Source organism: Caretta caretta, chromosome 6 (assembly GCF_965140235.1).
Source record: "Caretta caretta isolate rCarCar2 chromosome 6, rCarCar1.hap1, whole genome shotgun sequence".
Taxonomy (NCBI): Eukaryota; Metazoa; Chordata; order Testudines; family Cheloniidae; genus Caretta; species Caretta caretta.
Genome location: NC_134211.1, coordinates 89,757,845 through 89,866,547, shown reverse-complemented (window position 1 = coordinate 89,866,547; position 108,703 = coordinate 89,757,845). Strand labels below are relative to the sequence as shown.

General features: G+C 45.7%; 1 protein-coding gene across 10 annotated transcripts; it reads right to left on the bottom strand.

Moving 5' to 3' along the window:
* Positions 1–49,487: 49,487 nt before the first annotated feature.
* GPATCH2L (G-patch domain containing 2 like) lies at positions 49,488–96,585 on the bottom strand. Of its 10 annotated transcripts, none has more exons than XM_048855564.2 (10): positions 96,509–96,585; positions 94,391–95,061; positions 88,766–88,830; positions 85,894–86,070; positions 85,224–85,303; positions 83,035–83,102; positions 81,764–81,818; positions 78,952–79,037; positions 67,181–67,278; positions 49,488–63,130 (listed from the first exon to the last, which is right to left on the bottom strand). In XM_048855564.2, exons 2-10 carry the CDS (start codon positions 95,047–95,049, stop codon positions 62,961–62,963), a joined length of 1,458 nt encoding a protein of 485 aa, XP_048711521.1. In that variant the 5' UTR covers positions 95,050–95,061; positions 96,509–96,585; the 3' UTR covers positions 49,488–62,960. The 10 variants fall into 10 exon arrangements, 9 of the variants coding, with proteins under 9 accessions (XP_048711521.1, XP_048711522.1, XP_048711520.1 ...); XM_048855565.2 differs by having other exon boundaries at positions 94,391–95,058; positions 96,509–96,578; XM_048855563.2 differs by lacking the exons at positions 81,764–81,818; positions 96,509–96,585 and adding exons at positions 81,876–81,915; positions 96,186–96,297 and having other exon boundaries at positions 94,391–95,058.
* Between the last annotated feature and the right edge of the window lie 12,118 nt (positions 96,586–108,703).

The following is a 108,703-nucleotide window of genomic DNA, read 5'->3' as shown; positions in this document are numbered from 1 at the left end:
TTTCCTTTTCCAGATGTTTGTGTAGGGCTGCTGTGCACTGTTAAACAGCTGCTACGTGCCACCCCAGAGGAGGTTGCATTTCAGTTGTGGGTTAAGCAATTTCTATCTCTCTACACAAATTCTGTTAGTGTCTCTCAATCCTTCCCCACAGCACCCTCTGCTTTTCCAGTCCTGATGCTTGAGGTCCACCTGCCAAAACACACAAACACACTCCAGCTTTGCCAGTTTACCTCAGTTAGCCTTGGATTCCCTCAAACAGCTCTACCTATGCACTCCACTCTAGACCTCTAGCAATCCTTGTTCTTGCAGTCCAGCTCCCAAAGACAGGAAACCTTTCATGTGTTAGAGCATGTCATCCACATTAAACAAAACCCTTGTTTAAATTAGATCATAGTGCATTTGCTATGAGGCAGCTTGTAGGAAATTCCCAGGGGGAGTCCACACTGCTGTTGCTCTGTCTCTGGCAGACAACGAGCACTTCCCATTTCTATCATGTCAGGCATCCACCTGGATACCCAGAAGAGAGCTATTCTGAACAAGCTAATGGGAGCAGCACATGCTGCCTAATGCACACACAGACCATCAGGCAGGTGCATGTGCTGCCCATGCCATTGTCTGGGTTCTATTCACCTTTTATCACCCCTACCTTGGTCCAAAAGGTACTTACAGCCAAGAACAGGTAAAGAAAGTGCCATAGGTATCACAAAACCACAGACACAGCAGCACTGGAGGCTGTCAAGAAAACATGTTTGGTGTGCAGCTGAGGAGATACTGGGACTGCCTCTCTCAGATGGGCTGAACTGAACCCTAATTCCAAAGATGCCAGTGTTTGAGGGCATTGAAGGGAAGACACTAGGACTCTGTAGCAATCCCTGCCTACTAGGTGATGGTAGCTACAGCTGAACCTGAACTAGCCCATAGTCCCACACAAATGAAACACTAATGTGGTAAAAGTGAAGCCTATAAACAGCTGAATCTTTCCCCTTTCAAAAGGCTATAGATCTACTAGCATTAACAGTGCAAAGAAACTGCTAGCCAAGTTCTGCAATCTAAAGTGAATTTACCCAAAGTCCCACGCAAACAGCTCTCCTAGGATTCTTGTTTCTGCAGGATTCTTATTTCAGGTGCAGATTCTTTCATTTTAGTGGTGTTGCTCTGTCCCTTGTTATCACTTTATCCAGGACTCCTCCTGCTGCAGAGTCTATCCCAGCCTGGAATAACCAGTCCCTTCCATTGCTTCTGCCCACAGCCTTGTTGCTGTTTGAAGGTAAGGTTCAGCTCTTTGCCAGTCCCACCCTCCAGCAGGGTGTCACTGTCATTCTCACAGTGCACACAATTGCACATGTTCCAGCTAGGACTGCCCATAACTGAGGAAGTAAAACTATTGGTTGCAGATCCCAGATCATTAGAATAGCCTCTCCCCTGGCACACTGAACACCAGGCAACTCGCCCAGGAACTTGTACACAACTTTTAAAAGGCATCAATAGAATTAAAAGACATAGCAACCCTTCTCTACCACCTCCTGTATGAGGATCTCAAAAGGTCTTCACACAAAACTAATGATCCAGTTTCCCTCATCCCTGTGAAGTAGGTCCCTTTTTATTATCCCCGTATTACAGATGATGAAACTGAAGCACAGCGAGGGCAAATGAAGAGGGACAGATTAACAGTTAAGAACAGGATCATAAACAACTGGAGAAAATTTTAAAATAAAAATAGAGTCTAGGCATATATATAATTTGTTTGTGATTCAGTGGCATAAAGAATGCTCTCTTCATACAGCTGTTTAATAAAGAATAATGCTATTCCTGTTTCTTCATTAAAGGCCTATATTTCTGCTTCACACATCACTGACAGGGAAAGACAAGAATCTAAGAACAGGTGAAGGTCTCCTTTGGAGGAGAGCCCAGAAGAAGATATTTGTACACTCTAAGGGTAGCATACACTAACACTGTTGCATTATGTCTGGGTTTTTATCATGGGTAGGCCTCTGTTTGTCATGTACAATTTAGAGGGATGCTGCCCAGTCAAGTCTGACAAAATTTAATTTATGGATCAAAACAGGTTATTACAACACTTAAGACACATGGGAACTTTTCCATGTCTTTTTCTTAAAAGAAACAGTTTATTTAAAAAAAAACAAAAACCTTCCTTACAGTCTCTCACTGGCTGCCAGTCCATTTCTAAGTAAAATGCAAGACATTGGTTCTCATCCACAAAGTTCTAAATGACATAAGCCTAAGTTATCCAAGACCCCTCCTCTCCCTTGCCACACCAGAGATGTCCTTGAGAAATACTTCCTACCTCTTGCCTTAGAGTGAAGCTCAAGCAAATCCTTCTCGGGAGCAAGCCCTGGTCTCTGGAATTTTCTCCTGCTAGAAATACAACTGAGCCCAAATTTGGCCATGTTTAGAAAATGCATCTGTTTCCAGCAATGGTGAGCTCTGGCTTGTTTTCCCTCTCACCAGCCCCAATCGTTGTCCTCAAACATTGTGAAGCTGTGGGGTACCATAATGCATTTCATTATATTGGGTAAAGTTATGTGCTCCCATTTTAAACAGTGATGGACAACCTCACAGTGTTCAATATAATAAAATTTACAAGCAAAATCCATTCAGCCATTTTTCAGTATTATGAGCAAGTAAATAGTAAGGAACTTCCCCGACAAAAAAATAATGTCATTAAAGTCTTGACACAACACACGTGACTATGTAGTTAATGTTTCTCTCCTAGTAATTTGTTAATGTTTACAAGTCCTTTTTAGATTAACATTATTAGTACTACTAATTATAGATGTACTAGGATGACTCTATAGCTACATCTGTAATTCCCTTTCCATTATTATGTAATAGCTACTGTATGGTAACACCCAGAGAATTTATCTACCCTGTAATAAAAAGCTCAGAGCCCAGGTCAGCTGACTTGGCCTCACAGAGCTCAGGTTGCGGGACTAAAAATAGCAGTGTAGACAAGACCCTGCAAGGGAAGGGAAGGTTCCAGTGCCCGAGCTCTACCCCAAGTCTGCACATCTAAAGTGCAATTTTATAGCCCTGCAGCCGGAGCCCAGTGAGCCAGAGTCAGCTGACCTTGGTCAGTCGCTATCATACTGTAGGTCTTTTATTGCAGTATAGATGTATCCCCAGAGGCCTCAGTCAGGATCAGGGACCCTTTGTGCTAGGCAGTGTACCTCCACCTACAAAGATATAGTCCCTGCTGCAAAGAGCTCACAATTTAAGGCCTGCACTACACAGTTTTTGTCCCAATGTAATTATTTCAACTAGGGCTGTGATTATATTTTGATATAGTTCAAGCAGTTTAACATCCTAGTATGCATAAACATGCATATAGGGCTACAGCTTAGTCCTGTAAAGAAGCTATATTGGTATAAGCACCTTTATAGGAGGTATAACTGCATCCATACTGGGGGCTGAACCAATCAAACTACATTGGTTTTTAAACCAATAGAGTTAAAGTGGAACAAAAACTGTTTGTAAACTAGTCCTAAAAAGGCAGGAGTCATAACAGGCAGAAGAAGAAGGATACAATCAAGTACAGACTTGCAATTCTAGGCCTAGTTTTCAGTTTTCCTCCAGAAAGAATCCTTTCTACCTGAAGTTTTGTATTTCCAATCTCTAGTTAGATGCTTTTAAAAAAAAATAAATAAAGTTTGAGGTTAATCCATCAAGGCATTTCTGACAAACAGGACTTTGGGAAGGGAGGTATAATCCCCTTTTTATAACTCCATTAAAGATTTTTAAAGGCCTGTCCCAAAAAAAGCTTGCCCTGGAATCTCCGCATTTATTTTATTCAATATTTCTTACATTTAACTTTTATTGTACTCATCTTCTCCACTCATTCAGTCTGCCTATCTGCTTCTTCTGATAACACCAGCTCCTGTTATGTCTGTACTATGCATAACAACAATCTTTTGCATCTCAGGTTACATATGCTATGGTTACAGATTATCTGACGGAACCACAAATGAAGGTGCTTTTGCAGCATTTTGGTAAACTTTGCTTCTTTTATAAGACTGTTGCTCACTTAGCAGACTGTCACGGGACGCAGACTCACCCGGCAGCGCCTCCTGCTGGTTGTCGTCAGGGAATTAGCATCCAGCCGCCGGAGTACCTCCTTCAGGCCAGTGTCTCGCTGCCCCGGGTCTTGCTCACCCTTGTCTTGGGTGCTGCCCCCTGGCAATACCCCCACAGTTCTGGGTCTCCCCCTCCCAGGGGAACCCCACACGCACTATCCTTACCTCACCTCAGTCATAGACTCCTTCCAGTCACCAGCTAGCCCCTGCACCTTGGGGCAGACTACAGTATGAGCCACGCATGACAGGCAAGGTTGGGTTTGGACCTGCTGCCTCTGCTTACCCATGGCTGCCCCTGCAACCCCCGTACCTAATAGGCCTTCCCAGGCCTGCAGCCTGGGGCCTTCCTAGGCCCGAGCTCCCCAGCTCCCTTGGCCTTCCCCAACCCTGCTCCCCACCTAGGTACTTTCTCAGCCCTTGCAGCCAGGTCCCTCTCTCTCCAAGCTAGAGAGAGTCTCTCCCAGAGGTTTTGGCTCAAAGCCTGTATGGAGCCAGCTGGGCCCTGATTGCGGTGTGGCCCCCCAGCTGCCGCCACTTCCCCCAATCAGCCGTGGTTTTACTTCCTTCAGGCTTGGAGCATGTGCTCACCCTGCTACACCCCCCCCTCAAAACCCCCAACCCTGGGGTTCAGGGGGAGTCTTGGCCTGGGCTCCCCGAGGTTACCCCTACAGAGTTGCTCTTCCAGGCCTGCCCACTTCTTCTCCGTGGCCTCCCAGCCCCAGGCCATCTCCCAGACTTGGGCTTCGGCCTTCCTGAGGGCCAGCTCAGCGGTCTCTAACAGCGCCCGTAGGTCCTGGTCCTCCAGGCCCTCTTCCCTTAGGGTCTGGTTTCCACAGCCACCTGTTCTACTCAGACCTGGGTCCGGGCCTCCTGCTGGGCCCGGTCCCTCTGGGTTTCATCCTCGGCGACAGCCCCCTGTGATGGTCTGGGTTCCCTCCATCCTGATCACCGCCTCTTCCAGTCTTGACCCTTCCAGGCACACAGGCACCTCTCCCAGCCTCTCCTCAGTTCTCCTGAGGGGGCAGTGCCTCCTTATGTGGCCCCGTTCCCAGCAGCCCCAGCAGGTTCCCTGCCTCCAGGCTGTCTTGGGCTTTTCTTGGTCCCTGTGGCCTGGGCAGGCCCACCGCATGTGGCCCGTCTGCCCACAGGCCCAACAGGTTGGCAGCCACCTGTGTTTCCACACTCGGCGGCCTGCCCACGGGACCTCTCCTTGTCCCGGTTGGGGCTGCGGTGCCCTGCCCCTATCCCCATAGGGACAGTCCCATTTCAAATGCGCCGTTCGTCCGCAGGCATAGCAGGCCTGACGCTCTGCCTCCTGGCGCTCAGCCCCTCACGCCATGTTCTCCGGTTCCTCGCAAACCCCTCTCTGAGGAGTTGTATCAGGGCCTGCTGCTCCCTAGCCAGCTGCCCCATCCTATCGTCTAAGGAATGGGTGGGTCCCTTATGTGCCCAGAATCCATCTTCTCAACAGACAACTTTCCTTGCGTAGGACACTGATGGCAGTTGTGTTCTGTTGAGCCACACCTCAGGATAACATTTTATTGTGTTGGTACTTTATAAGGTATCACTGATGCTATTTCTTCGTATTAAAAACCCCTGAACATACCTTCTGTGAATTGCAACATTTCCCTCAGTCTGTGAGGGAGCCTGCACTGATATTTTTAGGTAACCCACTTGCTCAATTTTCTTTCTCCTCTGTGACTAGATTACTGACTTATTCTAACTCATGTTGCCAGACACATTTTTCATCTCTTCCTCATTCCTGGTCCTCTTTGTGTTTCTTTCCCTACCCCCATCCCCATGTTTAGGTCAGGAGTCACTGTTGTTAGTCTAAATAGGGCTAGTACGCTTGTGTAACACTACATTTAGTCAGGTTTCAGAGGAACAGCCGTGTTAGTCTGTATTCGCAAAAAGAAAAGGAGTACTTGTGGCACCTTAGAGACTAACCAATTTATTTGAGCATGAGCTTTCGTGAGCTACATCTGATGAAGTGAGCTGTAGCTCACGAAAGCTCATGCTCAAATAAATTGGTTAGTCTCTAAGGTGCCACAAGTACTCCTTTTCTTTTTGCGACTACATTTAGTGACTGTGTTCTTCCATTGCTAGAAAGGGAGAGAAAAGAAGTTGTCGAGGCCCCGTCCTCACTCCCCCTCTCCCCTGAAGCTAGTGGAGGCTCTGCTCCAGCCAGTGGCCAGGAGCTGGGGTGGCCAGGGGAGGCTTGGGCTGGCTCGGTGCTCGGGCCAATGGCCTGGGGCAGCTTGGGTCGGCCGGCGGCCTGGTGCTCGGATGGGCCAGCTGGCAGCTCAGGACAGCTGGGGTGGGTGGATGGGCCAGGGCTCGGGCCGCAAGTGGGGACTTAGGGCCTTGGGTGGAACAAACAGTACTGGGGGTTAGCCTCCCCAAAGGCGGGCGGGGTTCACCAGCTGCCCATGTCCCCTATCCCCCATTCTCAGTGTAATGTTGTGATAGGAAGCATAGAGATCATAGAGACATTTGACTGCACTTCCACCAAGGATATAGAGAGAACTATGGTGAAAATTTCAGTTAGTATTACTAATCAAAGCAGATTTAGCTCCCATTTCAATGCAGGTGAAGATATTAGAACCAGTCAGCAAAGAAAGGTAGCCTGCCTTACACGTGTGTAGAGTGAGTGTAAAACACCACTATTATGATATTCTGAGCGTTTTGTGCTCACTTTGCACAGGTGTAACTGACTGGACAAGGTGCAAGGTAGGAAACAGTCAGATCCCAAGGAATTAGTGATTCCCTTGAGTAATTGCATTCAATCAATTCTGGTGCTATTTAGGTTTCCTGGGTGTTTTCCTTTTTGACCTAGCTTGCATTTTGTTTCTCATTCTGCTTTTCCCCTGTCCTGGGGCACAAGCAGCCTTTTCTTATTCAGCCCTCTCATTTCAGCCTGCCCTGTCTTCTCCTCCCCTGTGTCCAGTCTCTTTGTCCTATGCTTTCCACCTTCTCCTTCCCCAGCTCCTCTCTTTCCCCCTCCTTTTGTTTTGGCCCACAATCATCCCCCAGCATATCAACAGCAGTGGGAAGTAACCTAATTAAGAGTTACTTGATAGACGAACCACCCCTAATATCCCACTGGCAATTCAACAATCCTTTCTGCAGCTAGGAAAATATTTCCATGCTAATTAACAACAACATAGGGAATTTCCGGGCGGAAGGAACTGGAGATTCCCATCTGGGCCCACGTGTCTCATGCTGAGTTAGCAATTGTACCTCACAACATATTTCCCTACCAAATTCCTGTCTTATTCCATTATTAACTGTTTACACTGCCCCCTGCTCCTAAGGCCTTGTTAGTCTGACTTCTACTTCTTGTAAACAAACCCAGACTAAATTACTTCAGTGCCCATGTGTCATCTTCTGTATTTGACACTTGCTCAAGCAGCCACATAAATTCCCTTTTCTCTCCCTATGAGGGCTCACCTGAGTGGGGTCCCACCCCAAGTTCTCAGTCCTAAAGGATAGAGATGATCCTAGATCCATTTTAAAAAGACTGTTCCAGCAATGTGCTTGGTCTCCATTTCAGCCCCAGCCATTTGCTGTCCAAAGAGGACTGGGCACAGTTTCCAGGAGTCTCCCCTTACTCGTCCTTTTGATATAACTAAAATCATTCCCTAGACTCATAGCACTAGCTATGCACTTGGATCTACAGGATCAATGTTTTCAGGTGGGCATGAGGGTGGTGATGGCAATCAGTCATAGTTAGGGTGGCGACGATGGGTTTTGTGAACTGAAAAGCTGTTTATCTGCCAAGAACCAAGCAAAAATCGCTCATCTAAATGGTGACCTGCAAAAAAACAAAAACAAAAAAAAACCCAAACAAACAATAAAACGGGGGTGAGGAGGAGGCCTTTTGCAACTGTTTGTTTCTTTATAATGGATAAAGGAAGTCTGAAAGGTTTCCTTTAAAAAAAAAATCTCGACTTCTACCTTTGAAATATCAGGAATGTCAAATCGGTCCTTCCCTGGTTTTGGTAGAGGACTCACTGGAAGTCTTAGATGCCGAATGTGAGCTTTCTTACTCCTTAATGGATGCACTGGGTGTCGAATATTTAGCAAGGATAATTTTTATCCTAATGATTTATAGTGTATTTGAGATAAGTTACTACCCAAAAGCAACCAAAACCCAAAATGTTTTAAGTAGTGTAAATAAAAATCACTTCCCCTCTCTGTTAATCAGGTTTCAGTAGCATGACATTAATGGTAACTTCAATACAAGCGATCATATACAAACAGAATAAAGTCAAGTCCAGTGATACAGACACTTCATGTTTTAAAAGGGCCAATTTCACAAAGCTGAAAACAATTATGAGCCAAATCACCTGGGAGGAAGAATGGGAATGGTGATTGGGAATTGTGGCTTTTTGGGCATTTAGTCAAGTGTTCTTGAACAATACCACATTCAATGAGAAGATCATATTTGTTTAAAAAAACCAACAACCTGGTTTAGAAGGAAAGTGAAGGCAGCTATTAAAAATAATAAACAACAACAACTGGAAGAAAGGGGAAGTTGATAGCAATGAATATAAATCAGAAGCTAGGAACTGTAGAAAACTGAAAAGGGAAGCAAAGGGACACAACAAGAAATCTATGGCCAGTAGAGTTATGGACAATAAGGAGATATTTTTAAGTACATGCGTTAACAAAAAGAATCCTAACAATGGTATTAGTCCATTACTGGATGGAAATGGTAGAATTATCAATAATAATAAAGACATGACAGAAGTGTTCAATAAATATTTCTGTTCTGTATTTGGGGAAAAAACCCAGATGATGTAGTCAGCATATGATACCATTCTTTCCACTTCACTAATATCTCAGGAGGATTGTAATACCATGGCCGCCACCTGCCTCTATTTCCCCTCCACCACAGCCCCCAAAGAACTCAGTTTCCAGCCACCTTCTCAGACCAAAATCCTTGAATTCACTCTGCACCAGGCTGGCAACAGAATTAATCAGAAACAGGACTCAAAATTCCCCAAATACAAAGTCTTTCATCAGTTCCAGCTCTACACAATCTCCTGTTTCCCAGGGTTCCCTAGCTTACTGCTAGACCTCCTACCTCTGACCGTTGTAGTTACTTCTCTCAACCACACAGAACCCTGCAGCTTCCTTCAGCCTTTTTTATTTGAATCAGCAGATTCCTCTTGGTGTGACTTATTCTCTAATCAGGGCTGGCTTAGCCCCAGCCCAAGGGCAAGCCACCCTATTACAAGGATGTTAAACAGCAATTACTAAAGTTAAACATTTTTAAATCACCATGGCTGGGTAAGTTGCATCCAAGAATTTTAGAAGAGTTGGCTGAGGAGCTTGCTGCACCATTAATGTTAGTCTTAGAACAATGGGGAAGTTCCAGAAGACTAGAAGAAAACTAATGTTGTGCCAATGACTTGGGTAATTATAGTCCTGTCAATCTGATATCGATCCCAGGCAAAATAATGAAGTGGCTGATACGGGTCTCAATTAATAAAGAATTAAAGAAGGATAATATAATTAATGCCAAGAAAGAGAGGTTTGTGGAAAATAGACCCTACCAAACTAACTTGAAATCTTTTTTTGATGAGATTACAAGTTTGGTCGATAAAAGTAATAGTGTGGACGTAATATACTTAGACTTCTGTAAAGTCTTTGACTTGGTACTGCATGACATTTTAATTAAAAATCTAGGAAGCTACAAAATTAATGCGGCACACATTAAATGGATTAAAAACTGGCTAACTGACGGGTCTCAAAATGTAATTATAAAGGGGGTATCATCATCGAATGGGTGTGTTTCCAGTAGGGGTCTCATCAGAATTGGTTCTTCACCCTACACTATTTAACATTTCTTTCAGTGACCTGGAAGAAAACATGAAATCACCACTGGCAAAGTTTGCAGATGACACAAAAATTGGAGGAGTGGTAAGGGGAGAAGTCTGAGGACAGGTCACTGATACAGAGTGATCTGGATAACTTGTTAAACTGGGCACAAGCAAACAATATATGTTTGTCTTAGCAGATCTGATTACAACATCAGGGCCAAGGTGTGGCCTTTGGGCTCTAGTAAATTACAGATGCAGCCTTTGGCTTGGTAAAGCTTGATGCCCACAGTTTAAACCGTAACCTCATCCACTGATTCAGAGGCAAGCTAAGAAACCCTCTTCATTCACCTCAGTGAGGTTTCTATTTATCCTGAACTGAAAGGTGGGAGAGGAGGGTGACTGGAAATTATAGTAAAGTCTTTTCAAAAACCCTTCAGTGGCTGTTGTCATCTCTGAATCTCAAGAGCGGAAACAGGCTTTTCTTTTGTGGTGAGGAGAGCTCAGGTCCAGGCTCCGACTGGGCCTCAGAGAACCTGAGTCTAGGCTCTGGCTGACCAATACAGTTTAGGTGCCAGATAGGAAGCAGAGTAGTTTAGTGGCTGAAGCCCAGGAGTGACAGTCACATAATACAAGTTCTAGACTTGGTTTTGCCACTGACTCACTGTGCCACCCTGAGCAAATCCTGTCGCTGATCTATGCCTCAGTGTCCCTGACTATAAACTGGGCAGTAATGATTTTGACCTATCACTGTAAAGCACTTTCAGAGCTAGATTGAAAGCACAACGGAAGTGCCAAAGAATTATTAGCAGAAAGTGTGAGTGAAGGGTAAACAATTCCAGTTCTTGTAGAGACGGTAAGCAGAATCATCACTCTCGGAAATCAATGAAGTTACGTGCAGAATTAATTTGGCCTTCCCTGATCCCTTTCCCTATGAGGGACTCTTGCGGGGCAGGTATACCCTGTCACCCTCAGAGGGGAGGCATTATGGTTCTGCAGCCAAGTTCAATGGAGTACTCCTCCCAGGGCAGTATAGTCTAATGGTTAGGGTCAGGGGACCTGTCCTTAGGTTCAGGGCAGTCTGACCTAGCAGATTGAGTCAATGGGACCACCCTCCTCCTTGCAGGGTGGTGTGAACTAATGGCTAGAGTCAATGGGACCAACCTCCTCTGCGCAGGGCAGCGGGCCCTGGCAGCCAGAGTCTATGGGGCCATCCTTCTGCATAGGGCAGTGGGGCCTAGTGGCCAGAGTCAGTAAGGCAGTATGGCCTAGCGGCCAGCCGGAGAGAGGTTGCCACCCAGGGGTGGATTGGCAGCTAGGGTAGGGGTGCCTGGGCCCTCCTTACTTCACCGGGTACCAGCCCAGGGTCCTAACAGTAGCGAGAGTATCTGCCACTGAGTCAGCAGGGATCCCTCCGAAACATGGTGAGACTCTGTTCCCGGTTCCACAACCAGATCAATGTCTGGTTCCCCTGGGCAGCTTCCTACTCCGTCTTCCTGCTCCATAGTCCACGGGTCATCTGGGATAGTCAGCAGGTGAAGTTCCCAACAACTCCTTCTCCTTGTGGGCGTCTGCAGACAGCCGGGTATTTACCTGGGTCTTGGCAGGTCTGGCCTCTGAGGCCTGGGGCTCCGATAGCTCCCTGGCAGGAGCTTGCGATGCACATCCTCTCCCCTCCCTGGTCAGGCAGACTGAGCTTAGCTGCTCCCATTTGTACCATGATTCCAGTTGGAGCATGCTCAGCAGGGGTGAGGAATGGCTTTCTCAACCCACACTATGGGGTTAACCCATTCCTGCCCAGTGCAGGGCAGGTATATCCTGTCACAGGGACTGAGGCCAAGAGAAGTGCGGAGCAGGATGCGCAAGGCTGGAATATGCAAGGAGAGAGCAGCTGAAAAGGAGGCTGCATAAAAATTTAGAAGCTGGGAGCCCTTTCTCCCATTCAGGACACTGGAATTCAGGCAAACCCAAAGCAATAAGTTTTGCAGTTTTATATAATAAAAATAATGAAAAAAATTATTTCACCAAAAATAATGAAAAATTGGGGGGGTTGGGGCACTCGGAAAAAAAACAGGACTTCTTAAAGTTAGACACTCACCTATGGCAGGGGAAAAAGATCCATGCAGAGACTTCAATGACTGTAGCCTCCATGATCACCCCAAAAGCACAGCCACGCATGTCCCCAGCAGAAGCTACTTACCAAAACTAATCACAGCACCTGAGGGGTTTGCATGGTGTACCGAGAGCTCTCATAATGTGCCAGCTACGTAGAGAAAGTGCCACTGCACACTAGATCCAGGAGACTAGTTTCCAACATGGCATCACCCATCAGTCACAGAGACACTACTCGTATGTGTCCTTCCCTCACAGCTAATTCCTCATAAGCAGCTCAGAAGATTTGCAGAAGGCTGAGTGAGGAGGTACAATGCCCCATGAGGTGATGAGCATCATTGCTGTGAAATAACTTCATGAAGGGATGTCTGAGAATGGATTTATCCATCCCAGACCACAAATTGATTGGCCATTATTTCAATCACATCAGGGAAAACATGCTACTGATAAGACCATAGCACTGGCAAATTTCCCAGGTATTCTAGGCTTTTATGCCCACTACTCTAGGCTTCTCCTTCCTATCTTAAAGATAAGCTGCTGTGCTGGGTCATGCGCAGAGGGAAAGAAGGTGCTGTTCTCCAAGCAGACTGCACTATAGTGTATACCACTACAGGCTACACCACCATTTAATAGGAGTCATCACTCCCAGTTTCCACCGGAAGAGGTAGGAAGAGCTTTTCTGAAGGTTACACAAAATAATGAGATTGAAGAGGAAGAGAGGGACCATATGAAAAATTCAGAGGTCCCATCCTGGATTCACACAGAAGAACAGTCATGTCTCCAAATCTGGTGATGGCCACATTCTGGCACTGCAATTCCTGCCCACTGAGCCCCAACCCCTGCACCACTCTCACTGTCTTCCTCCTCTCACTCCAGTGCTTCCCTGCCCACCTTCTCTCTCTGCCCCAAGCTGCACCTGCATTGCATCACAATGCTCAAAAGCATCCTTTTGAAGAGAAGCCTTTAGCCCAGGTGACACATGATGCTCCAGACACAATGACTGGACAATAGGCCAAGGGAAGGATGGAAGGAGGAAAGAAACGCATTTAGAGGAGGGGGAAGAGAGAAAGATGGAGATAGAGGCGTATAGGAGGGAGAGAGAGGGGCCATAAATTCCCTTCTAATTCCAAATAATTCCGATTACATGGATGAGTAGTTTTCAATCAGAAAGATAATCTCAAAGATAGATGGCAGGATAATTGCTCGTCGGCGCGACGTAAATATTGTGTCGTTTCTATTAATCTCAGCGAATCGGGTGTCAGGGCTGTCACTCATTCATCAAAACAAATTAAAAAAAAACATATTAAAAAAGAGAGGGAGAGAGATGCTGGGGGAGGGGGATGTGTATCCAAGGAGCAGCCAAAGGTGCAGGGCTCAGTAATGAATGCTTCTTATGTGCTATTTGTATTTTTTATTTTATAAAAGCCAAAGGTAACCAAGGCTGTAGGTCTTTATTAACCTCCCTGTAGGGAATGAAACAGGTACTGCAACATGAAAAACAGAATAATAAGCCACTACAGAGCAGGATAATGGGTGGGGAGGAGGGGGAAAGAAGAGATCAAGAACAATCTCAGGTGTTTGGGCTGAACAGTTCGACTGTTACTCACATCCAGGTCCTTCTGACCCAGTGATGCCTGGGATAAGGAGTGTTATGCAGCCTCAAAGCCTGTACAAGAAGCAATGTGACCAAGTGGCATGGGCTAAGGAGTGGGGCAGGGGAGAAGTGATAGCAGGCTGGGAGAGGTGGAAGGGCATACAGGACATATACAGGGAGAGAAAAACCACCCTGTAGGTGTGGTTTGCCTGTGGGACTAGATCACGCCATCCCTCGGTACCCTGTGGCGAGCATGGGTAAGGGTGAGTCCCGTCTCACCTCACTGGGCATTCTGTTCATTCTACTTATTATTTACTTGTTAGTAAATTTACAAGCTCCCCCCCCACACACACACACCACCTTCCCTCCTCCCCTCCAAATTCCTCAGGTCTGCTTGTACCCCTGAGCTGCCTTCTCTTCCAGCCCTTCTTAAGGTGGGGAGAGAGTACACTGGAATGTGGCCCTTTCCCAACCACTTTAGCCACTCACCCAGTAAATCACCTATGTTTGCCCTCTGACCTTGCAGAGATGAGCTGCTGGGGAACACGAAGAGATTCTTAGCAAAGCTCCATTTGCATCACCTCTAAAGTCACTTGTCCTGAGAGTTCGGTGCCTCTTTCCCCAATAAACACATCTCCTCACTGCCCACACTCACACCCCTCTCTACCAGAAAAGGACTGAGGCCACCAACTCATGTCACAACAGCCAACTACATAGCTTTCTGTCACTTCTGGGCCAGGCCAGATTTGAACCCATGACCTAGAAGAGAAGGTTGCCTATGCTGTTCATCATTTCCCAAAGAACTAAAGAATGAATAAGTAATGTAGCTTTCTCAGTGCATGTCTACACTTACTGTGGCTTGACACTGTGGCGATCGATCCACCGGGGGTCGATTTAGTGGGTCTAGTGAAGACCCGCTAAATCAACCAAATTTCTCTCCCGTCAACTCTGGTACTCCACTGGAACGAAAAGCATAAGGTAAGTTGACAGGAGAGTTTCTCCCATTGACCCAGCACGGTGCAGACACTGCAATAAGTCAACCTAAGCTACGTTGACTCCAGCTACGTGAATAACGTAGCTGGTGTTAAGTAACTTAGGTTGACTTAACCCCGTAGTGTAGACCTGCCCTCAGAGTGAAAAATTTTCCTAGACAATGAACTTCCAGCCAAGCCACGCTGTGTTGTAGTCTCCCAAGAGAACATGAACAGAGCTAGACTGGATCAGCTTCAGGATGAGAGACTTCCGAGCAAAACCCAGGCTACATCTACACTTTGAGTCAGGGGTATGATTCCCCTGCTCATGTACACATACTCATACTAGCGCTCATCGAGCTAGCATGAGTATAAATATCAGTGTTGCAGCAGTAACACAGGTAGCAGCAGTGGAGGCATGGCTTAGCCATGCTGAGTACATACCCAAGTTTGTCCTCGGCACAGCTAAGCAGGGGAATCACACCCCTCGCTCATCACGTAGACATAGTCTCATGGTCCTGCAGAAAGTGTCTCTGAATCAGTACGGAGTTATCTGGTGTTAGTGGTGCCATGCTACAGACAGTCTTTTAGATGAGATGTAACACAGATTTTAATTGCTCACGGTCATTAAAGATCCTGTGGCACTCTTCATAAAAGATAGGGTGCTGATGCTTGTTTACTGTTGTCTAGAGTTTCTGTATGGCTACTAAACAGCTGCCCCTTTTCACTCCAGAGGTGCCAGCATTTCAGTGGTGGCTGAAGTGATCCCTACAGTTTGCACATTAAGTTAAGTTTCTAAAGAGCTGTGGGTTTAAAGATGGAATGGAAATGCAGAACATTATTATTTTAGGCTATTTGTGGGCTAGTCACTTAAAAGAGTTTTGCCGTCCTGAGCTCTGGGAGCCGACTGACAGGTTTTGGCTCTGAGTGAACTTTGTGCGTTGCAAACAGCTTCCTACACAAGGATCTGAACTGGTGCCAGGAGCTCTCTTCACTACCACAGATTTGAAAAATGCTAATATTTCACCTCTGGACTCATCATGGTTTCAATTGATTCATCAGCATTCATTGTTTGCCGTGATTATTTTTTTTTAACATGTATCTGATAGATCCAAAGAGAAAGCCAGAAACAAACTGTTCTGAGCTGTTCCCACATCAGGCTGTGGCTGAGCTGGACTAAACACTGTTATTTAGGCCAAGATCCAGTTGGATGTATCTCTGTTCTCACTGAGCACCTCTCTGGGAGGGAGGGTGCAGGGAGGAGGAAACTTGTCCCAACTGTACTTTTAACCTGTCAATCCAGCCAGCAACGCAATATCCACTGGGGGATTTCAGCTGCCTTTGTGCTCCTTCCTTATCTCACTACATCCCCCTGCCTGCCCAACTCTCGGTGAAATGTCTTTTCTCTCTCCCCTTCTCCCGAGATGGAAGTGAACTTGTGTGCCTGGCAGGGGGGCTGACAGACAAGAGCTGAAGGACTGTCAAGGAACACTGAAAACTGGCAGGGCCACACTGTGTCAGATTTCGGGGTCTAACACTGCAGCCTTCTGTCTGCTCTGTGGCCAGCTCTAAATGGTGCCTTTGATGGGCAGCCAGGCAGCTGTCATCAAGGGGCTGGCCTCAGAGGCAGGACTCAGAGGATATAAGCACCTGGAAAGCACGTGCCGGAGAGAAGAGAATAGCAGCAGCATTGTAAGGCTGGGTGCTGCAAGGAAACCAGAAACACAAGAACGAGGGGAAAAGACTAAAGTCAGATGATGGGCGACATGAAAGTGCATCAATTCTCAACTCCCAGAGAAACAGGCCCCACAGAGACCTCTCAGGCCCCACAAAACTAGCCCCTGAGAAATTCCTCAGTGCTAAACTCCCCCAACTCTCTGAGAAACTGGCTGGAGGAAAACCCATCAGGACCGAAGAGTGCTCTCGCAGTTACATTTGATAACTTTCCAACCTCAGACAGGCAGGGTACAGAGGTCCCAGCTCTCATGTGTGGTGGCTGTGATGGGCTTTGGGGGCCTAGTTAGCGTCAGGACATGAAAACATCAGCTTGTTTCCTGAGGCAGGGAGGGAGGTCTATACCTCCCCCTTCAGTAGGGTGCTAAAGTTCCAGATGAGCTCTTGGAAGAGTCCTCCTTTGTACGCAGGACTGAGATTCCATATGATAGAGATGTGAGAGAAGTCATCACCAAACAGAAGCAAAGTGAAATCTAGGCAAAACCCCCTAGTCCACACCCTTCCCTTTGCTGCAAAAGAGATTGTGCAGTGCCCTTGTCCCCACACCTCATGTGTGTCTATATCCCCGTGAACTCAATGTCTAAGAGTGAAGATGAGAATGTCACTCTGGAAGCAGTCAGTACTTAGCTTAGAGTCAATGGAATTGTGTAAGCATATCTCCAGACTAGGGGATAAAGGAGAACCAGTTCACATAATTTATTTGTACTTGCAAAAGGCTTTTGACAAAGTCCCTCAGAGACCTTCTAAGGAAACTCAGCAGCCCTGGGGTGAGAGAGAATGTTCCACTGTGGATTAGAAACTGGACAAGACTGAAACAAAGAATAGGAGTAAATGGTTGAACTTCAGCATGGAAAAAAGTTAACAGAGGAGTGAGTGCCACAAGGTGCTGTACTAACACCCATATATTTATCAATGATCTGGAAAAGGAGGTGAACAGTGAGGTAGCAAAATTAACAGCTGACATAAAATAATTTAGGTTAGTCAAGATTAGAGGGGACTGTGAGGAACTTCAGAGGGACCTAACAAAGCTAGTGAATGAGCAGCATGATGGCAGATGGGATTCAATGTCGGCAAAAGCAAAGTAACGCAGTTTGGAAGGAATCATTTTAACTACTCATACATATTACTGGGCATTCTAAATTAACTACAGACACTAGAAAAAAGGAGCTGGGCATCATAGCGGACAGTTCAACAGAACTTCTCAATGTGTAGCAGGGGTAAAAATGTAGAGGGTATTCTCCAGAGGCCATGTCTGCCCCCTCCCGCCATTGCCACCAGAAATGTATAAAGGGACCACAGCTCAGGGGAGAATCAGTTCCAGCATGTTCAGTTTTGGTTACCTTATCTGAAAGAAGATATAGAAGAAACAGGGATCCCAAGATGGGTAGTGATAATGATTGGAGGCCTGCAGAGATTACCTTTTGCCCTCTCTGATAATACAAGAACAAGGAGGCATTCAATGACTCTGAAAGGCAACAAACTTAAAAATAGGAAGTGGAAAAAGCAATTTTACAAAATGCATAATTGACCTTTGGAACTCACTGCCACAAGATAACACTGAGGCCATACGTTTAGCGGGATTAAAAAATAAGGGTCACTCATATGCGTAATGGAACATAGGAATTTTCACGCTGAATTAGAAGAGTGCAACATCCAGTCCAGTATCCTGTCTCTGACAGTGGCCAGAACCCAATGCAGCAGAGGAAGGTACAAAAAAAAAAATAAAAAAAAATAAAAAAAAAAAAAACCCCACAGCAGGCAGATGTGCTCCTCCCTGCTGAAAGTCTCATACTACCCCTAATAGCTGGAGATTGAAGCATGAGGTTTTGCATCCCACCCAAAATGTTTGTTTTTAACATTAGCCAGGATTATAATAGCTATTCTTGTATGAGAATGAGAATAACTACAACTACATCAGATAGGCTCAAAACAAATGCTTCAGGGCCCACAAGCCAATCACTAATTGGCAGGGACAAAAGAAACTCCCCTTTTGGGCTGATTATTCCATAACTGACCATTCGGAAGCATCTGATACAGGTCGCCATTGGAGACAGGATACTGGAGTAAACTGGTCTGACCCTTTCTATGTTCCTAAGTTTATTTTAGACCTTTTGGTTGGGGGGGAGGGGGGAGATGAAATGCAGGGTTGGCCTTTGACTATACCACTTCTGCCCCAGATTGTCTTTAACCTCCCTCCCTCTGCCTCTGTGGATGAGGCGATAGGTGTGGACTCCAGAGGCAGTGGCCGAGCACAGCGAGATAAGCCTGTCTGGTTATTCAGAGGCAGCAGCAGCGAGCTGGCCATGTGAACTCAGCCTGCAGAGGTCATGCAGGAAAGCCCTGCAGGGCACAAAAAGCCATCAAGGAAAAATGATAAAATTCCTTTCCTCATTACGCTCCCCTGACCTCTAGAGATGAGTGCGCCCCACACCATCCTTTGGAAACCCCACTACTGTACTCCAGGGGTTCCCCAAATTAAGTGTCATAGCCCTCCTGAAACATTCCAGCACTAGCCTGCTCCACACTTCGGTGGCTGGACCTCCTGTACACTATCATTAGGATATAATACAGAGCTCATTTTTAAAGCAGTTTTAGGCCAGTACCTCCCAGGGTTGATATTAACTATGTGACACAGCTTTCACGGGTCTTACCTTTAGGTCTTTCTTTGCATAAGCTCTACTTCACTTGGAAGGGGGACAGTTACAGCAGACTATATCAAGACACCCAAACCCTGCAAAATGCACGATACAAGTGTGCTCAGAGGGAGCCCATATTTCTACTCTTTCCATCGGTAAACCCACAACTGAGTACACTGAAGACTGTGTGACGACTACATTGATGACCCCAGCAGCCCTGCTGGCATTGCTGACCCACTCCCTGCGAAGCCTCAATGCACAGCAGTGCAGCACTGCATTACTGAACCACCTGCTAACCTTGGGTGGGCAGCAGAGGAAGGAAGACCTATAACTAAGGAATTGATTTTAAAAATGCCCAGGGCCCCCACTCAGATCAGCCTGTTATCATGAGCCACTGGCACCAAAAGGTGAAATTTCCATGCACCCCAGATACTAAAGGAGGAAAAGTCCAGGGATGTAGCGTGGTATGAAAGGGTGTAGCTTACAGTAATGGGATGAAATGAAAAAAAGGAAGAACTCAGGATAAACTCCCTGACAGTGAGATGGTTCAGGTGGTGGAATCATCGCCTAGTGGAAGGGCAAGGAGCTCTGTCACTCAGCTCAGGATATCTAACACTAAACTGGATAAAATACTAGTGAATGTGGAAGACAATGTTTCTAATGGGTAGAGCATGGGACTAGGAATCAGGATCCCAGTCCTAGCTCAGTCATATACTAGATCAGTGGCACTAGCTAAGTCACTTCTCTGCGCCTCGGTTTCTTCCATCACAAAACAGGGGTTCATTCCAAGGCGGTTGTGAGGATCATTCCACCCACATTGGTACAGCAGCTCTTCTGGGATGGAAGGGTGCTGGAGAAGGACATAGCACAGTTATTACTTATTATATGCCATGAGGAACAATCCTGCTGCTGATTCAATTCTGCTTTCATCAGCTGTTTCCCAATTGATAGTTTGTTTCTCCCAGGGTTTGGGTTGCCACATTAAATGATAGACCTTTTTTCCTTGTCCCATTCACCATTCCCTTCACTCAGATCTCCTTTCAGACACTACAGGCCCAATCCAACACTCACTGGAGCAGAGAGGAGTCTTTCCACTGTATTAGGCTCATTGTCTCCACTGAGCAAAATGCCAGGTTTCCCAGCCTTGTCACACTGCAGGCTCTTAACTCATTTGCTGTTCACTATCGTCTCTAGGTTTCTTTCTGCCACTATTACTTTTCAGGCTTCTCTCCACATTATAATATCTGTGTTTCAGGTTGTTTTTTTTCCAGCTTGTATTTGTCCAGGTTGAACGTAGTTTTATTTCCTGCCTACATTTCTAATCTCTAAATCCCTTTGCATTATTGCTCTCTTCTCACTGGTGTTTGGAACACTCCCAATTTAGTATCATCTGCAGACTTAATTAATGGACTGTTTACCTCCTCTTCCAGATCTCTAAATGAAGAGGATTAATCACACCAGGACTAACGCTAATCCCTGCCCCACCTCACTGGCCCCCTACCTGCTACTCAATATGTTACCATCATAGTCTTTCTATGATAGAGATGGGCTAGATGACCAGGTCTTTTCATCTCTAGTTCCTGCGATTCTTCTAGGATCACCATTACCTTTGGCCACTTCTCAGTCCCCATGCTCCCATCCAACCTCATCCGAATGAGGAGAGCAGGATTTCATGAAACCACAACAAATGTTTCACTAAAATTCAGATGCATCCCCAGCATCAACCCATGCCTCCTTTCAATCAGTAGTCAACAGGAACAAAAAGTGATCCCAGGCTGGCCTGGCCTGGCTTGTTCTTTACAGACATCTAATGTTTATTTCTTATGATGTCATTACCCTCTATAAGCTTGTGAATGCCATGCTCTTGTCTCTCTAACATATTTCCTAATCACTCTTTTCCATCTCAGTTTCCTATGCTATACCTCCACTTCATGAACCCCAAACCCTAATCTAGACATCTCTACCATACACCTCCAGTTTGGGAAGAGGAAAAACCACTGCCTTCTGTCACAGACTCCTTGGAGGAGGGAGTGACTCCTACTGCAAAAACTGGAAACGGGGACAGAAAGGTAGAGTTTGAGGAGCTGAGCTTTTCTACTTACAAATATTTGAAGACAATTAAGGTTGAAAATATTTGCTTGGCCTGACAGCCGGAGGGCAGGCATGCCTGTGGAGTAGGGCGATGGATTTCCTCTCTTCAAGGATAACCCCTGAAAAGCACCATCCTTCCAAAGCATGCGTTAGAGGGGACATGCAGTACAAAATTACTCCTGGTCTTGTGAGAAATCAGAGAGGAGGAATGCTACTTTCAGGCAGGGCTGCAGTGCTCACCTGAGGCCCCTGCACTGACAGGCGAGCTGACAAAACAAAGCAACATCCGACACTCAGCTGAAACCTGCCCTCTTGCCCTCAGGACAGCCACCTCTTTTCCTCTCACCCTTATCTCCCCAATCTCTGTGCTGAGGATGGAATTATCTTTCCAAATTTCTTGCAAGAATGAAGCAGCTGCAGAGAGCTCTCAACGTCCAAAGGAACTTTGCAGCTTCGGTTACAATTGCTCCGTTTAAGCACGCTGTCAGTCAATAATCACAATGCCGACAGATATAACTTGAGAAGAATGAGACAGATGCTTCAGGACTCTCTGGCCAAAGATCCACTCAGAGACTTGCAAAAAAAAAGACCTATTTGTCTTGGTCTGTATTTATCTCAAGACAGAGCGCAGGATGAATGCATCCATTTGACAGTCATGAAATGTTCTGGGTTGGAATAAAGTTTTGCTTCCTTCTTAAGGAAGGAAAGAGATAGGAGGCAGACAGACAGGACAGATGCCCAGGTGTAAAAGCAGATCTCTAAGTAATGGGCAGCCAGAAATACACAACACAGAGCTGGATGTAAAGGACAGAGGGCTTCAAACAAGCTAAATCAAATGTCAACCCTGCCCTCATCAAAGAGCTTTGTTTCTATTTAATTAACCCCCTCTGCTACAAAGTGAGTACTTCGGTAACTGAGGAACAAGTGGCAAGCCTTGCGTCTCAATGTCCACACGCCTATGACTGAAGGGTGAATCATAGTTAGGGCTTCTGAATTTCAGTTTTAACCAACAAACATCAATAAAATACCCCCATACAAAAAAATGGCATTGGCAGTTATCCAATAAACACTGGAGAACACCTGAAAGGGTTACTTGTATCTAAGGGCTTGTCTAAATGGAACACTAATGTGCATTACTGGGGTGTGATTTTTCAAGCACACTAATGTGTTGTGAATTAATTGGTCTGTGTAGTCCACGGGTGAGCAAACTACGGCCCATGGACTGCGTCTGGCCCACCAGGCCTTGCCCCACTCCGACTCTCCAGCCGGGGAGTGGGGTCGGGGGCTTGCTGCATGGCTCCCGGAAGCAGCGGCATGTCCCCCCTCCAGCTCCTACATGTAGGGGCAGCTAGGGGGCTGTCCGCACGCTGCCCCTGCCCCAAGTGCCATCCCCTACAGCTCCCATTGGCTGGGATCCACGGCCAATGGGAGCTGCAGGGGCAGCGCCTGCGGATGGGGCCTTGTGCAGAGCCACCTGGCCACGCCTCTGCGTAGGAGACGGAGAAGGGACATGCCACTGCTTCCAGGAGCTGCTTGAGGTAAGCGCCGCCTGGAGCCTGCACCCCTGAGCCCACCCCGTCCCAACTCCCTGCCTCAGCCCAGAGCCCCCTCCCTCCTTCCTAACCCCTCGGTCCCAGCCCGGAGCACACTCCCGCACCCCAAACTACTCATCCCCAGCCCCACCCCAGAGCCCACACCCCCAGCCAGAGCCCTCACACACACACACCCGCACCCCAGCCTGGAGCCCCCTCCCACACCCTGAACTTCTCATTTCTGGTCCCACCCCGGAGCCCGCATGCCCAGCCAGAGCCCTCACCCTCTCCGGCACCTCAGCCCCCAATTTCATGAGCATTCATGGCCCGCCATACAATTTTTATACCCAGATGTGCCCTCAGGCCAAAAAGTTTGCCCACCCCTGCTGTAGTCCCTGGTAGTGCACATTAAAGGTTCCTAGTGCACTTTAATGTTGTGCTGTGTGACACAGGGCTGTGTTAAAGTGCACTAGGGAACATTACAAAGAGATTATTCACTACAGTAGATACAAAGAGACCGCTCCAAACCCCCCTGATTTTTGGACATCTACATAAAAAATAAACCCCAAAAAATGAAATAAATAAATCCTGAACAAGTCCTAGGCATAGCAAAACCCACCCTCTGCTCTCCCCAGGCCTTGTTCCCAAGTCCTACCTGTCTATGATGCTTGAAGGTGGACAGTCCCACACCCCAAAGCCCCTCCCCCCAGACTGGAATCCACATGCCTCCCCTCCCCTCATTCTGCCCTTGGTCCCCATTAGCCCCCCACTTCAGACACTCATGTTCTGTGTCTGCGCCCTCCAGCCTGCTATCCCACACACCAGTCCAGTCCCTGACCTAGCCTGGCCCCCCACTGGCCTCTCACCTCCGCGGCTAGCAGGGCACAGACTGAAGGAGCCTCTTTCTCCCTTCCCTCTCCATCTTGGAAGTACAAAAACAAGGACATGCAGGATGATCCTGAGCCCATAAAACAGGAGAGCTGACAGTGCATTGGGTACTTGAACAGGCAGCTCAAACAAGAGGCCATCCTGGACAAGTGGTGACCCTGCTGACACCTGCAAGCCAGCAGGGGGAATAGAGAGTAGCTGAAAGGAGGCAGGCAGAGAGACTGCCTGGCTGCCTTCATATCCTGCTCCACAGCAACCCCCAGGGTCCAGGAGTAGTAATGGAAGGTAAAACCCTGCTCAGTCCATGCTTGGTGCATGAGAATCCATCTGGGCTGCAGGGAAGCATGAAGGGTGCCATGGCCCCTATGTGCCACTTGGCAGGCCCACTAGTGATGAAGAGGGTTTTGAACATGTATCATGCTGTAGAAGTGCTCAGTATCGTTACCCTGTTCCTTAAAGTCATTGGCCCAGTCCAAGGATGTTGGTGTATGTCACTGCCTGGAACTGGGAGACTATCCCACAGCCTCTCTTTAGTTTAATAGGAAGAGGAGTAAGAAGAGGGACAGATGTGGGAGCTCTTCATCCTTTACCTTGAAAATGCTCAGGACAGCCTCAGTCCGCCACACCCTGAGCAGCATGTGGAGAAGAGCACACCATGTATGATATGCTTCTGGGGGCATGCACTGTCAAAGTGGCTGACTGTCCACCTTCAATGACTAAATCAAAGCTGGCTACCTGGTGAGGCTGTCAGGGGCACAATGGGAGTGAGTGGAGATCTGGGGATATTATCTGGGACAGCAAGGAGCCAGTACTTCTGCTGTTCCCTATAGCTCTGCTCCTCTGAGTAACTCTTCCATCTTTCCTTCCAAAACTGATCAAGGCTCAAGATAGCCACAGAAACCAAAAAGTTTCACCCCTCCCAGAAAATAGAAGAGAAGCTGCTTTCAAAACAAAGCAATGATCTAAGTTCCCCTACTTTGAGAGCTACTACAAATTCTTCCAAGTGCGCCTCCTACTTGGAAAGATAGGCTAGGAAAGCACGACCAGTGCTATTCCCTAAAACAACTGGGAGACTGGGATTGAAATAGCTGGGAGCTCCCTAGTGCTACAGTTCTTATCCGGTTTCCTATAGTCCCCTCCTGCTGGGAGCGGTTGGGATGGGATATAATAGGATGGGAATGCTGCATTCAATTCCTGTTGGAAAAGGCTGGTACCAGAGAGACTTTTCTATTTTGAAGGACTGTAGTAAAGTAGAACCTCAGAGTTACAAACACCAGAGTTACAAACTGAGCAGTCAACTACACACCTCATTTGGAACCAGAAGTACACAATCAGGCAGCAGACAGACACACGAATACAGTACAGAACTGTGTTAAACATAAATTACTAAAAAAAGGGAAAGCAGCATTTTTCTTCTGCATAGTGAAGTTTCAAAGTGGTCTTAAGTCAATGTTCAGTTGTAAACTTTTGAAACAACCACCATAACATTTTGTTCAGAGTTACAAACAGCCTCCATTCCTGAGGTGTTTGTAACTCTGAGGTTTTACTGTAGTTTGTTTTGTGCCAAGCAGTGTGATTAGCACTGAACCAAAAACACACAACCCTCTGGAACTTTTTTCTCTTCCCACTATCAGACTGTGATTTCATCTCAATGTTCAGAGCTCAGAGACCCAGTGATTAAAAGTCACTGCCTGATCCACTGAGCCACCCAGTCCCCAGATCATGGTGTTAACAAATCACCATTTATCTGTGTTACTGCAGCAAGTGTCCAAGGCATACTGGCACCAAAGATCACATCTGTTGGGATAACCTATTGATTTGTGTCATATTCTGCCCAATCCCTATTTTATTCTTGTTCAAACAGGGGTCAGGACAGGTTAAAAATAACTCTTTCAGACTGAGGTGTCGGACTGAGGAATTTAAAACCCAGCCTATTCTTCCCCAGGTGGAGGCTACAGAATCCCTGATACATGCAGCAAGAGAAGTAAGATGAAGTCTTGGTACAAATCAACAGCAGGAGTTGGCAGTTGGTTCACCAGGAGTTAGTAAGGACTTTTTGTAGCTTTAACCAAAACTAGATGCGATACACTTGAGAAGATTATTAAAAAGAGTGACTAAATCCCTTTAACAATTTCAGTACTGCCAATTACAAACATTATATATGTATTATATACCTGCACTTATTTTAAAAGTACCAGTGAAAAATTGATGCCTTTCAAAAAATTTCACCAAAACCCTTGGGGAATTGTGATGAAATCTGGCACTGCAATGACAATATTTCACACAATGCTCCAAGGCTACTACAGAGAAGATAGTACAAAAGCTTTATAATTAAAAGCCTCTAACCATTACAAAATATGGCAATGACAAGTTAAGATAATGTATATATAGATGCAAATCCTCTTATGATATTCACACCCTCAAGTCAAAATGAAGATGTGCCAACATTAAAACTATTCATTGTCCTTATACCATACTTATTACACAAACTTTTGAACAACTGTATTATACAGGAATAAAAAGATGAAAAGGATCAGAATTAAGATTGCTATTGGAGTTTGTAATGCTAATGCTCACGTCATTTTTGTCAAAGAATGCTCTAGGGATATTCAAATAAATTATCTACATTGCCATAGCCTATTTCCAAACTTTCTAAAGCTTAGAGTTTTCTTTAGTTGTAACATACTGGGTATATAGTTTGTCTAACATTTATGTTACTTATTGTAGCAAACAATTTTAATTTAAAAAGTTTTTAGATTAAACAGCCCCTTGTTTTCTTCATAAAGAAATGTATAGGATATCAAGATCATAAATTAGATACTTACAACCCATATAACATCTACACTTATTCCTGTAATCTTTGGTTTATGACACATAAAACCTGAAGTTGAAGGCTTTCAGCTTTCCTCTGGCTTCAAGATCTCATTCCTCTCCTCAGATTAGAGTACAGATTACTAGGAAGGTGTCTCGGTTGATTTCTTTTTTCTTAATACCTCCAGTGTCTTTTGATAATAGTACCAAAGCTCTGCAGGTTCTAGGAAGTCCCACAAGTGAACTGCTCAGGGAAGAGTCAAGACTTGAGATTTGTTCCATTTGCCTCTCCGCATAAAAACTTATACCTGAGTGACCCTCACCTAGTGTCCACACCATTCTAAGAGGTCTGATATCAACTCATGGTAGGAGGGAAAGAGATTAAGACAATGTGTCATCAGGAAGGTCAAGTGGGAATAAAAACTCTGAATGAAGGGGAGGCAAAAAAAACCCCTACATCCCTCTCCATTTATTAACTGGACTTTGCCTGCAGAGAGAGGGGTTACTGAGAGCTATGCAGCATAATTATTTGGTTAAATCAGAGGATGTGGGGAATAATCTAAACTCAAGGGTCTACAGGACTCTGCCCTCTCTCTTCCCATGCTAATCAGAGCTGAAGGAGGAAAGGTAAAGAAATAAAGCCTGTACGGAATAGTCCCTTAGTCTGAGCTCAGTACCTCATGCAATGACAAAAGAGCTAAATGGCCTTTGTACAATGAAGGTGGTATGGCACATCTCTAGTGTGAGGATAGTGGCATGCAATACCCTTAATGTGAGCCAAATGATGTGGAATCTGCTGTCTGCCAGGACAGTGGTGTGAAGTACCCCAGGTGCAGTAACGGAGATGTGGAGTTCTCTTTTGTACAAGGATGAAGATCTGGCTGCAGCATGGACCCTGGCCAGCAACAAAGTCTTGATTCTGTATCTGACACTTCAGCCAGCAAACCCCAAACTAAAGACATCTCAAAGGGAGAGGGTGAATTCAGAAGAGAGACTGAAGGTCTGCTGGTCTTAGAGCACCCACAAGAGAGGTACCCTGGTTTCAGTACCATGGACAACTGCTCAATCCCCCCCAGCATCAGCACCAGCTACAGCTATAGTGCTATGATGCAGAGGGGTAGTGGATAAGAGAAGGAGGCAGAGAAGAAATGGTGGAATTCGACACTAGCCCAGAACGTTCCTAACTGGAGAAATGGTCTGAAGTAAATAGGATGAAATTCAATAAGGACAAATGCAAAGTACTCTACTAAGGAAGGAACAATCAGTTGCACACATACAAAATGGGAAATGCCTGCCTAGGAAGGAGTGCTGTGAAAAGGGATCTGGGGGTCATAGTGGATCACAAGCTAAATATGAGTCAACAGTGTAACACTGTTGCAAAAAAAAAAAAGTGAACATCATTCTGGGATGTATTAGCAGGAGTGTTGTAAGCAAGACACAAGAAGTAATTTTTCTGCTCTACTCCGTGCTGATTAGGCCTCAACTGGAGTATTGTATCCAGTTTTGAGTGCCACATTTCAAGAAAGATGTGGATAAATTGGAGAAAGTCCAGAGGAGAGCAACAAAAATGATTAAAGGTCTAAAAAACATGACCTGTGAGGGAAGATTGAAAAAAATTGGGTTTGTTTAGTCTGGAAAAGAGAAGACAGAGAAGACATGATAACAGTCTTCAATTACATAAAAGGTGGTTACAAGGAAGAGGGAGAAATATTGTTCTTCTTAACCTCTGAGGATAGGACAAGAAGCAATGGGCTTAAATTGCAGCAAGGGAGGTTTAGGTTGGACATCAGGAAAAACTTCCTAGCCGTCAGGGTGGTTAAGCACTGGAATAAATTGCCTAGAGAGGCTGTGGAATCTCCATCATTGGAGATTTTTAAGAGCAGATTAGACAAACACCTGTCAGGAATGGTCTAGATAATAAGTAGTCCTGCCATGAGTGCAGAGGACTGGACTAAATGACCTCTCGAGGTCCCTTCCAGTCCTACAATTCTAGGATTCCTGTTGAAGCTAATGATGAAACACAGCGCATGTTTTCCACATGCCCATCACAAAGCTGACCCACCCATCAATTAACTAGGCTCAGAGCTGAAGAACACGGCTGGCTGTCACAGAAGGATTCCTCTCTGTAAAAGCCAATCAAAAGGGCAATTTAGCCACTACAAGTCTGTCCATGTTAAAAATTTCAAAAATCATCCCCTTGCCCCTTTTGCAGGCAATTCACAGGCAGTGGGATTGGCACGGTCAAGCAGCACCCAGCCCCAAGCTGTTAAGAGTTAGACACCACAAGAGTTAACTAGAGACAGCTTTCAGAGTAGCAGCCGTGTTAGTCTGTATTTGCAAAAAGAAAAGGAGGACTTGTGGCACCTTAGAGACTAACAAATTTATTTAAGCATAAGCTTTCGTGAGCTACAGCTCACTTCATCGGAGACAGCTGTGGCTTTTTATTTACAGGTTAAAAGAGGCAAAACCCCAGAATAGGAGGGAGCAGGCTGGTGCTGGAGACAGCTGAGACCAAACGAAGCAGGAGCTTGCTCGCTCTCTCTCTCTCTATCGCGCGCGCGGTTCTGCGGGCGATTACTCCAGAGCACCCAGCCATACCAAAATCAATAAACAATTTCAACGCTGCCCAGGGACCTTTCCCATACTTAATAAAAGTCTCCAGGCGCAGTTATGGCTTCATTTCACCTTAACGTCTTCTTTAACTGTCCCTTCTTTTCAAGATCAATTAGGGGCACGTGCAAAGAGAATAAAAAACAAAACACAAGGTCAAATCAAGCAGCTCAGCTCTCCCACTCCCCCAGCCACATATCTGAGGGAAACATGGAAATACGGGAACTGACAGATGACACACCAGGATGTCTTTTGCACATATGCCCATCACAGCCTCTGGTCCTGGGCATTAGGGACAAGTCCAGCCTCATTTGGGAAGGCAGCAGTGCCAGTTAAATCAGAAGTGAACCTGCAAAAAAACTCTTTACTTTTCATGCACATTTTGTGCTGGTGAAAGATTTCAGATTGCAAGTTTTCTGACACCACGGCCACCCACAGGCTTCAGCCCTGCCCTGGAGTTCAGTCTCCATGGCCTATTCAGATATTGGCCTTTCAAATGAGACTGCCAACAAGGAGGCCAGTCAGGAACCCCTGCAAAACTGACCTCCTCAGTGTACTGGAACACAAGAAAATAAACTCATGGGCGTGGTGCGTGGAATCGTGTCTCCTGCTACTGTCTAGCCACAGTGAGGACAACAATCAGCTATTTATTGACAGCAAAGGGACTTACTCATTTAGCTCAAGGGGCTGGGGCTTGTGCTTTGAGTGTTGAAGGTCCCAGGTTCTATTGTCCCTGGCAACGATGTGTCTGTGCACTGGAGGCCCTACTTTGTTAAAAGAGCAGCCACTTGTACTACTCCCAAAAAACTTACATTGAAAAAAATTATATAAGGCCAGAGTGGCAGTCTAGAGGGCAGAGGTCAGGACTGGAGTCTATCCATGGGGCAGCAGTGAGCTAGGGGAGCCACTGAGGCAGGGTCTTAGCCTGCATGTTGTGGGATTACTTTGTGACTACACCCTTTGGTGACTTCTGAAACATCTCTAGTCTTCCTCAGCCAGGAGGACAGATCAGACAAACATGTGGCCTTTAAGAAGTTGTAATAAAAAGATGGGGAGGAAGCTGGGGTGACTCCCATTAATATCAATTGTGGAAAATAGCTACATTTCTCCCCCTCTCCATTGTGCAAACGTAGGTGCTAGTATTACTTTAAATGTTGTACATTCATTTTTTTAAACATTTTAGGTTTTCTTTATTGGTACTTTGTCTAGGACACTTGCATGGAGGGAATATGCTGCCCCTAACTGGAGCAGATGGCAGCCTCTATATGGAGGCATAGTCCATAAGGACTGCAGGTCCCAGAATGCAGTGCTCCATCTTGTTTTCAGGTGAGGCCACTCAGCTCAAGATGGGGCATTATATTCTGGGACCTGTAGTTTATATGGACCAGCTCAACTGTTACTGCTAGCCACCACCGCTGCATAAGTTAACAACAACACTATGGTTTGCAACATTTTAGATCAAAGTAAAGTAGACTCAACCTAGCTCTAAAGCCCGTGAAACAGGAACCACCATTAGGCCCTTAATTAGGGCAATACCAGCAGGTGCTGCTTTAGAGAGGAAAGAGCGGTCTCTTGGGACCCAAGAAACTTGCATCCTGAGGGTCGGGATTATTTATACAGCCCTGCATGGATACAAAAATTAGGATCTGTATCTGATCCACAGTAATTAAATTGTACCTGACCCATGATCCGCAATCCACCTTTTAAACGTATCTGCATCCACACCCACACCCTCTAGAGCAGTGGTTCTCAACTGGGCATGCATGGCCCCCAGGGGGCCCTCAGGTCAGTTTCAAGGGATCCATGGGCCCTGTGGGGTGGAAGCCCTGAGCCCCAGCAGCCCTTCCTACAGATCAGAAGCCAGGAGCCCCAAGCACTGAAGGTCCCCGCCTCCCCCGCCCCGGCTTTAGCCCTGTGCAGGGTGCCAGAGCTCAGGACTTCAGCCTTGTAGAGGCACTGGGTTTCAGCCCCACGAGGAGGTGCTGGGCTCTGTGCTCCAGCCCCCTGGGGGGCTTGGGGTTCCGGGCTTCAGCCCCGCAGGAGGCATTGGGATTCAGGGCTCCAGGCTCCAGTGAGTGTCAAGGCTTGGGGCTTCAGCCCCGCAGGGGGCATTGGGATTCAGGGCTCCAGGCTCCAGTGAGTGTCAAGGCTTGGGGCTTCAGCCCCGCAGGGGGCATTGGGATTCAGGGCTCCAGGCTCCAGTGAGTGTCAAGGCTTGGGGCTTCAGCCCCGCAGGAGGCATTGGGATTCAGGGCTCCAGGCTCCAGTGAGTGTCAAGGCTTGGGGCTTCAGCCCCGCAGGAGGCATTGGGATTCAGGGCTTCAGGCTCCAGTGAGTGTCAAGGCTTGGGGCTTCAGCCCCGCAGGGGGCATTGGGGCTCCAGAGGTCCATCCCTGCGGAGGGTGCCAGGGCTTGAGGCTCCAGCCCCATGAGGGGCACTGGGACTCAGGGCTTCAGCCCCTCAAGCAGACCCTCTGAAGCCACAGTCTCCCAGCGTGCCATGGACCCCCAACTGAGAACCACGGCTCTAGAGCCCTGCGCAGACAAAAAAAATTGGATCCATCTCCGATCCATGATCCACAAAGATGGTAAACAATACAAACATATCCGCATCCAGAGATGCGGATATCTGCGGACATAAAGTAGGTATCTACAGATTTCCAGGGCTCTAGTTATTTTCACGGGAGTCCTGAATTAATCATGGGGCTGTGGGGTGTGTAGCTGTCCAGGTGCAGCGACAGGCATTCTGCTTTGCAGTGCCTTCTCTGCTATCTCCACTCACAGACCATCCCTAAATCACTGTGTCTTCTCCTTTCTTCTCACTGCCATAGGCCACCCTTGTACCCTCCCCACCATCTAGGGAGGGCGAGTGACTAGAGGGAAAGGCGTGGTGGAGAGACAGAGGATTTGACACTCTCTAAATGGCCTGGATGGGAGAGGGTTCCTGAATCTGACTCCTGTAGGGAATACCACACTGATCTGCCTCTACCTGATAGTAGTGTCCCATGGAAGCACCATTCAAGTGAGTAACATGCCCGGACATACCCCAGGCTGCACTAGTGGAGCATGTTTCATTCAGTGTATGTCCTGTGTCTTGTAAGAACAGGATCTACATGCAATGTACTCAGAATGATCCCCTGATGTTTCCGCCAGTGGTTCTGGAACCTTTTAATTGTGGCTACTCCTAAATTAGGCCTTTTGCTATACAAACAGGAACGTGGTAACAGACCTTTGATATTTCTATTCCCCTCACTTTGGTGCTGAACTGCTGCTGACATAGACACAGTATCCCACTCAGGGGAACCGTACATGTTACATGATACTTGTCGTTCTGGAAAGACAATGCATAAAAGAGTAGGTGCATCAAGAATAATGACTTCAAAAGATTCCTTCTTAGCCCCTTCTCTGCTCCCCACTTCACATCTGCTGACTTTACTGACACCAACACATTGTTACTCCCGTTGCCCCTGAACAACTATGGCTGCGGGAGCTGGATTCAATTCTGCCCTGCACACAACTGAAAAAAAAATCAGCAGCCAACTTCCTATTACAGAGCCCTTATTCTCTGGGTTAACATAAAAGACAAAGAGCTCAGTTGGATTCTCAAGTCCCAGCGACCGTTTTCAGCATTGGCACCAGGAGAAACCATCTGATGCGTAATTTGAGCATATTATACCCAGTTCTGTCCCAGAGGCTGAGGGGGAATACATATGGAACCCACTTTATTGGTTTTACAGGTCACTTCTGGGGGAAAATATCCCCCTATAAACAGCATGTGTGTTGCCTAGGTGCATTGGAAGCACAAGGCAGGAATCAGAGGCTCGTTCACCTGCACATCCACCAATGTGATATATGCCATCATGTGCCAGCAGTGCCCCTCTGCCATGTAGATTGGCCAAACCGGACAGTCTCTATGCAAAAGAATAAATGGACACAAATCAGACACCAAGAATTGTAAAATTCAAAAACCAGTAGGAGAATACTTCAATCTCCCTGGTTTCAGAGTAACAGCCGTGTTAGTCTGTATTCGCAAAAAGAAAAGGAGTACTTGTGGCACCTTAGAGACTAACCAATTTATTTGAGCATGAGCTTTCGTGAGCTACAGCTCCGATGAAGTGAGCTGTAGCTCACGAAAGCTCATGCTCAAATAAATTGGTTAGTCTCTAAGGTGCCACAAGTACTCCTTTTCAATCTCCCTGGACACTCTATAACAGACTTAAAAATGGCAATTCTTCAACAAAAAAACTTCAAAAACAGACTTCAAAGAGAAACTGCAGAACTGGAATTAACTTGCAAACTGGACACCATCAAATTAGGCCTGAATAAAGACTGGGAGCGGATGGGTCACTACAAAAAGTAATTTTCCCTCTGCTAGGTTTCAGAGGAACAGCCGTGTTAGTCTGTATTCGCAAAAAGAAAAGGAGTACTTGTGGCACCTTAGAGACTAACCAATTTATTTGAGCATGAGCTTTCGTGAGCCATCTGATGAAGTGAGCTGTGGCTCACGAAAGCTCATGCTCAAATAAATTGGTTAGTCTCTAAGGTGCCACAAGTACTCCTTTTCTTTTTTCCCTCTGCTGATACTCATACCTTCTTGTCAACTGTTGGAAATGGGCGATCTCCACCTTGATTGCATTGGCCTCATTAGCACTGCAAAAGTAATCAGCTGTTGAGAATAGGCCACTTCTGCCTTAATTGAATTGGCCTTGTTAGCACTGACGCCCCATTTGGTAAGGCAATGCCCAAATAAATTTGTTAGTCTCTAAGGTGCTACAAGGACTCCTCATTGTTTTGACAAAGCAGGAAGGCAGTGAGATGCTTAAGGCCAGTACAATGCCCAACACCCTTCCATTGTTACCAGCAAAACGTCTGTCTGGCAGAGCCATGGATTTTACAAGTGCATCAAAACTGTTATCCAGGTCTCTCCCTGCTGCCCCCAAGCAGGAGCTGAGAAAAAGCACACCAAGATGATGATTCAGGAGCAGGACAAACTGCTGCTGTCCTGTGTCAGCTGCTCATTGCCCTCAGCAGAAAAAGGGCAGGCAGGACATCACCAATGTGGTTTGGCTTTTGAGAAGGAAACACATATAGGCTGAAGCTACAATGAATTCACCATATACCTAAATCATGCCATATTTTCCTTCCTAACATCTCCATGATCTGGCCTTTTCTCTGCGTCCAGATTGTCAAAACTCTCACCCAGGCCTTCTTCATCTTGCATTTCAATTTGCATAGCCAATACCCTGTCCTCCTTCAGATCTCTTCCTAAGACCCACCTCTATCATGGTGTCTAATGATAGTGGCTAGATGAGTGGCCTGTTAGCAATTTATATTCTCTCTTTTTCAGTCATTATTAAACACAACAATAAAAATTAAGTCCAGGCTTTGTAATCTATGCAACCACATGTTCCTATTGCTCTCATCCAAGTTTTTCCCACCTCCATCCCTTGTGTTCTCCACCCACGTCATGTCTTGTTCCTAGGTAGATTCTAAATTTCTTGGGGTTGAGACGGTCTCTTATTTTATGTCTGCACAGCTCCCAGCACAATGAAATTCCAATCGTGTCCAGGGCCTCTGGGGGTTAGTGTCATACAAATAGAGGTAGGGCCTATGATGAGGCCATAGCAGCTCAAGGCACTACATTGGCCCATGAATTGTTCTGTAGAATGCAAAGAACATTTTTAAGCCCCAGACTCTGAGTATCATTTTTCTTTGGTTTTGTTGAATGGCTTCTACTCACACAGCCCTTGCTGTCTCGGGCTTTGAAGGTGAACACTACTGTAGCTACCATCGCCTGGAATCAAAGCAAGTTTCCATGCAAACTCACAGTGTGCAGTTCTAACATGCATCAGATGGACTGAAGCATTTCGGTACAGGTTATGCAAACCTGCATCCAGTTATATCCTCATAACTGAAGCCCCGCAGGGAACTCTGAAATCACCAATATATTAAAGAACACATCAGAAACTAATAGGGTGTTAAATATTTCCAATTGAGAAGAGCCTGCACGCCTGGAAGGAGAAAGCTCCAGCAGATTATATGCTGTAGCGCAGGCCTTCAGCAAGAGCAATAATTTTCTCACCTGCAATATTTTAGAGACTGATCAAGACTGGAGAAAATCTAGCTTCATTATTTAAACATGAAATATTTTAGCTATGCCCTGCACTGGGGAATCGGTCTTCTCTTCTTTCATATTTAATCTTGTGGTGGTGGTTCTGGGGCCTGCACTAGCAAGAGGGAGCCGAGCAGGGTCCAAGAAATGCTACCTTATTGTAGAACACGACAACCACCACCAAAACAGGAATAAAACACCCTTCATCCACCTTTTGATTTTTATTCTGGGATGGGGAGGGAAGGGAATGGGGGCCAAATAATGGAAATCCTGAATATAGTTTCATAGACTTTAAAGCCAGACACTTAGGCCAGATCTTTGCAGAGCAGTAGGTAAATATCTCCTGGGCAAAGCCTGGATAGATGTAAACCCAGAAAAGGCAGCTCAAACACATCACATGTACTGCTAAAGAGAACACCTGAATAGAGTGGTTGAGGAGGTAGCACTTGGCATGAACAAGACCCCATAAGCTAACCACTTACTCTTTGGGGTTGGGGAGAAGCTCCTCCTCCATAGACATGTTGGTGCATATTTATCCATACACAGAGTTTACACCTTCCTCGGAACTATCTGGTCTTAATCATAGAATATCAGGTTGGAAGGGACCTCAGAAGGTCATCTAGTTCAACCCCCTCCTCAAAGGAGGACCAATCCCCAGTTTTTGCCCCGATCCCTAAATGGCCCCCTCAAGGATTGAACTCACAACTCTGGGTTTAGCAGGCCAATGCTCAAACCACTGAGCTATCCCTCCCCTCCTGTTAGAAACAGGACACCGTCACAGTCGGTAACAGACCTGGTTTTCTGCAATCTATCCATGGTCTTAGGGACTGAAAAAACATAGCTCATATAATTTTTCAGGGATTTCTCTTTGTGATCTAGACACCCCTGTATTCACACCCTACCTACTACTGCAATGATTTCTGTACAAAATATACCTTGTGAAGTATCATTTGAAAACAAACACCACACTGGTCAATAATATCATTGTAAAATATATGTTTCGATTCTGTATTGGGAAATTATGGATACTCACTGATATTATGCTTTAAAGTCTGTGACTAAAAGGGGAGTTGATGTCATGTCAGCGGAGTTGATATATAGGTTTTCTCCGGACAAAGGAAAGAGACCAACAACTCAACCTGGGAGTAGCAAATTCAACGGGCTATTCATTTGTATGGGAAGTTGCAGCAGGAAGAGATAATTTACATAGTAGCAACCCCCAGCAAGGGGGGAATAACCATGGAGCCTTATCCTCCAGACAAATGAACTTTATCTGGGAGAACCCTTCAAAAGAATACATTTCAAAAGTTCACTGAATTATAAAGAGAGGGGAGCAAACACCTAAGTGATCCTTCACCTTAAGAAGACTGTGATGGGGCAGCTGCCCCTCACTGGCAGAAAAGGGGTCAAAAGTAGTCCTAGGGAGGCTGCAGCAGAGGCAGCCAATTAGAAAGGGGCTGAGAAGAGTAGCCAGTCATGGCCTGGCAGGCTCATATAAGAAGGGCTGCAGGGCAGAGCAGAGTTAGGTAGCTGACTGGAGCTTGAGAGGAGAAGAAGCTCCCGCACCTGGGACAATTCAGTGCTGCAAGCAGGGACCGGGGAGCTAGAGAGAGCTCCTGGGGGCTGCTAGGGCCTGAGGTAAGGGAGAAAAGGGTGCTAGTGCTGCATAGGAAGTGGCCCTGGGACAATGTACTGCAGTTGCCACTGAGGGAAGTGGCTGGATGGAGAATGCAGGGTCCCCAGAAGGGGAGAACACAGAGTGTGGCACAACTGGAGGGCAGTGTCATGAAGAGGATGCCGCAGTCCTGGATCCAGGAGCAGAGGTGACGGTGGGTGAGACAACACTAGATGAGGGTGTGGAGCTAATTCCCAAGACAGCCAGTAGGAGGCATGGCAGTGGTGAGTCCCACCCCGTCACAGAGACAAAGAAATCAAGTGATTTAATTTCTGTGATGGGTCCTGGCCAGTAAAAGGTTGGAAAGATGACGGGGGCTGAAAAAAAACACCTTGACCAAAGACTATCTTGCTAGATTAAGTTTTAGACTTTTAGATGTGCGTTCTCACTTTTATTTGCTTGTAACTGTTTCTACCTTAATCTCTTTCACTTAGTATCACTTAATCCATGCACCTTTGTTAAACTGGTTTTACTTTTACTATAAATCAATTCAGTGCTGGATTTGAAGGGAAGGATGTATGACCCCAGTTAAATTAATTAGCTTTGATGTACTAACTCTATCAGAGTAGCAAATTTACTATCTTCTGTTAATGCACAATGGTAAGGGCTATACATTGCAGAGAAACACCTGTGAGGAGCTTGGGGGCTGGAATTCACTGGTCACCACCATCTAGGGAAGGTCTGGGCTAGGATTGCCTTGAGGAGTTTGCCAGTGAGGAAAAGAGGCTGGTGTGCCAGGGAGCTGACACCATCCTGTCACCAGCCAAACTCATCCTACCTGAGACAGAGAGGTAATAGTGGCTCACAGCTCTGGGTATCCCCAGCAGCATGTTACATTCTCCAAGACTTGTTACATGTAAGTGCAAACCAGCCAGTTATGTAGGCACGGGTACATGTAGATCAGAGGTGGGCAAACTACGGCCCATGGGACCGTCCTGCCCAGCCCTTGAACTCCTGGCCAGGGAGGCTTGCCCCCGGACCCTCCCTTGCTGTTCCGCTTCCTATGCTGCCGTGCGGGCAGCGGGGCTGCGAGCTCCTGCTGCTCTGAGCGGCATGGTAAGGGGGTGGTGGCAGTGGGCACGGCGGTGGGGGGTTGGGTAGGAGATGCCAGGGGGCTGACAGGGGGCAGCTAGGGGTGGAGGGTCCCAGGAGGGCACAGTCAGGGACAGGGAGCGGGGGTGGTTGGATGGGGCAGAGGTTCTGGGGTGGTCAGGGAACAGGTGGGGTTGGACAGGACATGGGAGTCCCGGGGGGCCTGTCGGGGGTGTAGATAGGTTGGGGCAGTCAGGGTACAGGGAGCAAGGGGGAGTTGGATAGGGGGTGGGATCCCAGGGGGGTGGTTTAAGGCAGGGGGTCCCAGGAGGGGCGAATAGGGGGCAAGGGCCAGGCTGTTTGGGGGGCACAGCCTTCCCTACCTGGCAGTCTGTACAGTTTCACATCCCGATGTGGCCCTCAGGCCAAAAAGTTTGCCCACCTCTGATGTAGATGCTTTGATGCCTGAAATAAATTGTAATCATTGGCCAAGCACTTGGGAAACACCCTTAGGGCTACAGAAAGGCAGAAGGGAAAGACTTCACATTGGTAGTGTCTTGCCTACACAGAAGCGAAGCTACTTTCAGTGAGCTGATCTGAAGGAGATGTAAAAATACATGACAGACCCAAGTCAGTCTTGAGTGGAAAGGTAGGCATAGTAGAAGCCGGTGATCAGCCGGTTGAATTTGAACCTTCTGATGCAAACGTTCAACATCGACTCGTAACGGGACTAAATCAGTCTGTCATTTCTCAAATGAGCAAGTGCCTGGAGTGGAAGCACTTCCTATTGTATTGCTAGAGCACTTTGATAACTCCCATCTTCAACAGAGAATCCACTTCTGCAGCAGGAGGGATCCCTGAGAAGGAATGGGAATGGAGGAATGGGAGGAGGCAGAGAGTGGAACTTGACTGTGTATCCAAACAAAATTATTTTCAGCACCCAGTCTGTTGTAATTCCACTCTATGCCACAAGGACCAAACTCTCTCTGAAAGGGAAGCAAGAAGGACAAGGTAAGAGGAAATAGACTGGAACTAAACTTCAAAGTGACGTGTCACATCTGCTGGGCAGATGAAAATAGTGGAAGAAGTGTTTTTCTTTACCCTGGTTCCTCTGCTGTTGGTAAGGCTGGGTTTTCTGGAGAGTAGGAAAGAACTAGATGAAGAGTCTGGAACCCAAAGAAAGATGAAGCTGAGCTCTTCTTCCTCTGGCTAGGTTGAGACAACCCTAGAGAATTGACAGAGTAATGTATCTGATTTTCTTCAACTTTCAAGGATCTCATCAGCTTTAGTACTTAGAATCATAGAACTGGAACAAGGGACCTTGAGAGGTCATCTAGTCCAGTCCCCTGCACTTAACACGATCCTCCTAGCCAAGTGGAAGCTCTTCCAATTGACCTTTTGCTTCAGCTAAGAAAATTGAATTTTTAAGCCTGGAATGCCTGCAAAGAGCAATCTCTCATGCTACTGTCTTTGCAGAGGTACTTGAAGCATCATAAAATGCAGAGAAAGCATTAGCTGGCAGTCATGCAGTCCTCTATGGCAAAGTCCTTTGCTACTTTCTTCAGCTCCTCAGAGGTAATCTAACAGTAGCATCTGATCCAATAATTGGAATTGCTCTTGCACAAAGATGTGATAACTGGTGATATGGTTCCCCAAGTTACCAGCAAAACAGAACTTCGTAAGAACTCAATCTTAACTGTCTCTTTCTCAGATGGAAAGATACAGCCAGCTCTTGGGCCTTTTAATTAGCCCAGAACCTACCAAAGATCCAGGATGCCAATCTAGACAATCCCCAGAAGAGAGTACAAGACAGGAGAATGAAACTTCCTCTCTAGTTCTGGAGAAACACCTCCCTCAATCCTTGTGCAGAAGAGTGGGCACTCTCTGGCAACCAGACCTGTACCAGTGCTGAGGGACTAATACACCTTCTAAAGAGAACAATCCTCCTAGAGTCCTTAGAATCAGTGGCACAAGAAAGATGGAGATGCTTTTGGACCTGACCTGGTGGGATCTGTGCCTTTGATATGCCTGGACATCCCCTGGATGTGTGGGGGTTCTGTTTCTCCTGTTGCGGTGCAGCGTTCAGGGTTTTTTCCCCTTGTGTTTAACGGTGGACAAAAGCAGAACCAATGCCTCCAGAAAAGGCCAGCTTAACAAGGGAGATGGAATCACAACCAGCCCAGCAGCAACAGTGTCCTCTTTAGATGAGGCTTATTTGGTACTGAGGAAGCTCCCAGTACCAAGAGCATCCCACCATCACCTGTTTCCTGCTTGAGAGCAACAACTGATGAAGGTCTCGGCACCAAAGAAAACTTGCCACCAATAGATTCATGCCCTGGAACTTTTTCTCAGGAGTAGGAAAGCCTCTGAAGCCTAGCAGGCTTGGCCTCACCAGCAGAAGATGGCCCTGGCACTGAGAGCTTCCAGTTTCCCAGTTTAGGAGACTTTGAAGTCAAAGGGAATTTTACTCTGTCCCTTCAAGGTAACAGACCCTGATCCAAACATAAATCCAAGGGTGTGGGCCTTAAAGCTTCAGTCAGAGGAAGGTCTAGAGCCACCCGTGCCTGTCCTTACAGACCCTTTGGTCATTCTATTGTAGTTCCTTATAAGCTGCATATCTTCAGGAGAGATACAAATGAGAAGATGAGAGTGGCCACGTGGACCAGTCCAGGGAGGGCTTTTCATCTATAGAGCATGCTGGGAGCTGTGGGGGAGGGCAGGGGAAAGAAGCACAGAGATGTTTCTTGGAGAAAGGGGCAGATGGTGTTGCTGAAGCTGGCATCACTGGCAGATTGGACATGTGGGGTGGAGATAAGACATGAAAAGTGTGGGGGAAAGGTGCCCTGTGCTTATCCTAATGTGCTAGCCAACCTTTCAGAAACAAAGGGAGCAAGCTTATTGTTCTTTACTCACCCTCCTCTAGCAAATTGAGAGCTCAGAGAAAGTTCTCCAAGTAACAGTTCCCCTGCAAACAAACTTCCACCACCCTCTTGCAAGAGAAAATCTGCTGCAAAAAGCAACTACTTTGCCAAGCAACAGCACAGAGTAGAGAAAATTCCCACAAGCAGCTTTGTTGCGACTGAAGCAGCAACCTTGACCAGTCACTTCAGAGCCCAGTTACATCCATAATGATACCGTCTCCATCTTCCCCTTCTCCCCAGCATGAAAGATGAGTGGCTGTGTGGAACGAGTCCCCGAGCTGTGATGGGAATCGGTCTCGCTTGGCTGCAAAAAATATATATATCCCGGTATGGCTGTGATGAATCCTTTCATTATTCATCTGCAATCGCCCTGCTGCTGCTTCTGCTCCCCCCCCCCTCATTTTTTAAATAAATAAAAATGAAAACAGATTCATGACAAATGCTGACCATGATTACTTTTAAACAGTCAGGTCTGACTGTGAAAGACGGGAGAGCATGAAAGGGGTGGACACAGTGAGAGAGGGGAAGACTGAGAAAGACCAAGCAACAGATGGAGAGAGATAAAGAGGCTTACCCCCTCTTGGGCTAGCAGAGTGATCACTGGAGCAGGAAGATTTTGATGTGGCACGGCTCAGTTTGTTGCATCCAGTCAGCTCAGGGCTGGGAGAGAGAGTGCTGATCCAAAACATTTGGGACAATTAGCAGCCCTCACATGTGTGGCTGATTTCCATGGAGAAGTTCAGAGATCTCAGTGAACGAGGAGGAATGGCCACAGGACAAGGGGCATTGGAGGAAATGGCAACACAAACTCCTAGGTTGCCTACCCCTGCTCTATACTTTCCTATGGCACACGTGCCAAAGACAGCACGTGAGCTGATTTTCAGTGGCATTCACACACCCCGGGTCCTGGCCATTGGTCCAGGGGCCTCTGCATTTGAATTTAATTTTAAATGAATTAAACATTTAAAAAACCTTATTTACTTTACATAGAACAATAGTTTAGTTATATATTATGGACTTATAGAAAGAGACTTTCTAAAAACATTAAAATGTATTACTGGCACACGAAACCCTAAATTAGAGTGAACAAATTAAGACTCGGCACACCACTTCTGAAAGGTTGCCAACCCCTGGTATAGAGGCTGGCATTCATGTTTATTCTCTGTTGGGGGCTGTCCAGTGTTATCTGATAGACCCTCGGACCCCAGTGCAGCTCGCAGTGATGAACCTGACTCTCAGAGAATCTTCTCTCTCAGACTAGGAGAGAAAGGCCCCAGTCCTTTCAGCATAGCAAAAGCCACACACAGTGGAGGCTTGGTACATACTAGTGAAGTCTGCAGATAGTCTGTGACCTATCAGGCCATGGGCTGCATTGGTGAGTCAGTGCATCTGGAAGGAGGAGAACCTGGCCTTGTGACACCCGCTCCCTATCGGTTCCACTAATCAGAGAAATATGACAAGCCGTTTACTCACACAGCTCTCCAAGAAGCGTCATTGATTATTCCCAGGTAATGCCTCCCCTGTTGATGAAAGGAAGGGGTGGGAGGGAAGGGGCTGGAGATGGTATCCAGGCCCCAACAGGCAAAATCAACTCACTTCAGTGTTACATCTCATCTAATAACACCTTCTCCCCCTGGCTCCAAGCAGACAAGTCACCACCTGACTCACATAGGGCTCCAGATACAGAGGCCTTGCTCAGCGTGTGCCACTCATTTGGTTCCCAAACTGAATCCCGTCTTTGCAGGTAGTCAAATCATTTCCTGAACCTGTTTTGATGGCTGAACATCTGCTCTCAGAAAGGGCAGAACTTGGCCAACTCTGACTGCAGCCCGCTCTTGTGGCACCCTAAGGGCAGGAGCCAGAAGTGGCATGGACTGCAGCAGTCACCATGGCATCACCATAACAGCAACCCTGCACATAATGCTTTATACTTTCAGAACACTGTACTATCATTAACTAATGGACAGACTCTATTCTCCCCCAGCTTGCACGTGCGACTCCTTGGTGAGAGGAGAGTGCGTACAGGCTCCTCACACAATTATACAGACACAACCTCCCTCTTGTCCATCACAACTGACAACTCCACTGGCTGGCAACCCTGATGTTATTTTGAACTCCTTTCGCCTCTCCTCCTCCTGTCTCCTCTTCCTTCACCAACTGTCTAAGCTCTGTTCTCACTTCTCCCCATTTCTATCCCCTTCCACTCCAGCTCTCAAATCAGTCTCAGTCAGCTCAGCTACCAAAGTCTCCTCTTCTGGCTTCTGCGCTCCCCACCTCACTGCCCACTAGATTTACACAAGGGTAACTACATAGATTTCAGATTCACAGTGGTTAAGATAAGAATCAGACCCACAGTGGGTAGCATGGTTGAAAAACAATTAATCTGACTCCACTGCCATGGGCCTTCTTCATCATTTGCACCTGTGCTGAGAGTGCAAAATGCTACCCAATCACAAGGGTGGCATCTTATACCCTCTTAGCACAGGTATAAATGATGACATGAGACAGGAGAGAATCGGACCCAATGTGCTGTAGAGGACAGCTGGGGGACACTGGACATCTGCTCTACATCCAGATGCTAGATGTAAAAGTCTAAATATTATGATATTTCATCTTTGAATTGAATTGTCAGTTTTAATCAGAAAATTTAAGTTGCTCTGTAAAATGATCCTTCACACCTGTGTCTGACATGACTCATGTAAATCTCTGGAGACTGTTTATCTTTAAAAACCTATTTATCAGTTCTTAGGATAGGCCCAGTGCTGAGGAGTGAAGGGGGAGCGGGGGAATGGGAAGCTAACAAGACACTTAGATGATTTTTCGTAACACTTTTCCACTTCTTTTTGATGTGCTCAGTCATGTGTTTTGCTATGGTTTCCTGGTTGCTCTCTGATCCCTCAGACACTGTCCCCAAAATATTCATGCAGATTCTTGTTTCGCCTGTTTGCTAAATTTGGTGCCTGTAGGCAGTCTATTATTTGTTAAATATCAATTGAGTTTTTCTGTACTGTACAAAAAACAGATTAAATCACAGTCACTGTTTTACAGCTTGCTCTATGAAAGAAGAGAGTCAGGGGATGACAACGAGCATTGGCATGGACCAGGAGAGTGCATTAACTGGCACAGCCTCTGGTGTGTGGCTTAAAAATATATATATATTTTTAAAAAAATATGTATCTCCGCTCTCAGGAGTGGTCTTAAACTCACCTACTTCTCCTCTACTGGTTCAGGAGCAGCCAATCAGTTTAAACAGCAGATTCTCTCGGACATTGTGCATTTGGGCTGCTCCTCAGCTTTCAATTCTTCAGAAATTTAGGGAAATGTAGTTGTGGTTTCCAAGGAGCATGCACATGTTTAGGAAGCCAAAATTCCCTGTAAAGAAATCCCAACATGTAGAAATGCATGCATACAGAAAAAAAACAAAAAACCAAAAACCCCAACCAACAACAAAACCCTACATTAAAAGAATGTTATAGTTGCAAAGACAAGCACTCAAAAGTTAAGAAATGCCAGACATACAGTTAAACTGTAAAAATAGCAACCTTAATTCAGGCCTCTTGTGCGTGTATTGTGATACAGGTTTTAAGTCAGATCACGTACTATTTTGCCACAAAACTCCTATATGGAATGGACTACGTCTGAGATGAACCAGAGTTGTGTAGTGAAGGAGGCTATTGTCTATAGAACCCCTGTCTCATTTGTTGCACAAGTTGGAAGGTGTGTTGTGAATGACAGGACTGCAGGACGAAAAAGTTTGGTCTTATGGTTAAGGCACTTGAATGCTCACCTGGACATTAGAGGAGTCTCTCTCTGCTTGTGCCACAGAGTTCCTATCTGATGTTGGGCGAGTCACTTATACCAAAATTGTGATAGGTGACCACTGGATGTTCCTCATTTTCTTGGTACCCAACTTGAGATGCTGGGGTCCTATTTGCAGAAGTGCTGAGCACTCACAGCTGCAACTGAAGGCAAAGGGAGCTGTGCTTTGACCATATAAAGGGTTATAAAAATGCAAAATACTCTGGAAAAAAAACCCAGACATTACATGTCTCAAGTTGGGCCCCCCAAATTAGTAGACATTTAATAATTTTGGCTTTAATCTTTGTGCCTCATCTGTAAAATGGAGATAACAATAGCTTCTTAACTCTCAGGGATTTTGTGAAGATAAATTCATTAATGTTTAGAATATCTGAGTGCTTCACAATGATGAGTGCCATAGGAAATTAATAATACTTTATTCAGAGTAAGATTTGAATGGTGTGCTGTAAATAAGGCATAGGACTGGACACTGATTAATGAGGATGACAAGAAATATTGAATAGCTGGTCGTTCAGTGAGCACCATCCTCCCTCCGTTCTGAACAAAGCAGGTGTCCTATGGAAAAAATATGATGTGATTAAATTAAAAGCTGTATCATAATGCACACACAAAGGGACTAAATTAAAGCAACATGGGCAACATTAATGTGCCATTTCCCAACTTCCAGTGTTTGGAATTTGTAGCCTTAATACTCTTTTAATGTAATCTCTTAAGTGTTTTTAAAAAGGAAACTGAAAAGGCAGAAATCCCTTCATGTGGAACCATACTGACCTGTGCATGGGTCATCTGCAATGTTGGAAACCTTTCAGTCTACCATTTGAGTCAATGGTTATCCTCTGTAAGGAACAGCTGCTACAAGGAGATGAGAGGCACGCTTTTCCAGAGGTTGCTAGACAGCAGAGGAATGTTGGGATTCAAGAATCACAGAAATGTAGCGCTGACAGGGAACTCTGGGTTCTATTCCAGGTTCTGAAGGCAAGTGTTCCCTAACAATTATAGATCCTGTCAGCGTTCCTTCCCCACTCTGAACTCTAGGGTACAGATGTGGGGACCCGCATGAAAGACCCCCTAAGCTTATTCTTACCAGCTTAGGTTAAAAACTTCCCCAAGGTACAAAACTTTGCCTTGTCCTTGAACAGTATGCTGCCACCACCAAGCGTTTTAAACAAAGAACAGGGAAAGAGACCACTTGGAGACGTCAAAATATCCCCTCCCCTTTCCCGGGGAGGCTTGAGAATAATATCCTAACCAATTTGTTACAAAATCATCAAAGACCCAAACCCCTGGATCTTGGAACAATGGAAAAATCAGTCAGGTTCTTAGGAGAAGGATTTTATTAAAAAAAAAAAAGGTAAAAATCATCTCTGTAAAATCACGATGGAATATATTTTACAGGGTATTCAGATTCAAAACACAGAGGATCCCCCTCTGGGCAAAACCTTAAAGTTACAGAAAACAGGAATAAACCTCCCTCTTAACACAGGGAAAATTCACATAAAACAAAAAATAAACTAATCTACCTTGCCTGACTTACCTATACTGATTGCAATATTGGAGACTTGGATTAGGATGGGTTGGAGAAGATGGATTTCTGTCTGGCCTCTCTCAGTCCCAAGAGAGATCAACCATGTAAACAAAGAGCACAAACACAACCCTTCCTGCCCCCCAACATTTGAAAGTATCTTGTCTCCTTACTGGTCCTTTTGGTCAGATGCCAGCCAGGTTAGCTGAGCTTCTTAACCCTTTACAGGTAACAGGATGTTGCCTCTGGTCAGGAGGGATTTTATAGCACTGTATACAGAAAGGTGGTTATCCTTCCCTTTATATTTATGACAGACCCTTTTAGCCCCTATACCCCCCAGCCTGCTCCATTCCCCCTCTGATCCCTACTCTGCATTAGAGTCAAGCCATTTTCACTCTCTCCTCAGGTCTGGTGTCTGGCACCACAGTGATACTTGCCAGCTAGGAGGAGTAATTGAAGGGAAAGATCCACTCAGTCCCAGCCACTCTTCTCCACAGCAGTGGTTCTCAACCAGGGATACATGTACCCCTGCAGGTACGCAGAGGTCTTCTAGGGGGTACATCAACTCATCTAGATATTTGCGTAGTTTTACAACAAGTTACATAAAAAGCACTAGCAAAGTCAGTACAAACTCAAATTTCATACATGTTTATACTGTTCTATGTACTATACACGTCAGTACAATATTTATATTCCAATTGATTTATTTTATAATTATATGGTAAAAATGAGAGTCAGCAATCTTTCAGCAATAGTGTGCTGTGACACTTTTGTATTTTTATGTCTTATTTTGTAAGCAAGTAGTTTTTAAGTGAGGTGAAACTTAGGGTACGCAAGACAAATCAGCTCCTGAATGGGGTACAGTAGCCTGAAAAGGTTGAGAGCCACTGCTGTAGAGCATGTTTCAATCCAGATGAAATCTTCAGATAATTTAGCTGCCAGCCTCTAACAAATCTCTCCTAAATATGTGCATGCTGCATTTCAGAAGCCAAATGTGTGAATTTTTACATGGACAGAAAAGGGTATTTGCCTGATGTTAAGGTAATCTTCCTGCTAAATTTCAAGTCCCTGCTCCAAACCATGGAGGTGCTAATGCATTGCACTGAGACAATTGTAAAAAATGACTCAGCCATTTTTGCTGAAACTTTCCAGAAAATATCAGTCTGAGACAGGCATCTGGCATGGAAAATTTTAGCCTGAACAGTAAAAGTTTGGCAAAATTTTAAGCAATGAAGGCAGGGTGTTATAATGGAAAGTGTCAGGCAACCTAAACTAAAGATGTCACTGCCAGCTCCACCTAGAACATCTTAATCCTGCACTAGCAGGGAAATGGACTTGGTATACTAACAGGTCTTTTTTGCTACGGTTCTGTGCTTCCTTTGGGTCACCGCATTGGTCTCACTCCCAGGAAGTTCAGCATGTAGTTCTTGGTATTGAAGACACTTAATTCCTAGATTTGGTGAGATGGGGGCAAAGGGGGACTTTTTAAATTTTCCCACAGGAAGTGATGCAGGTCCCATCAGCTGAGAAACATATGGTAAAACTGGCCTCAAGAAAACTCTAGGGAATTGTAGGGGACACATGCATAGTCCCCAGGTAAGAAGGAACTAGATGACTCCTACCTTAATGGGGCTTTCCCATCTGTAACTTTATTTTAAAACATCCAAATGTTTGTGTTTTGCACATTCCAAATGCTTTTTCCTAAAGAGATCTACCCTTGTTCTTGCCTTGAGAAATATCACTTTTACATCCAACACTGTCAACTCGCTGACTGCCATTTATGGCATTTAGAAACCCTTCATATTGCTTATCACTAGAGAGTCATTGTCAACAATTTGCCTCTAGTGTGAAATTGCTAGACCCTGGTGTGGAGTATCCTGACACTACTCTGGATTTGACATTCTCCATGTAAACAAATGGGTGTGTTGAGTCCTTGAGTTGGCATTGGGTCAATTTGCATGCATGTTTTTAGTTGTGCACACAAGCCTAGAGGCAATAGGTACATTTTATAATTAAAATAAATAATGTATAAGAGATGTTGATAAATGTCAAAGAATAAATGAAAGCCACTATTTCTGTGGGCCACACAAAAATGTGTGGACATCTCTACTGCTGGCTCTGCCACAAACTATTCAAACACTATTCTAAGAGCAGTTCCCAACCTAGCTGACATCCTTGATGCTTCTGGTTTAAAACCAATGAAGTAAATAGAAGTGGATCACACTAAGCAACTTCTGTATTTAAAGAAAACCATCGTTTATCAGATGAGACACTTCACTGACAAAGTTTAGAAACAGAAGTGCACATGGGGGTGGAAGTGGAACACACTATCACTTATTTTGCTAAGTTTGACAGTATACTTTTATTGTCACAACATTGACAATATTTGTTAAGTCAAAGCAATAAATTCCTAAATCGATACTGACTAAAGAGTTAGCTCCCTCTTTTTGTTTGCAAAGAAAAGAGAATGTCCAACATTCATCCCAAGCCACACACTGCAAATGAACTGAGAAATTCTTAATTGACAAGGACTCTGAGAAAGAGGATAAATAGAAATAGAAAAGTACCCTGCAGGAATGCTGCAATCTCAGCAAGCCCCATTCTGACCAATGGGTTCCATCAGCACCACTTCACTGTCACACCCACGCTGTGCCTCTGCGGCTCATCCTGTTTACAGAATGTGCAGTTTGCAGATAGAAACAAAAATATCAAGAGCCTTTTGAAACTATTCAGTTTCAGAAAGAACGCTTCAAATACTATCCAAAGTATTTTTCTGGGTTTTTTTTTAAGTGCTTCATGATTTCTGTGCTATTGAAAAGTGCTAGATTGATGTGATAGCCGAACCCCTATAATTTATACCTACAGCAGATGATACATAGGGGAATTTCCTACATGGCTCTCCTCACAGATAGCCTCAACCTCGACTTTTAGAGACCAACATCATGTGTGAGAGAAGAATTCAATCTCTGGGTCCATTTGAACCTTGGGCTCCCTGCTGAAATTGCTGAAGACCAGATTAATCAGTGCTCACAGTGATGCTAGTTTTGGTGAAATAAACACATGTCCACTAAACACTGACATGACACCACCAGCTCATTTCAAGATGGCTCCAGTTGACTTGGGCCATATTTAACATGGTGATTCAGGTGAACAGCTACTTGAGAGCCACTTGGATTTAACATTTCAAATTACAGGGAAATGAAGTCATGACACGCCAGCAAACAACAAGGCCACTGCAAAACAAGGAGCAATGGTATGGGAATGGTAAAGTGGGGTGGGCCCAGCAAACCCCTTCTCCTGGAGTCAAGAAGCTGTGACTTGAATGGTGAAAAAATAATCTCCCCTGCAACTTCTCTGTTGAGTTGTACATTATTATTACTTGGACCTATATAGGAGAAAGTGAATAGGCAAAGAAATATGTCATTGAGGCGTGATTGCATGAGTTCATTTAGACGTCAGTGAACCTCCTCATTCCATTGCAGGTCTGTTTGTTTTACATCACATACAACTCTTTATTTTGAATATTGATTTTATTTCCAGTTTCTACAATCTGAACAAAGATTCTCAGAGAGTACACAGCATGTTTTTAGACCAAGGGACACAGACATGAGTTTTCCTTGTTTACAACCTTACCAAACAAATAGTCCTAACAGTCTGGAGTCCAAGCCCTGTTAATAGGGAAACTCCATGACCACACAAAATACTTGTGATATGTACATAGCGCTGCATACAGGCTTCTAGGAGAAAACCATCCCAGTGCTCTCTTTGGATAGGCTGCCCATGACAGATGAATGATCAAGTTTCTTCTAGCTTTTCCTGCTTTTGGCTTAGTCTCTGGTGCAGCCAAAGGTGAGAGAGAGAGAGGGAATTCTTAGACTTCAGCTCTGCCCAGGGGCCAGCTCAATGCGCATGGCCTCAGGTCAGGGTATTAACAGCAGACCTTCCAGTACCAAGGACTACAATACACCATTCCGGTCAACAAAGACAGCTGCTAGCACTAGATATCAGTGCCAATTCCAGGACCCATGATTTCAGAGTTGCCATGGGGCACTGCCCTATCAGTATAGGAATTTTACATTTATTTTGAAACATGCCAGGAGATGCAGTTTGGTGCATTTTAAAGCTGGTCATTGCCCTCTCATTATTAGAGACCATGATGCCAGTGGGAACAACACTCTCTCCAGCCACATTATCTCCTGCCAGAAGCTGGGTGCAGCAAAGCTCTTCCATAGGAAGACACCTGCCACCTGCCCCTTCCATATCAAACCAGGGGCCACCAGTGGAGCACTTCTGCAGGGAGGCATCTTTCCTTATGTCACACCAGGGGAAGTGGAATCAATTCCTGATTATAGGCGATAAAATGCAAGGAAGTACTTTATTTCATCAGATGTCCTGCCAAGGCTACTTGCTTTAGTCTAGGGGAGGATCCACACAGACTATACAACTGAGCTAAAGAACTGAGACAGAGCTCCTGAAGTTGACTTAACACTGATAGATTCTGTATAGAAGGAGGGATTCCTGCTTCACTTATGTGTAGCTGGAAGAGGGGGCATCTTAACTGTGAAGGAATCTTTAACCAGGAGATAGTTGGGTGCCATGAAAGTGCACATCAACACCACATTGCCTCACTGTCTCCAGTCCTGTGAGGTTTCACACAAATGAGGTAAGAGATGTACGTTCATTTGCATAAGCAAAATTCTTGCCTTTCTCCTTGTCTCACCAACTGTTAATTCCATGCTTGCAGCCCTTTGGCAAAACAATATCATCTTCAGTCATTTCACAGATCTGGATTTTTTGCCCAGATTATACTGCCGGGAACTGTAATGCTACCCACCTTTCATTGGATCTCTCTCTTCTCACACAACAATAGGGTGGAAAGATAGGAAGACAAAAGCCAATCTGCTTCATATATTTCAGAGCCAAAAAACTATTTGACCATCTAATCTGACCTCCACTATGAAGCAGACCATAGAATTTCACCCATTTACCCCTGCGTTGAACCCAGTAACATAGGTTTGACTACAGCATACCTTCCAGAAAGGCATCAAGTCTAGATATGAAGACATCAAGAGATTGAGAATCCACCACTTCCTGCATAGGTTGTTCCATTGGTTAAATCACCATCACTGTTAAAAATGTGTACCTAGTTTGTAACTGGAGTTTGTCTGACTTGAGCTGCCAGCCATTGGTTCTTGTAATACCTTTCTCTGCTAAAGTAGAGAGAGCCTGTTAGTACCCAGCCTCTTCTCCCCATGAAAGAACTTCTGCACTGTAATGAGGTCACCTCTCAACCTCAGTGCTACGCTAAACAGATTGAGCTCTCTAAGTCTCTCACTAGAAGGCCTTTTTTTGTTTTATTTTTTACATAGCTGTTCTATGATACAAAGGCAACATACCTCCCAAACCAAATGGTTAAGCTGGGGCAAAAAAGGGGACAAAATTAAAGATACAAGAACAGAGACACTGGGGGCAGGTGGTGTTCATGCTGCGCATTTGACAGTCCCCCGTAACAGGTTTTGTCTATACCTCAATAATAAATGCCAGGCCCTTTCTGGTTCATATAATTCCTTTATGGTTTTAAAGCACCTACCCTTTTCTTTCCCCCCTCCCCCTCTTTTAAATACAGTAGACCTCAGAGTTACAAACACCTCCAGAATGGAGGTTGTTCATAACTCTGAAATGGTCATAACTGAACAAAACATTATGGTTGCTCTTTCAAAAGTTTACAACTGAACATTGACTTAATACAGCTTTGAAACTTTACTATGCAGAAGAAAAATGCTTCTTTCCCTTTATTTTTTAATAGTTTACATTTAACACAGTACTGTACTGTACTTGTGGGTTTGGTTTTTTGGTCTCTGCTGCTGCCTGATTGTGTACTTTCGGTTCCAAATGAGATGTGTGGTTGATTGGTCAGTTCATAACTCTGAGGTTATACTGTACCAACTTCTCGGGGTGGGGGCGAGAGACTGACACCAAGGGACAAAAGATGAAACTAGTGGCACCCAACCAAATCTCTAGCTGCCACTGTGGCAATTTACTTTTTCATCATATACCCACAGTGTAAATGGGTCAGTGATGTCCATGATGGCATGACCCCCTGTGGCTGGGAGCACGGCAGACAACTGCCTCAGTGTCATCTTTGTTCAAAGCGCCAGTAATGTGCATCTCTGCACACACACTACAGTCATTCAATTGTGATAATCGATCATTCAGTGACACCAACCACAATGCCTCTTTTGTTTCTTTTCCCCACGTGTGTCTTCATACCTTCTTCACCCTTTATTACATTGTAAACACTCCAAGGCAGAAGCTGTTCTTTTAGTCTGCATTTGGTATAGCACCTAGCAAAATTGGACCTTGATCCTTCCTGAGGCCTCTGGTAACTACAGTAAAACACATATAATAAAACAGAATTACTGAATTAGTAGCTTGTGCCACACGCTCTCAAAGAAACTGCGGAATCACCTGATCAACATCCTCTACAGCTGACAGGGAAAGATTAAGAATGAGCTCTCAAAAATGGATACTCTTATAAAAAACCAACCTTCCACACAAACTTCCTCGTGGCTCGAATTTACTAAAACTAGACAAGCCATTTACAATGCACACTTTGCTTCTCTACAAAAGAAAAAGGACACTAAACTTTCTAAACTACTACATGCTACAAGGGGCCACAGCAATGGTTCCCTCAACCCACCCTGCAATGTTGTTAACCTATCCAACTATACTCTCAGCCCAGCAGAAGCAGCTGTCCTATCTCGGGGCCTCTCCTTCTGCCCCTCCCCCCACACGAACATGATACAGTTCTGTGGTGACCTAGAATCCTATTTTCGACATCTCCGACTCAAGGAATATTTCCGAAATACCTCTGAACAACACACTAATCCACAGAGGCCTCCCTACCAACATTACAAAAAGAAGGATTCTAGGTGGACTCCTCCTGAAGGTCGAAACAGCAGACTGGACTTCTACACAGAGTGCTTCCGCCGACGTGCATGGGCTGAAATTGTGGAAAAGCAGCATCACTTGCCCCATAACCTCAGGCGTGCAGAACACAATGCCATCCACAGCCTCAGAAACAACTCTGACATCATAATCAAAAAGGCTGACAAAGGAGGTGCTGTTGTCATCATGAATAGGTCAGAATATGAACAAGAGGCTGCTCGGCAGCTCTCCAACATCACTTTCTACAAGCCATTACCCTCTGATCCCACTGAGAGTTACCAAAAGCAACTACAGCATTTGCTCAAGAAACTTCCTGAAAAAGCACAAGATCAAATCCGCACAGACACACCCCTGGAACCCCGACCTGGGATATTCTATCTACTACCCAAGATCCATAAACCTGGAAATCCTGGGCGCCCCATCATCTCAGGCATTGGCACCCTGACAGCAGGATTGTCTGGCTATGTAGACTCCCTCCTCAGGCCCTACGCTACCAGCACTCCCAGCTACCTTCGAGACACCACTGACTTCCTGAGGAAACTACAATCCATTGGTGATCTTCCTGATAACACCATCCTGGCCACAATGGATGTAGAAGCCCTCTACACCAACATTCCACACAAAGATGGAATACAAGCCATCAAGAACACTATCCCCGATAATGTCATGGCTAACCTGGTGGCTGAACTTTGTGACTTTGTCCTTACCCATAACTATTTCACATTTGGGGACAATGTATACCTTCAGATCAGCGGCACTGCTATGGGTACCCGCATGGCCCCACAGTATGCCAACATTTTTATGGCTGATTTAGAACAACGCTTCCTCAGCTCTCGTCCCCTATTGCCCCTACTCTACTTGCGCTATATTGATGACATCTTCATCATCTGGACCCATGGAAAAGAAGCCCTTGAGGAATTCCACCATGATTTCAACAATTTCCATCCCACCATCAACCTCAGCCTGGTCCAGTCCACACAAGAGATCCACTTCCTGGACACTACAGTGCTAATAAACAATGGTCACAAGCACCACCCTATACCGGAAACCTACTGACCGCTATTCCTACCTACATGCCTCCAGCTTTCACCCTGACCACACCACACGATCCATCGTCTACAGCCAAGCTCTGCGATACAACCGCATTTGCTCCAACCCCTCAGACAGAGACAAACACCTACAAGATCTCTATCAAGCATTCTTACAACTACAATACCCACCTGCAGAAATAAAGAAACACATTGATAGAGCCAGAAGAGTTCCCAGAAGTCACCTACGACAGGACAGGCCTAACAAAGAAAATAATGGAACGCCACTAGCCGTCACCTTCAGCCCCCAACTAAAACCCCTCCAACGCATTATTAAGGATCTACAACCTATCCTGAAGGATGACCCAACACTCTCACAAATCTTGGGAGACAGGCCAGTCCTTGCCTACAGACAGCCCCCCAACCTGAAGCAAATACTCACCAACAACCACATACCACACAACAGAACCACTAACCCAGGAACCTATCCTTGCAACAAAGCCCGTTGCCAACTGTGCCCACATATCTATTCAGGGGACCCCATCACAGGGCCTAATAACATCAGCCACACTATCAGAGGCTCATTCACCTGCACATCCACCAATGTGATATATGCCATCATGTGCCAGCAATGCCCCTCTGCCATGTACATTGGTCAAACTGGACAGTCTCTACGTAAAAAAATAAATGGACACAAATCAGATGTCAAGAATTATAACATTCATTAACCAATTGGAGAACACTTCAATCTCTCTGGTCACGCAATTATAGACATGAAGGTCGCTATCTTACAACAAAAAAACTTCAAATCCAGACTCCAGCGAGAAACTGCTGAATTGGAATTCATTTGCAAATTGGATACTATTAATTTAGGCTTAAATAGAGACTGGGAGTGGCTAAGTCATTATGCAAGGTAGCCTATTTCCCCTTGTTTTTTCCTCCCCCCCCCGACGTTCTGGTTAAACTTGGATTTATGCTGGAAATGGCCCACCTTGATTATCATACACGTTGTAAGGAGAGTGATCACTTTAGATAAGCTATTACCAGCAGGAGAGTGGGGTGGGAGGAGGTATTGTTTCATGGTCTCTGTGTATATAATGTCTTCTGCAGTTTCCACAGTATGCATCCGATGAAGTGAGTTGTAGCTCACGAAAGCTTATGCTCAAATAAATTGGTTAGTCTCTAAGGTGCCACAAGTACTCCTTTTCTTTTTGAATTAGAAGATGAAGGGGTGTGATGGGGTGTACAAATCCTGCACTGGAAAAGAATGGGTTAAAGAGCTACTTTGGGCGTAGGCAGCCCCACCTGCAATGCATGCATGCACCGGAGGAGGAGCAGAGCAACTCAATAGTAGTCAGTCAGTGGAGGTGAGCAGGCCTACACTCTTAGCTCCTCAGAGGGAGTACTATGGAAGGGCCAGCTGCCTGGGGCCCTTGACTATTAAGAACCTACCTGACCTGCTGAGGGAAAAGGGACTTTGGATACCTGCAAGGCCTGAGATTTATCTTTTGATTTATTTTCCTTACACGTCTTTGCTTTGCCCTTCTGAGAGAGGAGACCGGTGGGAAGCAATGCAGGGGAGCAGCGGCACAGCCCATTAGGGTGCAGGACCTTGCTGCCCACCGCGTGGCCCTGGATTAGGACCTGGTGGAGCAGGGCCGGCTCTACCGTTTTTGCTGCCCCAAGCAGTGAAAAAGGCCTGTCGCCACCGAATTGTCGCCGCAGACGGCAGGAGAGAGAGAGAAGCTGCTGCCGCTACAGCCGGCGGAACGGGGAAGCTGCTGCCAAATTGCTGCTGCCGCGGAAACTCTGCCGCTCCTTTCTGACTGCCGCCCCGAGCACCTGCTTGTAACGCTGGTGCCTGGAGCCAGCCCTGCGGTGGAGAGGGTAGGCCTGGGTTCCCCTACCAACCCGCAGATAGGGCTGAAGGCAAAGAGCCTACACCGGATACAGAGGAATATGGACTAGGAAGACTCTATAACCCAGAGGGTCATGACTCTGGGACCTTGACCCAATGTGGCCTGGAACCTCTTTGCCTGACACTAAGGCTATCCTCTGTTGGACTCTGTGTACCCTGAAAGGGGTGGACACAATTCATGACTTGGCCAGAGGGCCGAGTCACTGAAAGGGCAGACTACTGCTGTGCTGGTACAACGGTCAACAGGGGGCACTAGGAAAGAAGACAGCCCGCTTTGTCCTCACCGACCCCCGAGGAGGCTCATGAAATGAGCGATCGCCTTCACAAGTGAACACAGTGCGATAGAACCGGACTTCACTTTGTACAGCATCACAAAAAATCTTACTTGTTCTCACGGAGCTGACAATAATTCTGAGCACACCATGGACTCAAATTAGATGAAAGACCAAGAGCACAATGAGTAAGCCATTTGGGGAAGGAACAGTCTTTGTTCTGTGTTTGAATAGGGCCCAGCGCCATGGGGTCTTGATCTATGACTAGGGCGCTTACGGGCTACTGTAATAAAAATAATTAATAATAAATGACAACATGGTGAGATGGGGCAAGAAGTTCAATAGAGAGCCACACGGCTTGAGTGTAAAGTCCTGTCTTATTTAACTTCTTCATTAATGCTCTGGAAATGGGAGGAGACAGCACATTACATTAAATCTAACTGGGAAATTGTGAATAGCAGGAAGGCAAAGAATTATAAACACGAAGAGGTTGAAAATACAGGAATAAAATTAAATTCAACCTGGAAAATACAGTTACATCTAGGGAAAATCTAAAGACACAACTTATCTATAGCACTTTTCATACATAGATCTCAAAGCACTGGGCAAAGGTGAGTCAGCATTGCTATTCCCAGTTCACCACACAATCACTTCCACAGCTCATTCAGTCCTTTGTCTCACCTGATACTACCAACACAAGTATTAATCAGTTCCCATGGCAACAGTATTTTTTGTTTTCATATTCAGTATTTCTCTTTAAATAAGCTAGCCTAGGCAGGGGCTATCTGTATTTCCTGTCTTACACAGAGCCAAGCACGTTGTTGGTGATTAATAATTGTGTGGTATACATCTGTCCACTAAGAACATAACAGACTGTGAGCAATCTTCTTAAAATCTACTAGAGATCTGCAAGCTAGCAATCTGTTTTAGTCACTTCCGGGTGAAGTCAAAATCAGTGACTTAACAGATAAAGGTTTCATACGATCCACTGCTGAGCCTTTGAGCTAGGTGGTACATTTACCAATAAATACCTGAACTAAAAATTTTCTGGGCATCTTTCCTAATGTTGTCATGAAGATACAGCTGTCTCAGAAGGTCAATGTGTTGCCCTTGCAGACCTTTCACTAGCCATCTCGGTGCTGTCAGCATGTTGGACTGAAGTCAAAGGCAGGAAATGTAACTACATTGGTCCTGCGAGGGTTCCAACTCAGCCTCTCTATTATCTTTTCTGTCTATATGACACTACAATGGTTTCCCTTCTGTCCTACAGAAAGTATCACCTACATTCCCCTTTGACCTGTACCAACCATTGTTACTTTAGCTTTTTCACATTCTTCTGGCTGTCCTTAACTTAGCTTTTGATTTCCATGTAATATCAGATTCCCATTTCCTATGTTTCACTCTCCCTTTTTAAGCTTCTGTTCCATCTTCCAGAAAAAATATCTGTAATTCTGCTCTGTGCATCACAACTGGCAGGACAGGACCACTGCAGAGCTGGGCTTGTGGTCCATAGATTCTCCAGGCAGCAACCAAAATTCTCTCCTCCTCACAGTTAAACATTCAGAACATCTCTCTCCTCCAAAAATGATTTTCACAGTGATAAATGGCACGGTAGTTGAGCCGCTCAGATACGATGGTGATAGGGGGCATCAAATACCTATATCAGTAAGACACTAGTTGCAAGATGACACTTCTTCCACAGAAGACTTCAAGTGGTCTTGCCCCTTTTTAAATAAGGGGCTTCCTTGTTCTCCCACAATTACTAGGGTGTAAGATCAGCCAGTGCTGGTTTTGTAGCATCTACTATTCCAGGACCTTTAGCTTTGAAGATGTTTTAGCCATATGCTCCTTCCAGCTGTGGAATTCTCTTCCACCTCACATCCATTTTTGGACCCATAATTGGATTCTAGACTGCAAGTGGGAAAGGGAAAGCAGTTGCAGGAACTCACATGATTGAGACCTCCAGCCCTTTTGGAAACATCCCATGGCAGGAGATGCTACCTACAAAGGAGGTGTCTGCTATGGTTATTATTTCAATAGTGCCATAAGTATGCTCAATCCTTTGGAGACAAAAGAAAATGGGTCGGTACCCTGACCTGAAGAGCATACAATCTAAGAGCTTGATCCCACAGTCCTTGCTTGGATCAGCAGCTCTATTGACATCAACAGGAAAATCTGAGAATAAATAGTTTCCAACCTGCCCTCTGAGAACATAGAGTTGTAGTCTGGACCCCTCAATAGTGAGACTAGGCTGCTGATTCCATATAACAATCTACTAATGGTGAATGGTGCTAGCACCCAGGAGGGAGAGGAATTATGTAGGGTGATATAAGTGAATATAACCAGGAGTAACGAGATGAATTTAAGATAGGGGAAAATTAAGATGACTGTTAAGAAAACTCAGTGAGATGTATTAGGCTGATTAATAGATTTGCAACCAGGGGAAGCTGTGAAGGGTCTTTCTCTAGGGATATTTAAAGCTAGACTGGACAAAGCACTAGAAAATGCTTTTGTAAGGAGCAATCCTGCATTAGCAATGAAAGACTGCCTGTTTTCATACATGTCTTGTGAACATGGGTGTTGCAAATGGGTTTTGGGGATAGTGACCACCTTCTTAAGGTTAGAAGGAAGGTCATAACATGTTTTCTGTTGTAACATGAGGTCAAAGTACAGAAAACATTGAAAAGCCCCGTTTTAATAGAACTTTTCCATCTCTGATGTTTATGATTTTGCAGAATATCTATATAAACTGACAGAACTATAAAATTAACATGGCACACAATAAATGAATTAAAAACTGGCTAATTTACAGGTCTCAAATTGTAACTGTAAATGGAGAATCATCATCAAGTGTGTGTGATTCCAACGGGGTCCCACTGGGATAGGTTCTTGACCTATGCTATTTAACAGTTTTATCGATGATCTGGAAGAAAACAAAATAATCACTGAAAGTTTTCAGGTGACACAAATTGGGGAGTGGAATAAATAATGAAGACAGAGCAATCTGTATCACTTGATAAGCTGGGCGCAAGCAAACAATGTGTGTTTTAATATGGTTAAATGGGAATGGATAGATGTAGGAACAAAATGTAGGACATACTTACAGAATGTGGGACTCTCTTCTGGGAAGGAGCGACTCTGAAAAAGTTTTGGGCGTCATGGTGGATAATCAGCTGAACATGAGCTCCCAATGCCATGGCTAAAAGAGCTAATATGATCCTGAGATGCATAAAACAGGAAACTCTCAAGTAGCAGAGAGGTCACTTTACCTCTGTATTTGGCACTGGTGCAACTGCTGCTAGAATACTGTGTCCAGTTCTGGTGTCCACAATTCAAGAGAGATATTGATAAATTGCAGAAGGCTCAGGGAACGGCCATGAGAATGATCGAACCGTTAGAAAATATGCCTTATAGTGAAATTCTCCAGGAGCTCAATCTAGTTAGCTTAATGAGCAGAAGGTTAAGGAGTGATTTGATTACAGTCTAAGTATCGACATGGGGAAGAAATATTTAATGGGCTCCTTCAATCTTGCAGAGAAAGGTATTATGCGATCCAATGGCTGGACCTGAAGCTAGACAAATTCAAACTAGAAATAACATGTACATTTTTTAACAGTCAGTAATTAACCACTGGAACAACTTTCGAAGGGTCATAGTGGAGTCTCCATCACTTGATTAAAAAATTGTCAAATTGGATGTTTGTCTAAAAGATCTGCTCTAGGAAGTTCTATGGCCTGTGTTATATAGGAGGTAAGACGAGATGATCACAATGGTCCCTTCTGGCCTTGGAATCTATGAACAGCGGAGATACATAGTCTCCACTCTAACACTGGAAGTAAAAACAAAGAAGTCTAATTTCAGAGTGTGTTTTGTTAGGGTAGGTGGTCTGTCTAAATTCTTCTAATGGCACTCATCACTGAAGTTTCTGAGCTTCTTCTAAGAGACAACCAAGTACCACAATAGGCCACTGGTCTAATTCGCTTTCATGAGGAAGCCAGGGAAATGGTTTAAAATGATGAATACAACTGTGCTTTAAAATGATGAATACAACTGTTCATGGAAAGAAAGGTTTATGGAATTGAAACAAGGGACCATAGAAAAGGAGTACTTGTGGCACCTTAGAGACTAACCAATTTATTTGAGCATAAGCTTTCGTGAGCTACAGCTCACTTCATCGGATCGACTACACAGCTAACCTGCAGTAAGCTGCAACCCACTATTGGATTATCAACAAATGCAGGGAATAGGAGTGATGTTACTTACTCTCAGCTCCTCAATGCTCACAGCCCCTCACTCTTTAACACATATCCCCTACCTGTGCTCACCCTTGCATTAAACAAACAGTATCTAACAACTCCATTCATCTCTCCATTGAAACAACACCCTCTATAACCAAGAAGCAAATTAGCAGTTGGATGGAGTTTATCTCCTGCTTTGCCCACAAGGACTGAAATAATAAAAAAGCCAAGTTATTCCCTAAATTATGTTTTCCCAGTGTCCCATCTTCTCTGTACGGGTTTTAGATCGCAGGCTCTTCATGGTAAGGACTGTCTTTATTACTTGTTAAGCGCTACAGACTTGGTTTTGTACAAAGCACAAAAATAAGAATGTAAAGACACTAACTTCATCTGAACATTTCTTTCCCCTCAAATCCCTTGTAATTGCTCACAGATAATCCAAACTAGCCTTTAACCTTTGTGCTCCTGTACAAGGGTAACAAGGCTCTCCCTCTAAGGTATTTCAATATGTATAAGAAAGACGCATGAGATTTTTCAGAGGGATTTACGTGGGCAGAGCTGAGAGTTTCCTTGGGACAAAACATAAATCCAGTTTGAGTCTCTCCCCAAGAGTGAATAGGTATTAGTGGATAAGACATGGATACTCTGTCTAATGTAACTATTCATCAGTCATGATTTAGATTGTTCGAGAGTGTTTTGTTTGATTTTGTAACTTACTTTTTGTGTTGTGTTATGTTATGAGTCTTCATGGCTGGCCATTTAATTTTAAAATTTTAATACAAAGAAAATTTAAAAACAATTAAAACATTTTCTGATATGCTCATAATCAAATCTATCCCTCACTCATTTGATTTATAGGTCATAGAGAGCAAAGCAAGGGAAACATGCAAATCCATCACCTGCATCTAGGGGTGCAAGTTCCACCCCTATGTTGAAAATTTATTTTTGCTCTTAATGGATGGTCCTGTCTGGTGCTCCACCCACTCAGCCAACCAGTAGGTTTTGTAATGACAAGGGCCACCTATTTGAAAACACTCAAGAGTTCACAAGGCAACTACGGTTGTCAAGCAAGCATGGCATGGTTCCTTTTGTATACTCTATCCAGGCACATCTGCTAAATATATAACCCAGAAAGCAGCTGTAGAGAGGTTTTTCAAGAGATAGGGAAACAAGCAAAGTACAACCAGGGATACAGGAAAAGAGAAGGCAGGAGAGACCCCCTCATCAATACTGCAAAGTGAAGAGCAATCAGGGATAAAGGGAAAGGGTTGTGGGGAGAAAAGAACGCTCCCCAATATACTGCAGAGCAAATGCCATCAGGGGTGCAAGGAAAGGTGGAGAAGGCAAACACTTCCTATATATACCACAGAGCAGAGTACAACTGGAAATCCAGGGACACCCCTCCCATATATACTACAGAGCAGAGTACAATCAGTGATAGAGGGAGACCACTCCCATATATACTCCAGAGACAGAGGGGAACCCCACTTAGATATACTTCAGAACATTAACCTTTGAGGAAGACAGGGAGAACGTGAGACGGGGAAGTGGTTCAATCTGTAGAGAGTGCTTTGAACTCAGATAATACTCTATATGACTTTTAGTACACAGTGGGACATAGACTTCAACTTCAAGTGTCCTGGGGATTGCTTACTGTAGCGTCTGAAGCTGGATGCCCATGGATAGTATTCCAATATTTCCTCTCTGTCATCTCCCCAATGAAGACTTCTCAGAGGATATTTTAGGGCAACTTGATCCAAGCTTCCTCTCATAACTCCAGTCTGCACATTTTTGCCTAATTAGTTCTGCCAACCCCTTGTCCAGCAGGACAAATGGAGAGGATGGGGAATAAGGAAAGAATACTGCAATTCACAGGGCAAGACTAAAGACACTCCAAACAAGGAAGGACAAAAAACGCTGAAGGACCATGCTGACAGTGAGCCATTGGCAATTCCTGACAGGACAAGCACCACATTTGCTTCATTAGAAGCAACATCTTGACTCCCAAGTCCCTTAGTGAGAGGCCGATAGGCATTTTGCTAATACAGAATTCAAGTCCCACATTTCAAACCTGTTTGCACTCTCTGTTCCCCTCCTCCTCCCCTGACCAGGGATACTAAGCTGGCCTTTGTTTCTGACATTATGCTTGTCAAAGACAGATTCTTGCCTCTGCAGAGCTGCAATAGGGCTTTCTCCTGCTATATTCAGCCTTTTGCAACAAACGATATGCCCAAGTGGTGACCAGCTTCATAACAAAGACCAACACCTGCAAACCCACAAGGCTCTGTACACATCCCAGCAGATGCTAACAGGTGCTGGGGTAGGAGATGAGTGCGTAATAAGTACTCACAGCAATAGCAGGAATGTTTTAAAAAAGCTGCAGCCCCAGCATCACCAGTTACTTTTTACACAGATTCACAAACATGATCTCGGGATGTATGGGGCACACAGCTGAGTCTGGTGAGCATCACGCATCAACACTGATGAGATGGTTATTGCCAAATGAGACGTTCAGTGCTGATGTACTTCGAAGTCCAACATTTCATAAACGCAACCAGCTCCAAATAGAGACACCTCCATCTAGCTGTATCCAGGGCCCTTCTCTTGTGGTGTTTTAAAGAAGTTAGATGGAGCAGCAGCAGTGGATTTCTCTGCTGCCTGGGTTCTGACCGTCCAGTCAGAGCTCTGGGACCTCTGGGACTGTGTCGCTGGCAGGGATGAGTCTGCTGCATCCATGTGGACAGGTAAAGCTGTTGGAACACAAAACAGTAGGAGGAAAAGGAGAACGTGGAGAGAGAGGAGCAGAGGACAGGAGAAAGTTAAAACTGGTAACCTCATAGCAATCTAAGCATTAATCATAGATTTCTGTATGTTATTCTAGCGACTACCAGAAGATCGAGAGCAGTGAATCTCATCCTTTTCCATACTGGGACCTCTCCCCCATTTAGCAATGTGTGTAGTGCAATTAGGTCACAACCCCAATACCTGTTTGCAACCCCCAAGCTGATAAACCCTGACCCAGAGCATCTATTCTGCAGGTCTTTTTAAAATTCAAGTTTGAATAGCTTGGATGAAAGAGGATAATTTAATTAGCACCAGAGAAGATGAAAATAAGCTTTATGCACTACAGAATAATGCATCCTGGGCAAGCACAACTGTTTTAGCATGAGGGACAGGGTGGAGTCATCATGTGAGCTCTATAAGGAGAGAACTGCAAAGGGAAGGCAGTAATGTTCTGGTGTCCAATAGAGAATGGTACAGATAAAGCAAATGCACTGTGAACCTCTGTATGGACTTAGTAGGGTAGACAGTATCACAAACACCTGCAAAGATGGGGCAAGATAGACCAGAGTAGAACTCATTTGCAATCTCCTAAACCAAACACTTCTTCAAGTTGGACCAGACTGGAACAGGTCAAAGTCTCCATACCTAAACTCAACAGTCACCTAATGTCTAGACTGGATTGCAGCTAGCAGTTTAGAGGTAAAATGCTCCATATCCCATTCCCAATCTCCATCTCCTGAGTCAGCCAGTCCCCATTAACAGAACTTGACAGGATGAATAAAGAGGAATAAACTAAATGATACATTATTTCATTTGTTAGTCTCTAAGAGCATTTCTGCTTCTGTGTTTTGTACAACACCAAGTACACAGCCAATACTTAAATATTCTCACAACAGAGGAGAATTGTTCACATCCCTTTTGCATTCAGCCAAGCTACAGAAGACCATCTGGGACACCCAGTCTGATGCACCACATTACAAACATCTCCTCACTCCTATGGCTACCTGCTCTAGCCAGAATTTGTGTTTTCAAACATGACAGAATTCCCATCTGCTACTCTGCTTTCTAGCTGGAAAGCACTGGCTCTGAGTCTCAGCCTTTCTGAGCAACTGAGTAAAAAGGACTTGCCAGCACATTTCTGAAGACAAGAGTCACTTCCTGAGGCACTGAAGTCTCCTTCTGAATTCCTTCCTGTTAGTTCTCAAGAGTTCTGGGGGAAAATGTCCAAATCTCTCTTCTCCAGTGACATCTATTTTAGCAGTAGTCACTAATCCAGTTTGCCTCAGGCGGCCATGCTGTTACTGGAAATTTCCTGCTCTGACAATGGGATATAGATTTGGGTGCTCCCCTTAGCTTATTGGGTGCATCCAGGCATACCTTTGAATACAGGTCTCTCTGACAGAACAAGTGTTACCAGACACTATTTACTGGGGATCAAAGGCATAATTAACTTAGCTAGCCTATTAAGTTTGAAAATAAATGGAGTCCCAGGTCTCTCCTTTCATTCCTGACACTGGAAAGGAGTGAGTGTGCGCATCTCATATGGTCTTTAACAACATCTGCTGAATTCAGTCAAATTCAACTTAAAACTTTGTGTGGATGGGGGAGGGTGTGACTGGGGAAGATTTGTAGCTGCATGTTTAAGAAAGAAGCTAAATTCATCACAATGACAGGGGAGAGTGTTGGCAGAGATTTGAGCTATTTATTCTTTTAGGAAAATCCTATAAAGAATGACACGAGGAAGCCTCTATCTGCAGTCTTGTTCATCACACTGGTGAGGAGTCCGATAACAGATGTATGCAGAAGCGTGATTTAGTGCCAGGAGCTGGCCCCTGATGTGTATTAATACAGCTGCAAAGCGGAACAAGCCCCTCTTCATCACTCATCTCTATAAAAGAGGTGGAATTTGAGATGGCCCGATGTTAGGCAGAGCAAGCCCATTTGTTCTGCTGACTGATGGAGCCAGCTTAGGCTGTGTCCTTCACCTCCATGGGGCACTCAGGTTGCAAAAAAGGAGCTCAATGAAGTAGGACCTGGTCAACAAGTGAGACAAGAGCAGTTGGACTCAGCCAAGGAGCTATTTAAAGGAGAAGTCTGGCACTGTGTACATGTGCCTGTTCCCTACACTCATTTATGGGCCTGAATTCTAATTCACCCCAGAACTTTATTGTTCATTGAAGGAATAGGATTTCTCAAAGAGACATCTGCAGTGAGAGAAAGTGAGGTTGCCAAACTAACCCAAGGAAGGGGAACCCCTGGTTAATGACATTTTAGTAACTAGTGAGAGTGCACGAGAGAGGGAGGGAGTCTGTGATTATCTCTTTGTGTTATCTTATAAACATAGGCTGGATTAAATTTTTTAAAGTGTTTTGGGATCTATTTTGATGAAAGCAGCCATAGAAATGGAAGATTAGTCTATAGAAACAGAGCAGTAATACACCACAAAAGTTACATGCGGAACAGGAAGAACCCTGGAAAGTAGCAAAAGGATGAAATATAATGATAGGACAAGAATTCCCACTAAGAACTCTATATACCCCAAAAATGATCATAATTAGCTATTCAGACACATTTCTATACACCCTTCAACACTAGGAATCTGATTATCCCATTATAACATTCAAGGCCACCAGTGGAACTGCTAAATCCAAGAATACCAGCAAACAGACTTTTGCCAGGAAGAAGCAAACTGACACTCTTCATTTGCTTACCTGACATTTTTTCTGTCCCTTTGAAACAAACACAGGAGATCCCTCTGGGTACACACTGACTAGACATATAATCTGAACTGCACTGACTGCATGATTTCCTTCCAGCTCCGTTACTCTTCATCTCCCACAAATCCCCAGAAAAGGCACCGACATGACTCCACCTATCCACTGGTGGTTCCTCTGGTCTTTTCCATTGTTTCCTAGATCTGATCATCACTTTGCTCTTGGCCACGCATCCTTCTTGCTGCTGATTCCTGACACAACCATTTAGTCACAAGGTACCAGAGGAACATGGGTCACATGGAAATTGCATGTTGGAATTCAAAAGTTTCCAGGAGTGAACTTACTCTAGCCAGGTATCTCCCCACCCTCTTAAAGACCTCTTCAATCCTCAGATTTATACCCATTTCACACCTGAGTCACCTTCAAAACTCTAAAAAAATAGTCACTTCTGAGATATAATCCACCTGGAAAAAAGCCAGAATTCTAGGTGTTACATTCCTGGAGCAAGAAGGGGAACAGGGGCCATTACCACTTGCAGTAGTAAATGGCTCCAGGTGGAGTTAGCGTTACCAGTATGGCTATTGAGAGGTGACCATAACCTTAGTGAGAACTAGGCTCTTGCAGCAAAGGGTCCAGAGATCTCCTTAAGAGAGGGAACCAAACCACCAGTTCATACCAGGCATCGTGAAAGATCTGGGAAGTACAGAAGCTCACCTCCTCATCACCACGGGGTTGCATGGCTTAATTTTAAACTGTGGAAATAATGGCTTATGCAGCAGCAGCACCAAATATTGACATTGAAAGACCTTGCAATGTGAATGATAATAACTCACCATGGGTGCACCTTCATATATTCACGCATTAGGCCACTCTTTTTGTTGCTGTGCTAAATGCAAGCCACTTACAGCCGTAACTCACTATCACCTTCACACTTGCATTTCATTTAACTTTTATCCTCAGTATTCCTGCAAATATTGTGCTATTTTCAGACAGACAGTCTTCCCGCTCTCTCCAACTTAGGAATTCCTACCTTAGACCTCCACACCAAGATTTTCAAGTGACTAGTGATTTTTGGGTGCCCAACTTAAAATACCTTCAAAAGGCATGGTTTTCAGAGGGTGAATGCTTCAGACTTTCTGAAAAAAAATCAAGGGACTTTAAGGCATCACAAGTTAGGGATCCAAAAACCAAAGCACCCAATATCACTAGCCACTTTTGAAAATCTGCTTTGCCTATGCTGGAATGTCCTCTCAGGACAAGTGATGGTGCGCAGACAGGGGTGCTAGGGTTAAATCAAGTTACCTGAAGTAGGGCTGGAAAGAGAGGCTACAGCTGCTGCTGGCTTTCGTTTCCTCTTGATATCCCTTGAGCAGGGTGGTCCCAGGTGTATATTTGTCTGTCTGGGGAGAAAAACAGAAATATTAAAAAGATTGTCCTGATATCACCTATCAAGAAGGGACACTGACCACTAAGCCTTAACACTACCTGGCCAGCTTCCATCCATCTACTTGCTGCCTGGGTAAAGAGACAGCCTCTAGAAGCAGCAGCAACTCATTCACATCCCCCACCGCATCCACAGCCTGTGGCCAAAACTTTGTTTCATCCTCAAGCTCAGACACCAGATCCTGGATATGAGCTGTGGCAGCAGATTAATTTCCCCAAAATATAGACTGCTCTTCAAAGGCTCTGAAAGAGCTAATAAAATCATTGCCCAGGCAGGGATGGGACTGAACAGGTACTTAGTGGATGTGATATCAGCATTTCTGTGGGGCCCTATCACCTTCTGCAGAATATAAGTTTTCATTAAAAAGTAAGGCAAGTTTTCTTGCCTCTATGGTTATGAAAATAGCTTTGCACTCACATCACATTTAAAATGTTATTATCTTGGAGCATGCCTAGACTACAAATTTTGTATCGGTTTTCTGGCACAAATACATGAGTGCTTAAGCCGGTGCAGTTGTAAATCAGGCTCCTGTGTTTTCAACACTGTGTTATGCAATTGTGCTGACAACACCAGAGCTTGGTCCATGCTAGTACATACATCATTTTGTAATGCAGCCTCATTGAGCCAATGCATATGCTGAAACAGTTTAAAAGCCTAAACTGCCCATCCATATGAGCTTATGTAAACTCTGAAGCCTAATGATAATGGTTTCTATGACACCAATTTAACTGTTTATCACTTTAGAAAAAACATTCTATTATTATGGATCACAGTGGAACTGGGAGTGTGGATGAAGGTTGAACAGAGCACTGTCATCTAATCCCTCCCACCAACACTGACCTCTGCTCATAAGAAGAAATATCAGGAAGTTTAATTCAGAAAATACACTCGCAGCAGTAGTTTGAGGAGACCCGCCCAAACAATCCAGAATGAGTAAGGAAGAATAATTTAACAATGAAATTGAGTTCAAGTTCCTGCCCTGCCACAGACTTCCTGTGTCACTTAGGGCTTGTCTACACTGCCCCACAGTTCAGGCTACAGGGGTATGAATAGCTGTGCTGTAACTCCCCCAGTGGGACACTGTGAGCGTAAACTAAAAGGTGCCTCACTGGCAATAATGTAGAGCAGGGTGTCTCAACCTGTAGGTCAGGACCCAAAATTGAGTCGCCAGACTGTTTCAAAGGGTTGCGTAGCAGCTCCTGTCCCACAGGGCTGGCTGGGCTCGCGTCCCTGCTCCAGGAACTGCAACCTCTGGATCCCAGCGCCACTCAGGTTTGGCCCAGCCATAATCATGATGGGAGTCCTGATAGGCTAAATTTGAGTGAGGTCACAACTCCACTCATACAAATTTGGTCCAGTCAGGGGGGCAGGGCCAAACCTGAGCAGCTCTACAACCCCAGAGGTTGCAATGCCCGGAGCGGAGAGCCAGCCCCACAGTTCTGCAGCTGCAGGAACAGCCACTGTGGGGTGAGTGCTGGGCAGGACCCACTCGAAACTACCCCAGGGCCTCCACCCCGAGACTATTCACTGGGTCCTGACAGGCCACGAACATTTACAAATGGGTCCTGAGCCCAAAAAGGTTGAGAACCACTGAAATAAAAGATGTTAATGTGAACTAGCAACCTTTTAGTTCGCAGCCACAGTGTGCACACGGGGGAGTTGCAGCACAGCACTTGGGTGCGTGCTCCTGGGCAGCAGGTGAAGCTTCCCCTTGGGGAGGCTAGCCCCACCTCCTCTGTCCAAGGCCATGCCCCTGCTTGCTGCTCTCAGCCCCCAAGGACTCCAGATGGAGGAGGGGGGCAGTGGCTGAGACCTTGGTCAGGTCCACGAGGGGGAGAGGGAGGAAGAAGGAAGGATCCTGTGAGCTCCAAGCCTGGAGCCCCTCCCATGTTCCACCCCTTCCCCCACCCCATTCCCTTTCCCTGCAGCCCTGTCTTGCCCCTTCCCCTGCGGCCCCACCCCCATTCTGAACCCAGCCCTGCCCTGTTCTGCCCCTTCCATGTGGGCCTGCCCCCACTCCATCTCTACCCCCCAAGTCCCTCTCACTGTGGCCCCAAGAGCTGAAAAGCTCTGCGGCTGAGAGGGAGAGCTCCTCCAGTCCTGGGCCCGTGGCGGGGATAGATTTTTCCAGGGGTCCCAAATTGGTCAGACCCCCTGGGCGCGGGTCCTGTGGAGTAATCTGCCCCCCACCCTGCCAGCGGTGCAAGGTTTGGGAAGGCTTAGCCTCCCCTAGCCTCCATTATGTGCCGCCTTGTGCGCACTGCTATCCACACCCCCATAATCCAAACTGTGGGACACAGTGTAGACAGCCTAAATCTCTCTCTGCCTCTGTTCCCTGTCTGTAAAACAGGAATAATAGCACTTCCTATCTCACAGGGGTGTGGGGAAAAATTATATTAAAGATTGCGAGGCATTCAAGTACTACAGTAATGGAGGCCCTGTAAGTACCTAAGATATAATGAAAGCTTCCATTTCTTTCAGATCCTCATGCTTTTACAGCTGGTATTTCTATAATTATTTTTTCTAGTGGTTTAATAACTATGCTTTTCATCCTTAGGGTCATGGGTTCCAGCCTCTTGTAGGTCACCAGGGAAATGAGGTTCGTGCTTTCATATTTCCAACTGAGTGTTTGTTCATTTAGAAATATGTTTGCTCATGATGTGTTCACACAGTTTGTGAATCTGAGCTCATAGGAATCCAGGACTGCATGCTGTAATTCAACTCTGAACTGCATCCGCATAACTGTGTGGGAAGCCCTGAGAACGAGGCTAATCAGGGTGTGCTACTAACTGTGGAAGCATCCCTGGCTCTAGCCAGTTAGAAGTCTCAAATTCATGGATACTGAAGAATAAAAATGCACAACAGAACAAAATCTTGCATTCTGTACCATCAATTAAAGTTTAAAAGCTGCCAGGAGTCATTATGTGCAACATGAAATCAGTCACTGAGGAGATATTAAGAAATCTTACCAATGGGATGATTTTATTTTAAGCCTGGAAGTCAGCTTCCACTAAAGGCCAAGTTTCAGAGTAACAGCCGTGTTAGTCTGTATTCGCAAAAAGAAAAGGAGTACTTGTGGCACCTTAGAGACTAACCAATTTATTTGAGCATTTTTAAATAAATTTTCAAAGCCAAATTTTCAAATGCCCTCAATTTTGCAGGTGCAGATTAGGCTCAAGTGTTTGCATGAGAATGTGCAGGAAACAGAAGCCTACTGAAAATCCGGACCTATGGGACAGGTTTCAGAAACGCTCACACAATTAGTGCGTGTGTGTGTGTGTGTGCGCGCGCGCGCATGCAAATGAGGTATTTGTGCACACAGAAGGCCAACTAGACACCTATGTGACCCCTACTCACACAAATACCTGATTTGCACATACATTCATGATGGCACACAAAATTTGACAATTGTGGCATGGGTTTCTGAACATTTGAACCTGAACAGCTATAAGAGATTAAAACAAACAATTATAGTCAAAGATTTTTATTTTGTACTTTTCTAAGGCGGGGCTAGATTACAAGATGATTATATAAACAAGCTAGATGACCATATAAAATAAAATAACTAGCTCTTCTATAGCACTATTCAACTTTATAACTCTATACAAATATTAACCAGTTAATTCCCACAATACTCCTGGGAAAGAGATGGGCATTATCATTCCCACTGAGGCAAAGATGTGAAGTGATTTGCCACAAGCCACTGAAGGAAGCTATGGCTAGGATTAGAATACAGGAGCTCTGAGCTCAAACCCCAACCACCTCTTATTACAATTACAAAGAAACAGAATTTAAAAAACAGTCAAAGTTTCAGAATTATTTACTGCACTGAAAACAAAAGCAGGAGCAGCTTCCTAGTCAGATGCGAGTACCAACTATGCTGCATTCAGCAGCCCTGCTACTACTACAACAAAGGCTCAGGGGTCATAAAGCATAAATATGTATTTCATTCAGATTTATCCCTTATTGATCACCCACACTCCAGTTAGTTAATCAGGAGCCTACTGACTGCTCACTAGCTTTGATCGACCTGGTGGTAAAAGTGTCAATTTCAAGTGTTCAGTGCAATTTAGGGCACTGTAAATCTGCATACAGGGGCATACGCTGGGGGGTGGGGGGACAGATGTGCCCCATTAAAGTGCATTAGGATGACAGAGACCGTCCAAGCATACGGAGTATATCTTATCAAGGATCCAGAGTAACAGCCGTGTTAGTCTGTATTCGCAAAAAGAAAAGGAGTACTTGTGGCACCTTAGAGACTAACCAATTTATTTGAGCATAAGCTTTCGTGAGCTACAGCTCACTTCATCGGATGCATACCGTGGAAAATACATCCGATGAAATGCATCCGATGAAGTGAGCTGTAGCTCACGAAAGCTTATGCTCAAATAAATTGGTTAGTCTCTAAGGTGCCACAAGTACTCCTTTTCTTATCAAGGATGTGGCACTGCTCTGTATTAACCTACAAATACTATATATTTCATATGATTCTCTGATTGTTGTAAGTAGAGGTATCGGGTAGCTATATTTGGTTATTTGGAGCTGCATGCATAGCAAAAGCAAACAGGAAGACCAGTCAATTGGTATAGATAAGTCACCTTCTGACAAACAGCAGGAGACCAGGTTGAGACATTAACTGTAAAGATCCTACATATAGGCTGTGACTAAGTGGGAATTTTTTGTAATGTTTGAATGAAGCCTATGTATGTCTCAGTTTCCCCTATATGCTGCATTGTTACCTAGTGGGGGGAAAATGTCTGTTTGCTCTTGGGCCAGGCTAAGACACAGGTATGAATGGTGCCTAGCTGTCTGGGACTAAGTTGGTCATTGGAAAGGAATTGGCTGAGGCCAGCCCCATATCAGTGGAGAATCCATGAAGACAATGGCAAATCTGATCACCAGCGTTGAAACCTTGCAACCAACTACCATAGATTGCCCCACCTCTCAGCAGGGAGGCTTAACAGCATTTCCCAAGCTGGAGAACAAAGGACTTGGGGTGTGGGATATGAGGCGAAAGTTAAGCATGGGCTGCGAGTAGCTGTTGGGCACACACTGGGGAATCTGACGGAGGGACAGGCAGAGCTTGAACAATGGGGTTCACTACAGCTTGGCTGGGTTCTGGCTACCCAGAATTGACTATGCTTTAACCTTTATTTCTCTAGGATAACCAAGGACTTCCTACGCTGTGTTCCAGTTGACTAAGCCTGACTGTTTGACAACACTGACTGAATGTCTGCAGATGCTTGCAGAAGTGCATTGCTCCTTAAGAATGTAAAAATCTCTTGTCGGGGTCTGTCTCAGTGGAACTCGCTGAACTGAGCTAACAGTGAAGCAGCAGTGCTGAAGGCCAAGAGGTCCAGCCTAGGGAGGTGGTGAAGCTGTGAGGCTAACCCTGGAGGAAGAGTGGGACTCCTAGGGTGTCTGGCACACTGAAGGGGTCCTCCCAGAATGCTCCAAAGCTGGGGCCATAGCATAGGCTCCAGCCAGGAGTTAGATAGCTGTCCTGCCAAGGCTGGAACCAAAATATCAAAAGGACACTAACCAGTTACAAAGTAGCTTAGAGAAGAGAAGTCGGCGGAGGAGTGAGTTGTCAAATGCTGCTCATGGGGAGCAGTCAAAGGCATGCCCTGTGGGAGGATCTGAATGAGTTGGGCCTAAACTCAGGTAAGCTGGAAAGGGGTATAGATTGGTTTTGTCATTATGTATTATCTGCTGGACAGAGCCCTGAAGAACAGCCTTGCAGGGTCCAATCACAGTAGGGACTGCTGAGTAATCACAGGAGGTACACAGAAGGCTGTAACCCAAGTACCCTATCTAAGAGGAAGAACTGGGAGATTCTGCCCTGAGAAAGGTGTAAGCTCGAAAGCTTCTCTCTCTCACCCACAGAAATTGGTCCAACAAAAGCTATTACCTCACCCACCTTGTCTCTCTAAAAATGTAGCAACTCCTCTGTCAGCCTCTCATCATGAACAGCGAATGAATGAGAAACTATGTGGGTATAGCAAGAATATATTTCTGAGAGAAAAGTCTATCGTTATCCACAGACAGTGGTATTTTTACCACAAGACTGGGGAGTTCTCTTGAGCATCTGGGATTCTCTCCCATCCTGTTCTTAATGTTTTAAGTCAGGATGTACAAACCATAAAGCTGAGCCTGGAGAAAGGGAAGAACCTTTGATGGACAGCAGGTTGGGTTTTGCTGTTGTGCCTACTGTGCGCCAGAAAAGTTTAGACTATGGCTTCCCTTCGCACCATCACATGCTTAGCCAAAGAGATGCTTTTTTTTTTTTTAAATTTAAATAGATGGTGTGACTGACAGCCTGGGATCCTGAAATCCTCTGTTTTATCAGTACAGCACAATAGAAGCTCCTTCTCCCCTTCACCCGATCAAGATATAGAAAGCCTGAACTGGAGGAATCATCACTAGGACAAAGAGGAGAGTTCCGTCCTTCGCTTTTCTAGGAAGGGAATCAATTAGCACCAATTGCAATGGTAGTTTTTGTGATGTGGACACCTGTCTACAAGGAACTAGACTGACAAACACCATGTTCATTTCACTTAGTCACTAAAACTAAGCCTGGTTTGTAAACTGACATCCAATTTTCCAAGACATTGGCTAAGAAGCACCACAACTGCAGAAAAAAAATGGCATCACAGGCTTTTCAGAGAACTCTCCATGCCAGATTGGCACACTTGATTTAAAAAAAAAGGAAAATTTAGTCAAGAGGAAAAGCTCTTCAGAGCAATAGCTGTTGCAAAGATTCCCACTGGCATACAAAAGGACCTCACCTGGACTCTTTGTGATTATGATGCCCAATCTAAGACTTCCTTGGAAGCTGGAGTGCATAGAACACACAAGGTGCAAGTCTCTCACTAAAATCCCACACTGCCCTGTTTCTCTGCTGACATAATCCATGGCAACCTTATTTTAACCATATCCTTGGATGCAAAGCATTTGTATCACACTAGTGAAAGTTACAGTGAGCATTAGGAGTGGCCATGCATCTAATGTCTTACAAACAAAGACTACTATAGCCTCATGTTAAAGTAAATGTTCAACAGAGACAGTCTTCTAACAAAGCTATTGGTACTAAAGCAGCACACAGCCCAGCTGTTGCTGCTGTTTGCTGGTGAGGCAGCAACACAGGCCAAATAAAAGGTTCCTTTTCTAAGCTCTGAGGTAAAACCTGAGGCTGTTTATGGTGGCTTCAAAGGTCAAAATTAATAGTGAGAGCAGAGTTCCTCCTCCTCTTTGAAATGATACAACCAACTGGGCACCGAAGTCTGATCTGCACATCACATGTGTGTAAATCACTACAAGGTGCTCATCCAATCAGCACACACAGCTCCTATGCATGCAAAGGTCTCTTGTTATCACATCACAGAGCACACAATTCCTTTGCACAGCAGCATCTCCTCTTCGACCACCCTGAGCCCCAGGGAGTCCTAAAGGAGCACATTTTTAGTTTCCAAAAATCACCATAAGATTGTTGACTTCTGAAATCATGTGAACCGCATGGGTCATTTACTATACTCCCCAGCCTTCATGCAATGGCAGCACAGTCACCCAAGAAAGGATTTGTAAAGATGTAGTAAACACCACTCTTTACTGAGAACTGGGTGTGATGGCACACAAGTGAACTGCCTTCCTTCCAGTGTCCCAAGTAAAGATTCCGAACAGGGAAGAAGAAGGGATCCCTCTGCCTCATTCTACCTTACCAATGTGGATTCAGGAACACAATTCAGAGGTCTCCCTAATTTAGGCTCCTTGCACTCAATCTAAACATCCTGTCTGCCTGGACACAGACCATCCCCCCTCTTCTTCTGACCTCCAGAAAGGACAATAAATGAGTTTCCACCCCAATCTCATTTTGGATCTCATTGATCAGCCAACAAATGGAAATGGAGGCAATCTGTCTTCCCTCCACCCATAACTCAGACTCCAACGCCCAGAGGGAAGAGGAACAGAGGCTCAAGTCTGCTCTGAAATTCTTAGACTCTAGGGAAGATCATGATACCAGACCAATGGACCAAAACCAAACATGAAGCACCTTCCCAATGATGGAGCCATGGAACATTTTAATGGCTAATCAATGCTTCTGAGCCACTACAAACCTAGCCTATTTGCAGAACTCAAATAGGTTGTGCTCAGCACTACCACTCCATACAGTTTCTAGGTGCAGAAGAGAAAAATGGGTGGTAGTGAAAGGGATAAAGGGAAGAAGAGGGGGAGTACAATACTTGGGCTGTCCATGCAAGCCTCTGCTCACTTGCCTCTAAAAGGCTGCATCGTCAAGTGGAAACCTTAACAGACAAGGCATGATTAGCAAACGCTTTTGTGCTCTTAAAGGAGAGTAATTATAGGCATGTGAAAAAAGGGAAGTGATCCCGGAGGTACTCTTCCTTGCACACCTCCCGAGAGGCAGCAGGGCCATTAAAAATTCCATGATGAAGAGGAAAAACAGCCTGGGAACAGCCAGGAGGCAATACAGCAAATTAATACACCAACTATCCCTGGGGAGAGCTGCAAGAAAGCAGAAAACTCTCCTCGCTTTGCAAAATAAAATTATACCACTAATGATAACAGAGTCACCACACACACACACAAAACCGCTTCTAAAGATGGGTGTGAAATCCCCAGTACTGCCCAGACACTTTGAATGAAATCTCTCTGCATCGCAGACATAAAGCAAGAAAGGAAATCTTGTATGGTACAATTTATACAGCCTTTCAACGGTATCTTCCCAAGGAACCCTCCATACAGAACCTTCTCCTTGACACTGAAAAGCCCTTCTTATATGCCCACAGCTGTGCACGCAGCATTCGGGCCAGCAGCTCTGTTTAAATGAAGCACTGGGCTCCAAAACACTCACTGCACTGCACTGCAGTCAGACAAACTGCACCAAAAGCCACCAGGGAGGCGAAGAAAACATTTCCACAAGGGAAAAGAGAACAAACTCCACCTGATAACTGGGTTTCTAGCAGATACATTTGCAAAAGGCTTTCCAAAGGCAGTCATCAATCGTAAAAAAGACAAGAAATTGAACAGAGGGAAGCAGTATTACTTGGCACAGTGAGCACCACGCTGAAAGTGGGCATCCAGTACATTGCTACAATACCGCCAGGACAGGCTAATGTCTAACCAGACATCATAGAATCAATCATAGAATATCAGGGTTGGAAGGGACCTCAGGAGGTCATCTAGTCCAACCCCCTGCTCAAAGCAGGACCAATCCCCAATTAAATCATCCCAGCCAGGGCTTTGTCAAGCCTGACCTTAAAAACTTCTAAGGAAAGAGATTCTACCACCTCCCTAGGTAACGCATTCCAGTGTTTCACCACCCTCCTAGTGAAAACGTTTTTCCTAATATCCAACCTAAACCTCCCCCACTGCAACTTGAGACCATTACTCCTTGTCCTGTCCTCTTCTACCACTGAGAATAGTCTAGAACCATCCTCTCTGGAACCACCTCTCAGGTAGTTGAAAGCAGCTATCAAATCCCCCCTCATTCTTCTCTTCTGCAGACTAAACAATCCCAGTTCCCTCAGCCTCTCTTTAACCTTTCTTCCTATGCCCTGTGTTTTCCCACCGCCATTTGATAAGTAGACAGATAGAAGCCACCTCTGTAGGAAGATTATTTGGAATTTACAATAACAACATCAGCTGGGTCCAAACCTGGAACACTGGGAGATTTTGATAACTAGAGCAGTGAATGAGTAGATTCACAGGACTGTCTGACCCTCGTGCCAGGATTTACGAAAGCTGTTTATGGACCTTTTAGTGGCTCTGTAAGGGGTTAAAGGAGAACTTGGCTTTAAAGAGCAACTGTTTGTTGCGGGGACCTTTCTATAATGGAGTTTGTGAAAGCGTGCTCGCATTTTTATATCTTTGGCAACACCTTTAGGTAAAGTGAAACACCTTTCACTAAAGATTTCAGTCTTACCTAGGTACATGGAGCTGCACATGCATTTTCATTTCTACTGCATCTTTCATCCCAAAGAATTTTTAAGCACTTTTCACACTATATACTGGAACCACTTCATCCTCATTGCAGGCCCCTGAAATGCAGGCACCTCTAGAGTGGATAAGCCAGTTGTTTAACAGCACATGGCAACGCACCACCACAGATTAAGAGGCGGGATTAAAGGGCTAGCACATGAGATTTATATTTTGAAATCGGGCAGTAGTTTCTGAAGAAGAGGTCTCAGGGTACATGGACACCCATCCATTAGTTACTAAATTATTCACGTAGCAGAAATGAGAAACCCCAATGATCACACTTGCTTCAGAAAACCCTTGTTCGACACGGCCATACCCAGTAGCTTTGGGAGCAGGGCAGGGCTTTCACTGGCCAAGCTAGGTGCCATCAGCTTTTTCCTGATTGGATTTATTAGCAGGAGACAGGTTTGTTTTTTATAGGGAGAACAGGGAATGGCTGGTTCCACTTGTAGCATTGGGCATATACTCAGTGCACCGGAAGGGACCTGCTCACTGCACTATGTAGAGATGCAGCTCCAAGCTTCATGGTGAAGTTTACAGGGGTGCAAGGCAAATGTGAAGGCGAGAACCATTGAGAGAAGCAGGTTTGCTGGTTAGTATTCTCTTGGATTCTTTTTACTCTCATCCTGTCACTGCTCCTCCAGCTGCCGTGTCCTATGCAGAAGTCACAGACCTGTATGTATGACATCATGGTGCAACATCACTAATTCCCTGCAGAAGCCAGTGGGAGGAGAGGCTGAGCTGGGAAGATGCCAAGCCTTCATTTAGACAAACAACCCTAGAATATTTTTCATGCCCTATTTACTAATTAACAAGTGAAAGGAAACTGAAGCTTTACGTATGGAGAGCTCCTTCAGAATAAATCTGTCTTTAAGAACACAAGTAGAGCTCCCTCCCTGGCCAGGCTTCATCCACACACAGTAAGAAGGGTGCAAAGGTGCATTACACTTTGACAGCAACAATTGCGGAAGATGCTGGAGTGACCTCTGTGAGGCCAGCATTTCAATCAGATTTAATAGTGGCCAGCAGAAGGCACTTGTACAGCACATGACCTTTCCCCCTCGAACCAAACAATGCCAACTCAAACATGCCTGAACTCTTGGTCATTCCTGACCCAAGTTTCTCACCATAATCCCACAGCACAGAGATATCACCAGTCACAAAGTCATCTCAGTTTATCTACTGCCAAGTCTGCTAACCGTCCAGGACACCCACTTCAGATACTCAGGGATCTTAGGGTTCCTCAGTAACGCACATTAGCCTACCGCCACCTTCTTTGCAGTTTGGTTTCCAATTCTAATAATAGGCAAGGATAAGGCCATCTATATCTTCATATGGTCTACAGCAACCCACCATCTTGGTATTACTGGGCACTGTGTGGCAGAGGTCCAATCTGTATTTCAAACCCAGACCACGTTCTGTCCCCAGAACCTTATTGCTCACTACTCTGCATGCCCACTGGCAACTGAGTGGAGACCAAACTTATTGCATGTGTACATTTTATCAGGATTGGAACCCAGGTTTCCAAGAGCGTTAACCCACAGGCTTGCTAGTACTGAAGGAACCAGACATGTGGCAAAGGAAGGGAAATGAGACAATCCTCATAATAGGAGCAAAGCAGGGGGATTACCTGGCAGTGCAGTGTGCTGGTGAGCATCTTCTGTGGGAGGCATCAGCAAGAACATCCAGAGAGTACAAAGGAGATAACGGATTGAACTGGAAAGTCCAAGAGAGATTATTTAAGCAGTGTTTAAAGGAACAATTTCCAGATGCAGCAGCTCAAATCCACTCTCCACATTGGCTCACGCAGTATTCACAGACTTGCTCCAACACACCATCAAATAATGGGGGCAAGTGATATCTGATTCTGTCCCTTCCACTATCCTCTTTCAAGGCAACAACTCTGCAGAGGAGTTGCTCCTCTTGCTCAGCACACAAGCAACAGGGTAAACAAGAGCATATTCAGGGAGCCCTATATGGGACTGCTGCACTCCATGATGAGAGTCCACCTCCCCCAGGGAGAGCTTCCTGCCCATGCCCTTGGGTCTAAGGATAGAAGTCATTTCCATAAATACAAGTAAAGATGCAGTAAAACTCCTCCTCATGTTGGACACTTGGATCAGTGGAGCAGATTCATTACCAGAAGACTAACCATGCTCCCAAAAACTCAATTTCAAGGCTCAATTCAAAGAGAGCTCCCCATTGCTTCCACAGCAAAGGGACTAGCTGTATTAAAGACCCCCCCCCCTCCCCCAGTTAGCAAGGTCTCTCACATCATGGACCCTTTTTAAGCCAATTTCAGAGAAACATGGATGTTCATCCCCCTCCTTCTGGTCTTCAGAGTAGTCCATGATCTTCTGTCACGCTGCAGACACTGGAAGAGCCTAAGAGCCATCAACTCTATTAAGGGCAGCTTATCTTGAAGGACACAACCCTGGAAATCTTTTTAAGAGAGGGGTGGGAATTGAACAGTCACTAATCAACCACATGATGACATGAAGCAACATTTACTCAATTTGGAAACAGACTGCAGAATTCATCCTGCTAGCTACCCTCTGGATGCCTGCGTTAACCTCTCAAGTAACCACATGCATCATCATCATCCTCTCCTCCTGTTTGTTCTCAACTTAGCCTAGAAGCTCTTCAGGGCAAGGAATCTATTTTTGTGTGTGTTATAAAGTACTAGATACATCTCTGGTACTCTATCCTAAAATAAGAAGCGGTAACTTACCTTGTAGAGTAACTGGAGGTCTTTGAAACGTGTCCCCCATGGGTGTCCACAGAAGATGTGCATGTGCCTCCAATAGGAGATTTTTGGCAGCAGTGCCTGTTTGGTCCGGGCATGTGCCCTAATTATCGTAATGGCTCATACTGAGGGCATACAGGGCTGTGACAAACAAACTGCCATCAGTTCCTTCTCTACTGCAAAGTCTCACAAAGATGCCAAAGTAGAGAGAAGGCTCCACTTGACATATCTCCTGAGCAGTTCCCTCTGAAGGAGAGAGCTTTGGAACCCAGTCTAGAATTGTTTGCAGAATTGCAGAACCAAAGGCAGCATCTTCCTTTGAGGTATTCACTAAAACATGGTGTCCTGAGAAGATGTGAACTGAAGCCCATGTAGCAGCACTGCATATTTCTGCTATAGGAACTGGGGGTGGTTCATCTGTCACAGACCTATATATCCTCAGTACAGGGCTTGAGGATAGCTAGGGTGCATATGTGGATCAAACAGGCATTGCTATCAAAAAATCTCCAATCAAAGGCACACGCAGCGCATGTGCATCTCAAGTGGAGCACCCATAGGGACATTTTTCAAAGAACTGGGCGCTTGTGCTTTTAAGAAATGATAAATTAATAATCCTTCAGCTATGAAAGGACCCTGGCTATAAACACCACTCAGGAATCCAGAACTCAGTGCCACCTTTTATAAACAAAGGGCTTGATACAGGCTGAAGAGATGCTATAATCTCTGAAACGTCAATTATCAGACAGCGTCTCCTTTAAATGACCATTATTCTATTGTCAGACAAACATTACAATGGAATTGTGGGGACAAACCTCCAGTGACTCCTTGTAGCTATTTAAGTTCATCATAAGAGCAGCATTTCCTGTGGCTCTCTCAAGGTCTACAGAGTCAGTCTTCACTCTGACACTCAGAGCATTATGTATTTTGAATGTTAGAGAGCTATTCTAACAGGCAGGGGACACTATGGCCTCAAGAGTAGTTCTATCGCCCTGGAGACATGAAATGCTCACTCAGAGCCATCTGAGACAGTAAAACTGAAATCCAATTTCAAAAACAAGGTGCATTCAACATCAGTGTCTGTGAAACAAAATGAGCATCTGACCACTGAACAGAAGGAGACACTATTGCTGTGAGGAACCAGACAGTACTGGTGCACCCAGGAAGAGGCCCATTGCCTTGGCAGAGTCACAGAGACCGGGCTCTTCTGCTTTGGCTAGATAAGCCAATTGTCACTGAATCTGATCTACGTAATACACTTATTGGAGAAGACTTGACAATGTGCACTTATGTAGGGGTGATGGAAAACAGAGGGGGTGACTATTCTCCCGCCCCATCACTTTCCAGTACTTCCCTGGTCTGGTGCTATTTAACTACAATCAGGCCAACAGCTTTTCTTCCTCTACAGGATCACCAGGAAAAAAGCATGACCCAAAATGGATGGATGTGAAGGGTTAAAAGGAGAAAGAGTCCCATTCATGGGGTTTGCAGAGAATCCTACAGCCAAGACGACCCTCCCTCCAGCTCACTGTCAGGGAGAAAGTTAAACAACCAGTCGGACTGAGGGAGATTTCAGGAGAAGACTGGGGTCCCAGGGAGGTACTCAGTACCAACAGCCCATATGACCCTGGCATGTGGGACGTACTAGAAGCCCAGAAGATGTCAGTTAGAGTGAGATGAAGGGCTGGGACTGCCTTACCTCATGTGCACAGGCCACAATGTGGTGGAAATCGGAAGCCAGCACTTTGTTCTTTCTAGAAAGAAGGAAACCAAGTGAGAAAATAAAAAAGGGAACAGCAGAGCCATCTTACCTGGTTGCAGTCTCTCTTCCCCATCGATGGTAACCAGAAACTGGAGGGAGGAAAGATGGAATGGGAGACAGAGAAAGGAAGGAGCAAGGGGGCGGGAGGGTGAGGGAGAACAGAGAAAAGGGGAGAAAAAAACAGAGATGGAGAAAAAAGGAAGTGAGATTAAACATTGACAGGACTCATACTCAAAATGACAAGTTTTAAACACAGGGAGCCAAGTAGGCAGGAGGTGAATCTGGATGCCGATAGCCAGTGAAGATTGAATTCACTGCAGCATGATCAGGAAAAGCCACCCTACCTGTCAAACCACCACAGTGGCAGTTCCAGGGAAACCCACCCTGATCACCCATGGTACTGGTTATGATTAGGAGGAGGAGCTGGGAGGGAAATGCAGAACATTGCATCTGTGGAGAAGCCAAACTGGCTGCTGATTTGTCAGCATCACTTCCACTGCCCAGCTCTGTTCCCATGGTGCTCCTCCATACACAGTGCTACTCAATAATGAGCACAGAGGGTCCTCTAAAGCTGTGCTAAGGACCGATGGATCTGTGAAGTGCATGTGGTAAAGGAGGGAGAAGGAGGAAGGTTCAGTGTAATTAAAGGGATAGCATGCCGTAGCCATACATTGGGGCAGACCTATAATGGGGGGATATGAGCAAATGCAAATAGGGCAGAAGGGAGTAACAAGTCAGTTTTGGACCCAACTATCTCCCATCTCACAGGTTATTTTGTCGTCACTCCGTCCAGTCCCAGTGAGCAGATGGAAAGAGGCAGTCTCAAGGTATTGCACAGTTCACGCTCCCCTTCACCTACTCAAAGTGCTAAACCAGTGGTCGGCAACCTTTCAGAAGTGGTGTGCCAAGTCTTAATTTATTCACTCTAATTTAAGGTTTTGCGTGTCAGTAATACATTTTCACATTTTTAGAAGGTCTTTAAGTCCACAATATATAACTAAACTATTGTTGTATGTAAAGTAAATAAGGTTTTTAAAATGTTTAATTCATTTAAAATTAAATTAAAATGCAGAGGCCCCCGGACCGGTGGCCAGGACCTGGATAGTGTGAGTGCCACTGAAAATCAGCTCGTGTGCTGTCTTTGTCACGCATGCCGTAGGTTGCCTACCCCTGTGCTAGACCATAATCAGTAGCAGATAGGTCCTTACTCTTTTTGACGTGGGTCACTAATGATGTGGCTCATCCTCTCACTGCCCAGAGTGCTCAAGCTGGTCTCCTGAAACACAAAAATAGGCAAAAGCTTCATCTGAGACATTCCCCCTCCTTCTCCAAGAAGCAGACAGCACAGACACCACAAATATATTCAAGGTCCTGTTTTCCCAGAGTAACCTCTCTGACCCTGGCTGTGAGGTCTGTGAATCCCCTCAGGGACGCAAGGCTTCTGTAAGCAGTTACTCCAGGCTGCTAGGTGAGGAGGGCAGGAGACTCAGCTCAGGCAGAAAGGAGTTCCTATGGTTCCTACTAAGTAGAACCGACAGCTCCTCTTTCTCACAAAACTGAACCTTTCTCCTTCTCCCTACTTTACAACATGCACTGCACACACAAAAAAAAAAAAGGGGGGGGGAGGGAAGGGGGACACAACAGGAAGGGGAATTTCACCAGCACAGAGAAGGCAACTGAAGTGCTCCGTGTGGGAGCTTGGACTGTCCAAAAGCAGCAGATTCAGTAAAAACTCCTGCAGCAGTTGAGTAAAAGCACATTCCAGGAGGGAGGAATTGCTTTGGGAGCTTGGTTCTGACCAAAGCCCATGTTTGTTGCCTGTACACATTCATACAGGAGGCTCTAAATATCAGGCTGTTTATCTTCACATAGCAATTGGCCATAAAAAATTCACTGTGGGGGGAGGGGAAAGAGATGTAGGTCAGGCTCCAGATATGAGGGGAGAAGGCTTCACAGGCCAGACTCTCCAGAGCTTATGCCAAACTGCCTGGGCACAAATGAACATGAGGTTTAGGGGAGGCAGCAGCGGCAGCAGGGGTGAACAAAGATGGGCTATTTGTTACAGCAGGAAAATTATTAACTTAAAGTGCCGTAATGTTTAAATTTACGGTTTATTACTGTGTAAATTACAAGCCGTACTTTGGGTAATTAGCAGCTCGCTGGCGGGGAGCTCTGAATGAAACTCATTATTTATTATTACAATTTAGAGGGAGAACGGGGAGGGGGAGCAGTGACCTCCGCTGGAAATGACAAAGATCCCTTTAAGGTGATGAAGATGAATTAAACAAGTAAATATTATCCTTCTCATTTGGGATCATTAGAGGAGCCTCCAACAGGCACAGGCCCTTGCAGGTGGCCTGAAGAGCCCTGCTCAAAGCAGATTTCACATCAACTGAGGACTCTTATTTTAAAATACTGGCTACAACTAAAGGTGAATGGGCTGAAGAAGGGAAGAACAGGAGCTGTTGAGTGTGACTAATAGAGAAGGGAGAGGAACTGCACCCCTGACACACACACCCCAAACTCTGAATCATTAGAGGCGTTATCCTCACAAAGTGGGAGGGCTTCCTCTCTGTAGCTGAGAGGTCTTACCCTTTCCCCACCAGTCCTTAGGCAGGGAAAATGGATCTTCATCAATGAATGTAAAGCAGTCTCTCCAAGAATACAGAGTAAGTCCCACCAACAAACATCCAATCCCTCACCTTTCTTCATCCCCAAAAGCCTCCTTATTCCATCATGGTTGATAGCTCCGCTCTCCGCCCCATTGTCCCCACACCGACGTGGCTTTCCTCTTTCCCACCACATGCAGGCTTGTGGTAAATCCTGTCTCTCCTTTTGTAACAGATATATGTTCTTTTCTCTCTATGCCAACTGCTGTAATCCTGGCCAGGGGTTCATTTCTTGCAATTAATTTCATTCATTTCTTGCATTCATTAGTGGAACCTTCTCTCTGACCTCCTGTCCTTTCAGCCATCCAAAATGATGCACCTAAAATCATCATTCTCTGCTGCCAATCAGACCATGTTGCTTCTCTGTTCAAAACTCTGGCTTGTCTTCACCTCCAACATCAAGTTTAAGCTCCCAGTCTTTGCCTCCCAGGGTCTGAATCTGCACAGCTCTCCCAGATACATCAATGCTGTCATTTCCCCCTAAGCGCGAACAAGCTTTCTGCCAATATAGCTCCCTTTGTATTCACCCTCCATCTTCCCACCTTCTTTGGCTGCTTGTCTTAACTATTTGGTTTTCAGCTGGATGTTATTTTTCAAAGAAAGTAGTATGTGACAGACCACCGTACAGGGTTCTTCTGCACAAAATAATCCACCTGCTGCCTTAGAGCAGCAGTTCCGAACTGACCAGCAGAGCAGACACAGAATTTCCCTCTTGGAAGAGGCAATACCTTGCCAACGAGCCTCCTACGTCCCTTTCTGAGACAACGGGCAGCAGCTCCTGGAAGGCGGTTCAGACGGGCATGAAACCCTGAAAACCAAGAAAAGGAAAAAGCTGAGCACTGAAGGCAGAAGGTTGCTCCTGGCAAAACAGTGATGAGAGGCCTTGTGGTCCAGCGCCTAGAAGAATATGAGATTCAGAGTCATGAGAACTGGGTTTTATATTCTGCTCTGTGTGACCTTGGACAAGTCAGAACCTCTGTGCCTCAGTTTCTCCATGAGAAGACTTACCTAAGAGCTACAGATAAAAATCTATACATTATAAAAAGGTGACTGAAGAAGTTAGGCAGCTGAAATGAAGGATGATTCACCATTTCATAGCGTTCTCTTTTGGGTGGTGCAGCCATCTTTAATCTAGACTTCTGTTTGCTTTACAGATAACATCAAACACAATATCAAAATTCCATTTACTGTAGAGGTACATGCAGAGTGTCCCGACTGCTCCAGTCTAAAAACAGAGCACAACAAAATAATCCAAAGCAAGCATATTTTAAAAATCTATAAACAGGTCAACTTTAATATCAGCTTAAGTTGAGCATCTCTGTAAATGAAATCTGCTCTCTGCCATTTGAAGGTTCACAAACACACTTCTGAACCCATCCCATTCCCTGTGGAGCTCACCCCTCTGAGCAGGCCGGGAAGGCAAAAGGAACGTAGAGTCAGAGAGTTTTTCCAGGCCAGAGTCCATTCGCTCCACCTCAGACCGGTGATCAGCTCTCCACTTGGGCAGGAGGTTGGGGACGGTGAATCCTGGGACACATTCTCCCTCATAGAACCAATCACTCTGCTCGTCATCCCCTAGAGAAGCAGCACAGAGTTACTCCAACAACCACGCTGAGTGACCATCAAAATGCTACATATTCCACATCAAAAAACTACCAAATTCACTTGAAGATTCTTTGGGAGTTACTCCTACATTTTATAGCAGTTTTATTTTAAGTTTCATTGATAGTACTGTAATTATAGGGAATTCAACAAGTGCTCCAATTATTCTTGTGCTCAGTCTACAGTGACATAAGCAGCATTTCCCATAGAACGTAGCATCACCCAGCATGAAGGCCTCTTTGTTGGATGGTCCTCTTTACTGAGGTGTTTAGGAGGTTGAGGCAGCTTTATTGCTCTATTGTGGCTGTGTCTCACTGACATTATTTCAGTGCTGTGTGGTGCCTGATGTACAGGTGTGGATCTTTCTCCAATGTAATTACTGCAGGGGAGGTGAAAGTGTAGTGGCCTGGCACAAGCATTATGGGCTACTACAAAGGAGCCCTCAAAATGGGGGGAAAGAGGAGCAAATGCTGCACATGCTACCAATCTGTACATCAGGAAGAATGAGCCACAGTCAGAGGACAGCAGCTTCAAGGAAAAGTATATCATGCCATTAGGAATGACTGGTGGCTTAGAGCACAGAAAGGGTCTATGAGTATTAACTGTGCCATACAGCTGGCTCTATGAAAACTCCATAAGACCTGTCAAGACCACAGTCCACTCATGCCTGGGAGAGCAACAACCAACCACTTCAAAAGTCTCCAAAAAGCAGAGCCAGTGCAATTAACACAGCTGTGTCCTAGTAAATGAACTGCACTAGACAATATTCTGTTAAAGCTGCCTGGCTAGAATTCTCCTTGGGAAAGTAACTTGTGAACAGGCAGCTCCGTGCAGTACGGGCGCCAGACCTCATCCTGAGACAATAAGCCAGTCCTGCATCCCCTCTGAAAACCAGCCATTAGACAAATGAAGCAAACAGCCCAGACCACAACATCAGCCCCCGAAATGACCCACAACAACAGGCAAATGCCTGGAATCAGGATATTTCACAAATACAGACATTTATTTTTATATATATTTGATACATGTGCTCTAGACGGAGGCTTCAGAAGTGGATTCGGAAATTAACAACCAAAATATGTTTAAAAAATAAATAAGGACTGTTCCCCTAAACACTGGAAAAAGGATCGTGTGTATAAACATGTCAGCTACTTTGGACACTAGAGCATAAGCTCAGTAACTCTCATCTCAAGCAATTTCCTTCAAAGTCACTTGCTACATTAGACAGACAATAAAGATCAGCATCCACTGCTCCTACAGTGCCTTTCACCCTGAAAGATCCCAAAGCATTTTATAAACTTATGTTCAAACTATACACAGGGACCACTCCTCTATCAATGAAATGCAGCTGCTCCTGGGGTGGAAAATGCCAACTGTTCCAATAACATAATAGTTAAAAGGACAAAAAGGGAAGAAACCTGTATCCAGTTGAAACTACACGGGAAATATAGTGAAGCAGAATGTAATTAACTAACTTGGGATTGGGACAGAACATTAAGTTTAAAGGGATTTGCAAAGGAAAACAATTGGGCTTGTGCCCTTTCTTTTGCTTCTTTATGACTGATAAAGAAGCTTTGGAAGGAGTTTGTCCAAAAAGGGTATTTTTTCCTTGCTTGTTTTTCACATTAGAGTGTAAACAGCACCTGAACATTTAAGGCTTTGTCTATGTTGGGAAAATGCATCATCTCAGAAAATGTGTTAACATGTTTTAGCTAAAATGATGTCAAACATGAAGTGGCAACTAGTGTTGACAGAGACAGTCATGTTTTTAAAAAAAGTAATTTTTAACGCAACTGTCCCTATCTACAGTAGGTACTACACCACATTTGACATCATATTAGTCAAAACATACTAGTTAACACATTTTCTAACATAACGCATTTTCCCAGTGTAGACACAGCCAAGGACTGGAGAATTAATGAAATTATGACATCACAAGATTTAAGAGATTGGAATTTGAGCAATAGAGAGGGGAAGGGATTTTTAGTCCCTGTTTAAACATTTGTGTTTGTTTCTTTGGTTGACATGTATTTAACTCCAGTACCTAATAATAATCTTGGACAAAGAATGTGTATGTTACAAATTCAACACCAACACCAGTTGAAGTGTGAGAGTCCACAAACTTCTGAGAACTGCTTCTCCCCTGCCTAATACACATGTTTTGGTTGTTGCATCTCCACCAGGCTTAGTATGTTGCTTGTCATCTTAGATTGTGAGCTCTCTGGACCAGTATGTTTCTGTGTTGCAGAGTATGACAAGCAGATTGTGGGAACTTTTGTAATATATATACAAACAATTGACCTCTATTGATAGAGACTTCATGGAGTTCATGATGACCTCACTGAAACTAAGCAGAAAAGTCTGAGTAGTCATCCCCAAGAACCAAATAACGTACGTATTGCCTTATATCACACTTTCCAGTATTTGGATTGTATACATTTGATAAATATCATGGCATTTCCATAAGAAAAGCATGATTTTAACTGAAATCACATGGAACACCTTTGTGATCTGAGCCAATTCCTCTGACTCCTAGCCACTCTCCCTTCCCCGCACATCCTGATCCCCTCCAATTTCTAGTCCTGCACTGCCTTGAATTTGCATTTATAAGTATATAAAAGAGAAATTCCCATATTGCACCAGAGGGAAATCACAAGACAGTAGTTACCTTGACGGCCTTCGTCATTGGTGAAGAGGCCAGTGTCACTGCTGCTGCATACACTGCTGGTTTCACTGCAAAGAACAACCACAGTTAACTGCTGAAAGGTATGCAGCAATAATCTTTTAAATTTTGCCAGTGCCTTTCATCCCAAAAGGACCCCAAAGTACTTTATATACCATACAAAATGGGAATCAATTCATCACTGACACATGATTGCCTCTGGCATGGAACATGTCAACTGTCTAACAGCTCACTACAACACTATGCAATTTAGGAAGAATCCTGTATCGAGTTAAAAAAGGAAATTTTAGGTTATCAGAACATAATTATCAAAAATGGGATTAGGTCAGGGCACCAAGGCTAACGATCATAATTATGACACTCTTTGCAGATATCCCCGTCTCTGGTAACGACCAGGCAACAGAAATGAAGCTAAATGCTCCCCTCGCGGGTCACCTGATGGCCACTGGCAATTGTACCACAACTTTTTCTTTTTAGACTTCCATTTTCCAACATAAATGGAACATAAATGCCTTCTCCTTTCTTTGGCTGGATAAGGGGCTACGCTTCAAGCACTACAGCAGCACAGCTGTGCCACTGTAGCATAGACCCTACTACAGCAACAAAAGGGGTTATTCTGTTGTTGTTGTAGTAAGTCCACCCCCTCGAGAGGCAGTACCTAGGTTAATGGAAGAGTTCTTCCCTCAGCCTACCTGCATCTATAGTAGGGGTTAGGTTGACCTAATTACATCACACAGGGCATGAAATTTTTCACAGCCCTGACTGAGCAACATAGCTAGGTCAACCTAAGTTTAGATGTAGACCAGGCCTCAAGTCCCTAACTACTCATCCAAATAAACCAGTACTACATAGCTTGCAGCTGTAGATAACCACCAGTTAAACTGAGTTTTAAACTTGGCCACTGCTGCTGCTCCAGGAGACAGTTTACGAAGGAATTTGTTTGGAAAATAATCTGAGTAGAAAACTTAACTGTCTGTAAAAAGTTTTGAAAAGGCTGAACATTGTGCTGCAAAATTACATGCTCATGTCAATCCTAGGTATTTGATGGGTTAATGCTAGGATTCGATCTTTTCTAGGACATATTATCCAATACCTCCATTATTCTGAGATCTCTCAGCAAAAGCAATACCCCTTCCACCCTGCACACAGGTTACAGGGCCTTATGGGAGAAATGAATCCTAGCTTTAACTCAGCATCTGAAATAATCTCAGCAGTGTGGTTAGATAAGATCCCCATGTACCCTGGAAGAGCAACATCACACAGCATGGTGTGTGGTTATACCAGCCACCAATATCCTCAGGAAACTTTATGGGACACAAGGCAAAGGGACAGTGAGTGTCACCCCATCCACAATTAACTGTATGTACTCACTAAAACCATATGCTGTGAAGCATATTACTGCTTTTTAAAAAACATGTTCTGTAAATAGCTAAGACAATCCATTATACTGGATACCTGAAAGTCTGAACCTTCATCAGTGCATTAGAGTCCATTTTTCAGTTGGTAGTTTTAAACATACAGATGGAAGAGGTTGCAAGTCCCTCCCACATTCTAGCATGCAACTTAACACCAAGTTTTAAGCCAGCCTTTTATGAAGTTTGTGCCATCCATCCCCTAACATGCTGTATGAGAAAGGGACAGTAGTTAAAGCATAGGACCAGGAATCATAAGAAAGGAAAAGGATTATTAAACCAAGTTCCGAATCAAATTAACAGAACAGCCAGTGCCTCAAAGTACTGGAAAACCCTGCAGTGCCTTACAGATACATACTCCGCCACGCTTTCTACCTGCGGTATCAGTACAAAGGTTCATTGAAAGATATCCTTACCTATTCTCCCTTTATATTTCAGGCCTGGAAAACGGAGTATCCTGTACACAAGCCTTTCCTCAGGTTCAGTAAGCACCGATTAATGCTCTCCACTTGCAAAGGAGGCTACTTACCTTAACCATGAAATAATGAATGCTATTGATCCGACAAGCTACTGCTATAGAGTGTTATTGATCGCCCAATCTTTGGTTAAAATGGTCCTCATTTAGCAATTTCACTGTCGCAAACACCTGGAGCAAAGCATGCTTATAATTAAATAGTTTGGGGGAGTTAAAGTGAGAGGTGATGGACAGAGATCTCAGCTTTCCGACATTTATTCCTGCTCCTGAGCTATTGTTTGTGTCAGGAGGGACATTGATTTTCTATAAAAATAAGAAAACAAGAAGCACCAAGGGGCTGCAGAAGGTCAGGCCGGGCTAGAGAAGGAGGGGGAGGCTGAACACTCTGTCTCTGTCACTTGCCTTCCAGGAGAAGGGGATTTTTTCTTTTCTGAGAGATCAGCCCCTAATACATCAGCTGAGCCAGGCTCATGACTGCCACTACAGGCTGTCACCAAACCTGCTACTATTCAAAAGGAACTAAACTACAAACTGGGGAGTAACTGGTCATTCTATCAGCCCAGAATATATCAAGATAAAACAAGCGGTCACCTTATCACTGGCTGGTAAACTTAGTACAACATCCAATTTGAAATTAAGCGATACAAAAGAAGGCTAGTTAGATATTGTTTATGTGAAAGATTAGAGAGACAATATGTCATCCGTGAACTTGAAGTAGCATGTGTGTTAGCAAGTGTTAGGGGATGTTCTCAGACAGCCCTTGGACTATTCTGGTTTGATCTGCCCTATGTAATCACATTAAGCAGACAATTCAGACAGCATACATCTTAGATAAATGAGACAGACGTTCAGAGCCTCCATTTATAGTTCGTCAGTTCCCCATCGTGTGGGAGAGCTCCAAAATATTAAAAGGGGGACTGAGTGGAGAGGTTTTACTTCTAAGTGTCTTCGCAACTAATCGTCGCCATTGTACTGGTAGCTCAAAAATCTCAAATGTCCCCTAAAATGAATCCATGTTTCTCTCATTCTTGGTTTCCCCTTCCTTTTGGCTATCAGGCTTTGATTCCCCTCTCATACCACTCTTAGATCAGTCATTTGCTCCCTCACCATGTTCCTATGTATCTTTCCTTTCCCCTCTTCATTTCAGTCTCCATCTCCCCCACTTTTATGTAGGATGTTTCTTAGTCCATTATCTATGTGTGTGGAAGGGTATTCCAAAATTCTTCATCCCCCACATCCCACTCTGAAGACATGATATGGTAACAAACCTTTCTCCAGTATAAAACTGAATATAGCCCCACCGGTAATCCATCAAAGCTGCTTCCTCATTAAGGTCCTAATCCAAAGCTTATTAAGCCAACGGGAGTCTTTCCATTGAATTCAGTGGGCTTTGGATCAGAGCATAAGCAAAGGAAAGTGATGAAAGTGCTGAGTGTTCTAGCTCCACAGAGATGCTAGATCCTGCTAATCTAGGAGGAAAGAGGGTGTGGAAAACGGCACTGCTGAATGATACAAGGCATTTGTTCCCATAGTGGCTGAGTGTGACACTTGTGTACTCCTAATCTCTGTTGACAGGAGAAGTGAGAAACACAATTCAATCCTAAACTGATGTACAACAGCCCCTAGAACACCAATACTGCTTCCTGGCCCCGCTTGCTTTGCCAATCACCTTTCCTCTTGCCTGTTTATGGCTATACTCCTAATCATTTTCTCTCCTCCCTGTCCAGTTTTCACACATTCCTCAGGATATGCCCTTGCTGCAGCTCTACGAAGCACTTCAGTGGTATCAGATGGAGCATCTACAGCAGAGTGAAAATGCTGTAAGCATACCCAGTTTCACTCTGCTGTTTCTAGTAGGGAAGCACTGTATTTAGTGCAGGAGAGGCAAAGGCATGATCCCTCACTGCTGCCAGAAGCGTTCTACAAGGAGAAGTAATGCACATGTATTTCTCCCTCTAACTCCACTCCCCTCACCAAGCCATAGCCCAGACCATACATGTGGAGGTGAGATGGTCAAACATTTTCACCTCTGGATTTCCAAAGAGAATCCAAAGGCTTTGGCAGCAGATGGCAAGTGTCATCTGATGCAAACGTATGCACAATAAGCCTTGGTCTACACTACAGAGTTAGGTCAACGCAAGACAGCTGACATCGACCTAACTCTGTAAGCATCTACATCGGCAATCTTTGGCATGCGGCATGCCAAGGTAAGCCCCCTGGCGGGCCGGGCTAATTTGTTTACCTGACACATCTGCAGGTTTGGCCCATTGCAGCTCCCACTGGCCGCGTTTCGCCACTCCAGGCCAATGTGGGCTGCTGCCCGTGCCACTTCCCACAGCCCCCCTTGGCCTGGAGCGGTGAACCGCGGCCGGTAGGAGCTGCAATTGGCCGAACCTGCGGACACGGCAGATAAACAAACCGGCCTGTCCCGACAGGCGGCTTACCCTGGCGGGCTGTGTGCCAAAGGTTGCTGATCCCTGATCTACACTAAAATGTAGCTCCCACCAATGTAACTCGCCAACTACTCCGACTTAGTAACTCCACCTCTGTGAGAGGTGTAGTGTTTAGATTGATGTAGTTATGTCGATGCAGTATCAGTGTAGATACCGTGTTGCTTACATCGACTGTTGCTGATTTTCAGAAGCCACTCCACACTGACAGTTAAATCAGTGCAAGCACTCCTGGTGAGGATGCACACCGCTGACACAAGGAACATAGTATGGACATGCAAAACCAATTAATTAATGTAGTGGCTGTATGTCATGGTAACTTAGGTCAACATAATTTTGTACCGTAGATATACCCTAATTAGTCTGAGGGAAAGGAACCAACTGAGGGAAAACAAAACAATCACCCAGCACATTCCTCAGGTGATGGACCAAAACAAAGCTGTGTGTTTGCTTTCTCAATGGCTGGCACAGATAAGGCTGGATGAAAGCCAGCTGGTTTAAGTTCAATTGAACATGATGGAAGAGATACTGATTGGTGCAGAAAGTACCTCGAGGAGGCTAGCAATGTCTATTACTGCTCCATCAAGTGAGGGAATCTATCTACCCATTGTCATTGAGATACATTCTCAAGGTGCTACTCAATATATCCTTCCTGTACTATTAGATAAAAATGTCTTTTCCCATCTTTAGATGGCAAAAAAAAGCATCCTCTCTTTGGTAAGAAAGGCCTCACCTTGATCTGTGCCTTTGTTACAACTACACTAGACAACTAACATGCAGTAACTTGTAAACAGAACAACGTTTTGATCAAGGTACATACAGTAACTGCAAACAAGGCTAACTGGTCACTACAGGATTCTGTTTTCCTTTGCTGTTTCTCATAAACCCTTGGAAACATGAAACTGAAATCAGTCTCATCCATCACTCACTGGCTTGTCAACATGGTTTTACTTGCAAAGACTAGAGCCACTAACATGCTGGTTGTCACTGTAAAGACAGAGACAACAGACTTCTCATTGGAGCCATAAGCACACCGGTTTGTTATGAGGACAACATGCACATGTCACTACTGGGTCATGAAGACAACATGCACACTGATTTAGCACCACAGGACTGCAGGTAAGGGTTTGGAGATTTTTTTTTTCTTGTATCTTTAAGGGAAAACTTTGTTTGAGAGGGAACTACCTAGACCAGGGCACAGTCTTTGCAAGCAGCTGTAAAGGAAGTTGATAATCTGATTGTGGTAGGTGAAGGAAAGGCCTGGAGAGCTCACCATTCAGACATGTTTTCATCAGAACCCTGTTTTTGTTCATCCGCTTCACACTCCATCCTCTCCTTCCTCCCCCCTTTACTGAGGAAGGGCCTGTTCTCTGCTGACTCACACAGACCATGGCTGGATGAAGTCCAAGGGGCGTTCTCCTTCCAGCGTGACAGACGCTGCTTCTTGGCTGACTTGAACCTATAGCCTCTCTCATAGTTCCACTCCGACACCTTGAGTTTCTGCTGGAGGCTAGCAGCTACCTCTGAGGTCACACGTTTCACCTTCCGGCGACGCCTGAGGGGCCGGCAGGGTCCATTTTCCGTGAAGGAGTCCGACTCATGCCAAGAATGCTGCTTGCTCTTTAGGGTGGCACTCAGAGCTGGGTGGCGTTTGGCCACAGCCATGTCATCTGAGTCACTGAAGTTGGCAGTCAACACCTCACGACAGTCCTTCATGGCTTCATCCAGGCTTGATTCCGAAGCCTCACTGTAGCAGCAGGCATGCTCCGCCTGGTGTGTGAAGTCTGAGCGCCGCTTACGACCCCTCCTCTTGCGAAGCTGCCGCCGCTGCTGCCTTGGGCTCAGGGCCATCTCTTCCCACAGCTCATCCAGCTTGTTTTGTTCTGAGGTCTGCTCCAAGGCCGAGGCCAAGTCATGCACCAGCTCATCCATGGGCAATGTCTACTAAACACGAAAACAACCAATTAGCACCAGCCACTAATGTCACTGCAACAGCACGTCACTAGACCAGCATAAACTAGAGCCTTCTTCACACCAGCAACTTGGTTAGACACTCACCTTGGACCTGCCCAATAGGACTAATACAGGCAAACTGTTCTTCTTGTGCTACAGCTCAGTCTTCCCTTTAAAATTAGGGCTACCACTTCCCCTTCCCAGCCAAGACCGCCTCATGCTATAGCAATTAAAGACAAGTTTATGCCTGACACGGATACAAGATTGCATTTTCTTCCTTGAAGCAGTATGTCCCAGTATCCAGCCTAAAAGTGAAATGGCCTGCATTCAGAACACCATGTGATGTCATACCATCAGCTGTTATATGCAAGAAATAGGGTTGGGCCTGCTCATTACATGGATGGGAGACCTCTACCAGTCACGAAGGGACTGTGAATGACTTAATAGGTGGCACACTTGGCTCAGACCAATGACACAATGGGTATTAAAGACTCTATGCTGCATGAGGATCAGTCTTTCCAAAGAGGAATAAAGCTTAAGTCTCATACTAATGCAGTCACAAAGATTCCATGATGCTTTGCCCCCCCCCTCCTTTTTTTTTTTTTTGAGATGGGAGAATCAGGCGTTAACCAGAAATACTGTTCAAATTTCAATCTGTGTAATTATAGTCCAGTTTGTTACATCTCCCCAGCCATTACAGTTCTATATAGGATTGTTCTTCATCTCTCACCCAAAACTGTTGTTTCGTGTTGCTGTGCACTACCAAACAGCTGTGGTTTCCCACCCCACAAATGACTGCTCACTCAATACACAGGGAGTCTTTGATCTAAGGCACTTTGGTGTGCGATACTACAAAACCAGGATCCTGTTGTTATACAATAAATCCGCTCCTGCTAAGATACTTTCTAACCACAGCAGCAAACTGGACCCCCGACACAGAAAACTGAAAACACCTTATGGGAATATGTACAATAGATTTGTGTACACTGGGGCAGAGCTGCCTCAGGAAATAGGGGACACTGTGCCTTGCCCTCCCGCCAGAGCCCTGATGAGGCCAGGACCCGGGGACTGAGGGAAAGCCTCAGGGAAACACACAGGACAGAAGCTCTGGGCACCTTTCTAACCCAGGAGTCGGAGACGTAGGTAAAATCCCGCATCACCCAACGCAGCACAGACCGACGCCACGACTCCTGCGTTCCACTTCCTCAGCTACTCCCGCAGCTCATCTCCCCGCCGCCGCCTGTCAGCCTTCGGCCGGAACCACCCTCACCCCGCCCACGGCGCCCGCCCTGCCTGGGCCCCAGGCCCCCAGCCCGGCCCTGGCACCGGCCCTGCCTGGCACCACCCCAGGGCCTGGCATCATCCCCCGACCTATGTCAGACCCTCGCGCTAACCGACCCTCCCAGCCCCGAGCCGGGCTAAGGCGGGTCTCACTCACCCGCCCGCCTCGGCCTCTCCGGGGTCCTCGGCCTCCTCTCGGAACAGGACTTCCGGTCTCGGGGGTCACTTCCGCCCCGCCCCGCGCCCCGCCCCCTCAGCGTGCACACTTCCGCCCCGCCGCGGTGGAGCTGTGCGAATGGTGAGCAGCTGCGGGAGGCGCCTGGCCCGGGGGTGGGGGGGCGCACGTGCAGCTCAGGCAAGAGGGGCAGGACGATGCTGGCGCTCTGTTCTCTGCTCCCTTCGGGCTCTTTCTTTGCAGCAGCAACAGTGTGTCAGGCAGGGGACTGGCCCCGCAGCTGTGCTGCCTAAACAGAGAGCGGGGGCTTGGTGTGACCCTGGCTGGGGCAAAGCATACAGCTGCTCCGTGCTGCTCTCCGCCCAGCCTGTCCATCCGCCCAGGAGACTGGAACCACTGCCTCCTTCCCTCCTAAGGCAGTGAGTTTCGGGGACTCTACAATGCCCCTACCAAGAGCCCTAGATGAGGACCTGGCTTTAAGCACAGCTGCAGTGGAGGGCTCTCAGGGTTGGGTGGGACTCTCTTCCCTGCTCAGATTATTTGTTGAGCTTCATCCTTGCGTCTATACAGGTGTGAGCACAAGGCTCCTGCCCCAAGGAGCTCACAACAGGACAAGGTGATAGGCAACCGAGACACAAGCCAAAATTTTTATTGGCATGATAAAACCAGAGGTGAAAGTAAGCCGGTACAGCGTACCGGCAAGAGCCCATGCACTGTACCGGGGCGGATCGGCTTCCCCAGGCAGCAATTTAAAGGGCCTGGGGCTCCCAGCTGCGGCTGGAGCCCTGGGCCCTTTAAATTACCACCACAGCCCTGCTGCCAGAGCCCTGGGAAAGCGGCAGTAGGGCTTGGGTGGTGATTTAAAGGGCTCAGGGCTCCTGCTGCAGCTACCGACCCGGGCCCTTTAAATAGCCACCGGAGCAGCAGCAGGGCTCCAGGGACGATTTAAAGAGTCTGGGGCTCCAGTAGCCACTACCACCCTGGTTCCTTTAAATCGTCCCCGGAGCCTGACGGAGCTCTGGGGTAGCGGCGGCAGGGCTCTGGCGGTGATTTAAAGGACACAGGGTTCCGGCCACCGTTACCACCCCGGGCCCTTTAAATAGCCGCCGGAGCCCAGCCGCCGCTACCCCAGGGCTCCAGCAGGCTTCGGGGATGATTTAAAGGACCCGGGGCAGTAGCAGCAACCGGAGCCCCGGACCCTTTAAATCGCCGCCTGAGCCCTGCTGCTGGAGCCCCGGGGGTCACGGCAGCAATTTAAAGGGTCTGGGGCTCTGCTGCGGTAGCTCAGGTGGCAATTTAAAGGGACCGGGGCTCCCTCTGCCGCTACCCTCCGGAGCCCTTTAAATCGCCACCCGAGCCCCGCTGCTGGAGCCCTGGGGTAGCGGCAGCGGAGCTCTGATGGTGATTTAAAGAGCCAGGGGCTCCCAGCTGCCGCTACAGCAGTGGAGCCCTGGGCCCTTTAAAGCACCACCAGAGCCCAGAGCCCCAGGGTAGCAGTGGCAGCAGAGCGCCCCCGGGGCTCTGATGGTTATTTAAAGTGTCTGGGACTCTGCTGCAGCAGCTGGAGCCCCGGGCCCCGGGGCTCCCAGCCGTCTCTGCAGCTGGTAGCTCCAGGGTGATTTAAAGGGCCCGGGGCTCCCAGCTGCTGCTACCACAGTCCCAGCCCCAGGCCCTTTAAATCTTGATTTAAAGGCCCCGCCTCTTCGAGTAGAGGCCCCGCGTCTTCCTAAGGACTCCAGAGTATCAGTAAAATCCTTTAAGTTACTTTCATGCCTGGATAAAACCTGTGTGTGTTACTAAAGTGTGAGGAGATTGAGGGCTTGGGTCTCTATCAGAGGTGGATGTGACCCAGCGAGTACCTGCTCCCAAAGTATGCTACATCTTCAGAGTGTGGTGTTTGGCCTGAAGTGGACAGATGGGATTGCATCAGCCTTTATCCTACTGAATGGGGTTATATACTTTATGCCCAGTTATCATTATTGTCTATGTTTACAGATGGCACCCAAATGCAACAGGCAGTGGATACCTCACAATGCAGTACTGCAAAAATATGTTACATACAAAAAAGCTGTTTGTTACAGGGGAGAGTGCAGCATGCAAAAGTCAGGGAGTGGCAAAGTTAAGGTTGTTCACACATTACCATACAGCATTCAATTACATGTCTATGGACTGTTTTCTCTATCTCATTCAATGCACATGTTGTACAGTGACAGTGAATAAGGCAGATGCCTACCAACATATGGTCCGATTCTGCTCAGTGTCCCCTTCAAGTTCCCTTTGTTTGATCCTTTGACATTCACACCTGCCCCTGTTACATTTTTGTTTGTCCCCTGTAATTATCTGAGTACCTGGACCTTGTGGATCCTCCCCTAAGGTTGGTGGAGGGCCCTTTAGCAGTCCTTTAGCCCACTTCCCAGAACCCAATAGGAACATACGGTCCCATGTACACCATTCAACCTCCGCACACTCCTGCCTCATTCACTATCCATCCTGTACACTGAATGAACGGGGGTCCTGCAGAAAAAAAAATAGTATGTAATCATGTAATTACAGGCTTCATGTCCAATGACCACCTGGTCTAGTGGTCAGCTCATGGCCTTCTGTCAGCCTAGTCATCCCAGAGAAGGCTGACTGGGGCCACAATCACCCCCATATACTCCAAACCTTCCACAGAGATTCTGTCACTATAGTGGAGCAGGGGAGGGGGGAAGATAGGGGGACCCACACCCACTCCAACACAGGACCCTAGGGTTTATCAAAGTACCCAGCCCACTTACTGAGCTACTCCAAATTATGTTTTCCCTTGGGTACTTCCAACCACACTAGCGCTCCTCAGTGTGGGGCATGGTCTCTGACCTAGCAGCCTATCCCCAGTCTCTGACAGCCCTGTTCAATCAATCTCTTTTAGGGCTTTTCAGCTCCTAGAGAGGGGAAGAGAGCCTAGTCCCTGCTACTAGAGCAGCCATCACAAAGCTTTTGCCACTCCTGCCACAGCCGCAGCCTTGCTTTCTGATGCCACATGCAACTCATTTCCCCCCTTTTCCTGGGCAGTGTACTTTTAAACTGTTCCTCCACTGAGAACATGCCCTACACCTGCTGAGGGGTAGCACCTCCCTAGTCCAGTATTGCTGTACTCCCAGTCCTGGTTCAGAGTGGGGCCTGTAGATGCCATCATGCTGTATGAAACTGCATAAGCGCATAGGTCAGAGGCAATGTTGCAAGGCCAGCGTTAATTTTGGCATTTATTAGAAAACATCTAGCCCTTCCTTTGGAGATGACTGCAGGATTGTTCCCTATATTAATTTTTCCAGGATTTTGTTCAGTCTAGTTTTAAATATTCCAAGTGAGGGGCTTCCACCATTTCTCTTGAGAAACTAACACAGGAATGCCAGACTGATCAGATTAGTGGCCTGTCTAGCTGCTATACTGTCTCAAAAAGTGACCAATACCAGATGCTTTACAGGAAAGCATAAAACTTCTAGCCCAGTAACTCAAATAAACCACATGATTAGGAAATGTCACTTCATGTACAGCCTAAATTTTCATTTCCTTTTCCCCTCATTCTTTAGTTCATTCTTTGGAGCATGGTAAACAAAGCTTCTCCCTCCTTGCTTACTCTCTTCAGAGCAGTGTGGAGACAATCCATTTAGAAACCAATCCAATGCCCAATAAAGTCAAGGAGTGTCTTTCCACTTACTTCAGTGGGTGTAGGATTGGGTCTTTGTCCTATTGGAGAGGAACCAAGCAACACCCCTCCCCCCAACCCCAGGTTGACAATAGAGACAAACTGGATGGAGCTGCATCCAGCAGTCTCAGCTGGAGTGTGGTATCGCAGAATCTTGAGGAAATTAAACTGAAAGTAAAAGGCAGAGAAAAACGGGGATCCAGGTGGTGCTCCAGAATAAGCAGTTCATTGATTTATTCTGTGATTCTGTGGTTGAAGATTATGAGATAGAAATAACTTTCTCACCACTCGTTTGACTCATGGTGTCTTGACCAGTTGTCCACTCGCTGGCACATTCCTTACAACCATGGGCGGCAGCACGTATAAGAGGCTGGGGGAGGCTAAGCCTCCCCAAAAAAGTTTGGCCAAGTGCAGGAGGGCAAATTCTGCGGATGTGGCGCAGGTCACCTCCCTTTGGAGGCATGCCAGCCTGCTGCTAGGGTGACCAGGTGTCCGGTTTTCGACCGGAACACCCAGTTGAAAAGGGACCCTAGCGGCTCCAGTCAGCACCACCGACCCAGCTGTTAAAAGCCTGGTCGACAGTGCTGCGAGTCTAAGGCAGGCTAGTCCCTACCTGTCCTGGGGCACCGTGCTGCGCCCTGGAAGAGGCCAGCAGGTCCAGCTCCTAGGCAGAGGGGCCACGGGGCTCCATGCACTGACTGAGCACCGGCTCCGCACTCCCATTGCTTGGGAACCAGCCAATGGGAGCTGGGGGGTAGTGCCTGCGGGTGAGAGCAGCACCCCAACCCCCTGCCCAGTGAAAGTGAGTGACAGTGGGGAAGAGCGAGCCACTGAGGAAGAGGAATGTAGTGACCCGGGGCGGGGCCTTGGGGAAGGGGCGGGGCTTTGGGGAAGGCGCGGGGCTAGGGTTTGAGTTTTATGCGATTAGCAAGTTGGCAATCCTATTCGTCGCCTTTGGAGCACCAGAAATGAAACTCCCTCAAAGTGAGGGGGCCACTGGTGCCCAGACTGTGGCTCCATCCATGCTTTGTCCTGAGGCCCTGCCCCTATTCAACCTCTTCCCCTGAGGCCCTGCCCTTGCTCCACCTCTTCTCATTAGGCCCCCTCCGCTCGCCACTCGCTCTCCTCTGCCGCACAGAGGAGCAAGTGGTTGGCGAATGAGGGGCATGGGGAAAGAGGCGGAGAAGAGCAGGCAGGCGGGGGGGGGCTTGTGGGAGAGGTGAAGAAGAGCAGGTGGGGGGCTCAGGGGAGGGAAGAGGTGGAGTAAGGGCAGGGCCTCAGGAGGGTGGGGTCATAGTCCAGGCACTAGTGCCCCCCCCCCCTCTTCTAGGGAGCTTCCAGTGCTCGCGTGTAAGCTTCCCCAAATGGAAGGCTCACGCACCACCTATGCTTACAACCATTTAGTACACTCTCATGCCACAACATGTGTCCACATGTTGCCTTGAAGATGGGCACGTTAGACCAATATACACAGCTGCCAGGGAATGGCATAGTTCTTGTGTCACATTCACGGAGAGCCACTGCTCCTCCCACAGAGAGCACCAATTAGTCTTTATTTTGACCTCTTCTAGTTGATGGTTCTGTACCCCAGCCTGACCAAAGGTTGTCAGAGCAGCTGTGGCTGCATATGTGGTCTCTCAAACCCAGCTGGAAAAGGGCCTGTATCTCCCCGTGCTTGACTCAGTGTCTAATCTTCAGTCATTTTCTGATTTAGTGAGTGTATATTATCAGTCACCACCGGTTGTTTATGAAGTTCTTATTTATGGAAATATCAGCAACTAACTTGTCTGACCTCTGGCCCTGGTTTGAATGAAAGTTACATCTTCCCTATTGAAAGCCTGACATTCCTGTATTGATTTTCTGAAGATTTGTGCTTTGGTAGGTCCCATTGCTGGAGTTTTAGCTCCTGTTTCTACAGATCATTAGCTGCTAATGGAAGCTGTGAGTTCACAGCTTGCGCCAGGTGCTTATTCTTTTGTTGTTTGTTTTCTTTTGGTTTTTAGTCATGGGAAACAGAATCATAGAATATCAGGGTTGGAAGGGACCTCAGGAGGTCATCTAGTCCAACCCCCTGCTCAAAGCAGGACCAATCCCCAGTTAAATCATGCATCTAGTAAGTTGGGCAGGAGGACTCCTGGGTTCTATTTCTGACTCTGCCACTGACTACATATATCCAAGTCAAACTTAATTTTGTTATTTCCTGCCCATATTTCTAACCTCAGATCTTTTGTATTCTCTGTCCTTATTAGGGTTTGCAGCTCCTCCCAATTTAGTATCAACTGCAAATTTCTTTAACATGCCTCTCATCCAGATCATCAATAAAGACATAAAATAAAACCAAGCCTAACCCCCACAACCCAGTTCTTTGCCATTTTGTATTTCCTTTTGTTTATGGTCCTTCTGCTAGTTTTTTATCCATGTGGCAGTGCTCATATTCAAGCCAATATCAATTCATTTTTCAAGTAACATTTTACAAGGCACTGTATCAAATGCTTTGCTTAAGTCCAGATATATTACATCTGTGGCATTCTCTTCATCCATTAATTTTGTAAATTTAATCAGAGAAAGTAATCAGGTTTGACTGACGTGATTTGTTCTTTATAAATCTATGCTGCTTCTTATTACTCATCGTTCTGTTATCCTCTAGATGTTTACATTTTTCATCTTCTTTTACTATTTATTCCATTAATTTACCAGGAACAAAAGTTAGACTCAAAGAGTGATAATTTTCCAGAATCACTTTCTTTTCTTTTTTTAAAGAATGGCACTACATTTGCTATTTTAAAGTCCTCTGGCACCTTTCCTAGTTTGTTATGATGTTCCAGAAAGTTCAGGCAGTTCATTGAGTTTGTTAGCTGATCACCACACCACCACAGAATGCTGATTTCTATACAAGCTATTTTCCTAAGTATTCCCTTACTTGTTTTTCACCAGTCACTTCAGTGACAAAGTTTTCATTACTTCCTAACTGTGAGGCTCTATACCTTATTTTTTTTGTTGAAGAAAGATTTTTTTTAAAGTAAATCACTATCAAGACCATTTTTTAGTTATTGATTCCACCCTCCTACCCCCCTCGTTTATCAATGGACATACTTTCTGGTACTTTTGTTGCATTAATTTAATTGTAAATTTCCTTCTTATTCTCTTTTTTAACCCTTTTGATGGCAGTAACTAATTCTGCTTTATCACAGTATATTGCTTTCCCTTCTGTTTTTCCATTTCCAGTCCAGGGTTTTTTACCCTAAAATCTTAAATCCCTCCTAAAATCTAATCCCTTTCTACTACTGCACTCAACCTTCGTGCTTCACGATGTAAGACAGCTACTAAATGCCTAGGTTTTGGAAGAAACATTCCTTATGGGCAGGTTATTCCATCAGTATCCACTTCAGAGTTTCTTGCACCTTCCTCTCAAGTATCTGGTCTTGGCTGCTGTTATAGATGTGATGCTGGATTAGACAGTCAATTATGTAGCCATTTCTATGTTCATATGTCCTAGGGGTGTGAAAGTCCATAGCAGATGCCTGCTGTAGTTTCTCTTATGTTTTCCATTCCTTGTACCTTTCCCCCCCCCCAAGTATTTCATTGCCACTTTCTTCATGAACAAACTATTTCATTTGGGGCATAAATTTTGGATATAGCAGGCCAAATTGGGAAGCATCGCTCAGATCAGATTCATGATGGAGTTTTGCCTGAGTAAGGATGGCAGATTCTGGTGCAGTTTGCAGGAGAAAGAAGAATTGGCAGCAGGAGCTGACCTGGGTGTTTGCCCCGGGGAGCAGGAACCAGGCTGGCAGATGCTCGAGATCAGGATCCTGACAAAAGGAAGAAAGTAGAGCAGCAGAATACGGACCCTGAACTTCAGAAAAGCAGGCTTCGATTCCCTCAGGGAACTGATGGGCAGGATCCCCTCGGAGGCTAATATGAGGGGGAAAGGAGTCTACGAGAGTTGGCTGTATTTTAAAGAAGCCTTATTGAGGGCACAAGAAAAAACCATCCCGATATGCAGAAAAAATAGCAAATATGGCAGGCAACTAGCTTGGCTTAACAGAGAAATCAGTGAGCTTAAACAAAAAAAGGAAGCTTACAAGAAGTGGAAACTTGGACAGATGACTAGGGAGGAGTATAAAAATATTGCTCGAGCATGCAGGGATATAATCAGGAAGGCCAGATCCCAACTGGAGTTGCAGCTAGCAAGGGATGTGAAGGGTAACAAGAAGGGTTTCTACAGGTATGTTAGCAACAAAAAGAAGGTCAGTGAAAGTGTGGGACCCTTATTGAATGGGGGAGGCAATTTAGGGACAGATGATGTGGAAAAAGCTGAAGTACTCAATGCTTTTTTTGCTTCGGTCTTCACAGCAGACAAGGTCAGCTCCCAGACTGCTTCACTGGGCAGTACAGTATGGGGAGGAGGTGAGCAGCCCTCAGTGATGAAAGAACAGGTTAAGGACTATTTAGAAAAGCTGGACATCCACAAGTCCATGGGGACAAGTGCAATGCATCTGAGGGTGCTGAGGGAGTTGGCTGATGTGATTGCAGAGCTATTGGCCATTATCTTTGAAAACTCGTGGCAATCGGGGGAGGTCCCAGACGATTGGAAAAAGGCAAATATAGTGCCCATCTTTAAAAAAGGGAAGAAGCAGAATCCGGCAAACTACAGCCTCTCCTCAGTCCCTGGAAAAATCATGGAGCAGGTCCTCAAGGAATTTGAAGCACTTGGAGGAGAGGAAGGTGATCAGGAACAGTCAACATGGATTCACCAAGGGTAAGACATGCCTGATCAACCTGATTGCCTTCTATGATGAGATAACTAGCTCTGTGGATATGGGGAAACTGGTGGACGTGAAATACCTTGATTTTAGCATAGCTTTTGATACGGTCTCCCACAGTATTCTTGCCAGCAAGTTAAAGAAGTATGGATTTGATGAATGGACTATAAGGTGGATAGAAAGCTGGCTAGATCGGTAGTGGGTAACCTCGCATGAGGCCCGTCAGGGTAATCCGCTGGTGGGCTGTGAGACAGTTTGTTTACATTGACCATCTGCAAGCATGGCTGCCTGCAGCTCCCAGTGGCTGCGATTCGTCATTCCCAACAAATTGACCGGGAACAGCAAACTGCGACCACGCTTGTGGATGGTCAGTGTAAACAAACTGTCTCACAGCCTGCCAATGGATTACCCTGACAGGCCGTGTGCGGCCCGTGGGCCACAAATTGCCCACCGCTGGGCTAGATTGCGAGGCTCAATGGATAGTGATCAATAGCTCAATGTCTAGTTGGCAGACGGTATCTAGCGGAATGCCCTAGGGGTCAGTCCTAGGGCTGGTTTTGTTCAACATCTTCACTAATGATCTGGATGATGGGATGGATTGCACCCCCAGCAAGTTCATGGACGACACTAAGCTGTGGAGAGAGGTAGATATGCTGGAAGGTAGGGATACAGTCCAGAGTCACCTAGATAAATTGGAGGATTGGGCCAAAAGAAATCTGATGAGGTTCAACAAAGACAAGTGCAGAGTCCTGCACTCAGGACAGAAGAATCCCATGCACTGCTACAGGCTGGGGACCGACTGGCTAAGCGGCAGTTCTGCAGAAAAGGATCTGGGGATTACAATGGATGAGAAGCTGGATACGAGTCAACAGTGTGCTCTTGTTGCCAAGAAGGCTAACAGCATATTGGGCTGCATTGCCAGCAGATCAAGGGAAGTGATTATTCCCCTCTATTCAGCACTGGTGAGGCCATATCTGGAGTACCGAGTCCAGTTTTGGGGCCCTCACTACAGAAAGGGTGTGGACAAATTGGAGAGAGTCCAGCGGAGGGCAACGAAAATTATTAGGGGACTGGGGCACATGACTTATGAGGAGAGGCTGAGGGAACTGGGGTTATTTAGTCTGCAGAAGAGAAGAGTGAGGGGGGATTTGATGGCAGCCTTCAACTACCTGAAGGGGGGTTCCAAAGAGGATGGAGCTAGGCTGTTCTCAGTGGTGGCAGATGACAGAACAAGAAGCAATGATCTCAAGTTGCAGTGGAGGAAGTCTAGGTTGGATCTAAGAAAGTGGTGAAGCATTGGAATGGGTTACCTAGGGAGGTGGTGGAATCTCCATCCTTAGAGGTTTTTAAGGTCAGGCTTGACAAAGCCCTGGCTGGGATGATTTAGTTGGGGCTGGTCCTGCTTTAAGCAGGGGGTTGGACTAGATGACCTCCTGAGGTCTCTTCTAACCCTAATATTCTATGATTCTATGAGAAGCAGGCAGGAAAAGTGGGAATAAGAATTAGGAGGAACACAGCAAAACCTGCTGGCATAACCTATTTGCTGGTCAGTTTGCAATATGTTTGTATTACTTTACACCAAGTACCTCTGTAGAGAGGCAGAGAGAGAGAAGAACTGTGCACAGGGCTAGGAACCAAGAGTTCTAATCCCAATTGTGCCTGATTCCATCCATATTCCCGGCAAATTACTTAATCCCTCTATGTCTCAGTTTCCCCATTTGAACAGTGCGAATAATGGTATTGACCCCTGCTTCCAGGTCCATTGTGAGCCTTCATCTGTTAATGTTTGTGAAGTGCTATGCAGATGCATACTCAGAACAATTATCCTGGCAGGACAGGTACCATTTTCTGGACTCTGTATGTGCAAATATTTTATACAGTCCAGGGATAGTTTTACTTTGATGCCCCCCCTTCCACCTTTGTTAGCGTCAATATTGTTGAGAGGGGGCAGGGAAGAGAGGGCATTAATTGCTGGCGGTATTGGCAAGGTGAGCAAGAAAGGGAGCTCCACTGGATCATACCAGCCAAGTCATTGCTGTCCCTATGCCCAGCAAGCTTTCCACTGGGTATACAGAGAGGTCCAGCCCTAGATGATAGGACAGGTGTAGAAGGGGGTTATCACTCTCCCCCAGTGAATGCTCTGCAAAGCCCCCTGATGCTTCTCGGCAAAACCTTCCAGGGGTTAAAAGGAAAGAGAGAGAAGGGGACAAGAGACAAAGGGAGGAATAAAGTCAAAAAATGTGCCGTGAAGCTTCTTGCAGCGAAATGCAGAGAAAGTCATTTCCAACTTCTTTCATCTCAGAGATGAAGCCACTAAATAAAAGGGCAGCACAGAACACAAGGGCTTTTAATCTGTCTCATCTCCTTCATAATAACTGCAAATTTTCCCTGGGCTCCTGGGAGCGAGCCTCTTTCCTCTGTCTTTGCCTTATCTCCCCCCTCCATATTTCACAGACGGCTCGGCTCCCCTCACTCCACTGCCCCCGGCCTAGTCTCTGCAAGGCCTGTGGGAGCCGCCAGCTCCCAGGGCCTCATTGTTCCCGGCTTGGGAGGAAGCTCAGAGAGGGAATTGAAGGCAAGTCAAAGGGAAACGGCATCATCGCTGCTTCATTAATGGGAGCCTTTCAGTGGCAAACATATCAGAGCGAGGTCTTTTCAGAGGCAGTAATTAGCAATTTGGAGCCTTCCCCCCTCAGGAGATGCAGCTGCGATCTAACAAGTGGGAGCAGCGCTCGCCTCCTTTTACGCTTCATATTTATTGTTTTTCATTTTCTCCATCTTCCTCCCATTGTCCAGCCTCCTCCTCGCTACCAGATAAGGGCTCTTTATTAATCGCTCTTTTAATTCTTCATTAATGATAATAACTTTCTCTGCCACGCAGAGAGGCGTTAATCTTTCTTGGGTATTGAGAAGGACAGGGTTGAAAGGGAGAAGGAGTGCACAGTGGACAAGGCAACTCTGTAGCTTTTCCCTACTGAAAGGGAAGCTTTTTCCTTCTTGGAGGCGTTTCTGAAGACTTAGGTTGCTGAGTTGCGAGTGGCTTGTTGGAAAGGCCCAGCCCACTGATCAGGCCATCTTACAGGAAACTGATGGCATGCATCAGACTGTACCCTGGCTTTGCAAACATGGTCCTTACAGTAAAAGGCAACACTGGGTACAAAGAGAGAGACTTTTAAAGATGGCATCCACAGAATGCCTTGGTTTATCTGACAGCAGGGGTAGGCCCCTCTGGCTGACACCGGTTGCTTGGGCTGGGTCCCCAGCTAGAGCTGTGACAGAGAAGCTGCCCTTTTACCCTAGAGATTTATTACATGGGAAAAATATATATATACCTGGGCATCTAGACTGGACCAGTCCCCTCAGAGCACAGAGTATCCTGACTCATAAATTTTACTGGAACATGCTCCCTTGAACCAGACAAGACTGGATTCTGCCCCTGGACTGGATCTAACTGGCTCCTGCCCTCTAGGTCAGGCTGTATCCTGTGCTCCATTCCCCTCCCCACTGTATTAGATGGGACTCTAGTGATCCTTGCCACCATCTCTCCCCAACACAACATACTAGACTGGTTCTAACCCCTTTGCATGAAACTGAACTAAATCCTGGACCAGCTGCAAGCCCCTCCCCCTCCAATATATGCTACTAGGGCTCTATTCCTCCTTATCCAGCCTTTGCTGATTGGCAGGTAGTGGGGTGATGAGGCTTCTTTGGCAGTTTCCAGGAAGA

Coding starts and splice junctions, on each gene's coding strand:
- GPATCH2L (XM_048855561.2), bottom strand. CDS start 96,227: ATGCGGGATTTTACCTACGTCTCCGACTCCTGGGTTAGAAAG. Junction 81,819..83,034: donor AGTGACCCACGTCAAAAAGA/GTAAGGACCTAT, acceptor CCTTCTTTCTAG/AAAGAACAAAGTGCTGGCTT. Junction 63,131..67,180: donor TCTTTCCAGCCCTACTTCAG/GTAACTTGATTT, acceptor GTGTTCCAACAG/CTTTACCTGTCCACATGGAT.